Here is a 144,179-nt window from a genome sequence, read left to right as displayed (position 1 = left end):
GATATTAAAACGTTAAGAATAATTTTAAATTTACTTTAAGTATAGCCTGAGATTCTTAGAAAAATAACATAAATTTATCAAAACTTCCATAAGATACCAACACTTCACAAAGAAAGTACAAGAAAGGGATATTATAAGTTAGCCTTATTCATAAACATAGATGCTTAATCCTAAAAACTAAGCAAACTGCATTTCTGCCTTTGGTCAAAATGCAATAACAAGGACTATATGTATCCTCATGCCTGAAATAATCAAAAGACTAGAAAAATACATGAAGCAACAGTTTTGGGTTTTGTTTCTTTTTACTTTTATTTGCTCTTATTTTATGCTGAATTTATTTCTAGTTCATAAACTTTTGACTCTTCAATTTATCAGGGATATCTTTTTCTTCTATGCAGCCTACTCTTCTGGTTTAGGAGCAATTTATTCTTTTTCCGGAAGAACAAATTGTGGAAAATTTGTGGCAGAGATGCTCATGCATGGGTTAATCCAATGCTAACATTGTGGTGCATCTTGGGGGATTTTTTTTCACCAGATGTATTCAATGACCAGAAAACCTACATCTAAACCTGTAAGTTAAACATTTCTCTTTGCATTTTTAAGCATGTGTAGCACTCTTTTTGGGCCACTGACTCTGTGTCTAGCTCTATCCATTATTTGGCCAACTGGCTTTTCCAGTAGTCAGGTATGGATGTGAGAGTTGAACCATAAAGAAGGCTGAGCACCAAAGTACTGATGCTTTTGAACTGTGGTGCTAGAGAAGACTCTTGAGAGTCTCCTGGACATCAAGGAGATCAAGTCAGTCAATCCTAAAGGAAATTAACCCAGAATATTCACTGGAAGGACTAATGCTAAAGTTGAACCTGCAGTACTTTGGCCACCTTATGTGAAAAGCCAACTCATTGGAAAAGCCCCTAATGCTGGGAAAGATTGAAGGCGGGAAGAGAAAGGGATGACAGAGGATGAGATGATTGCATGGCATCACCGAGTCAATAGACATGAGTTGAAGCAAATTCCAGGAGATGAAGGACAGAAAATCCCGGCATGCTGCAATCCATGGGGTCACAAAGAGTCGGACTTGACTTGGCGACTGAACTGAACTGAACCATTGTAACAGATGGCATACATTGCTTCTGTAGAGTGCCATCTTTCAGATACTTGGAGGCTTTTTGGACATGCAGACTATTGATGACCTGAGTAATTTGGTCAATGTTCTTAAAGTTTGGTCACAAAGACTCAAACCTCTTTATTTGCATGATTTTGTGGAGTTTTTTGGCTCAAGTAAATAGTGAACCCTTTTCAGAAATCACCTTAAAGTGATTAAAAGAAGACCATGAAACAACACTTTCAAGACACTGGAGTTCAGGCAACAATGGACAATGATTCCTTATAGGAGAAAAAGACCCAGCAAACCCTCCATTTCCACCAGCTTATTACCTGGAGAGAGTTTCTAGGCAGTGCACAGGAGCCCTGGGGAATCAAAGAAGAAGTTATCAGTTATCCTGAATTGAAGGGACAGGATAGGAATCAGGAGTCTTCAAAGCTAGAGTTAACGGGGCAGAGTACTAGAGAGGAGGGAGCTGCACAGAGATAACTCTTGAAATCTGCAAACAATTCCCATCAAGTTTACTAGTAAGTAATGAACGGTGAATATATATGAGAAAACTACATCAATCCAAGGAAAGAACCACCTGAACCAATTGGAGAGAGCTCAGACAAATCTGAAAATAATTTCTCTTCCCACCAGTGAGGGTGGAAAATCTCATCATTATCAGGGCATCAGGTGGAATTCTCAGAAGTTTTGCCTCAGTAGTGGAGAAGTAAATCCTAGACTAAATGCTCTCCTGGTACCACACAGATACTAAAAATGAGACCTGAAAGAATAAAAATTGTTTCTGAATAGCTTTATCATGTGTAAAAAACAAATATCACGAATAAACTATTTATAGGAATAAACAATAATCATCATTCAATAAAGTAAAAAAGAAGTAAACAGAACTGGAGCTGAAAAATACAATGTTAGAACTGAAAAATTTAATAGCTTCAAAAACAGATCAGCAAACTCCTTTGAAATTAGCTAGTTACAAGAAGAAAGTGAAGGTCGCTCAGTCGTGTCTGACTCTTTGCAACTGCAAGGACTGTACAGTTCATGGAATTCTCCAGGCCAGAATACTGGAGTAGCCTTCCCTTCTCCAGGGGATCTCCCCAACCCAGGGAACAGGGGAGGAGCTAAGATGGCAGAGGAATAGGACGGGGAGACCACTTTCTCCCTTACAAATTTATTGAAAGAATAGTTGAACGCTGAGCAAACTCCACAAAACAACTTCTGATCGCTAGCAGAGGACATCAGGTGCCCAGAAAAGCAGCCCATTGTCTTCGAAAGGAGGTAGGACAAAATATAAAAGATAAAAAGAGAGACAAAAGAGTTAGGGATGGAGACCCGTCCCAGGAAGGGAGTCATAATAGAGGAAGTTTCCAAACACCAACCCAGGGAACAAGAAGAAAGAGTGAGGTTAAAAAAAGAGTGAAGAAAGCCTATGTGAATTATGTGATAGTCTCAAGCAAATGAAAATAAGCATCATTGAATTTCAGAAGGAGAAGAGAGGCAGAAAGGGGCAGAAAGTTTATTCAAATAATCTAACAGCTGAAAACCCCAAATTTTGAGAAAGATCTAGACACCCAGGTACCTGAAGCTTGAAGGACCAAAAGCAAGATCAACTCAAAGAAGATTACCCTGAAACACATTATGATAAAGTTGTTAAAATTCAAAGACAGGAGAATTTTGAAAGCAGTATGAGCAAACCAACACCTTATATACTAGGGAACCTCCATAAGGATATCAGCAGATGTCTCCACAGAAACCTAGCAGACCAGAAGGGAGAAGGATGATATATTGAAAGTACTGAAAGAAAAAAAAAAGCCAACTAATACTATACTCAATAAAACTGTCCTTCAGAAGACATACAGATAGCCAATAGACACATGAAAAAAAATGTTCAACATTGCTCATTATTAGAGAAATGTAAATCAAAACTACAGTGAGGTGTTACCTCACACCAGTCAGAATAGCCATCATAATAAAATTTACAAACAATAAATGCTGGAGAGGGAACACTTGCACAACAATACAACTTGAAAGTTGGTAGGAATGTAAATTGATACATCCACTTTGGAGAACAGTATGGAGACTTCTTTAAAAACTGGAAATAAAACCACCAAATGACCCAGCTATTTTACTACTGGGCGTCTACCCTGAGAAAGCCATAATTCAAAGTGACACATGTACCCAAATATTCATGGCAGCACTATTTACAATAACTAAGACATGGAAGCAATCTAGATGTCCATCAACAGATGAATGGATAAAGAAGTTGTAGTATACATATAAAATGGAATATTACTCAGCCATAAAAGGAACAGATTTGAGTCAGTTCTAGTGAGATGGATGAACCTAGAGCCTCTTATAGGGAGCAAAGTAAGTCAGAAAGAGAAAAACAAATGTCATATATTAATGCATATATAGAGAATCTAGAAAAATAGTACTAATGAACCTATTTGCAGGGTAGCAATAGAGACACAGACATTGAGAACAGAACTGTGGACACAGTGGGAAAGGAGAAGGTGGACGAATTGAGAGTAGCATTGAAATATATACATTACTATATGTAAAATAGATAGTGGGAATTTGCTAGATGACGCAGGGAGCTCAACCCAGTGCTCTTTGACAACCTAGACAGGTGGGATGGGTTGGGAAATGGGAAGGGAGTATTAGAGGGAGGGGACATATATATAGCCATGGCTGATTCATGCTGATGTATAGCAGGGACCAACACAACAATGTAAAGCAATTATCCTCCAATTCAAAAACAAAAACAAAAAACTGTTCTTCAGAAAAGGAGACATAAAGATTTTCCCAGACAAAAGCTGAGAGAGTTCTTCACCACTGCCTTATAAGAAATGCTGAAGGAAGTTCTTCAAGTTGAAACAAAAGGCTACTAATTAGTAACATGAAAACTTACAAAAAGGAAAAGTAAATATGTATTCAAATTCAGAATAAAAGTGTAGTGATGGTACTTTTAACTTTAGGTATAAAAGTTAAAAGACAATAGTATTAAAAATGATTATAGCTGCAATAACTTGTTAATGGATTACTATATAAACTGAAGTGTGGCATCAATGGCATAAAATAGGAGAGGAGAAGTATAAGTGTAGAGTTTTTGTATATGACTGTAAGTAAGTTGTTACTGCCTCACAATAGACTGTTCTAACTATAAGATGTTTTATGTAACCCTTGTGGTAACCACAAAGAAAAATCTCTAGTAGGTACACAAAAGATAAAGAGGAAAAACTTAAAGTATACCACTATATTTTTTTTTTTGCTATTTAAAAAAAAATCACAGGAAGACCAGAGGGGAACAAAGGAAGCAATTAACAAAAGGGTAATATTTCTTGCCTTTGCTTTTGTTGTCAAATCCAAATAATCATTGCCAAGACCAGTGTCAAGAAGCATTTCTCTATGTTGTCTTCCAGGAGTTTTATGATTTCAAGACTTTTAAATCTTTTATCCATTATGAGTTAATATTTGTGTATGGTGTAAGATGGGGGTCCAGTTTCATTCTTTTTCATGTGAATATCTGGATTTCCCAACACTATTTTTTGAAGATTCTATCTTTTCTTCATTGTGTATTCTTAGTGCCTTTGTTGAAAACTAATTGACCATATATGAATGAGTTTCTATCTGGGCTCATTATTCTGTTCTGGAATTATGTGTCTATTTTTAGGCCAGTCCTGTACTGTTTTGATTTCTATAGCTTTATAATGTAGTTTGAAATCAGAAGGTGAGATGCTTTCAGCTTTGCTCTCCTTGCTTAAGATTACTTTGGCTCTTTGGAGTCTTTTGTGGTTCCATTTAAATTTGGGGATTGTTTTTCCTATTTCTGCAAAAGTGCAATTGGAATTTTAATAGGGATTGTGTTGAATCTGTAGATCACTTTGGGCAGTAAAGACATTTTCACAGTACTAATTTTTCCAATCACAAGCTAGAATATCTTTCCTTTTATTTGTGCCTTTTTTTATTTCTTTCATCAGTGTTTTGCAGTTTTCAGTGTATAGATCTTTCACTTTCCTGGTTAAATATATCCTTAAGCATTTTATTCTTTTTGATGCTATTATAAATAAGTTCCCTTAATTTCTTTTTCAGAGAGTTTCTCTTATTACCTGCCTCTTCAGCTTCTCAGGTTAGGCTAATTAGAAGCCTGATCTTCAGGCTGCAGCTGGGAAAGTCAGGATTTTAGATATGCAGTTTAGGTTCTTTCAGGGCAAAATCAGGAGCTGGTTGTTTTTGCCTAACCAATCTGTGCTAAGCCAGAGGGAGTATCCCCTAGAAGTTCTTGTGAACCCATTATAGAACTACCTCTTTGTTCTCTGTGGTCCCAGAGAACTTGTGAATGCTAAACACCATCATGTCCCACAGGTAGGTGATTTAGGAGCCATTTCCTCAGCTGGCAGACATAGAAGGTAGACTGCTAGATATTTTTCCAAATTCTTTTAAGGAGAAGCTACAGACTTGGTTTCATCGCTGGGCTTAATGGATTTGGGGTGGGGAGGTGCCAGAAGTTCCCACACACCCTTTCAGTCTTGCAGATGACTACTAAATGCAAGCCCTATTAGCTCCCAGGTGCAAGCTAATCTGAAGCCTAACCCTTAACCCTTGGAAAGCATCTGGGAAAGTATGCAGTCAAAGCTCTTCCAGGGAGAAGTTATTTTTACCTGTTTCCTCTGTGCTGAGCTTAGGGATAATAACTATGAGAAATGCTTCTATTTCTGTGTAAAACTGCCTATTAGTTTAATGTGGTCCCATGATATTTGTGAATGCTGAGCCCTTTTGGCTCTCAGAGCTAACTGATTTGGGAGCCAGTTCCTCAGGTGGCAGCTGTAGAAGCTGGGATGTTACATATGTGGACGAGCTCCTTCCGGGAAATAGGTGGGGACTTGGTTTTGCTCTTGGAGTAAGCTAGCAGCAGAAGGAAGGAGATGTGCCCAAAAGGTCTTTCAGGCTCCTGAGAATTTTCCACCCAGATGCAGTCTGATTAAAAGCCAGACCCTTTTTGTTGCAATGGTGAATGGTATTGTTTCCTTAATTTCTCTTTCTGTTTTCTCATTGTTAGTGTATAGGAAGAGACACAGATGTATAGAACAGACTTTTGGACTCTATGGGAGAAGGCGAGGGTGGGATGATCTGAGAGAACAGCATCGAAACATGTATATTATCAAGTGTGGAACAGATCGCCAGTCCAGGTTGGATGCATGAGACAAATGCTCAGGGCTGGTGCACTGGGATGACCCAGAGGGATGGGGTGGGGAGGGAGGTGGAAGGGGTTCAGGATGGGGAACACATGTAAATCCATGGCTGATTCATGTCAATGTATGGCAAAACCCACTACAATATTGTAAAGTAATTAGCCTCCAACTAATAAAAATAAATGAAAAAAATAAAAATAAAAGCCAGACCCTCGGACAACAGCTGGGAAAGATGAAGTTTAACCCTTCTAGAGAAAGACTAGGTACTCAGTGTTTTGCCTGCTCCCTCTGAACTGAGCCCAAGGGGACAACTGTGGCAACAAGGATTATTCTTGAGTCCTAAGGTCTAAATGAACTTGTCTTCATAGGTTTTGACTTTCTTGGGACCTGTGACATTTTTCTTTTTTCCAATTTATCCTGTTTGGAATGGGAACGTTTATCCTATGCCTGTCCCACTATTGTATTTTAGAACCACCTAACTTGTCTGGTTTCATAAGTTTGCTGCTAGATGGGAATTATGCCTTAGGATGTATCATAGCTTAAGATTTCTACTTACCTGATTTAGATGTTAGTTAGATGAGACTTTGATGATGGAGTTGGTAATGGAATGGGTTGAGACTTTTGAGGCTGTTGATATGGGGTGAATGTATTTTGATTTCAAGAAGGAAATTAATTTTCGGGGGCAAGGGCAGAGAGCAGAATGTTATGCACTGAATTGTATTCTCCCAAAATTCATAGGTTAATGCTCTAACTCCAATATAACTGTATTTGGAGATAGGGCCTTTAAGGAGCGTAAGACCTTCATCCAGTAGGACTAGTGTGTCCTTGTAAGAAGATGAAGAGATACCAGGAGTGCACACAGATAGAAAAAAGGCCATCTGAGGATACCCACAATGACAGCCATCTGGATTTCCAGCCTCCAGGAATTGTGAGAAAATAAATTTCTGTTGTTTAAGCCACCAAGTCTGTGGTTTTTTGTTATGACAGTTAATTAATATGGTAGCTGATTAATACAGATGGAAATAGGAGTGACTACTATTAGATGTGGGCTTCCCTGGTGGCTCAGAGGGGAAAGCGTCTGGCCGCAATACGGGAGACCCAGGTTTGATCCCCAGGTCAGTAAGATCCACTGGAGAAGGAAATGGCAACCCACTCCAGCACTCTTGCCTGGAAAATCCCATGGATGGAGGAGCCTGGTGGACTACGGTCCATGGGGTCGCAAAGAGTCAGACATGACTGAGTGACTTCACTTCTTTTTGGAAAAATGAAATGTTCTAAAAGTGATTGTGATAATGGTTCTATTATATACACTCTTAAAAACAGGCAATATGAATTATGTCTCAACAAAACATTTTTTAAAAGTCAGTAAAATTCATCATATTAACAAAGTAAAAAATTTAAAAACATCATCAACAGACACAAAGAGCTTTTGACAAACTCTAACCTCCATTTCTGACTAGAAAAAAACTCTAGGAGAAAGTATTTTCAAATCATATATTTAACAAGAGATTAATATCCAGCGTATAGGAAGAAATTTTAAAACTCACAGCAACAACAACTATGATAATCATGCAATTTAAAAATGGGCAAAGGACTTGTGAGTAGACGCTCCTCCAAAAAAGATATACAAATGGACAACAAGCACATGAAAAGATGCTAACTAATCGTTAGAATAATGCAGATCTAAACCACAGAGATACCAAGTCACATCCATTAGGATGGCTATTACTTAAAACAAACAACAGAAAATAACAAGTGTTAGTGAGGATGTAAAGAAGTTAGAAACCTTGTGTGTTACTGAAGAGAATGTAAAATGGAATGGAAAACAGTATGGCAGTTCCTCAAAAAATTAAAGCTAGAGTTACTCTATTATCCAGCAATTCCACTTCTGAGTATATATCAAAAAGAATTGAAGGCAGAGATTTGAAGAGTTATTTGTACACCAGTGTTCCTTACAGCATTATTCACAAATAGCCAAAAGATGGAAACAGTCCGAGTGTCCATTAATGGATAACTGGATAAAGAAAATGTAATATATGCATACAGAAATGGAATAATATTGAACCTTAATAAGGAAGGAAATTCTGATTTATGCTACAGTTGGATGAACCTAGAAATCTTTATGGTAAGTGAAATAAGCCAGATATAAAAGGACAAATATTGTATGATTTCATTTAAATATGTCACTTAGAATAGGCAAATTCATGGAAATGATGGTTCTTGTGAGCTGGAGGAAGGGAATGGAGATTTATTGTTTAATAGCCACAGAGTTTTAGTTTGGGATGATGAAAAATTCTGGAGATGGATATTGGCCGTGGTTGCACAACAATGTGAGTATACCTAATGCCACTAAACTATATACTTCAAATGGTGAACTGTATACTTCAAAATGGCTAAAATGGGGAAAATTTTTTGTTATGTATATCTTACTACAATAAAAAAACCAAACTTTCAGCAGTCTAGGAATAGAAGATTAACTTAATCTGACAAGGCACACCTATGAGAAACCTATAACTGACACCATATTTAATGGCAGAAGACTGAGTGATATCCCCCTAAGATTATAAACAGGGTAAAGCTCCCTACTCTCACCATTTCGTTTCCGCTGTTTTTGTTTGTTTTTGTATTTATTCATTTACTTGGCTGCAGCGGGTCTTAGTTGCGGCACACGGGATCGTTGCGTCATGTTTTGCTGTGGCGCCCACGCTCAGTGGTCGCAGCTCATGGACTCGAGTGCATGGGGTAAGGTACTTGCAACATGCCAGCCTGGTCACTTCGCAACATGTGGGATCCTAGTTCCCCAGTCAGGGATCTAATCCACTGGACCACCACGGAAGGCCCTCTTTTCAACTTTTAGTGGGGGTTTTCGGATGGTGCAATATGGAGCAGAAATAAAGGCTTCCAGAGTTGAAGGGATGACAATCCCAATCAAGATCACAGCAGGATTTTTTTTTTTTAAGAAATTCACAGGAGAAGGAAATGGCAGCCCACTCCAGGATTCCTGCCTTGAGAACCCCATGGACAGAGGAGCCTAGCAGGCTACAGTCCATGGGGCTGCAAGAGTAGGACACGACTGCGCACACTTGCACACGTCCTGATTCACGTGTAAAATACTGACCAGTGCACGCCGATTAGCGTATTCTGAGAAGGTATATCTCTATCGAAACTGTAAGACCATGGCTCTTTTAAATGTGAAAACTCACGTATGCCTGTCTCATATTAAACATTTTATGATACATTTAAATAAGTCTGAAAATGAGTGCAGTGGCGGAACAGATCTGGTCTAGTAATACCAATTAGACAAATATATTTTATTATTTACTATAAAATAGACTCATGCTTTCAAAAAAAAAAAAGAAATTCACAAACTTTATGTTCAAAACAAGGAAAGCTAAATAATGTGTTGCTTAGGTAAGCATAGCCAATAATTATAAAGAAAAGCAAGAGAATGTTTAACACAAAAATCAGGATAGTGGTTATCTCTGGAAGTAATGAGGGAATTTAACTAAGGAGGAGCATGCAGAGAATTTTGGGGATATAGGATGACCTGGATAGTGGATAGAAAAATTAGTCACTTTATTATTATTTAAACTACACATGAAAATTTCCATATAATTTTACATTACACTGTGTATCCTAGCCTATTTTTAAAAAGTCACATTCCTCAAAAGTCTTCAAATTAAAGGAATATAAGGCACATAAACAGGATTTAAAGAGGCTTCAGATAGGGCTTCCTGGTGGCTCAGATGGTAAAGAATTTGCCTGCAACATGGGAGACCCAGGTTTGGTCCCTGGGTGGGAAAGTTCTTCTGGAGAAGGGAATGGCAACCCACTCCAGTATTCTTGCCTGGAGAATCCCTTTGACAGATGAGCTTGGTGAGCTACAGTCCATACAGTTGTACACGACTGAGCAACTAACACACATAAGATAGAGACACATTAACATCATACAGTTAGGGAATTTGGAGGAAAAGAAAGAGAGGTCAAGGATCTCTTGGAGAAAATAGAAATGAGAAATTCAAATTGAAATGAGAAATTCCAAAGTCAAATCCTCTGTCCAAATAATACGGCATCCGATTTGAAAAGACAGTGAGAAGGAAGACTTCTAGGAGGCATTGCACAACTGAGTGAATTGGAACAATGCTCAGGTCTGCGCCAAGCTCGTAGATTTAAATTCTAGCTTCTTTCCCCAAAGAGAATTGTTTGTGAAATATCAGGTACCATTGTGAATTTGATTGTATGTAGGACCCAATGTTAAGATCCTACATAGTAAATGGATACGAGTTTGAGCAAACGCTGGGAGACAGTAAAGGACAGGGAAGCCTGGTGTGCTGCTGTTCATGGTGTTGCAAAGAATTGGACATGACTTGGTGACCAAACAACAGCAACGTAGTAAAAAAAATTATGTGTATTTGATTTTTGCATTACTTTTCTATTGCCCCAAATTTAGAGGTTTAAAACAATGTCCATTTGTCATCTAATATTTCTGCAGATAAGGTTCTGCTCAGGACGTTATGGTCAAAATCCAGGTGTTGATAGGGCTTGTGACCCTTTGTGGAGGCTTTGGGGAGGAATTTACTTCCCAGGCTTCTTCAGGTTGTCAGAATTTAGTTCCTTGTGGGTCTAGGACTAAATCTGTTTTTTCTTGATCTGTGTCTCTCTTCATCTCCAAGCCAGCAACTGGGAGTCAAATCCTCCTGATGCTTCAAAGTGACATCCTCTTCTACCTTTTTTTCCTGCAGCATCTGGAGAATATTCTCTGCCTTTAATAGTTTCTGTGATTAGGTTAGATCTACCTAGGTAATTGTGGATACTTTTTGTAAGGTCACCCTTTTGTAAGGTCAACTAATAACCTTAATTGCATCTGCAAAGCCCCTTCTCTGCAGCACTTAGAATAGTACTTGATTGAATAACCAGGGGCAGGAATCTTACAGTAGGTGGGACATCTTTAGAATCATGCCTATCATAGTTATCATCTATGGCAAGAAACATTTCAGGAATTAAGCATTAATATTCTCACGGAGAAGGCAATGGCACCCCACTCCAGTACTCTTGCCTGGAAAATCCCATGGATGGAGGAGCCTGGTAGGCTGCAGTCCCTGGGGTCGCGAAGAGTCAGCCATGACTGAGCGACTTCACTTTCACGTTTCACTTTTATGCATTGGAGAAGGAAATGGCAACCCACTCCAGTGTTCTTGCCTGGAGAATCCCAGGGATGGGGTCGCACAGAATCGGACACGACTGAAGTGACTTAGCAGTAGTATGCTCATGGCACTGTGCTGGGACATGAAGATTTTAAATGTACAGTCAACTTACTTCAAGGTATATATAATCTAGTTGTGTGGCCATTAATACAAAGGAAATGTTTGTATGGAATGTGGTTTTATGGAGAATTTGTCTTAAAATACTTTTTCAATTGTATCATCTTGAGTTCAGTGAACTCTTCAAAATTATTCCATTCACTTTTATTTTTAAAAATAAACCCAGTACATTGACTGTGTTTATTCACTTGTCCATATTAACAGTTAAATCATAATTTAACAGGTAAAAAAATCTTTTTAGTAAGTAAAATTATTCTTCTCTAGTCTTATGGAGTCAATAATTTGGGAGGTCCAAATAAACTATGGAAGAGCAAAAAAAAAAATGATAATAATAATTTGGGAGGAAGGGGATGAAAACCTAAAAAACAAAACTTACCTGAGATCTAAAACCTGAACCAAATCTTAGATGCCAAGTATTACTGCAGTGGAAGCATTTCAGTAGCTTCCTGTACAACATGCTAGTTCTCTCTTCTTTAAATGGACTAAATACTGTATTGGTCTTTATCTTTCTGGCTTACTTCACTCTGTATAATGGGCTCCAGTTTCATCCATCTCATTAGAACTGATTCAAATGAATTCTTTTTAATGGCTGAGTAATATTCCATGGTGTATATGTACCACAGCTTCCTTATCCATTCATCTGCTGATGGGCATCTAGGTTGCTTGCATGTCCTGGCTATTATAAACAGTGCTGCAATGAACATTGGGGTACATGTGTCTCTTTCAGATCTAGTTTCCTTGGTGTGTATGCCCAGGAGTGGGATTGCTGGGTCATATGGCAGTTCTATTTCCAGTTTTTTAAGAAATCTCCACGCCATTCTCCAATACAGTATACTAACGCATATATATGGAATTTAGAAAGATGGTAACGATAACCCTATATGCAAAACAGGAAAAGAGACACAGATATACAGAACAGAATTTTGGACTCTGTGGGAGAAGGCGAGGGTGGGATGTTTCGAGAGAACAGCATCGAACGATGTATATTATCTAGGGTGAAACAGATCACCAGCCCAGGCTGGATGCATGAGACAAGTGCTCAGGGCTGGTGCACTGGGAAGACCCAGAGGAATCGGGTGGAGAGGGAGGTGGGAGGGGGGATCGGAATGGGGAATACATGTAAATCCATGGTTGATTCATGTCAATGTATGACAAAAACCACTACAATATTGTAAAGTAATTAGCCTCCAACTAATAAAAATAAATGAAAAAAAATGCACCATAAAAAAAAAATAAAACATTTAAAAATAAATAAATAAATAAATGGACTAAATCGAAGTGGTACAACAGTAGGATCATTTTAACCGAATAACCAAATCAGGGAAATGTTTAGTGCTTTAAACGTATTTCTCAATAATAATTTTGTAGTCTAGCCATAGTTCTATTTACCTCATTAAATTTGGATATCCTCAAGTATTATGATTCATTTGAGAAGTTAATAGCGTCAGCATTTTACAACAGACACTGTCTAAAGTAGTTAGGAGAAGACAGAAAGCTTTTAGTTCAAGTCATTTCCCCTTGACTAGAGAGCTCAATAAGCCATTTCCTCATGTTGAAATAAAAGCTATTTAATGAGAATCCAGATCAAATTCTTTTACCGGAAAAGTGTGTGTGTGTGTGTGTGTGTGTGTAATAAGGCCATGCAAACAGTATTTGATATATCTAAATTCTAGTAAGATAAAAAAAAAGATTGACACACTTTTACGTTTCATTTTAGCTATATTGTATTACCCTGATCAGTATTGCTTACCTATTTTGAATGGTACTTGTTTTAACCTTTGAATTCATTGCACAATGGCTGTTTGTTTTTCTGTCACCCAAAGATCACATTTAACGTGTTGTTTTATATCCTTCTAGCCTTCTTTTCTGAGCATAGAAATTTTAAATAATTATTAATGAAATATAGTTGATGTACAATATCATGTTATTTTCAGGTGTCAAATCACTATGACACTTGCATACATTATGGAATGATCACCACAGTAAATCTAGTAACCATCTATCCCCATACAAAGTTATTGCAATATTATGACCATATTCCTTATCCCTGTGGTTTGTTTACTTTATAACTGGAGGTTTGTAATTCACCAGTATTCTCCCATATACCCGCCTTTGCCCTACCACCCATTATGCTCTGTATCTGAGTCTGTTTTCACTTTGTATGTTTGCTTTGTTTTTTTAAGATTTTCACATATTCATGAGAATGTAAGGTATTTGTCTTTCTCTGACCTATTTCACTTACCATAGTACTCTCTAGATCCATCATGTTGTCAAAATGGCAAGATTTCACTCTTTTTTTGGTTTTTTATGCATTCATATTTTTATGCATTCATCTATCAGTGGACATTTAGCTTGTTTCCATATGTTGGCTATTGTAAAAACTGCTGCAATGAATATTGGGGTACATGTGTCTTTTCTAATTAGTGTTTTCTATTTCTTTTGATAAAAATACAGAAGTAAAATTTCTGGGTCATATGGCACATCTATTGTTATATTTTTAAGAAACTTCTATACTGTTTTCCGTATGTGTTGCACTAATTTACAATTCCACTAACAGTACAAGGGTTCTCTTTTCCCACATCATCGCTCAGTTCAGTCAGTTCAGTCGCTCAGTTGTGTCTGACTCTTTGCGACCCCTTGGACTGCAGCACATCAGGCTTCCCTGTCTGTCACCAACTCCCGGAGCCTACTCAAACTCAGGTCCATCGCGTCGGTGATACCATACGACCGTCTCATCCTCTGCCGTCCCCTTCTCCTCCCGCCTTCAATCTCTCCCAGCATCGGGGTCTTTTCCAGTGAGTTGGTTCTTCGCATCAGGTGGCCAAACATCATTGCTAACGCTTGTTATTTGTTGTCTTTTTGATGATGGCTGTTCTGACCGGTATGAGGTGATATCTCACCATGTTTTGATTTGCATTTCTCTGACGATTAGTGATAGTGGCATCTTTTTTTTTTTTTCTTTATTTATTATTATTTTTTTTAAAGTATTTTTTTTATTGGAGTATAATTGCTTTACAATGTTAAGTTCGGCTGTACAACATATATCAGACATATGTGTCTGTTGGCCAGCTTCTTTGGAAAGATGTCTATTCAGGTCCTCTGCCTATTTTTAAATCAGGTTGTTTGTTTTTTCTTTGATGTTGAGTTGTTTGAGTTCTTTGTATGCTTTCAATATTAACCCCTATCAGATACAGTGTTTGCAAATATCCTTTTGCTTTGTTGATAGTTTCTTTTGCTGTGCAAAAGATTTTTAGTTTTATTTAGTTCCATTTGTTTATTTTTTCTCATTTCTCTTGCCTGGTTTTCAAAGCCAGACATTCTGAGGGCTTATCTTCTCAGTACTTGACCTCCATTATAGGGATCCTGAAGTGGGGCTTAGACTTATTACTCCTTGGGGAGGACCTCTATGATTGTGAAATTCCTTCCAGTTGGGGTGTTGTTGACTTGGGGGTGTGGTCCTGAATATACTACATCTCTACCTCTCCTACCCATCTCATTGTAGTTCCTTCTTAATATCTTTAGTTGTATTCATCTTTTCTGGCAGTCTTCATGTTGTTCTCATAGATAGTTGCTCTGTAAGCAGTTATGATTTTGGTTTCCCCGGGGGAGGAGGTGATTTCAGGGTCTTTCTACTCTGCCATTTTGCCCACAGTCCCCACAATAGCTAGTTTTTAATCACAGTCTGCTTTTTTTTTTTCTTTCACATTTAACACTGACCACTACCATGGCTTGATGGTCTCTTGTCTCTGATCTTCTCCAATACCATTGTCTAAGGACCTCCTGTTTCTTTGATAATTCGTCTTGGGCTCCCTCACAGCTTAGATGTTGTGATTTCCTTGGACCTATTCTTTATGATGTACTTATCTGAATGCCTCATCCATTCTTACGGCTTCATTTATAGATGTGTAGAAACCCTCCCTGGAAAGGACTAATTGCTGTTGTTTTGTTCATTGCCATTTCATTTTTGTCAAAGACTTAGATTATTTTCAGTAATTTAATTGTCTCACAGAAAAATATTGTATCTTTCCCAATTTTAGTTTTGCTGTCAGAGCACCCTCAAAAAATTCTGTGTCAAGACATTAAAACAAAGTGTTTTTGTTTTTTCCTAAAATTTTTAGTTATTGTTTCCCTGAGTCTTTTCCTGAAAAGTGCTTTTTAGGATCCACATACAGGGAATCTCAGCAGCCAATAGAGGGAGCCAGCCACTTACACAAGGACTGAGAAATGGGTCCTCCTTCCCTGTTCTAATCAATTTCTAGGTCCGAAAAGTCAAGTCTTCTTGGTAAAGGTCTTAGTTAATGTGTTTATATTATCCATCCTTTGTGATCTGTACTGATGTATAAACATGAAGGCAGAGACAGTTATGGCACACGTATATTTCTCCCCAGCATAAAAATACCTTCTATGTCCCTCACTGCTGGGCAAAATGACCAGTTCAGAGTTGGATTTCTTTCTCAACTTTTCTTTGTCTCCCCCTCTGTCATGATTTTCCGCCTCAGCTGTAAAGTTTATCATATTATTGTGTTGCTCAACTGAATGGCTGTAATTATAATAACTGACTTTAAAGTGGTCCGATTTCTTTTCCCCCTTTCTCTGTTTCTATTTTTCTACCTTTCCTCTCCTTCCCTCATATATTCCCAATTCTGTTTTCCTGTTTATGTTTAATTTTTCGAATACCTTACCCCTGAAAGCAATGTTACAAGAAATGGGGAAGTTGTGCTTTCAACACTCTAGAAGTAAGAACAGTCTAACCCAGGCGTGATGTGGAGCCACATGCTGCCTGACTGGTGGAGCTTCCTCTGGGGCTGGTCTTCCATAGCAGATGCGGGTGACTGTTGTACCTCATCATCCAGACAGAAAAGAAATCTCTCCAGGTCTTTCTAGAGAAAAAGAGTAAGCAAGGTGGGTGGCTCTGAAGCATCTGGGAATGTGGTTCACAACAGTGCACAATGTTAGCTAAATAAGACAAAATCCATTCCCATTACAGAGAAAAGATCAAAGAGCCTGTAAACTCAAGAAAATATAGGAGTTACCACATTGATGAGACCAAAAATCCATTTAGATCAGTTATTTTTGAAATAATGTCACAAAGAAAGTTTTGTGGGAAAGTATATTGCATATTGTGGCTCTCTCAAAATATCCCTAAGCATCCATTTGATTTTATAATCCACTATGACTTTTCATCCCTATTTTTAAATACTTTATTTAAATAATTTTATTTATTTAAATTTATTTATTTAAATAACTTATTATTTTGGTAGTCTTCCATTTCAGTTTACAAATCCTCTTGGAATTAGTCATTCCAAATAGTCATTTGTTTATTTTTTAAAAGCATTATTGTGTACTTCACGCCAGGCACTGTTTTATATATGTCCTGAGAATACAAAGATGAAAAGACAGAATCCCTTCACCCTGGAAAAGACTAGTATAATGGGAAAGATTTCTAATGAATAAAGTGTAAAGTAGTAATCTTATCCTAAATTACCTTTTAAAACGATGCTTTCTTTCTCTATAGATTTATAGAATAAATTCAAGCAGACTCTATACCATTTGTAAGTGAAAGTACTTTACAGAAACATCACTTTTATTATTGAGATGTAGGTTTTCAATGCATATAATAGTTCTTCCTTTCTTTTCTGATTCTGACTTCAGTTACTTTTCAATATGCCTATAATGTGCCAGGCACTATGCTAGGAATCAAATATGAATATGACATTGCTTCTGACTCTCCAAGTTGTTTATTTTACATCTCCTGTCTCCTTAAACCTCCTACACTTCATCTTCCCCCTCAGCTGGTGATCTCATTTTACACTTCACTGAAGGAACAGAAGTTATCAGGCAATAATTAACTTCATCTTCTCACCACCAGACACTTGCACTCCCTCCTTTCACAATGAAGAAGCATATCCTGTCGTCTCTAGGGTGCTGGATTGCATACCTGCCTAGTTGAAGATTAACGCCTGCCATGATCTGTTTTACTTCGTGCCTTGGTAATCTCAAGTAAACTCTCCCTAGAACCATATCCTCGCCAACGTATGCCCTTTTTTTCACAGTGAAACTTATCCATAGTTGCTTATACTTGCCGTCTTCACTTCCTCAATTCTCTTTCTCTGTTCGATCCCTTCCAATCTTATGCTCGTTGCATTTGTGGAAATGACCGTTGTCAAATCTGTCACCAGTGACAGACTTTACCTTGCCAATTTCAGTGTTAGTCCTCAGTCCTCTCTAATTTGACCTCTCTGCTGGATTTGGCAGCTACAAACATTTCCTCCGATTTGACACACAGTCTACTGTTAGCTTCAGCCACGTGCTCTCAGTTTTCTTTCTGTATCAGTGGAGTTGCTTCTGGGTCACCTCTTCCTTCCTTTACTCACCTCCAAAATTAAAGTGCCCTGGGCCTCAGTTCTAGGGCTTCTTTTCTTCTGGACTTAAACTCACTCCATAAGTAGGTACATCTAGTCTCATTGCTTTAAATACAATCTGTATGCTGATGAATTAGAATTACATGTCTGACTGTTTTCTCCTTAGATCTCCGTACCTGAATATCTAGCTGCCTTCTCACACCTCCGCTTGTGTCTCTTAGCACATCTGAACTCTAACAAGACCAAAACAGATTGTTAATCTCCCTCCAGAGTTTTTTTTCTATCACAATCTTCTCCATCTTGGATAAAACATCCCCACTCACCCAGTGCTTCTTCTCACCACCCCCATCCAATCCATCAGCAATTCTTCTTAGTCTTATCTGCAAAGTGGAACCCGACTCAAAATTCTCGCCACCATGACTGCCACCACCTTGATCCAAGCCATCCTCATCTCTTGCCTAGATGACTGCAATGGCCATCTGTTCTTCCTCTGAGTTTACCTTATTGCCCACCACTAGAGAAGCCAGAAAGGCTTTAAAGGTTAATCACATCACTGTCCTCACCACCAAACACTTGTACCCCCTCCCTACGTTTCAATGTGGAAAAAAAAGGGCATAAGCTGGCGAGGATGTGGGGTCTAGGAAGAGTTTACTTGAGGATAATACTAAGGCATGGAGTAGAACAGACCATGGCAGGAGTTAATCTTCAACTAGTTAGGCATGCAATCCAGAGCCCTAGAGATGGCAGGGTATGCTTCTTCATTGTGAAAGGAGGGAGTACAAGTGTCTGGTGGTGAGAAGATGAAGTGAGAGAAAACTCTCTGATAACTTCCCATTACCATTAGAATAAACTGAAGTTCTTTCCAAAGCCTCTGAGACCTGCGAAAATTTCTGGACTCCTCTGCTCCCACTCTTAGCTTGTTCACGCACTGTGACCACATGGACCTGCTTTATAGCCCTTGTTTAATGCCAAGTGCATTTCTGTCTCAAGGTTTAGCCCTTGCTGTTCCCTATGCCTGGAACACTCTCCCACAGCTCTCTGACCGTGGCTGACTCCCTCTCATTACTCACTTCCTAGACTTGTCAGTGCAGATGTTGTCTCCTCATATCCCTTCATACTCTATCCAAGTATTCTGCCCACCCACTGCCTATCCCCAAAGTAACTCTATACTCATCACCATTTTATTTTTTCACAAGACTTAGCATCACCTGAAAGTATTTATTTGTCCACATTGTTTTGGTTTCTGTTCTCACCAGAATGTGAGACAAACAGAAGGACTCTCAAGCGTTTTACTCACCCTACATCCCCAGTGTCTGGTATATAGAGATGCTTAATAAACAATTACTAAATGCATCGATGAATGAATGGGAAGGCATGCAAGCCAGCATATGATAACCTTCAGTGATATGAACTGTGACAGAGATGATGAACCAAGGAAATGATCCATGAAGATAAGTAGCTACCTAAGTGCTGGATACTTTCTGTATACCTTGAAAATGTAAGATTGCATTTTTATTATTCAATTTTTTAAAACTCCCTTTTATTGAATGAAAGATTCTTTAAGTTCTATAGTGCTTTACAATTTTCAAAGGTTTCACAAACATGATTTCATGTAATCCCATAATAACTCTCTTTTTAAGTCCCATGCCCCTATACTGCCAGTCCTCCTCCCCCCTCCCCACTGGTAAACATCTAATTCGTTCTCTGTATCTGCGAATCTGCTTCTTTTTTGTTCTATTCACTGGTTTGTTATATGTTTAGATCCCACATATAAGTGATATATGGTATTTGTTTTTCTCTGTCTGACTTATTTCACTTAGTAAAGTGCCCTCCAAGTTCATTCATATTGTTTCAAATGACAAAATTTCATTCTTTATGGCTGGGTAACATTCCATTGTGTGTGTGTGTGCATAAATATAATGGAGCAGTCTCAGCTCAGCTCATGAGCACTTCCTACGAGCATGGCATCGGGATGTGTCAATGGTGCGTGTGTGAGCTCAGTCACACAGTCGCGTTCATCTCCTGGCAACCCCACGGACTGTAGCCCACAAGGCTCTTCTGTCCATGGAATTTTCCAGGCCAGAATACTGGAGTGGGTTGCCATTTCCTACTCCAGAGGATCTTCCCAACTAAGGGATCAAGCACTGAGCCACCTGGGAAACATTATTCCGTCATAAAAAAGAAATAATGCCATTTGCAGCAACATGGATGGGCCTGGAGATTATCATGCTAAGTGAAGTAAGCCAGACAGAGGGAAACAAATATTGTATGATATCGCTTATATATGGACTCTTAAAAAAATGATATAAATGGACAAGAAAATAAACTTCTGGTTACCAAGGAGGAAAGAAAGAAGATCATTTTTTCATTCTTCCTTCTGTGGCTCAACTAAACCTCAATTAATGGTATTTACTGTATTTCACAGTTGAACTTATCTAAAGAATTGACGAATAACCTAAAAGTATCCTAGATCTATGCCAATTTATGATATTTCATCTCAGATGGAAAATTATTGACAGTTTCTGTAAAGTGCTTAAAACATTTCTTATTAATAGAAACACAGATGTAGAAAAAAAACTTATGGTTACCAAGGGGAATGGGGGAGCAAATAAATTGAGACATACACACACTGCTATATATAAAATAGATGACTGATAAGGATCTACTGTATAGCACAAGGAACATTACTCAATATTTTTTAGTGACCTATATGGGAAAAGAATCTAAAAAAGTGTGGATTTATGTATATGTATAACGGATTCACTTTTCTGTATAGCAGAAACGAACACAAGACATAAATCAAGTATACTCCAATAAAGTTTTTTTTTAAATAACATTTCTTATCCCCAAAAGGTAATGCACTCAATTTGTGCCCTATCCTCAGAGATTTCCCTGCCACCAATTCCATATTCCAGGGAGAGGGAATCTGATGGGCCCAGTTTAGGGCAGGTCCAACCAGTAACGGCAGAGGTGAGGTGATAGTTAAGGGGTGGCACAGTCTAGTGCCAATAAGGAGCTCTGGATAGAGTGGCCATTTAAAACTATGTTTCCTGTGAAGTTGTGGTGAGAGGAAGCCCTTGTACACTGTTGGTAGGAATGTACATTGGGGCAGCCACTGTGGAAAACAGTATGGAGGTTTCTCAGAAAACTAAAACTAGAACTACTGTGAAAGTGAAAGTTGCGCAGTCGTGTCCAACTCTTTGTGACCCCATGGACTATACAGTCCTTGGAATTCTCCAGGCCAGAATACTGGAGTGGGTAGCCTTTCCCTTCTCCAGGGGATCTTCCCAACCCAGGAATCAAACCCAGGTCTCCTGCACTGCAGGTGGATTCTTTACCAGCTGAACCACCAAGGAAGCCCTACTATATGACCCAGTAATTCCAGTCCTGGAGATATATAATATATATATATATAAAAACCCAGAACACTAATTTGAGAAGATATATGCACACCAAGATTCATTTTTGTTGTTGTTTGGTTGCAACCCTATGGACTGCAGCACTCCAGGCTTCCCTGTCCTTCACTATCTCCCCGAGTTTGCTCAAACTCATGTCCATTGATTTGGTGATGCCATCCAACCATCTCATCCTCTGTTGCCCCCTTCTCCTCCTGCCCTCAATCTTTCCCAGCATCAAGGTCTTTTTCTATGAGTCGGCCAAGGTTCATAGCAGCATTATTTACAATTGCCAAGACATGGAAATAGCCTAAGTGTCCATCAACAGATAAATGGATGAAGATAATGTGGTATATACATACAGTGGAATACTACTTGGCTACAAAAAAAAAAGAATGAAAATTTTCCATTTACAGGAACATGAGTGGACTTGGAGGGTATTATGCTTGGTGTAGTAAGTCAGACAGAGAAAGACAAATACTATAGGTTATCACCAATATGTGGAATATAAAAATTATAGCAAACTAGTGAATATAACAAAAAAGAAGCAGACTTACAGATCTAGAGGATAAACCAGTGGTTACCAGTGGGCAGAGGGAAGCAGGGAGAGACAAGATAAAGGTATGGGTGAAAGGTGAAAGTGTTAGTCACTCAGTCACATCTGACTCTTTTGCGACCCCATGGACTGAAGCCAGCCAGGCTCCTCTGTCAATGGAATTCTCCAGGCAAGAATACTGGAGAGGGTAGCCATTCCCTTCTCCAGGGGATCTTCCTGACCCACAGATCGAACCCAAGTCTTCTCTATTGCAGGCAGATTCTTTACCGTCTGAGCCATTGGGGGACCCCCTAAAGGTAAGAGATTAAGAGTTAAAAACTATTATGTATAAAATAAGGGCTTCCCTGGTGGCTCACTGTAAAGAATCCACCTGCAATGCAGGAGCCACAGGAGATACAGGTTCGATCCCTGGGTTGGGAAGATCCCCTGGAGAAGGAAATGGCAACCCACTCCAGTAATTTTCCTCCTGGAGAATCCCATGGACAGAGGAGCCTGGCAGGCTACAGTCCACAGGGTTGCAGAGTCGGACATGACTGAAGCGACTTTGCACGTACACATGCATGTATCAAATAAGCCACAAGGATATATTGTACAACACAGGGAATATAGCCAGTGTTTAGTAACAACTATAGATGGAGCATAACCTTTAAAAATTGTGAATCACTATATTGTATACCTATAACTTATATTGTACATTGACTATACTTTGGTTTTTTAAAATGGAAAAAGGCTCCAAAACTATGTCTCCTAAATTTAGCAACTGAGTAACTTTCTTCTCAATATTCTTTGAGGATGCCCTGATGATGTATCAAAATTTGGTCATTGATCCAGTTGTTAGTATCATTCTAATATAGAAACTTCTGAGGCTAAAAGAGATCATTCTGCACTTGATTTAACCCTCTATCAAGAGCAGGAGTGATTGTGACTTATACAAACCCTCTGGTCCCACCTAGTTCCACAGGGGCAGGTCTGAGCATCTCTAAATAAAAGGCCTAGAGTCTGAGCAGAAAGACCCACTGGGAGCTAACTCTGGAGCTCTGAGGCCCAAATGTAGACCTCACCTGGGCTATAACCTCTGCCTGTAAATTTCGCCAACTAAGTAAGGCTTATCCCAACTTTCCATTGATTAGGTCTTAAATCCTTCTGAAAAGATGTTTCAGCCTTACCATTCCCATCTGACCAAGCTCTTGGCCATTTTGCCTCATCTGTGTCTTTTAAATGACCAGGCATTGAGCAGGTTACAGAGGATATGGTGGAGGATGAAATAGATGTGGCCTCTCTTCTGATAGGGCTCTCCCACTTTATTTTTGACCAAGACTGTCATAAACCCTACTGGTTTTGTTCTCTACCTCAGTCCTCACTCATGGGAACTTGTTTCTTGTTGAAATGCTTGCTGAATTAGTCCTCAACCACTATGTGAAGACTGGGTCAAGGGGGGAAGGAAGAATTACTCTGTGTCTCTTCTGTATAAAGAAATATTTTTCCTGCTTATCAAAGATACAACAAATAAACAAACATACTTTGGATCAGCTGAAACACATATCAAGTTTTTTTTTCATTTTATTTTTCCTGTAGGAGGGCACTAGATTATCTTATATACAGAATTCTCTTCTTTAACCTACTAATTATCTCCCTCAATCCTTAATCTTTTTAGCCAGGGTCTAATAAGACTGAAACACTATGGGAATTCAGGCTTCAGTAGTTGTGGTTCAGTTCAGTTCAGTCACTCAGTCATGTCCTACTCTTTGTGACCCCATGGACTGTAGCACACCAGGCTTCCCTGCCCATCACCAACTCCCAGAGCTTGCTCAAACTCATGTCCATTGAGTTGATGATGCCATCCAACCATCTTCTCCTCTGTCATCCCCTTCATCTCCTGCCTTCAATCTTTTCCAACATCAGGGTCTTTTCCAGTGAGTCAGTTCTTTGTACCAGGTGGCCAAAGTATTGGAGCAAACTCAAAAGCTTCAGCATCAGTCCTTCCAATGAATATTCAGGACTGATTTCCTTTAGGATTGAACTGGTTTGATCTTCTTGCAGTAGTTGTGGTACATGGGCCTAGTTGCCCTATGACATACAGAGTCTTCTCGGACCAGAGACTGAACCAGTGTCCGCTATATCGGCAGGTGGACTCTTAACCACTGGGCCAGGAAGTTTACTCACCTGGTTTTTGACCCATCCATGTTGTTGCATGTATAAGTATTTGTTCTTTCGTGTGAAAATACTGCAGTTGTTTCCTCATTCTGTTGATGGAGTAGGTTGTTTTGGGCTATTTTAATGAATCTACTCTTAACATTTGCCTTTTTGATAACGTGCTTTTCCTTGGGGTGTCTGGAAATGGAATTACTGGGTCATAAGGTAGGTGTATGTTTAACTCTATTAAAAAAACCTGCCAAACAGTTTTCCAAAGCAGTTGAACCACTTCAACACTCCCAGCAGCATGGTACTCTAGTTCCAGCTGTTCCACATTCTCACCACAACATATTAATGGAGCAGGTCAGGCCTCCCTCCTGCTCCACCAGCTTGTCTCCTCAGACTCCCTGTGAACTACTGTGCTGAAGGGTTGGACAACTTTCAGAGACAGTGGTGGAGCCAGTCTTTTTGTGTTAGTCATTCTGGTGGGTGTTTAGTGGTATCTCACTGTGGTTTTAACTTTAATTTTTCTGATGACAAATGATATTGAGCAAGCGCATTTTCAGAGTAGATAGCCATTTGAATATCTTCTTTATGAAATAATGGTTTAAATTTTTGCCTATATTTATAGTTTTGTTTTACTTATTATTGTTGAATTGTGGGATTCTGAATATCACTCCTTTTTAAGATATATGTGAAAGTGAAAGTGTTAGCTGCTGTGTCCTGTCTGACTCTTTGTGACCCCATGACCTGTTGCTCTCCAGGCTCCTCTGTCCATGGAATTCTCTAGGCAAGAATACTGGAGTGGGTTGCCATTCCCTTCTCCAGGGCATCTTCCCAACCCAGGGATCGAACCCAGGTCTCTTGTGTTGCAAGCAGATGCTTTACTGCCCGAGCCACTAGGGAGGCCCAAGATATATGTATTATGAATATTTTCTCCTGGTTTATAGCTTCCCTTTTTACTTTCTTCATGATATATTTTAATGAACTAAAATCTTGAATTTTGATAAAGTAATACATCAGATTTTTGATTTAGGATTAGTTGCTTACATGTCCTGCCTAAGAAAGATTTAACTATGCCAAGGCACTTAGTTTTTCCCATTTTCTCTGAGGACATTTACAGTTTTCGTATTTAGTTTCGTATTTAGTTTCACAATGCTGACTCAGAAGACCTTGGATTTCCACAGCTGTCACTGAACTTGTGTCCTTGATTTCATCCTCACTCTCCCTACTGTCCCTTCTCACAGCAGCTACAGTGACCTTTAAAAATAGAATTCAGCTCAGTCATTTCTCTGATTGAGAATTCTGGCAACTCTCTGTTTCATTCACAATAAAAGCTAAATTCTTCTCACTGGCCCACTTCCCTGATTTTCTCTCCTGCTCCCTTGCTGGCTCACTCTACTTCAGTCTCACTGGGCTTCTTGCTGTTCTTAGAAAGTGAACATGTCAGGTACAATTGCACGTGTTTTCTTGGTCTCAAATGCTCTTTTCAGATATACATAGAACAACTCCCTCCCATCCCTCAAGTCTTTTTTCAGTTGTCTCTTTTCCATAATGCTGACCTTGGCCACCATGTTTCAAACTGTACTTGCTCCCCATCTTTGCACTCCCCATCTTCCTAAGCCTGTTCTTCCTTTCCATGGTACTTTGCATCTCTTATTTATTTTGTTTATTATTCATTTTCTGTCTCCTTCTGCTACAGTGTAAGCTCCTTAAGGGCAGTGATTTTGGTCTGTTCTATTTGCTGATGTTCACAAGCCCATAAGACAGAGCCTAGAATATAGAAGACAATTCATACATTTGATGTTTATTTGTTTGTTTTAGTTTTTACGAGTAAGCCTTCCAAACATTAGAAAAGCAGAGAAGACAGTATAATAAACCAACACTTATCAGTCATTTGGATTTAACCATTATTAATATTTTTCCATATTTGTTTGTTCTATATTTTTTGCTAAAACATTTTAAGTAAACTATAGATATCATGATGGCAAATCCTTAATATTTCAGTATATATCTGTAAAAAATAAAAAGACAGCCTTCTACATAATTCTAGTGCCATTCTATACCTAATAAAATTGATGATAATTCTCTCTCTCTCTTTTCACATCTGATTAGACGCCAAATCTGTCTCAATTTTTTAGGCCTCCTATTCCCATGTGTATTATTTCTATCTCCATTATCACTTAGACTACTGCAATAATAATTATTATTTTGATTTATTATATTAATAGTAATACAGTATCATTCTTTATATTAACTCATTTAATCATAACTGGTCTTGGCTGCTGGGAAACTCACAGCCCAACTTGCAGTTCACCTATAAAAAGTGAACATGCTTTGTGGTGTGCATATTTTTTCCTAACCTTACGCATTCCTGCTCCCAACATCCCTAACTTTGTCTTGTTTTTTTTCTTCCTTTATTTTCCCTGTAATCTGTTACATTACAGCTTGTTAGTGAATGGCATCTTTCAGTGTTCACACACCTGTATAGTCCCTATCCCTTAGATCTGAACTAAGCCTGTGACTTGCTTCAACCAACAGCATGTAGCAAAACTGATACCATGTCAGGCAGCCCCAGGCCTCAACTTTGAGGAGGTTGAGGGCCTTTCATTTTGTGCTATTGGGAATCTTGAATCACCCTGTTAAGAAGTCTGGCTATTCTGCTGTAGAGACCATGTGGAAAGAAGCCATGTAAAGAGGCCATATAGCCATATTTTAGATAGACAACCAACAAAAACCTAGTATATAGCACAGGGCACTTGGCTCAATGTTCTGCAATAACCTAAATGGGAAAAGAATTTGCAAAAGAGTGGATACTTGTACAGGTATAACTGAATCACTTTGCTGTACGCATATAACTAACACATAATTGTTAATCAACTATACTCCACTATAAAATCAAAAAGAATCCATGTAGAGGGAAAGAGGTCCTGAAACTACATGGATAGAGAGAGAAACTCCACTCAAGTGTCCCAGTGTCCCAGCTGAACCAAGTATTGATTATGTAATCATGAGAAATTAATGAGTTAACTATGTAAAGAATAACCAAATGGCTTCATCCTGGAACACCCAAGCCAAGACATTTCCTCTTGCTTTTGGTGGTATTTCTTAAAATCTGGCCTGAAGCCCACCTATATCAGAATGACATTGGATGCTTATTTGAAAGGGAAATTTTGGGTCCAAAACCAGAATCTCTTGGGCAAGGGAGGGGAATCTGCATCTTAAGTGAGACTTCCCCAATTGATCGATAAGCACTGTAACGTTTAAGAATCTGCTTAAGGACTTTTTGTTCCTTATTCTCCACCCTCCTTTTTAACGATCTACTGCTCTCCTCTGAAGAGTTTGATCCTGCTCATTGTCCAGGATGCTGAACCAAAGTTCTAAATGCTGAACCAAAGGTTATAAATCAAATAATTTCTCATTGTTGGTATTTTCCTTTCACTTACCCAACTCTGTTCTACCTGGTTCATTGTTTCTGGATCCACTTTGTCTCCAGGAGATTTCCTGGTTTTGAGGTGCCTCTCATATTTCAGCAGAAGAAACTCATGCCTTTAACATCCTGAAGTTGTTGGCTGTACAGACTAGTTCTGATTCTCACCTTATTTCAGCCCAGCCACATCAGTGGTTCTCATCCTTAAAAAAATCATAATGAGAGATTGAAAACTAGATATAGTAGTTCAATTTGAGGTAAGAAAAATACATTCATACAATGACTTTGTCAATTAGGAGTTGATTTGGTTGAATTCAATGAGATCAATTTCATTGATCTTATTCAGGGGTATGCTGAATGCAAAAGCCAGATTTTGCAGTATGTTGATGAATGGGTGCTGAAAGTTAGAGATTTTTACCACAGTGGGAAACACTGAGCATACTTATAGGTAGAAAAAATGAATCAGTAAGGAAGAGAAAGTTTTAACAAAATAATGTGTGTGAGAGAAAGTTAGTTCAGTTCAGTTCAGTTGCTCAGTTGTGTCCGATTCTTTGTGACCCCATAGACTGTAGCATGCCAGGCTTCCCTGTCCGTCACCAACTCCCAGAGCTTGGTCAAACTCATCTCCATCGAGTTGGTGATGCCATCCAACCATCTAGTCCTCTGTCATCCCCTTCTCCTTCCTCCTTCAATCTTTCCCAGCATCAGGGTCTTTTCTAGTGAGTCAGTTCTTTGCATCAGGTGGACAAAGTATTGGAGCTTCAGCTTTAGCATCAGTCCTTTCAATGAATATTCAGGACTGATTTCCTTTAGGACTGACTAGTTTGATCTCCTTGCTGTCCAAGGGACTCTGAAGCGACTTCTCCAACGTCACAGTTGGAAAGCATCAATTCTTCAGCAATCAGCTTTCTCTATGATCCAACTCTCACATCCATACATGAGTACTGGAAAAACCATAGCTCTGACTATGTGTACCTTTGTTGGCAAAATAATGTCTCTGCTTTTTAATATGCTGTCTAGGTTGGTCATAGCCTTTCTTCCAAGGAGCAAGCATCTTTTGATTTCATGGCTGAAATCACCATCTGCAGTGATTTTGAAGCCCAAGAAAATAAAGTCTGTCACTGTTTCCATTGTTTCCCCATCTATTTGCTATGAAGTGATGGGACTGGATGCCATGATCTTGCTTATTTGAATGTTGAGTTTTAAGCCAGCTTTTTCTCTCTCCTTTTTCACTTTCATCAAGAGGCTCTTCAGTTCCTCTTCGCTTTCTGCCATAAGGGTGGTGTCATCTGCATATCTGAGGTTATTGTTATTTCTCCCAGCAATCTTGATTCCACCTTATGCTTCATCCAGCCCTGAGAGAAGATAGGATGATCTGAAAGTGATGAGAATTGATTACAAAAAAGGACACAGAGGAAGAAGGAAGGTGTTACACTTTTCTACTGCTGCATAACAAATTATCCCAAACTTAGCAACTCTTTTTATTGTAGCTCATGATTTTAACATCAGCAATTTGGGCAGAGTTAAGCTGGGTGATTCTTCTGCCCCATGTGATATGATATGAGGTCACTTGCCAGACCAATCGGTGGATGGATGGGTTAGTCTGGAAAGTACAAGATTGCTCCACCCATACTTCTGATGCCTTGAAAGTGTGACTATAAGGTTGGGCTGAGCTGAAAATGCAACCAGAGCTTCTACGGGTGGCCTTTCCCAGGCCAGTCTCAGGATGATAGTCCTTCTTACATCATGGCTCAGTCTTCCAAAGAGAATATTCCAAATATCCTGGAAAGAAGTTGCAAGACCTAGTCTTAGGTCCCAGAATGTCTCTTCTGATGACTTCTGTTGGTCAAATAAGTCACTGACTTTAGTGACAGCCCAGATTCAAGGGGAAGGTACTTAAGACTCCACCTCCTGGTGAGAGGAACATCAGAGAATTTACAGCCATTTTAAATCTTTTGCTACAGAAAGGATAGGTTGGGTCAAATCAGAGAAGGTATAAAAAAATTGCCTTGGACGTGAAGGGAGACCACCTGTCCTGGACTTCTAAATGTTGGAGTATCCAGAGTTCTGTTCTTAGATCTCTATGTACTATCTCCTTAGATGATCCCATCAAGTCCTATTGCTTCAAAGACCTTCATATGCTGATGACTTTCAAGTTCTTATATCTAACCTCCAAATTCTCACCTGACTTCCAGACTTGTATATCCAACCCACTACTGAACATATCCACTAAGATGTCTAATAAGCATCTCAAATGTAACATGGCCAAAACAAAGTCTGATTTCCAGCCTACCCATCCTAGTAAGTAATAAACATATACACTAAATTACTCAAGACACATGCCTAGGAGCCCTATTGGCTCTTTCCTTTTCCTCACACAGCACTTTCAGCTCATCAATAAATTTCTACTTCACATTCATCAACATTGGCTCCAATTTCCAAAACATCCTGAACCCAACCACTTCTCTCCTTCTCTACACTTCTTATCTATGTCAATGCCATCATCAACTTCCTTTGGTCTTCTTGTTGCACTCCTGCCCCTCATTGCTCTTCTTCTATTCATATAACAGCCAGAGTAATCTCAGCAAAGTACAAATCAAAGGATATAATTTTCTAAAGACTTCCTACTGCAATCAGAACAACCTACAAACTTTTCATCAGGGTCTGTGAGGCCCTCCAAATCTTGCTCCATCTGCCTTTTGTTCTCATCTCCCTCCACTCTTCCCCTTGTTCATTGAGTTCTAACCACTGTGATCTTTCTGTCCCATGAATAATGGAAGCTTGTTCCTGCCTCAAGCCATCCCACCTGTCACTTATTCGGCTTGGAGAGATCCTCTAGATCTTCATGTGCTTCCTTTTTTTTATCATTTAGATGGTTAAAAAAAAAAAATGACTCAAATGTCACTTTCTCAGAGAGGCCATCCTTGACCACTGTAGCCAAAGTACTACATCTCCTTAGTCACCTTCATCTGTATCCTATTACAGCTCCTTCATAGTATGTGTCAGTACCTGAAGTGCTTATTTGTTTATTTTTTAATATGTTTATTGCTTGCTCTCCTTCACCAGAACATAAACTCCTTGGGGGCATTATTACTGTCTGTCTTATTTACAGCTGTTTTCTAGTACTTAGAACAAGATAGGCCACTAAATAGGTACACAATAAATTTTCATTTAAAATGGCTATTTCTTTATTCTGCAAGTAGGTTGAGAGAAGATGGGAGAAGGGAAATCCTCTTTTCTATGTGATATGGGACATAAAGTGTTTGGCTTATAGAAATAGGTTGGGCAGGAATTTCAGAAAGGTAATTAACCATTCTAGATTCTCCTCTCACTGCTCAAATTGTGTGTTTTTTTCTAAGAAAAAGATCAATAGCTGAGTATTATTGTTTTGACCTCTGTTTCCTAAAAAGAAATTTGATTTTTTATCCTTTTAGATACCATGGGCTTTCAAAAACACTAATCTCACATCATTTAAAATTCTGGCCTAGAATTAATTTCCTTTGATTCATTTGTTGTGTTTTGTTTTTGTTGTCCTCCCTCTCTTTAAAGGATCTGCTGTATCTGGCTCTGACAGCACAGGACCAGACTAAGTGAAGTATGGACATCAATGCTTTCTTTCCTTATGGCCTTTCATTATAACCTTAAGTGAATCCTTGCATGTGCCCACATCCACACAACTATCTCTGCTTCCCATCATTAGAGTCTAGGTGTTTCACAAGAATTAAATTCGTACCTTAATATCCATGCTTCTTTCTCTCTTTCCAATCAATGATCTATATCTTTTGCAAGAATTACATAGGCATTTTTTTCTTATATGTGTTTGTCATGTTTTACATTTGAACAAAAAGTTCTATTCAAGGTATGTTTGGGCTGCAAAATTTATTTTCTTAATCAACTTTTTTTGTCTATGTTTTCTTAAAATGACTCATAACATTTTTTTCATTATTCATTTTTATTGGCTCACATATACCACCCCTCCAGGATGTTGCTGTGAACTGAATGTGAATTTATGAAGGTGATAAAAGAGTAATTAAACAAAGAACATTTCTAACAGATGAAAGCACTGTTAATTATTTTTCCTTAGAGAAATGCCCTTATGTACACAGATTTTGAAAAACAGATCAACGGGCTGGACATGCTCAACCAGTTCTAATCTATTCTGAAAGCAGAAAGCAACATGTGTGATTCATTTCTGAGACATTTCAGAAAGTCAAATATGTTTCTGTGTAATATCACACGTTAAGAGCTTCATGCAAGCTTTTGACTTGCCTTTTTGCAAAAACCTGTATGCTGTTTAGGCTTCCCTGGTGGCTCAGTGATAAAGAATCTACCTACCAATGCAGGAGACGTGGGTTTGATCCCTGGGTCAGGAAGATCTCCTGGAGAAGGAAATGGCAACCCTCTCCAATATTTTTGCCTGGGAAATCCCATGGACAGAGGAGCTTGGCAGGCTACAATCCACAGGGTCACAAAGAGTCGGACTCTTAGCAACTAAACAACAACATATGCTGTTTACAAGTGTGACTAAAGAACCAGATTGGACATGAACACACAACCATAACTGATCAGCAGCCAGATACACTTCTATAGGGCCCTCATACCTGGCCCAAACAAGGGCTTTTAAGAATAAGCCTCTACTATATATATGTCTATGGAGCAAAGGGTTCTAAGTTAGACATTGTTCAACCTCTTTTAGCCTGTGCCTGATATGGAGTCTTGATTAGGGAGCCTACTTTTTGAGTAGTCCACACTGGGTCAACCACATGTATAGGAGTAAAGAATACAATATCACTCTGAATGTGTGTCTGTGATTGTTCTCTTTTGTTCTGAACATTTGTTGGGGTGCTAGGAATTTCCCTGATCTATTTTCTCACCTCCAAGCAGATGTGGATATAATCTATTCCTAGACTATGTAGTGGTTTAATTTATTCTTGTGAATTTCCAAAGAAGATTCCACAGCTTGCTTTAGGATTCAGCAGTACTTATTCCAACCCACCAATTGTAATCTTCATTTTCTCAGGAGGACAAAATTAGTGGTATTTTGCTCTAAGTTCCCACTCTGGCTTCCTTATAAGGACATTCAACTTCTTAAGTTTTTCTCATTTTCATGGGCCCCGCGTGGTCTCTCAGGCTTTAGGAGCTTTTTTCTTCCTGCTCAAAATCAGCCTCCTGCCAGAACTCCAGCCAGGACTCTGCAGCGGTCTTTCCCTACTCCTGCTGGGGCTCTGCTCAAAATTGATGGAAGAGCAGGTAGGGATTCCCAAGCCTGCCCTTCTGGTGAACAATACAGATCTCTTAGTTGTAAACCAGCCCTTGGGCTAATGGGCTAACACAGTTTAAGCCTCCAAGAGTCAGTTGTTGCTGTTTGTTTTTTTTTTTTTCAGCTTCACTGTTCTTTTTGTTAAGAATTTAAAACAATTTCTTCATTGACTGGGACAGACAAGCATTAATCTGTCATAATAAACAATTCCTCAGAGACAGAAGGTTGCCTCTCTTGGTTTTCTGCTACCTTAAAATGAGTTTCCTCCCTTCTCAAGCAGGCGCATCCTTCCCCCACCACCGCCAGAATTGTTAGAAAAAGTCTCTTGTTGGGTTTAGGAAATATAATCATTGTATTCTAGGGGACTAACCATCAAATTCTTATGTCGTTTTCTCTAGGAGGTTTTGAGGATTTGAGACTGTCATGTAAATAATATTCTCTTACTCTGATATCTTAGACTTTTCCAAGTGAATTTGATGATTATACATCTTTCTCACCCCTATTTGACCAAGGTGGGCCTTGTATATACAGCATCTTTAACACTTCCTGAGCTTGATGGAATTCCAAGGGAGCCATAGTACATGCATCTGCCTTATTCTGCATGCAACTTGGCATCCATGTCTGCTTTCCAGTAGTCTCAACTCACTCCTGTCCTTCCACCCTCCACCCAACTCCTACACATCCATGGTTACAAAGCAGCTCTGGGACATTAAAAATAGCCACCACTGCCCAGCCCCACCCCACCCCTGAGCATGCATGTGTGAGTGCACACTCACACACATACAGATACACACATAGAAGTTTAGAGCACTTGGATTTAAGCTCTTCAGCAAAGATGGAGAAATATCTGCTTTGGAGGCAAAATAAGCAACACTTTCAAATAAGCAGAACTACTGTCATATTGTCTATTAACTGCAAGCAAAACAGGACTTTAGAGTTCACCACCACCATAATCAAGCCCTGTCATCTCTTGCCTGGATTCCTAAAACAATTTCCCTACTTCGAACACATTCTCCACACCATATCCAGTGTTCTTTTAAAATCATATCATGTCACTTCTTTGCTGAAGTCCTTTTGATGGCTGCCCATTAACATAGAATAGAATCTGAACTCCATATGCTTCCCTTCAAGGCCCTTATCTTCTCACTTCTCCAAACTCATTTCATGCACTCTCTGCCTGCTCACTTGGCTCAGTCATGTCAGCCCTCTGTCAGTTGCTAGGACCTAACAAGCTCTTTCCAGTATTAGGGCCTTTGTACTTGCTATTCCATTGCCTAGAAAGGCTGTTCTTCTGGTCCAGTCCACAACTGGCTCCTCCTCATTCTTCAGGTTTCAGATTAAATGTCACCTTCCCGGAGGGGCCTTCCCTGACCATGATAAAGGTAATTATCAGATTGCTGTTACTTCTGCAGTAATGGTGTGTGTGTGTTAAGTCGCTTCAGTCATGTCTGACTCTTTGAGACCCTATGGACTATAGCCTGCCAGGCTCCTCTGTCCATGGGATTCTCCAGGCAAGAATACTGGAGTGGGTAAGCCATGCCCTCCTCCAGGGGATCTTCCTGACCCAGGAATCAAATCCAAGTCTTCTGTAGCTCCTGCGTTGCAGGAAGATTCTTGACTGCTGAGCCCCCAGGGAAGCAGTAGTATAATTAATAATAATAGGGAAGAATAGTTGTTGTTTATTCACTCAGTCATGTCCGGCTCTTTGCAAGCCCATAGACTGTAGCCTGCCAGACTCCTCTGTCCCTGGGATTTCCCAGGCAAGAATACTGGAGCAGATTGCCATTTCCTCCTCCAAAGGGTCTTCCCAACCCAGGGATTGAACCTGTATCTCCTGCATCTTCTGCATTGGCAGGCAGATTCTTTACCACTGAGCCACCTGGGAAGCCCCAGATAAGAATAGTAGGTCATTTCTATTAATCTCTATCATTTATCTTTCTTATTTCCTTCAGAACTTAGCTGTGTCCTCTCTATTTATTATCTGTCTCTTTAGCTTAAGAAATGCTAGCATCTCCACAGTATCAGCATTGTGTGTCTTGTTTATTGCTGGGCCCTTGTCTCCTGGTATAGTGCCTGGCATCCATACCATGCAATTAGTGAATACTTGTTGAAGGAATAAAATTTTAGGATTAGACAGTAATTTAGAAGTCACCTAATCTGTCTAGTCCCGTACCCCAATCCAGGGCTTTATTTTTAGTAATGCAGAGGCTACTTGAATAGTGGTGTTTATGCTAATGGAGAACAAAAAAGAAAAATAAGAAGGAGCTGTTTCCCTTTCCTGAATTGATTTTACCTTATTTGTTCTGAAATCAGCTTTGCTTTTTACAACATAGACAACAAGTAAAATGAGTCATTTATTCTTAGCAATGACCAGTGTGTTCTCTTGGAAAAACTCTATTAGCCTTTGCCCTGCTTCATTCCGTACTCCAAGGCCAAATTTGCCTGTTACTCCAGGTGTTTCTTGACTTCCTATTTTTGCATTCCAGTCCCCTATAATGAAAAGGACATCTTTTTTGGGTGTTAGTTCTAAAAGGTCTTGTAGGTCTTCATAGAACCATTCAACTTCAGCTTCTTCAGCATCACTGGTTGGGGCATAGGCTTGGATTACCATGATATTGAATGGTTTGCCTTGGAAATGATCAGAGATCATTCTGTCATTTTTGAGATTGCATCCAAGTACTGCATTTCAGACTCTTTTGTTGACCATGATGGCTACTCCATTTCTTCTGAGAGATTCCTGCCCACAGTAGTAGATATAATGGTCATCTGAGTTAAATTCACCCATTCTAGTCCTTTTTAGTTTGCTGATTCCTAGAATGTTGACGTTCACTCTTGCCATCTCCTGTTTGACCACTTCCAATTTGCCTTGATTCATGGACCTAACATTCCAGGTTCCTATGCAATATTGCTCTTTACAGCATCGGACCTTGCTTCAATCACATCCACAACTGGGTATTGTTTTTGCTTTGGCTCCATCCCTTCATTCTTTCTGGAGTTATTTCTCCACTGGTCCAATAAACTGTGGAAAATTCTGAAAGAGATGGGAATACCAGACCACCTGACCTGCCTCTTGAGAAACCTATATGCAGGTCAGGAAGCAACAGTTAGAACTGGACATGGAACAACAGACTGGTTCCAAACAGGAAAAGGAGTACATCAAGGCTGTATGTTGTCACCCTGCTTATTTAAATTACATGCAGAGTACATCATGAGAAACGCTGGGCTGGAAGAAGCACAAGCTGGAATCAAGATTGCCTGGAGAAATATCAATAACCTCAGATATGCAGATGACACCACCCTTATGGCAGAAAGTGAAGAAGAACTAAAAAGCCTCTTGATGAAAGTGAAAGAGGAGAGTGAAAAAGTTGGCTTAAAGCTTAACATTCAGAAAACTAAGATCATGGCATCTGGTCTCGTCACTTCATGGCAAATAGATGGGGAAACAGTGGTTGACTTTATTTTTTTGGGCTCCAAAATCACTGCAGATGGTGACTGCAGCCATGAAATTAAGACGCTTACTCCTTGGAAGGATAGTTATGACCAACCTAGACAGCATATTAAAAAGCAGAGACATTACTTTGCCAACAAACGTCCATCTAGTCAAGGCTATGGTTTTTCCAGTGGTCATGTATGGATGTGAGAGTTGGACTGTGAAGAAAGCTGAGCACTGAAAAATTGATGCTTTCGAACTGTGGTCTTGGAGAAGACTCTTGAGAGTCCCTTGGACTGCAAGGAGATCCAACCAGTCCATCCTAAAGGAGATCAGTCCTGGCTGTTCATTGGAAGGACTGATGCTGAAGCTGAAACTCCAATGCTTTGGCCACCTTATGCGAAGAGTTGACTCATTGGAAAAGACCCTGATGCTGGGAGGGATTGGGGGCAGGAGGAAAAGGGGACAACAGAAGACGAGGTGGTTGGAAGGCATCACCGACTTGATGGACATGAGTTTGAGTAACCTCCGGGAGTTGGTGATGGACAGGGAGGCCTGGCCTGCTGTGATTCATGGGGTTGCAAAGAGTGGGACATGACTGAGCGACTGAATTGAACTGAATTGATTCTTAGCAAACCAGCTAATTATGTGGCCACTCCCTTGAAGGTGGTGATGGTTGAGTGAGTTCTAAATTAATGTTCATATACTTTTTCACTAAATCTTAAAGATTTTGCCTATTAACCTAAGTATCCCTTAATGAATTATTTTCCAAACCATGGGTTTTGACTCACTGAGTAATGAATCTATCTATTATATTACAATGAGCATTTGAAAAGTAGATTAGAAAACATAAGAGTGCATTGCATTGAAAAGATTAGTAAAGATTATTGTAAAGATAAGTGCTATCTGATGAAAGTTTGGTCTTAGTCATATATGTGACTGTGTTTATGTGTGGGTACTATGGCCATGTAAAATATGTTTCTTATTGTAGGATGTAAACAACAACAAAAAGTCTGAAAGCCACTGTCCAAATGAAAAAATTCAGTGTTTTACAGTAGAAAAGAGGCTATCTGGTAGTCCTAGGATGACATTTGAGTTTACCTTCTGAGGTTGTCTGGATTGAGGAGGATGAGGGTGATAATTCTGCCATACTTCAGATGAAAGCACTATCTGCCTTGTGGCCTGAAAACACTATTAGAAAAATCTCCTAGAAGCATGAGAGTTACATCACATATTTCAATATTCAAAATAAACTACAAACACAACATGTAGATAATGATTTTCATTATTCTTCATTACTTTTCTTCTCTATTTCTTTATCAGAATGACATTATGGCCCAACAGATTAAGGCCAAAATGATCAGGAGTATGGTTAAGAGTCTAAGTGGAGGGAAAATGAGTGAAGGACCCCAACAGAACATTGTGAGTTCTCCTTTTTGTATCAGTTTTCTTCTGTAAAAGGCTTTTCCTTTTACAGTGAAATAGGAAGCAAGATCATCTATTGAGAAGGAGGATGGGGAGATGTTGGAGTTTTGAGGAGAGGAGAAGCAGTTAGTTGTAGGAGACTGAATGGATTAAGGGAATGTCGTGTGACTGTGGGCAGCACTAAGATGTTTATTAAAGTGGGACCAGTTGGCGTGCTGTGTATTCAGCTGGGGATGCAAGCATACAGTAGTCAGAGAGTTGAATTTAACCACAGTTGAAAGGAAAGTTCTGTTTAGGGAAAGTGAACAGCATAAACAAAGTTTGAGTGCTTGGAATTACATGATGTATAACAAAGAGAATGTTCAAACTACTGCACAGTTGCACTTATCTCACATGCTAGCAAAGTAATGCTCAAAATTCTCCAAGCCAGGCTTTAACAGTACATGACCATGAACTTCTACATGTTCAAGCTGGATTTAGAAAAGGCAGAGGAACCAGAGATCAAATTGCCAACATCTGTTGGATCATTGAAAAAGCAAGAGAGTTCCAGAAAAACATCTGCTTTATTGACTATGCCAAAGCCTTTGACTGTGTGGATCACAACAAACTGTGGAAAATTCTTCAAGAGATGGAAATACCAGACCACCTGACCTGCCTCTTGAGAAATCTGTATGCAGGTCAAGAAGCAACAGTTAGAACCAGATATAGAACAACAGACTGGTTCCAAATCAGGAAAGGAGTACGTCAAGGCTGTATATTGTCACCCTGTTCATTTAACTTAAATGCAGAGTACATCATGAGAAACACTGGGCTGGATGAAGCACAAGCTGGAATCAAGATTTCCGGGAAAAATATTAATAACCTCAGATATACAGATGACACCACCTTTATGGCAGAAAGCGAAGAAAAACTAAAGAGCCTCTTGATGAAAGTGAAAGAGGAGAGTGAAAAAGTTGGCTTAAAGCTCAACATTCAGAAAACTAAGATCATGGCATCTGGCCCTATCACTTCATGGCAAATAGATGGGGAAACAGTGGAAACAGTGAGAGACTTTATTTTTTGCGGCTCCAGAATCACTGCAGATGATGACTGCAGCCATGAAATTAAATGACACTTGCTCCTTGGAAGAAAAGTTATGACCCACCTAGACAATATATTAAAAAGCAGAGACATTACTTTGCCAACAAATGTCCGACTAGTCAAAGGTATGGTTTTTCCAGTAGTCATGTAGGGATGTGAGAGTTGGACTATAAAGAAAGCTGAGTGCCGAAGAACTGATGCTTTTAAACTGTGGTATTGGAGAAGACTCCTGAGAGTCCCTTAGACAGCAGGGAGATCCAGCCAGTCCATCCTAAAGGAAATCAGTCCTGAATATTCATTGGGAGGACTGATGCCAAAGCTGAAACTCCAATTCTTTGACCACCTGAAGCGAAGAACCAATTAATTTGAAAAGACCCTGATGCTGGGAAAGATTGAAGGCAGGAAGAGAAGGGGGCAACAGAGGATGAGATGTTTGGATGGCATCACAAACTCAATGGACATTAGTTTGAGTAAACTCTGGGAGTTGGTGATGGACAGGGAGGCCTGGCATGCTGCAGTCCATGGTGTCCCAGAGTTGGACACGACTGAGCAACTGAACTGAAGTCCATTAAGTTGACCCTTGAGTTTATCCACTTCCATGGGAATTTTTTCAATAAATATTTTGGAACATTTTTGGGAGATTTTTGACAACTTGAAAAACTCACAGATGAACTGTGTATAAAGGTCTGTTTAGTCAAAGCTATGGTTTTTCCAGTGGTCATGTATGGATGTGAGACTTGGACCATAAAGAAGGCTGAGTGCCAAAGAACTGATGCTTTTGAACTGTGGTGCTGGAGAAGACCCTTGAGAATCCCTCAGACAGCAAGAAGATCAACCCCATCAATCCTAAAGGAAATCAGTCCTGAATATTCACTGGAAGAACTGATGCTGAAGCTCAAACTCCAATACTTTGGCCACCTGATTGGAAGAACTGACTCATTTGAAAAGACCCTGATGCTGGGAAAGATTGAAGACGAAAGGAGAAGGGGATGACAGAGGATGAAATGGTTGGATGGCATCCCCGACTCAATGGACATAAGTTTGTGTAAACTCTGGGATTTGGTGATAGACAGGGAGGCCTGGCGTGCTGCAGTCCACAGGGTCGCAAACAGTTGGACATGACTGGGCAACTGAACTGAACAAGAAAGCTATATTGCTGATTCTTCATTATCAATACATGTATTATTACACCTGTAAATAGAAGTGAGTTTCTTTTCACATTATCTTTTCATTTTTGATATCTAATGTTAGGAATACATTTAACATTTACAGTGTTTTGTACCATATAAGATAATATTGTTGTAGGTACTGGCAGACAGTTCATTTTGTAGACACACAACATAATTTTACTCTATTGATAAATACAGTATAATACTGTAAATGTATTTTCTCTTCCTTATGAATTTATTAATGCATTTTCTTTTACCTAACTTAAGAATACAGTATATGGTACATATAACATACAAAATATGTTAATTGATGGTGTTATTGGTAAGACTTTAGGTCTGCAGTAAACTATTAGATTCTCTAAGAATCTTTTCAGGATCACTTTCAGTTTCTACTCACTAACTAGCTGTCTGTATCTGTTATTGGAACTCTTAAAGAGAGAATCTGACTGCACCCTGTCTCTCTCTGGCTGAAACTTTTTGAACCAAAGCTTTTTTCTTTGTCATGACAGAGAAAGCAGGTGAAAAGGGTACATGAGTCGGTCCCTTGATGCAGAATATGGCCACCTAGGGCTTCTCATTCACCAGCGGCCAAGGTCAGAGTTCTGCTAGAAAGAACAGTGGGTATGGCAGTCACTGAGACTGATATTCATCTCTCCTTCTAAATGTGAGCTTTTGAGGGTAGAGGTATGTTTTAGGTATTTTTTAATGCTTACAGCCCTGCATTATTGGCACATAGTAGGTTCTCAATATATGTTATTGAATAAATGAATGAATTGATGGATGGCTATCTGGACTCCTCAATTAGATTGTTAGCTCCCTTAACTGGCCCCCAAATTTGACTGGCCCCAAAGTTTAACACAAATCCTTAAAATTAACAAATTACAGGACTGCCTTGGAGGTTATTTTAGGAAATGCTGTTTTTAAAGAAACAATTGAAGTATTAATAGAAGTGTTTCATAGTTTTGCTTTAATGATTTTTATTAGTATCCATATCAATTTTTAATGTTACATAATAGTTTTGGAATGACCTGAGTTAAGAATTTGTCCTCTCATGCATCTTAAACACTCACTAATTAGAAAAATTTAAAATAGTAATTTATATTGGTTTTCCTTATTTGTTTAAATAGTATCTTACAGCACTTCTCTGGGTAATGAAAATCACTTTTTACAAGTAGTAGGTATGTACTTCGGTATTTGTTGACTCCCCTGTGAGCTAGTGAGTCATTGACCAAGAAGCTGGAGTGGGGTGATACGTACCTTGGAGAACGTAATCATCCCCATGGTAACCCAGAGCCTTCTTGGCTACTACCTCTTCCCATATCTTTGTTATATTCAAAGGAGGAAGTTATTATTTACTTTAGATTTTATATTTTAATACATTTTTCAGGGCACAAATTCCTAACTTCCACCATTCTTGTGTATAAAACATTGCCATAGGAACAATAAAAACTAGTGATTATGATACTTTATGAAATGAAAAATGATCTACCAATTCTATAATATTTTAAGATTCAAAAAATTTTTTCCCTCAGTTTTGCATCATGATTATCAAACTGTTGGAATGAAAACATTCTTAATCAAATGGCTAACTGATGATTTTTACCTATTTTGAAAAGGCAACCACTAAGTAACATTATATATTTCATTTTAAAATGTTTTCATTTATCAAAAAAACCCCCCAAAACTCCTGTTGATTGTAGCTAACTTTAAAAATAATGACAGGCAACGGAAAAATATTTAACAATCCAGTAATCCCTCTTCCCCACAGTTTATTATATTTTTCCAATACCTTTCCAGTAATTGTATTATATGTTGGTGTTGTGTTGGTGGTGAGGGAGAGACCAAGAGAGAGAGAAAGAGAGAGAGAGACATAGAGAGGGAGAGAGGAGATGCTTTCCCAATACATTTTGTTCTGTATCACATTTTTAAAAAAAACTTTATTGTGAACATTTTTCAAATATTTTACTATGGTGTCATTTTTATAATATAGATGTTTTATTGAATAAATTTACCATAGTTTATTTAACCAGCTCCCTTTTTGTTGGACATTTTAATTTTTTCAAACTTTCACCAATACCAAGCATAAAACAAAAAAGAAAAAGGGGATAGAAAGAGAGAGAGGAGGGGGTAGGGTAGGAGAGAGCAAGGAAGGAAACTGCAAAAATATCTTGTGACACACATATATTTCCTTAGCATACATTTTCTTATCGTTACATCAGTGTTGAATTTCTAGTTAAAAGGTATGTGCTTTTCAGGCATTTTGTCAAAGAGCAGTTGAGAACTGCTCTAGTACCCTAACACTGATGTTCTCTTCTAAAATAATCCTTATCAATTCAACAGGCAAAAAAGACAATTTAATATTGCTTTCATTTGCATTTTATTACAGATGAATACAATTCATCTTTATTGACCCCCCCCTTGGTTTTTTTTCACTTATCCATTTGGCTGTGCTGGGTCTTGGTTGTGACATGTGACCTCCTAGCTGCAGGATGTGAGATCGCCTTCCCTCGCCAGGGAGGAACCTCAGTCCTCTGCGTTGGGAACGAGGAGTCTTGGCCACTGGACCACCAGGTGAGTCCCCTATTGACCCTATCTATTTCTGCTTTTCTGACATACTTGCCCATTTTTCTATTTGGCTATTTATCCTTTTCTTACTGATTTGTAAGACTTCTTACCCTTCATCCATTTTTCTCCCTTCTAGTTTGGCGTCAGCCCTTTAATTTTTTGTTGATTTTTTTTCCTTAAAGTTCGTTATGTGCCTTTAATTTGTTGGTGATCTCTGAAACACTTTACACTTTTTTATGTATTTTAAAAATCAGTCTTTGCTTTATATTTCATGTGTTATAAATCCCATTTCCAAGATTATTCATAAGTATTTTTTTAGTAATTTTATGATTTGACTTTTATATTAAAATCTTTAATCCACCAAGAATTTAATTTAGCCCATGGCGTATACATATGGACATCAGCAGACGGTCAATACTGAAATCAGATTGATTATATTCTTTGCAGTCAAAGATGGAGAGGCTCTATACAGTCAGCAAAAACAAGACCAGGGGCTGACTGTGGCTCAGATCATGAACTCCTTATTGCTAAATTCAGACTTAAATTGAAGAAAGTAGGGAAAACCAACAGACTATCCCAGGTATGACCTAAATCAAATTCCTTGTGATTATACAGTGGAAGTGACAAATAGATTCAAATGAGGATTAGATCTGATAGACAGAGTGCCTGAAGAACTATGGATGGAGGTTCATGACATTGTAAAGGAGGCAGTGATCAAGACCATCCACAAGAAAAATGAAAAAAGGCAAAATGGTTGTCTGAGGAGGCCTTACAAATAGCTGAGAAAAGAAGAGAAGCTAAAGGCAAAGGAGATAAGGAAAGATATTCCCATGTGAATGCAGAGTTCCAAATAGCAAGGAGAGAGAAGAAAACCTTCCTCAATGATCAATGCAAAGAAATAGAGGAAAACAATAGAATGGGAAGGACTAGAGATCTCTTCAAGAAAATTAGAGATACCAAGGGAACATTTCATGCAAGGACAGGCACAATAAAGGACAGAAATGGTATGGACCTAACAGAAGCAGAAGATATTAAGAAGAGGTGGCAAGAATACACAGAAGAACTGTACAAGAAAAGATCTTCATGATCCAGATAACTACAATGGTATGATCACTCACCTAGAGCCAGACATCCTGGAATGTGAAGTCAAGTGGGCCTTAGGAAGCATCACTATGAACAAAGCTAGTGGAAGTGATGAAATTCCAGTTAAGCTATTTCAAATCCTAAAAGATGATGCTGTGAAAGGGCTGTACTCAATATCCCAGCAAATTTGGAAAACTCAGCAGTGGCCACAGGACAGGAAATGGTCAGTTTTCATTCCAATCCCAAAGAAAGGCAATGTCAAAGAATGTTCAAACTACCGCACAGTTACACTTATCTCACATGCTAGCAAAGTAATGCTCAAAATTCTCCAAGCCAGGCTTTAACAGTACATGACCATGAACTTCTACATGTTCAAGCTGGATTTAGAAAAGGCAGAGGAACCAGAGATCAAATTGCTAACATCCACTGGATTATCAAAAAAGCAAGAGTTCCAGAAAAACATCTGCTTTATTGACTATGCCAAAGCCTTTGACTGTGTGGATCACAACAAACTATGGACAATTCTTCAAGAGATGGAAATACCAGACCACCTGACCTGCCTCTTGAGAAATCTGTATGCAGGTCAAGAAGCAACAGTTAGAACCAGATATAGAACAACAGACTGGTTCCAAGTCAGGAAAGGAGCACATCAAGGCTGTATATTGTCACCCTGCTTATTTAATTTATATGCAGAGTGCATCATGAGAAATGCTGGGCTGGATGAAGCACAAGCTGGACTCAAGATTGCTGGGAGAAATATCAATAACCTCAGATATGTAGATTACACCACCCTTATGGCAGAAAAAGAAGAAAAACTAAAGAGCCTGTTGATGAAAGTGAAAGAGGAGAGTGAAAATGTTGGCTTAAAACTCAACATTCTGAAAACTAAGATCATGGTGTCCAGTCCTATCACTTCATGGCAAATAGATGGGGAAACAGTGACAGACTTTAATTTTTTGGGCTCCAAAATCACTGCAGATGATGACTGCAGCCATGAAATTAAACAACGCTTGCTCCTTGGAAGAAAACCTATGACCCACCTAGACAGCATACTAAAAAGCAGAGACATTACTTGGCCAACAAATGTCCATCTAGTCAAAGGTATGGTTTTTCCAGTAGTCATGTAGGGATGTGAGAGTTGGACTATAAAGAAAGCTGAGCACCGAAGAATTGATGCTTTTGAGGTGTGTTGTTGGAGAAGACTCTTGAGAATCTCTTGGACTGCAAGGAGATCAAACCAGTCAATCCTAAAGGAAATCAGTTCTGAATATTCATTGAAAGGACTGATGCTGAAGCTGAAACTCCAATACTCTGGCCACCTGATGCGAAGAATTGACTCACTGGAAAAGACCCTGATGCTGGGCAAGATTGAAGGCAGGAGGAGAAGGGCACGACAGAGGATGAGATGGCTGGATGGCATCACTGACTCGATGGACATGAGTTTGATTATGCTCCAGGAGTTGGTGATGGACAGGGAAGCCTGGCATGCTGCAATCTATAGGGTGGCAAAGAGTTGGACATGACTGAGCGACTAAACTGACTGACTGTGGTATATTTTCCTCTTAACAGTTGGCCAGTGGCTCCTTCACTTATTGTTTAATTTATACTTTTCTTGCTGATTAGGAATGCCTCTGTTATTATTTCTCTCCTTAGGTCTCCATAACTTTGATAGTAACCTGAAGCTTTAAAGCTGTTTGACACATCCAACCATTTTCCTTCTCGGTTAGCAACTATGTGGAAGATGAAGAGATGTCAGTTCAAATGCCAGAAAGATACTAAATGAATTGTTGGCTTTAAAAAAAAAATCAAGAATGCTGTAAGTATTTTATAACAATGTTATTGCTCATATAGATTTGTGTTGTTAGGTATTTAAAATTTTTTATTGCTGTGTATCTGGGCTGAAATGATATATGATTTTATAATCATATTTTTCTCAACAAGCCAGTAATCTTAATGTATTATGTATATGTGCATAAATGTATGTATTATCATTATGCAGAAGCTAAATATTATTTATGAATTTATGAAATGCTGAACAAATTTCATATACATGGGTAACTTTTTGTAACCAGTTTATAAAGTTAAATGTATTGGTTCATGGTTTTCCAACACAATCAACATAATTACAAACAGAAATTGATGTTAATTTTGCTATTCTTTTATTTTTTTAAAAAAAGAGAGAGCACCCTTGCCCTGTTTTTTAAAAAAATTTGCTTTTTTATTTAGTTTTTGGCTGTGCTGTGGCTCTGTTGCTGTGATCGGGCTTCCTCTAGCTGGGCTGAGCATGGGCTCTAGGGTGCTTCAGTAGTTGTGGTGCATAGGCTTAGCTGCTGTGCAGCACGTGGGATCTTCCTGGATCAGGGATCAAACCCGTGTCCACTGCACTGGCAGGAGGCTTCTTAACCACTGGACCACCAGGGAAATCCAACTTTACTATCCTTTAAATTGAAGTTGCAAACACATAGAAACGCATCTGTGTAAAATATAGGCTTATCTTTGTGCTTAAGTCGTCCTTGTTACCTAAACAAACAATCATAAAAATACGTGTTTCTAATCAAAACAATCATCTTTAGTTCTAGTAAAGATGAACGTTCTGACGGTGAACACCGTAAACTGGGATTTACTTGGGAACTATGACTTTCTCAACTACTTTACCTATAATTTCGCCACAAATTAAGCCACTTACCATTAGGTGCTTCTGAAAATACTATATTTGGTCAGTTAATCCATTTCCTGTTTCAGTTAATCCATTTCCTGTCTCATGGTGATGAACGCTGGCCTTAACCCTGACAATAATTTAGGTCAAATTACATAACCACAACCATAAGGGTAAATCTGTAGAATTTTATGTTAGGTCATTCCAAGGATTAATATATGTAATTCACTTATCTTCCTCCTTGTAATTCCTTAGGCACTTTTAGAATTATTTTGGTACATTGATAATTGTTAAAGATACTTGCTATCAAAAACCAACATTCAATCCTGTGTGTGAGCCTGACTGAAAAAAGAGCTATAATAGTTATTACCAAGAAAATGTTCCGTAAATTGCTTGGGCAGAATCTCTAAAGCCTGTTCTTTTCCCAGTGCTCATTTACAGTTAAGAAAACAAACCCAGGTGGCAAGGGAATTTAGCCTGAAAAAAGGCTTATCTCCCTACCCGCCTTGACAGACAAACTCAGTTTTATCTCTTGGCTCATATTACAAAGCATGGCTGTTCTCCAAATCAAGAGGATGATTTTTTTTTTAATGTTTCTCATTTCCTTCTCTTTAATAATGCTTTCTACAGTGTATAGAGAATATCCATCACTTCATCTCCACAGTTTCTCAAAAATCATTTCACTTATTCCAATTTCCTGTTCTATGACAAGAACCTCTTGGACAATTCTGCCCACTTTTCTTGTAAAATCCTGATTTACAAGCTAGAAAACCAGGCAGTATTCTTTCTCTTGGGAGTTTTCTTGATTTCATGTCAGATTCCTGTCTTGCTTCTTTTATTCTTTTACTCTTGATTGTTCCAGGCTTATTTTCTTTCCTGATCAGTCTTTTTCTGCTCACAATCATCATTATGGTCCCATGTCAATCTCCATGTTCGTAATCCAGGGCAAGGGAGCAATCATGTGGACTACACATCTTTATTTTCATTTTATGGCTCGGTTTAGATACTATTAATTGGAATATCCATGAGCACAGGAATTATGTCCATCTTGTGCAGCACTGTACACGCAGTGCCTGCCATAGAATGCTCAGTAGATTTTTATTGAATTAATAATAGCCACCATTTAATAAATCTACTTATCAAATGATAGGTATTGTGCCATGCACAAAGGTATGTCATTTTATAAATGAAAAGACTGAAACTTAGAAAATTAAATAACTTGCTCTTGGTCACAATGGCTAGTTAAGGCTGAAGAACTAAAACCTGACCTAATCCGAGCTATGGAAGTCTCAGTGCCCACATGCAATCTCTACAGTAACAGTGCAGCAGCAGGATAACATAACCATGAGGAAAGCTTGACTTTAAATCCTGACTCTGAGGCTGAAGAGTTAATAAACACTCTGTGCTTCAGTTTCATTATTAACTAGACACCATTTATTGAAAAAACATTCATTGGTTTCCAGTCACTCCACCTTAGAGTTGTTCTCTAATCTGCTACATTGCCTTATTTAGTTCAACACAGTTGGCACTGAAGATCACCAAAGGCTTAGACCCCTACAAATGACAGCTTAATACCCTAGTAGGCAATGTTCTCAGTCAGTTATTAGCTGCAAACAAGGAAGTGTGTAATGGATTGTCATACACACCAGTTACAACTTCAACGGTAGCAGGAATATATTGCTGGAAGGTCTGAAGACTGAAAAAGTACCCATTTTTTCCTTCTTTTAAAATAACTGCCACTGTTTTCTTCTCTTTCCTTTCTTTCTATAGCAACCATTGAGGCTCCTGAATCCCAAGATTATTTATAGAGTGTACTGGTAGTGATTATACTTACCATTTAGTCCTTAGATTGCAAGATCATGAGAAATCACAGATAGATGAGAACTAGAAGAATGGGCACTTTACATCCAGAGGTCAGGACTAAGTGAACAATAACACTAAGATGTCCTTCCCACCAGCTGGACTGGATGTTCCTTTGGTCCTGAAAGAGGGCAAGAGCAGGGGCTGTTGTAATAGAATGACTGGATCAAGTAGGCAGGCTGAAGACATTTTTGTCATCATACATGTGGGGAAAGGCAACTAAGTAATAAAATACAGTGGATAGCTCCCTCTTAGGCCAAACACAGGGCTCGCAGTGGTCTCCCTCCCCAGCACAGGGATGGAAGAGCAGCACCATCCAACACATGTGACTTGTAGTCCAAACTGCATGGCTGAGTGAAGCAGGTGTAGATATCTGACCCAAACTGGACAGACTTGTTCTCCTTGACAACTGGAATTTTGAACTGAGATGCAAAGAGATGGGGAATTGTTTTTAGCCCATGAGGAGGACAGTTTATGGATTCCTATTACTGAGTTTCCCTGATTATCCAGCAATTACCAACATTCTGTGAGATATGCCAGTATCCTTCTGCTAAAGTCAACTTAACTGGCAAGAGTTGTTATTTACTCTAAATAAGTGGAACAACTTCACATACTACATTTCCCTGAAGCACTTTCTCTCAAGCTACTCCTTCATGTTCCTTTCCCTTATACCCGCCACCAAAGTATCACAGTTCACCAAGAATTCCACGATGTTCTCTATCACTGAGCTTTTGGTGTTCCCCTGCATGAAATTCCCTTCCTTTTCTTCCTGAAAACTTTTTCAAGGATTATCTCCTCTATAACACTTTTAATCATCACCCCATACTTACCTGTTGATTTGCAGGATCCTCCACTATTCATGGGTTTCCCTTGTAGCTCAGCTGGTAAAGAATCTGCCTGCAATGCGGGAGACCTGGGTTCAGTCCCTGGGTTGGGAAGATCCCCTGGAAAAGGAAAAGGCTACCCACTCTAGTATTCTGGCCTGGAGAATTCCAAGGATGGTATAATCAGTCCATGGGGTTGCAAAGAGTCAGATGGAAAATGAATAAACCCAGCCAATTCCAGAACAACTGCCCAACTAACATAGAGACTCCTAAGAAATAATAACTGGTTATCATTTTAATCCACTGATCTTTGGGGTAACTTGCTAGGCAACATTTTATTGTGGGAATAAATAATTGGTACAATATCTGTGGGCTAGATTTCACATGGGGATCACCAGTTTAAGAGCTTTTCTAGATAAAAGATTTAAAATCCAAGGACTGCTTTTTCAAGCCCCGTTGTGTATGTGAAGAATGGATACATTTACAAATTAACAGAAACTTCTCACTACTTACTAATATAAGACATTTAAAAACTAGAAAAAGATTTTTAAAAAACTTTAAAGAAAAATCAAAAGTAAAATCACCGATAATTTCTCTATTTCAACACAAATATGTTAGTTTTCAGTGTTTCTACTCAGCCATTTACATATATATTTTCATATAATTCTAATAACAATAATGCTATATTTTGCTTTAATATTAAAGGAAAAATGCTATTTCATACACAGTAATTTTAATCACTCCATAAAAATTCTTCAAACAGGTATACTATATTATATCTGTATTATTTTAGATTCCCTTTTTTCCCCTTATTACCAAGAAGTGTCAAAGTACAGCTTTTTTCTTTCTTTGGTATTATTGCTTTAAATATGAAGGCTGGGATGGTGTCTTTCTTACCTACTGCCATTGTCCCAAATACCTAGCAAAGTATATGGTAGATACACAATAAACATTCACTGACTGACTATTTATTCATGCAAGCAAGAATGAACAATTGGATTTACACAAGGAAAGGCTTTCTAATTCTGTCTGCTTCAAATGATTTTAAACTCATACAATCAAAAAGTTATCATTTGAAAAAAAAAACATATTTGCATCACGTCTTGAATTTATTACCTATAGATAAAGGAATCCGTTATTCACCTTAAAATTTGCAGTTACAAACTTGACCCATAAAATAGATGAAAGAATCCCAAGGTTTTTATTCATGAACTGCTTCTACAAATATCACTAGATGAACACCATCTATTCTCAGTTCTTATTCCCTTCTCTGCAACTCTTGACATTTTTGGCTACTTCTTAAACTCCATCATGTATCAGTTTCTGTGATCACTATTTATTTTCTTTCTTTTTTTTATTTTCTATGCGATCACTATTTATAATCACTCACTTATAGTCCTGTCTTCAGGGTTGACTGGTTCAAGATGGCAGGGTACAAGGACATGTGCCCATCTCCTGTGAGAGCACCAACTAGCTTTTGAACAACCATGGACAGGAGGATGCTGGAACCCACCAAAAAAAGATATCCCACATCTAAAGACAAAGGAGAGGCCACAAGGAAATGGTGGGGGGAGGGCACAATCACGATAAAGTTAAATCCTATACCCGCCTAGTGGGCAACCCACAAACTGGAGAACACTAACACCAAAGAAGTTCTCCCACTCTTGTGATGGTTCTGAGCGTCCTAGCCTGGGGACCCAGCAAAGGGACTAGGAATTCCCAGGGATCCTGTCTGTGAAGGCCAACAGGATTTGATTGCAGGACTTCCATAGGACTGGGAGAAATACAGACTTCACACTTGGAGGGCACAAACAACATCTTGTGTGTGCCAGGACTGAGGGGAAAGGAGCAGTGACCCCACAGGAGACTGAACCAGACCTACCAGCTAGTGTTCGATGAACTCTTGCGGCGGCGTAGGTCAGCAGTAGCTCGCTGCAGGGATGGGGGCGCTGGCAGCAGCAGTCCTAGGAAGTGCCCTTGGTGTGAGCCCTCTTGGAGGTCACCATTGGTTTTCAGTCGCTAAGCTGTGTCTGACTACTTGCAACTCTATGAACTGCAGCATGCCAGGCTTCCCTGTCCTTCACCACCTCATGGAGTTTCTCAAACTCATGTCCATTGAATTGGTGATGCCATCCAACTATCTCATCCTCTGTCACCCCCTTTCCCTTCTGCCCTTAATCTTTCCTAGCATCAAGGTCTTTTCCAATGAGTAGGCTCTTCGCATCAGGTGGCCAAAATATTGGAGCTTCGGCATAGTCCTTCCAGTTAATATTCACAGTTGATTTCCTTTAAGATTGACCGGTTTGATCTTGCTGTCCAAGGGACTCTCAAGGGTCTTCTCCAGCACTACAAATTGAAAGCAGCAGACAATTGGATTAGAGTTTTACTAAGAATAGCCCTGCCCACCAGAGCAAGATCCAGTTCTTACTGCCAGTCCCTCCCATGTGGAAGCTTGCACAAGCTGCTTAGCCTCATCCACCAGAGGGCAGACAGAAGAGGCAACTACAATTCTGCAGCCTCAAGAAGGAAAACCACAATCACAGAAAGTAAATCAAAATGAAAATACAGAGGACTATGTCCCAGATGAAAGAAAAAGATAAAACCCTAGAAAAAACAACTAAATGAAGAAGAGATAGGCAACCTTCCAGAAAAAGAACTCAGAATAATGATAGTGAAGATGATCCAGGGTTTTGGAAAAAGAATGGAGAAGATGCAAGAAATGTTTACCAGAGAACTTAGAAGAACTAAAGAACAAACAAGAGATGAACACTGTACTAGAAGGAATAATCTTGTCTTCAGTCTGTTATGCCCAGATCTGTATATCTAATCCTGATCATTCTATTTGGACCTTTCAATCTCATCCACCTCCCTTTCCTTAAAGTCTTACTTTGCTTGTATTGTCAATCTACACTTCTTTTCCTTTGAACTACATGTATGTGTCTCCTAGCTTTTGCAATTTTTTCTGGACCCTGCTTCTTCCTGAAGTGTCACTCCATTGCCCCTTTCCCTTCACCACCCAACTTTTGGAAAGTGTGTTCTGTGCTCCTTGCTCTTTTCTGTATTCCTCTCCTTAACTGTTTGCATGTTGGCTTCTACTTTGTCCTATTGACCTTTTACTTCAGTGATTGATCCCCTTCCAACAATGCTTCTCTGTGGCATCTCACACCCTTCCAACTGAAGCCTGCACACCTAGAGACACCAACAAGAAAAACCACCACAATGATAAACCCCACACACAACTAGAGAGTAGCCCCCACTCTGGCCAACTAAAGAAATCCCACCAGCAACAAAGACCCAAGGCTGCCAAAAATAAAGAGCATAGCAACCCACTCCAGTATTCTTGCCTGGAGAACCCCACAGACAGAGAAGACTGGCAGGTGGCAGTCCATAGGGTTGCACAGAGTCAGACTTGACTGAAGTGACTTAGCACACATGTGTGCAAACACAAACAAAAAAATTCCCCTCGTGGCTTCCTTTGCACTGTACCTTCTTGGTTTCTAACAAGTCTCCCCTGACATACTTTCTTCTTTTTGTCTTTGGACTTCTTTTCTACTCTACTATCCTTAATGGTCCTCATTCACCTCCAGAGTTAACAAATATTTACCAAGTGCCTATTATGTAGCAGGATCTGTGAGGCCCCAGGGATAGAGGGATGAACAAACCAGAAGCTCACTGCATCTGTAGCACTTCCTTTTGTAATTTTTTAAAATTATTATTTATTTTTGGCTATGCTGGGTCTTCCAGGGAGTGGACTTTCTCTAGTTGTGGTGGTGGTGGGGGTACTCTTCATTGCAAGCTGGACCCTTTCGAGTTGTGAAGAACAAAAATTGGATTTCCAGAAGAATATTATGAAGTTGTGTAGGAAACAAACAAGCATGTAGAAAGGAAACAAGATATATAGGAAGGAAACTCTTTCATAGGCCTACATCTGAGCCAACAGTTTCACATTCCTATTTTGAAGAAAAAGTTTAAATATTTTATCAAAGACATTTTATTTTGACTAAACTTAGTAATGCTAAGAAACAAATGTCTACACTGCAGAAATTAAAGAACCTGCAAGTGTACTGGAGAAAACGCTGAAAAAAAAAAAAGAACAAGTAAGTATGGTTTCCTCAATATGCCACATCTAGGGTCGTACACCTAAATACAAAACTTTTAGAAAACATTTCAAACAAGCCAGTTGCTGCCAAAGTATGTACAACAACTGTATATGATTAACTAAAGTGCCTAAACTGATTTAAATGTTATCTCTTTTACTTTTGAGAAATTGCAACACTCTATAACACAGCCTCTTCTTCAAAAAGACAAACTTACTTTATGGCAAACTTACTTTTAAAAAAAATGCAATTTTTGTAAAGAACTTGTCACACGTTTGCTTCCCTGGAAAGGAGAAAAAATCAGTTTCTGAATACACTTTAACCCACTTTTCCCCACCTTATCAGAACCAATACATCAGGGAAAACGTCTAAGTTGGAACCTTGTAATTTGGCTCATTGTAGACTATGCCTCTCCACTACGTTGGATCTTATTTTTAGTTTCCAGCTTAGCTGTTAATTAGTAGTGGCTGTCACTTCTGTTTCATTTCCCATAAACCCAGAAAATGGGTGGAGGACCATAGATAGCTTTGGTCCGAATAAAGTCTATTAGATATCATCAACAACTTTTTCCTCCGGACGACGCAGACCCAGGAAAACGGAGTTTTCCTTTTCCCACATCCCATTCCCGAGCCTGGACTTCGCTCCTCTTCCTTTCAATCTCAATTCGGGCTCCTTAACCTTAGCAAAGAAAGTTCTTTGAACAAAATCCAGCGCTCCTTTGTCTACAAACGTGGCTAAGAAAGGGTTCCGAGGCCTCAGCTGGCTGAGAGAAGGTAGTGGCAGCGATCCACCCTAGCCAGTACACCCACCCACCTCAACCCATCACAACCCGCGTCTGGTGCCGAAGCCCTGGCGCGTGCTCGGGTGTCTTCGGTACCGCGAGGCGCGCGCTCGCCCGGTCACTATCCCTGGGAAGGGGCGGGATCCCAGAACGCGTGCCGGGACTGCGGCAGGCGGAAGCTGCTGGCGGAGAAGACGGGCGGTTCCCGCCGGCGAGGGTGGGGGAAGGGCGGCTGCCACACCCGGAAGTTGGTCTGGAAGTGGGGTGGGGGGGTAACGTGTGGGGGCGAGGCTTCCGGTAGCGCAAAGGGTATCGGGAGAGGCTTCCAGTAAACCTTCTTCTCTGGCCTCTGGAGGGACCACCGTTGGGGTGGCTTCGGCTTCCACGATCTGCGTTCGGGCTAAACGGTCACAGTAGACGCCGCCGCCGGTCCCCTTGTGCCTGGTTCTGTCCGTATTCGTTCCCTGGAGACCGTCCCGGTTCCGGCAGCGGCTGCGGCCGACATGTTGTGAGGCGGCGGCGCGGGTGTCTGAAGGATGGTTTGGCCGAGGCGGGGGCATCGGCTGCTGGCGGCGGCGGCGGCGGCGGCAGCGGGGGCTCCGGTTCTGTAGAGCCTTGCCCACTGAGTGTCCGCCCTGTTCCGCGGCCAGACCAGTGCCCCCGGACCTCGCCTCTGCTCCACGCCGTTGGGGAACGGTTAGACGACAGCGCACGCCCCTCTGAGGAGACACGAAGGGGGTTCTCCAGTGCTCAGATTCCGGACCACCTTGCCTTCCCCTCTCCGACGTGGGCAGTGCTGTCCCCAGAATCCTCAGCACACCCCCCCACCCCCCCGCCACTCCAACTTTGCTTGGTCCCAACCTCGGCTTAAATCTTTCACACACACCGGTGTTCCCCTCTCTCTCCAGCCACCCCTGGCCCCTTAATTTTCTGCACGCTCATCTCAGAGGGACTCCTGGATCGCTCTCCGAGGGCGGCCTTTTGAAAAATCGTCGTGGACCAGAGTTGAGTTTTTAAAAGTCGGGGCGCGAGAGAGAAGGTGCGATGGCTTCCTCATCTGGCAACGATGATGATCTCACTATACCCAGAGCTGCTATCAATAAGATGATCAAAGAGACTCTCCCCAATGTCCGGGTGGCTAACGATGCCCGGGAGCTGGTGGTGAACTGCTGCACTGAATTCATTCACCTTATATCTTCTGAAGCCAATGAGATTTGCAACAAATCGGAAAAGAAAACCATCTCGCCAGAGCACGTCATACAAGGTAAGTGGTATTTGTGGGATTTTGTTTCAAAGAGGGGCCGGGGACAGCCTGCTGGTCGCGTGACGCGTTCATGTCAAAGCCTTCAGTTCTGTCTCCTGGTTAGTACTGGTAACTGAAAAGCCATTGCGGGCATGGAGGCAGCCGGTGCCTTCAGACCTCTCTGTAGTATTCTCGTGGTCCTTTTCAAACAGCAAATGCAGGTGAGAGCTGCAGGCGATTAAGTCGGCTAACATCCCCTCAAAGAAAATAGTAGTAGCGGCCTCAGCTTACAGCCAGGTAAACCTAAAAGAACTTTGCCTGCCTGAAGTGAAACCTGGATCATGACAACTGGGAGAGGAAGCCAGAAGTTCTTGGAGAATTAGAATTCAGACAGGAAGTTCAAGCTTGAGTGGAGAGGACACCCCTTTCCCACCCGACCTTTTTCACCAGTGTAGAAGAAAAGATCAATTTTCAGAACATGAGTAAAAATATTCTTAACGTGAACGTTCACAATTGTAAAGTTTATTAGTGTTGACTGGAGTATATTTTCTGCTTTAAAAATGGTTTCATGGGCTTCCCTGGTGGCTCAGATGGTAAAGAGTCTGCCTGCAGTGTGGGAGATCCAGGTTCGATCCCTGGATAAGGAAGATCCCCTGGAGGAGGAAATGGCAACCCACTCCAGTACTCTTGCCTGGAAAATCCCATGGATAGAGGAGCCTGGCGGGCTACAGACAGGGACACGACTGAACAACTTCACACACACCGTTCATCAACAAGTTGCCAAAGCACTCCAGTTCTATTCTGTGAGAAAGAGGCAGTCAGTGTTCTTTAACCTTCCTTCCTTTCTTCCTTCCTTCCATAGCTTGCATTGTTCCTTGGAGGTAGATTTTTAAAGCTTGGGTTTCAAGATCGTGAGTTTTTTTTTTCTTGGAACTTTTCCCTTTTGTTTCCTGCTGTCCTCCCCGTTTAGATGTATACACTTAAGCGTTTATTGAACAGCACTTCTGAAAGTTTAAGTTTCTCCTCTTGTGTATTGGAAAGCATTTAGTTCAGTTAATAGGGCTTTGGGGGACCATATTCTGATGGTGTGTTTCAGGAATGGGGAGACATTTACTAGTCATAATGTTTTGGGAAGCACTTTCTGTGACTGGTACATATAATCTTATGGGAAGGTTGTGGTCAATTTTGAAGTGATAGCTTACCTTTTATAATAACCCAATTAAAATTCTAACAATTTCTGGATCGCTTTTGAAGTCAGAAAAAAAAATTCATTGTTAATTTTGGTAGGCAGGCAGTTATCTACCATTTTATTGTTACAATTTAACTTTTTAAAAGGTGATTTTCCTGTTATTCTGAAGTAGAGGACACATCAGCTCATATTCACCATATACAGTATTTTATGGTAGTTATTGACCGAAGCATTTTGTCATTTCATTTTTTAGATGACTTCTGTAATTTCATTTTTGATTCTTTAATGATATATAAAACATACTCTGACATTTCCATTTCAGTATATAAGGAGAAAAATCCCTAGGAAAAGGTATATTTGACTTTAAAGCTAGTATTCTATTTGTTTAGAGTACTCTGGCAAGTAAAATGAAAGCCAAGTCGTCTATTTTTTGTCTTGTGTTTTTATTTTTACATTATATGTGCAGTTGTCACAAATCTTTCATAAGATTGTCCAACACAAATAGCTGTAATTTCCTTTTATAACTCATACAAGAGAAAATGGATCTTTTTATCAACATTGCCTTTCTAATGAAAATTGCAAAAGATTTCAAAAGGATCTGCTTAAACATTTGTTTACACCACAGAAGTGGGGATCTTTCCAAAAATCTAATAACGCCTTACAATCTGTCTTCTTGGGTAGAGTTTATTCTTTTCTAGGATATATTTAGATTTCTGATTGACATGATGGAAGAAAAGTGCAGCTGTAGCTAGCAGTATGCTAGCTAAATAGCTCAACTTTGGAATATGCTAAATTCAGTTTAACGTATGAGTCAGAAAGTTCCAGTGAAAGCATTTTCCTTATGTACTGAGGATGATTTATTAATTAAAAAAAATAATGTATTGACCTGTTACAGCATTATAAAATTACTTTGGTTTTCTTGTAGCATTGCTGTTCTTAAGTGTTAGATAAGGATGTACATTTTAACCCCAAGTTCTCCCCAATTAGAGGGATAGACTTTATATATTTATAATCTCATATTGCTTAATCATTTAAAGAAATTTTTGTCTTGCGTGATTAAAATTTTTTAAAAGAAATCCTTAAGGTGTGTATTTTTTTAGGTGTTTAAAGTGTAATTTTATAGACTAACTCTGGAAAGCTGATTATGACATTTTTTTATGCTGTTCTGTCAATTTGATTATTTAGGAATGTAAGATATATCCAAGTGGAATAATGTACATTTTAAAGTGGTTTGATTCTAACATGTTTAAGTTTGGAATTTTTTAGTAATACATTTATTGAACTAGACTTTGCTTCAGGACATTTCACTTGCCACTTTGCTTTGCCTTCTCAGAGCAAATTAAGCATTGGAGGCAGTTTTGTAAAATGCAAGCTAAAGTTGAACAAATTTTATTGCCAGTAAATTTGAAATTATATAACCTAGTTAAAATTTTTAAAAATTTTAATATAAATATTTTGCTTATTTTGAGTTTAAGAACATGGACTTGGCATTGAAGATAACATACACACAAATGGAGTTATATACTTCAAAGATTTTTTATTTTGTTTCTGGGTTTCTGTGAACACATTCTTAAATGAGTTCTAACATGTTCTGTTGCATTATGGAAAGAACTGACATTGAGAGTTAAGAACTGCAAAGTGTACTGTGAAGTGTTTGGCCTTAGGCAAATCTGTTAACTAAGGTTTCCCCATTTATGTACAAATAATACTTAATGGTTTGAGGTATAATTTAGCAATTATTGAGAATCAGTCAGAATTGAGAAACTTACATGAAATATATGCTACAATTATAATTTAAAAACTATATGATACTGATTAAAATGTAAAACTGAAGGTCTGTTATGTTTAACCTTATGTCATGATGCCATTTATAAAGAGAAAGTGTAAATAGGAATATTTTAAATGATATTATTTTTACTTCTGCATTTTAAATCTGTTGCTACATTTTCTTTCTTACTTTTTTGAGAATAGTAACTGCAAGTTAGTCAAAGTTTGAAAAAGCCTCTGAGGATTCACTTCAGCAGTTGTATTGCTCCAATCCCTCTCACGCTGGTACTTGGTAAAATACAATAAAAATGAGTCACTAGAAAAACAAAATGAAAAATTTTGATACTGCATTCAATAGAAATAAAATTACTGTCAAATTACTGTGAAGTTTCTTTTTTTTCCCCAGCTTTTTGAACTATAATTGACATATAACATTGTGTAAGTTTAAGTTTTACAACCTAATGATTTGGTGTGTGTATATATTATGAATTAATTATCACAATAAAATTAGTTAACACAGCCATCGCTTCACATAGCTACAGTTTTGCTGTGAAGGCTCTTAAAATGCTTACTTTGAGTTTCTGTACTTAACTCATTGCAGACAATTACATGCAGTTGTGATACAAATCCACAGTATACTTTAAGTATCCTTGTTCTAAAGCTTCAACCACAGTCTGTTTTGGAAAGTGGATTTGAAGTAGTTTTGCAATCAGGGGATCTAAGTGATTGCAAAGAAGTTGTATTGTAATAATAGTAATAATAATGAGAATAGCATTGTATTGCCTAGATAAGCATCCATACTGATACTTTTTTTCTGAAGGGACGCATGTCATTTGCATTGAACAATTTATCACACACAGGTCCTTTTCAAGTTAGGACTTTACTGTCTTCTTTAAAATCAGTATGTCTTTTGTTTTTGTTTTCCTTCTGCCACCCAACAGTTAACTTTTGGATTGGCACTGTGCTAGATACTGCTAAGGATATAAAGATGAATGATATTTGATTCTTGCTCTGCCATCCATCTCTCGTTGTTGTCCCGGATCCCCAGGAGTGGTGATACCATAGAGGAGGGATCCCCAACCCCTGGTTAGAACTGGGCCACACAGCAGGAGGGTGAGCATGGGTGAGCAGGAAGCTTCATCTGCCACTCACCATCACTCGCATTACCACCATGGGAAAATTGTCTTCCACAAAACTGGTCCCTGATGCCAAAAAGTTTGGGGATAGCTGCCATAGATGACATGATTCTTCAGGGTCTTTGTTAGGCCATTAAGCCAAGAAATCACTTTGGCCTACCTTCTCTTAATGTATTTTAAGTGAACCACAGCACCTCCCTCCCCCAACGTACAAACAAAAGAAAGTAGAGAAATTAGAGAAAGCCATTTTTTATATTTTATTTTTTTTAAATGAAAAGCATACACTATGCATTTGAAGGATAAAATAATTCACACAAATTCATGTTATAACAAAACTTCTGGGGAGTACATCATTACTGTAAAATATAAGATATACCTATGTTAAAATTGTTGTTGGGTGTACATTTTTACTTTTTTTTTTTTTTAAGTAGTCATAACTGTCTATCTTTCAAATTGAAAAAATATTGCTAAGGGTTTTTTTCCCCCTAATATGCTGTAAGGTAGATGTCAGCAGACCTCTGAGAAACAAGTGATATGTGTTTTATCCACAAATTTAAAAATAGATGTACTATTATTCATTTTATTTATTTTTATTGTTTTAGCTTTCACTCTGAGATCCTTAGAGCCAGGGGATCAGCAGTCCATAAAATCCCTTTGTACAAATTAGAAAAAGATACTCCTTCCTTGAAAACCTTTATTACCATCTGCCAGAAAAAGTGCCCTAATAAGAATTCAGATCTATGATGTTTACAGTATGAATGGCTCTCCTCAGATATGTTGCTGTTGTGCACTGAACAACCTGCACAGCTAAGATGGTCCTGCTTAGGGGACATTTCCTTATCCTTTAAGATTCTCCTTTATGTAAAATGGGGGTATTACTACTGCATGATAACAGATGTAAAATATCCCTGTTTAGAAAATGCTATATCCAGTTAATCATATTTGTTAGCCAAAATGTGTTTAAAATTAGGATTAGTCAGTACAGTTTTGAGATTAAATTTATGGCTGCTCTTGTTGAACCATTTTTTGAGAGTACAGTGTACTCAGTGTTGAGAGCACAGCTTTTTCAATAATATTTAATGTTAACCTTGGATTTACTTGCAGTTTTCTTTTGAAAGCAGTGTTCTCAACCTTAATGATTTTAGTAGCAATTCTTTTTTCTTTTTTTTAACCCAGGACCGCCATGGTTTAAGGTAGATTGGATTGAAGTTATTAATGTCTAGTTTTGAATTCATGATATTTGAAGAGTTGTCTCTCTGTTGCATTGATTTGTTAATTTTGTGAATTTAATATACTTGTTTAGCTAGAATTTAATGGGGTGGTAGTAGCTGTGTCGCTTCCCTGGTGGCTCAGTGGTAAAGAACCTTCCTGCCAGTGCAAAAGATGCAAGTTCGATCCCTGGGTTGGGAAGATCCCCTGGAGTAGGAAATGGCAACTCACTCCATTATATCTTGTCTGGAGAATCCCATGGACAGAGGAGCCTGGCGGGCTATAATGCATGGGTTCACAAGGAGTTGGACACAACTGAGCAACTAAGCAACAACAGCAACAGTGCGTAGCTGTGCATTTATCTGGGTCCTGTACACTTACTAGTGTACTCCTTAAAATGTAAGAGAAAAATAAGTTTAAAAACTGAAGATGAATAATACATTGTCCAAGTTAGGTAAGGAACTCTTCTGTGTTGGACATTGTGTTAAATGCCTTCAGTTAATTACTTGTTGATTCCTCCAACCCTTAAAGTAATAAAGTACAATAATATAATAATAAATGCTTTATTTTGTTCCTTCTGTGGGCCAAACTCTTTTCTTGGCTCTTTGTTTATATTAATTCATTTATTTTTCATAGCAACATGATCTGATGAAATGTAGGTACTGTATTCTTGTTTTCTAAGAACATGGGTGAAGGAACTTACCTTAAGTCACACAGCTAATCTAAGAGCTGGGTGTCAGTTCCTGGCAGCCTTAGGGGCTGCATGCTTAACCATTATAGTGCTTCTGATTGTAGGAAGTGTTATGAAATAGACACTGTTATCATTTTAGAGATGGAAAATTGAAGCTTAGATATTAAGTGATATATCCAAGATTATACAAATACAGTGAGAACCAAGTTTCAAATTCTGTTTTCAAAAAGGGGAGATTACTTCTGTCTAAAAGCAAGAGAATTCCAGAAAAATATCTATTTCTGCTGCATTAAAGGCTTTGACTGTGTGGATCACAACAAACTGTGGACAATTCTTAAAGAGATGGAATTACCAAACCATCTTACCTGCCTCCTGAGAAGTCTGTATGCAGGTCAAGAAGCAACAGTTAGAACCAGACATGGAACAATGGACTGGCTCTAAATCAGGAAAGGAGTACATCAAGGCTGTATGTTGTCACCCTGCTTATTTAACTTATATGCAGAGCACATCATTAGAAATGCTGGACTGGCTGAAGCACAAGCTGGAATCAAGATTGCTGGGAGAAATATCAATAACAGATATGCAGATGACAGAAGTGAAAGTGAAGAAGAACTAAAGAGCCTCTTGATGAAAGTGAAAGAGGAGAGTAAAAAAGTTGGCTTAAAGCTCAACATTCAGAAAACTAAGATCATGGCATCCGGTCCCATCACTTCATGGCAAATAGATGGGGAAACAATGGAAACAGTGAGAGACTTTATTTTCTTGGGCTCCAAAATCACTGCAGATGATGAGTGCAGCCATGAAATTAAAAGATGCTCCTTGGAAGAAAAGTTATGACCCACCTAGACAGCATATTAAAAAGCAGAGACATTACTTTGCTAACAAACATCCTTCTAGTAAAAGCTATGGTTTTTCCAGTTGTCATGTGTGGATGTGAGATTTGGACTGTAAAGAAAGCTGAGTCCCAAAGAATTCATGCTTTTGAAGTGTGGTGTTGGAGAAGACTCTTGAGAGTCCCTTGGACTGCAGGGAGATCCAACCAGTCCATTCTGAAGGAAATCAACACAGGATATTCATTGGAAGGACTGATGCTGAAGCTGAAACTCCAGTACTTTGGCCACCTGATGGGAAGAACTGACTCATTGGAAAAGACCCTGATGCTGGGCAAGATTGAAGGCAGGAGGAGAAGGGGACAACAGAGGATGAGATGGTTGGATGGCATCACCGACTCAATGGACATGAGTTAGAGCAAGCTCCGGGAGTTGGTGATGAACAGGGAAGCCTGGTATACTACAGTCCATGGGGTTGCAAAGAGTCGCACACTACTGAGCCACTGAATTGAGCGGATTTCTGTCTAGGAGGATCAGACAAGCTTAATTTGAAGACAGAGTTTGATCTGGATTGTGAATGAATTACTGTCAGCATGAATTTGGGAAACCAGTGCCTGTTGGGAAACACTGAGTGATCAGGTTTAGCAAAGTATTCAGGGATTTAATGGCAGAAATAAAGCTGGAAAGGTAGCTGGGACTAGATCCTGGAGGATCTTATTGTAGGGCTAAATAAATAAAACTTCTTTAGATTGTAGTGGAACACATAAGTCATTTACTAGTTTCTTCTGATATTATTTCCAACCAGTATTATTGAAAATACACTAATATGCTTGTGTCTTTAAAAAGAGAAAATACAAATGAAAAACTTTGGCTTCTAGCATTAACACTTAAAAAATAATGTCTGTCAATTCAAGTAAAAAATTCAGGCTGCCTAGTTTTCACTTAATTTCCTACTATACCCCCAAGCTCCTTGAGGCCAGGAATTAGGTGGTTGGTAATTTGGTAAATAGAATTCAGAATAATGTCTTATTGAAATTTGGGGAGGGTCAAAAGAATGGGGTCTGTAAGTTAAAATTCAAGTAGTAGCAGTCTACTTCTTGACATCAGGTTATTTCTAAAGATGGTGAAAACAGCTTAACATACGAAATAATTTAAAACTGTAAATCACTCAAGATGCCTTTAAAAACTTCAGCTTACATGGGAATGTACATTTTAAAGGTATATTTGGTATTCTCCCTGAAAAGCAAATTCCTAGATTTAGAACTTAGGGCATCTTTACTGAGGAAGTCTGGTTCATCATAACTGTTGAAAGTCTGTAAAAATAAGTTCATTTACCATGTTTTTTACCACCTGTATTTCATTGTTGGTTCAGAAAGCAAAGTATGACTTTGGGGCATTAGTCAACATACCGAAAACTATATAATTTTAAATACTGTGAACCAAAAGGAAATTTTATGCTTTGTCTTTCTAGATTATAGAAGGCTTTATTTTCTTATAAATTTTTCTTTCTAAATGTGAAAAAATAGAATATTTTGTTGATGTTTCTTTTATCCTTATAGTCTCCTTTATCTCAGTTTTTCTTCCACATCACTTTAAATATTTTTGCAGTATTTCTTGTTAAGTTTGATTTTCAGGGTCTTTGGCTGAATAAATTCCAAATTTCATAAGTTATTTCCAGCAGTATTTCTTAAACTTGGCAGGTTGAGTGTCTTTGCTAAAAATAGTTTCCTGTTGGTATATTAGACAAAAGAACTTAGCTATTCTTTCCTCCTATCCTGCTGTAAGTTAAAGCTTATGTTACCAGACTACTTTTTCTAAGCCTACTTTTTCTAAATATATTTCCTAACAAATATATTCCAAATATTTCCTTTTTTTGTATTCTTTGAGAAAATGACTGACTTAATGATTTATTTACTATGAGTGGTACACGAAAAAATGTTTTCTTAGTAAAACCACATGTTCTTACATTGGGCCTTTTTTTCCTTCCCTCACAGGAAATGCTTTAGTTTTTAAAAAGTTGAAAAGGAAAAGTGAAGGCCTGTGCCTTGATATGTTCCTTAAGTTTTAACTAATTTGCAATCTAGTATTAAGAAAGCTGATAAAATATTTTGTCTTAGTCATACAGATGATTATTGTGCACCATAAAATAGGTAAAATTATTAGAAGACAATAGTCTTCCCCTCCAAATACCTCCCCCCACTACCCCCACCTTCCCACTGGCAAGCTTCACAAAATATTCCATTGGTGAAGAAAAAGTGGTATTTTATCACTTTCTGATGTTTTCATATTTTCATTTTCCCAGCACTAGAAAGTTTAGGCTTTGGCTCTTATATCAGTGAAGTAAAAGAAGTCTTACAAGAATGCAAGACAGTAGCATTAAAAAGAAGAAAGGCCAGTTCTCGTTTGGAAAATCTTGGCATTCCCGAAGAAGAATTATTGAGACAGCAACAGGAATTATTTGCAAAAGTAAGTAACACATATTAAATTATTTCATCTGAATCTGACCCTTTTTGTACACCAAAATCATACTGTTTTCTTAAATCATTTCCCAAGTCAATATGCATATGCAAACAATTTTGTTTTTGTGGCTGATTGTTTGATCATAGAGTCTGATGTTAGCTCTGGGCAGTTTGACTCTATTTGGCCTACTGTTTAAATATTTGCAGCAACCTGTTTTCTGAAGAGAACAACTCCAAATGACTACTGAGACTTTACTTTGATGTTTTTTTCAGGCAGAATGACCATTTAAAAGCATGAAAAGTATACCTAAACATTCGTAAGATTTAAACTGATGAACTGGTGAGAAAATATTTTATCAAATTTTTAGACGAATGGCATATTAAAAAAATCTGACTAACATTTACTTTTTAGTTAACTTAGGTCTTTACTATACCTTTAAAACACTCTAATCTTAAAAACTTTGAAGGGCCAGTGGAACAGAGAAAGGCAGAAAACTTTTCTCCTTTTTTACTTGTTCTAATGTCAAGTCTCTGGAGGATTAGCAACAAGAACTATTTGTTATTTCCCTCTGTTTTTTAAAAAAGGAGACCACCGGGAGCTGGAATTGAGTGGAGTTTGTGACTAGCCTCTCAGAATTTCTCCAGTGTTACTGCTCTGCCATCTTCTTGGCCTGCCTTAGCCCACTGTCAGAATCCTGGGTACCTTCTTCATTCCCTTCCAGGTCCCTTGGTGACAGTGGAAACAAGCTCTGTAACGTATTTTGGAGCATCCCTCTGTGGAAGATCATATTTTCCAAAGATGACTGCTATAGTATCTCTTACCTTCCTTTGTCTCCATGGCTCACTGTGCCTTTGTGTTACAGCAGAGGCAACAAAGGCTGGCAGCATTCATTACCTGATAAAAATACCTAGGGATGAGGTTTAGGAGATGAAGAAGCCCATGCAGCATGCCACACAGCTTCCACGTGGAGTGAATAACACAACAACCAATATGCACATATGCCCCATGCTGATGCAAAGAAAAAAGCTTTCCATCAGTCCTTTCCACTCAGGCATGGGGTGCACTGGGCCTGGTCCAGAATACCCACAGGCAAGAACAAGAAGAAATTTAGCGGGAAAAATTGTCCTTCCCTCCTTCTCTGCCAGGTTCCCTGAAGCTGGGGAGAAGATAGTTACAGTGTACAGTGATTTCTCTTCTTTTTTAAAAAATTATTTATGTTTGGCTGTGCTGGGTCTTCATTGGTATGTGAGCTTTTCTGTAGATGCAGTTAGCAGGGGCTACTCTCTAGTAGCAGGGCAGGAGCTTCTCCTTGTGGTGGATTCTGTTGTCATGGAGTTGGGCACACAGGCTTCAAAAGTTGCAGCTCCTGGGCTCTACAGCACAGGCTCAGTAGGTGTGATACACAGGCTTAACTGTCCCACGGCATGTGGGATCTTTCCGGGTCAGGGATTGAACCCGTGTCTCCTGCATTGGCAGGCGGATCACTGAGCCACAAGGGAAACCCTACAGTGATCCTTGAATGACTAAATATTCACTCCCTATAAGACTGAGAGCTTAATAACCTGGTTATTAAGAATGCAGATCACTGTCCAAGGCTAAATTTATCATCACGGACTGAGATATCGTACTGATATTTTCATTTGCTCATCTCTACCTCCTTCCTACTTACCCTGCAAAGGCAGGAGCAAGGAATTATGAACTTGAAGATTTACAAGAATAGCTTAAAAAATAGTCCATTCCATTTCTGGGTACTAATGAAATGCTCAGATTGCTCAAGCAAACTGTCTATAAGTACATACTTTTTTGATATAAAGCATTGAACTCACTTTCCAGTGGGAAGATCTTGAAAGTTAGACCTGAGTCATTGGGTCAGAGGTGATCCTGTGGTAAAGAGGATGTAAAATACAGTGTTTCAGTTCTTCAGAGATACTTATTTCATCATAGGAATAGTGCTGTGTGATCATTTACAGTTGTCTGTCCCTGCCATTAGTTTGTAAGCTCCTTGAAGGCTGGACCTATTATTAATTGTATCTCTGCTGCGGCTGCTGCTAAGTCACTTCAGTCGTGTCCAGCTCTGTGCGACCCCATAGATGGGAGCCCACCAGGCTCTGCTGTCCTTGGGATTCTCCAGGGAAGAACACTGGAGTGGGTTGCCATTTCCTTCTCCAGTGCATGAAAGTGAAAAGTGAAAGTGAAGTTGCTCAGTCGTGTCCGACTCTTGGCGACCCCATAGACTGCAGCCCACCAGGCTCCTCCATCCATGGGATTTTCCAGGCAAGAGGACTGGAGTGGGTTGCCATTGCCTTCTCTGAATTGTATCTTTAGCACCCATCTAACATGGTTAACTAGCACAGGGGGAGTATTCAATATTTGTTGACTGACTGAGTTAAATTGATGTGTCAGGGAAGCACAGGACTATAGGGGTGGAACAGACTTTTGAAATCATTTACTTCAACCTTGATCTTCCAAATTATGATTCTGAAGTTTGAGGAGGTTCAAGAATCTATTCACCATTATGAAAAAAAAAAGAAGGTGGGGGGAGAAGTGAGACTGTTTTTTCCCTACAATGTTCTGGCTTCTCATTTGAAAATGAAAGACAGGTTTGCTTTGAATAGAAGAGGTGAGAATTGCTACAGGTTATAGTAATTACCATTAGAACTAGGAAATACCATTTTAGGTCATCTCTTCCAGATTAGCTCCATAACTGATCTTTTTATAGTCGTTAACATCCAGTTTGGCTTATATTCAAAATTGTTTAAATTTTAAGTTATCAAGCATTAGACACCAGATACCATTTAAACTAATAAGGAAAAACAGCTTACCAATGTTTATTGAGTTCTAACCATGTGTTAAGTGTTTTACCAGTATTTTTTAATCCTCACAACAACATGGAAAATAGGTGCTAAAGTAGAAAAGCCTTTGAGGCAGGCACGACCACGTGCAAACTGTTGTCATCCATATGAATATGAGGTATGAATGGAGGATTGATAATTTTTTTAAAAAGCTCGTGGCTATTATTTATTGAGTCTCTACTATGGTAGATCACCTACAGGGTGCCAAAGTAAATATTTGATAAAGGGAAAGATGCTCTGCTAAATACTTTATATACTTTGCAGAGTTTTTAATGAACAATACAAATTTTACTGTACTCATTTACACTTTAAGAAACAGATTCAGAGATGGAGAGGCATGCATGAGATCATTTGTTCTACAGATATTTATTAAAGTCTTCACTATTTACCAGATATAGTGCTAGGTGCTAAGCTTATAATAGTGTAAAAAAGAGACGTGGTTATGTCATTATGAAGCTTAGTTTACTGGGAAGGATCGACTTAGACAAATGAAATGGGTAAATATCTTCTGACTTCAAAACCTGTGCTCTTTCTACAATACTATGCTAATACTCTAGCCACCATTTTGTTTATTTAAATTTTATTTTGGAACTTTTAAGTGGAATGAATGTGCTTTATCATTTCTATGAGAAAAAGTTGAATGAAGGAAATAATCTACTGGCTGCAAATTCTGTCTTCACTTTTCTACCCTTGTCATCTGTTGTTTTTTTTCCTCCCTTATCTCTTTTCTGTCTTGCCCTGACCTATGGATAAAAAAATACCCTAGTATTTCTTTGCTCTTGTGAGAAAAATCAGAAGAGAAGTAAAATTACTGTAGCTGCTTAGTACTCTTCCTAGAGCACATAGTGTTAATACTTTAGTTTTAAATATGAATGGAACTGATAAATTATTATACCATCTTTTTCATAACTTTCATTTCACTTAATCATTTAGACTTTATTTTAAAACATACTAACAAAAAGCAGCCTCTTTTAGAGAAGCTGCCTTTCACTGCTCGCAGCAAATATTTGAAAAGGAGGTACCACTAGTATGTTGAGGTTAAAGTTAACTGTAAATTGTAAATGAATCATATTAGCATGTGGGAGTGGGAGTCTTAAAACATAATGAAAATTTCCAGAAGAAGTGGGTTAGCAAGTAATGCCTAATTTACTTCTCTTTCACTCTTCGATTTTAGAAGGAAAATACTTTGGATGGATTGGGTAAGAAGCAAGTTAGGAGGAAAGAAATTAAAGTAAATACCACTAAAAATTTTAATTTATGGACATAAATACAAACAATATTTACCAGTCAGTATTGATTTTAAAGGTATCAGAGTCCTTTTTGTTCAGTGAGAAAAGTATTGGTGCTGATACGGGGCAGTGGTACCTAAAAAAGTCAGTTAAATTTTAAATATAACCAGTACATGTCTTTGCAGATTATTGAACAAACTATGAGATAATGAACAAACTATGAGATAAAGCAGCTTTGTAATAAAACCTGTGTAGAGACTTGAGATTATTTGACTTTTTTTTGTGCCACAAAATTATACCTATTTATAGGTGATTAGGCCACAGAGTAGGTATTCTTAAGTTGATTAAATTGATATGTTTGGTTTGCTCTACAGTTTTCAAGTATTTTCTGTGAAGCATTCTTAGTCTGTTTTGAACTCTGGGTATTCCTGCCATAATAGTAAATATGCCTGTGTATTATGGAAATATTTTCCATATTTCTTTATAAAAATAGGTAGAAGTAGTTACTAAAATACCTGGTCTTTAATTTCCTAAACAAACACAAAAAAACATTTTTGTTTCAGAGGGGAGGTATAATATAGATACCTTAACATCTGTTATATGAGGTTGGCTACTCATGAGGAAGATATAAAGAGATCCCCAAGTACAGATTTTAATGTAGAAGTGTGCCAGTTACTAAGCAATTGTTTCAACATGAAATCCCCTTCCTGTGCTAGCTTTGAGAATGGGCACAGTAGTCTGCAAACCATGTTTCTGCTTTTCTAGCTGACTTTCCTAGACTCTGCTGCTAATGGGGGGCTCTGAAGGGAGATTACATGGCTGGGTGGAAGAAGGCACTTGTTCCTTTCTTTTACTTCCAGTTGGCTTCAGGTTCCTTTGAGCAACGCAGCAGTGCTTCACCCTGGCTGCATCAGTTTTTTCCTGTAGCAGCAACTGAATCTGGTTTGCAGTTTCTCTAATACTTACAGAACCTACCTGAACATGCATCCCCTTCCTCAGGTATGTGGGTCTCAAATCTTGGGGCCCTCTTCTAAACTTAGAGATGGTAGTACCAGCCAAATATACTCCTTCTTCAGAAGGCTGAGTTTCAGTTCTGTGGTTTGCTCCTCAAACCTTCTAAGTTTTAAAAATTTCAGCCTCTTCCCTTGTTTCACTTTTAAGGTTGGTGGCTGCTTCCTGTAGTTGCCACACACAAATCTTAGTGTTTGTTTCGCCTCTTCAATTACCTAGTTAGAACCTTTATACTTGGTTAATGATCTTTTATATTTACATTCTTTCTGTTTCCCTAACTAGTGTGACTTATGTCTCCTTATTAGACCCCAAATAATACTGGAAGGAATCAGAAACAAACTTACTGGAGAAAATAGTATTTCAGGAGTACTTAAAGGAAGAGAAGAATTACAGTAGGTGAAAATCAGATTTCAAAAAGAATGACTATCAGCATGAGTAAAGGTAGCAGAAATGGGAGAGTATGAAGTATCATTAGAAAACATTTTATGTTCTAGGTGGGGTTCTTTTGGGTTTTTTGTTTTGTTTTGTTTTTTAGCACAGGATAAATGCTTTGAAAGAAGATTAGAGAAAATATAGTGGAGCACACCGTAATTCGGAGGGTCTAAATTCTAGGCTGAGAAATTTGGACTTAATTGGTAACAATTAAATGATTTTTTTATGTATTATAATTATCCCCAGGGAATGTTTGGATAATAAATGCATTATATTATTAAGAAAAGTTAGAAATGTACATGGTAAAAAATCTTAAGGTTATGCTGAGCATTACTGTTTTCCCACAAAACATTCGTTCATTCAGAAACCCCTTGGGGCCTGTATGTTGGGAAAGCAACAGTGAATATGGAAACATTTTCTATTCTCAAGTCTAGAGGAGAAAAAAGATAATATATTCAGGTAATTAGAGAACAAAATAGATAGGTATGGGAATGCATAGAGAATAATAGACTATGAAATAGAGCGGAGAATGTGACCTAGAAAGATCAAGAAAACTGATGTGTGTTTTAAATACTGGCTAGCAATTGGCCATTCCTAAACGAGGGAATGAGCCAGGCTAAAAGATTAATTCTGAAAAAAGGCAGAAATGGAGAAACAACATTGTTTTGGTAAACTCTTAATGGGAAATTATGTGATTTTTTTCAAGAACAGATTCATTTTTCCCTTCTTGGTATAGTTTTTCTGCTAATGAAATTAAATTGGGAAGGAACCTTAGCTCATACAACAGAGCATGTAATGCCTGTGGATGTACCTTGGTTTCTCAGATCCAGTGGTGGTTTTTATAGAGGTTATTTCAAATGAATGGATTTTAACTATCCTCAAATTCAGTACTAGATAAGTATTTTCACTAGTTTGTATGTGGGAACGGTATGTTCTGTGTGTATGTGTGTGTGCGCATACATATGTGTGCATTTATAAAGAGGGGAAAGGGGCAGAGGAAGGAAGAAATGTATCTATAGGGTAAAGAACTATGATAGAAACTTTAAAGAAATATCAGGATAGCTATTGCATTCATGTTCAGTACTTTTCTGTAACAGAGGTACTGTACTAGTGATATTCTAAACCACAGATACAATTTTTAGATTGCAAGTATTTACATCAAAATTATAAGTTGAGAGGGCAAAAGAGTCAAGTGAAACAAAAGAGAGGCAAACACAGGGAAAAGAAAACCAGAGAGAGAATGTTGTGATTTTTCTGTGAACTTTTTTAGGTTCTTCAGTTGAACCATTATGTGACATAAAAGGAAACTTTTATAGAAAACTTTTATGGAAACTTTTGTAAACTCTCCTTAAGAGAATTGAGAAGCAGCAGTCTCTCATTATATTTTCTTACAGAGTTAATGTCCTGATGTACAACATCTATAGTGGTTGGAAAATACCCAATTTAATAATGACTAAGTTTATGGTTGGCTTGATATACAAAGTGTGCATGTTACAGGTTAAAAAAAATTTTTTTTTTAATGTTTTTTGTGTTTAGGCTAGACAGCAACAAGCAGAGTTGGCCCAACAGGAATGGCTTCAAATGCAGCAAGCTGCCCAGCAAGCACAGCTCGCTGCTGCGTCAGCAAGCGCGTCCACCCAGGCCGGGTCTTCTCAGGATGAAGACGACGACGATGATATCTGAAGTTCACCAGCTGAGTTTCTATTCCCTGTAAAATGTTTTTCCCTGCACAAGAAAACAGTGAAAAAATGCTTATCTGTAATTTTGCATCTTGGTGGACTTGCCATTGGTATTCTAGGGATATCTGCTGTTAAGTTTCATCTGTTGTGTGCTATTCATGTAAAATCTGTCTCTTTGAACTGTTGAAAACTTAAGGTTCAGTATAATATCAATTTTGAATTTTTAATGGTGTTTATGAAATTTTAGATAGCAGTGAGTCTGTTTGATCAATAAACAGTGTTACAGAAAACTTCAAGTTTATAAAAATACAGTGAAATTTATACAGAAGCTCTAAATCTTCATTTGCATTTCCTCTGCCCTTTTAACTAAACTAAAAATTGGGAATTTTAAATTATTGGGGGGAGGTGCTGTGTGATATAGTAGACATTAGATCAGGTTGGTGAAAAAACAAAGCTCAGTTTTGTAGTATCTGGATTTTGTCTTTTAAAATGAGTATATATATACAGGCAATAAACATACATGCTCAGATAAATATACTTGTTTAAAAAAGATCTCAAAACAAGGCATTCAAAAACTAGGAAGGAGTATGTTCAATAGTAGTTATAAAATTTGGTAGGTTATGTTTTCAATTTTGTTTTTATTTTATGTAGAGCTAAAAACTTAAGTTTCATTATAGCATAATTCATCTTCAGCTACACTATTACATTTCAAAGACTGCCCAGTTTTGAGGACTGTCATGATTCTTAGTATTTCACTCCAGTAATCATTAATAGTATTACTTGCTTAGTCCATCTTGTGAAACAGTTGCTTAGGTTGCATTGGTTGGTTCATGAATATTAAGACCTTTCCTAGGGGAAAGAAATGACAGTTAATGAGCATGCTTGCGATAAGAGGGGATTCTTTTTGTAATTTAACTTGTAGTTATAGTTTCCTTGTTGTTTGTTTTTAGCATTACTTTTACAGTTTCTTGACTAGATGGCCTAGAGTGTCCAATACTTCCTTTGAAATGGCATCATTATCTCCATCATAATTGAGTGATAGCTTTAAAAAATGATTGGTTTTGTTTTGTTTAAGAAAATGTGTCATAATTGATTAGCCCTCTGTGAAACATAAATAATTTTAACCTGCTTGTTAAAAGGGAAAAGCTTTAATTTGGTTCTAATAAGTAAAGTACAATAGTGATTTTTATAGGAATCCAGTGTTTTGAAGAACTGGCCTATTGTGTTTGTATTTTGAAAACAAAATGGAAAAGCCACTTAAGATAGTATGAAGTAATCTAAATCACTATGTCAGTTGCCAAATTGTTTAAATTTGTGTATTCACCAGGTCTAAAGATAGATTGTGGCTGCTAGAATTCCAGTTTTAATTGAAGAGCTAAATAAGTCAAATGTACAAGTATTAGATTTCTTAATGATCATATTCTTAATGGTCATATTTTGCAGTTTTAGAAAAAGTGAAATATTGTTACACATTTATTAAATAAATAATAAATAAATAATAAATAAATTTCCATGCCACAAATAGGTTAATCCTGCTGAATGTTTTAAGTTGATACTGTATCCATGAGTGTGTTTGAACAAGATAGAAGGGATTGTTTTTTTAAAAGTTTAAGTACCAAAGGTAGTCTAGTCTAAGAAATAATAAGTTAATAAGTGTTGGCTTTTCTAATTTGTACTGTAACTCCCTTATACTTTCTATTTTAAGTATATCTGTTTCTTAGGAAAAAACGTAGATATTTTCCATACCTTTTTTTTGATGCAGAGTTCAGGTTAATTAATATTTTACTGCATCTGATAATGTATTATATGTTCAAATCCTAGTGACTTTCATTTTGACATTCTTGTGATTTTCATATGCTGTATTCTTCAAGCAATAAAATCTGATGTGTTTTATAAATTGTTTTTATATTTAATGATCTGTACAGATTGATGGCATGAGATTTCTATTACTACCATTTTTACTAGTTTCAAGAATCCTAGTTCCCCCCAGAACAATTTTAATCTTTTGGTATATAGTATTTGACTTTCTCCTTTGTTTACTGTTATTTCAGAAAATGTGGTTTTACTTGTATTTTTGTAATTTACAGTCCCAGGATGCAGGCATAACAGAGCTAATTCAGCAGTGTTTTAGTTTATTTTTTAGCAATTAACTATTATATTCTGTCTTTTGTTGAGATTTTTAAAATCTTTTGGAGAAAGACAAAATTTTTAGTATTCTTGAGAAATAAAGTTATTGTTTGGTAAGTATTTTCCCTACCTCCTTGAATATGTCTGTCTTTTTCAGCAGACTATCAGATTGAAAAATGTTGAAAAGACATCAATTTTTAAAATTACATATACCATACATGTAGAAGAGTACATAAGTAAGGGTTTTCACAAATTAAATATATTCATTTTGCCACCTTCAGATTAGGAAACAGTATTATGAGCACCCCAGAAGCTCTCCTTTTGCCCCGTCTCCACACTTTCTTCTTCCTCCCCAGAAGTAACTACTATTCTGACTTCTAAAATCAATTTGCCTGTCTTTTATTTTATGTAAATGCAGTTATACATAATACACTCTTTGTTTTGCTCATTGTTTTATTTTTGAGTGTATTGATTTCCTGATGCCACTGTAACAAAATACCACAAACTTAAGGAATTTAAAACAACACAAATGTATTCTCTTGCAGTCCTGAAGATCAGAAGTCCAAAATCAGTTTTATTAGGTCAGAGGCAAGATTGGTTCCTGAATCTGGAAATTGTAAGTGGAGAATCCATTTCCTTATCTTTTTTCAGTTTCCAGGGTCTGCCTATAGTCCTTGGCTTGTGGCTTCTTCCTCTGTTCAAAGCTTCTGCTTTTATCATCACATCATCTTTCTTCTGTAGTCAAATGTTCCTCTGCATCAACACTTAGGGCCCACCTGGATAATCCAGGATAATCCCCCATCTCAAGATCATTAATTTAATCACGTCACAAGATCACTTTTGCCATATTAGGTTAACATTTACAGGTTTCAGGGCTTCAATCCTAGGTATTTTAGGAGGTAGTTACTTAACCTGCCCAAGTGAGGTTCATTCATATTGTTGCATGTATTTGTAGTTCATTCATTCTTATTGCTGAATAGTATTTCATTATATGCAGAATTTATCCTTTCTGTCATTGATGGACATTTGAATAGTTTCTAGTTCTGGACTAGTATGAATAATTCTGTGGAGAACATTCTTATACCTGTCATTTTGTGAGTGTATACATGCGTCTCTGTTGAATCTATACCTGAAAGTGGAATTGTTGGGTTAAAGGGTGTGAATGTATTTGGTATTTAGTGTGTACTTTCAGTTTTCCAAAGTGTTTGTAAAAAGGCACCATTTTAATGTGTACTATGATAATGAATTACTATAATGGTCTAGTGACGTAGAATGTTCAGTAGTTTCTCGAAATTCCTAAATTACACCAAATGAGTTATACTTGCTACAGGAGGTCTGTTATTTAGTATGATACAAGAGGAAAATAAAAGCAAAAGTATTTGAGTATTTTGTTATTGACACAGTAGTATTATACATTCATTAGGTTATTGCTCCTCAGAAGAAATGTAAGTTTTAAGTAATTATAAACATTATGTTGAGTTTAAAAGTAGTATCTTGTAGAAAGTTCATGATTTAAGTTTTTAATTGAATTTAAAAATTTTTTGTTATAACTATTTGGATTCATAGATATTTCCTCTTATCCAGTGGCCACTGGAAAGAATTAGCCAGTCCACATGGGATAGGCACTGCCTTCCACTGGCTTCACTTGGATTTTTTTTTTTCCCCTTCTTCTCCGTCTGTAACAGCTTGTCCCTTCTATTTTTCACCTCGTCCCATGGCGTAGCGTATCATGGTAGGACTGGCCGGGGCAAGGAGAATGGTAGCGTAAATAGCCTCCTCTCACCTGCCCCCACTTGTCATAAACGTAACCACTGAGCCTTGTCCTGTGAACTCAAAATAAAAGACCTGCCCTTAGCGTATGTGCTGGAACTAGCTTTTTCCTATAAAAGATATAAATGAAAAGAGAAAGTAGGAAATCAAAGGAGGTGCTTCCATTTTAATCAGTTTCTACCAGAAATCAAGCAACTTGGTAAAACCTTAGAATAAGATCTTAGAAGAGGGTTCCCAACCCAGCACTACAGGCATTTTGGACCAGTTAATTTCTTGTTGTGAGAGACTATCCTGTGTCTCAGGAAGGTTAGCAGCATGCCTGGCCTATACCTACTGGATGCAAGTAGCAACCCCTGCTCCCCAGCCCCATTGAAACAACTTAGAAATATCTCCAGACATTGCCAAAGGTCTCCTGGGGTGCAAAATCACCCCTGTTGAGAAGCATTGCCTTAGAACATCCAGGTTTTTACTTTTAGGATAGAGTACTAGGGGAAAGACTGAAACTGAACCTCTGTTGGAAGCAAAACATGCTGTCAAAAAAAGACCAAAAGAAACAGGGTGATATGGAGAGAATAGGCCCAGGATTAAAATGTATTTGTAAAACAGTCAAATCTTAAAGGTGGCTCTTAACTTCACATTTGCAGATCCTTTCCCCCGCTAGAACCCTAACTCCAGTTCTTTGAAATCTACCTCCTTGCTGTTTTTAACTTCAAGATCCTAGCCACGCCCTGTTTAAGATAGGTGTATACCATTTCATTACTATATGTATATATATATATATCTTTTAACAATCATGATTTTATTGTAAACACTTGAGTGCTGTTTGTGTATTTTTTGAATTTATTTATTTGGCTGCACCAGGTTTTAGTTGCAATATTTGGGATCTAGTTCCCAAAACCAGGGATCGAACCTGGGCCCCCTGCATTGGGAGGGCAAAGCCTTAGCCACTGGACCATTAGGGAAGTCGCCAGTCATGAATTTTTAAAAAAATGTTTTTATTGTGGTTAAATATACATATAAAATTTATCATTTTAAACATTTTTAAGTGTTCAGTTCATTGGCATTAAGCACATTGTTATTGTTGTCTAACCATCAACCACTGTCTCTAGAATCCCAAACTGAAAACACTGCACCCACTAAGCAATAACTACCCATTCTTCTCTCTGCCAGCCCCAGATAAGTATTCTACTTTCTCTAGATACTTCATAGAAGTGGAGTCATACAGTGCTTGTCCTTTTGTGCCTGGCTTATTTCACTTAGCATAATACTTTCAAAGTTCATCCATGTTGTAGCATGTATCAAAACTTCATTCCTTATTAAGGCTGAATAATATTCCATTGTGTGTATATGCCATATTTATCTATTAACTGTGAATGGGTTGCTTCCACCTTTTTGCTACTATGATTAATGCTGCTGTGGACATGGTTACAAATACCTGTTTGGTCCTTAAAATGTTGTGAGTGTACAGATCTGTACATTGAGAACTGAAAGAAGGAAGGCAGTGTGATATGAATGCACATATAAAGACAATTTCAGTTCAGTTCAGTCGCACAGTCGTGTCCGACTTTCTGTGACCCCATGAACTGCAGCACACCAGGCCTCCCTGTCCATCACCAACTCCCGGAGTCCACCCAAACCCATGTCCATTGAGTCGGCGATGCCATCCAACCATCTCATCCTCTTTCGTCCCCTTCTCCTGCCTTCAATCTTTCCCAGCATCAGGGTCTTTTCAAATGAGTCAACTCTTCGCATCAAGTGGCCAAAGTATTGTAGTTTTAGCATCAACATCAGTCCTTCCAATGAACACCCAGGACTGATTATAACGTGATAAATGTGACATGAAAAAATGGGACCAACATTCTTCTTCTAGATATTTACATATGTTACTTTGGTTTCTCATCATCTCTGTGACAGTAGGTAGTGATAGTTCATAGTGGCAAACTGGTAACACTGCTAAACCATTATATAAAGTAGACTTAAAAGATGCAATATTTTATTTTATTTATGAAACTTCGTATCTTAAAATGTGCCTGCTGCATGCTCAGTCACTTCAGTCGTGTCCAAACTCTTTAAGACCCTATGGACTGTAGACCACCAGGCTCCTCTGTCCATGGGATTCTCCAGGCAAGAATACTGGAGTGGGTTGCCATGCCTTCCACCAGGGGAGATCTTCCCAACCCATAAATTGAACCCACATCTCCTGCATCGCAGGCAGATTCTTTACCCAGTGAGTCACCTGGGAAGCCTATGCATTTAGTGAGTGTGAAAATAGTCCATGGCTGTTTCCTTTCAATTTCATCTTACCTAGTTATGTTTCTTGTTATATTTTTATATGAATAACAGTTGTCATGGACAGGGAATTAGTAGTGAAGCTAGAAGATTTGTCAAAAAAATTTTAGTGTGATTGAGAGTTTTTTATTGGGAATTGAGGGTAGGTAGAAGGAGGTAATCTATTATACCTCATGATGGAAGAAAAATCTGTGTGTGCTGTTCAAGCAGCTAAGGCTCCTCTGGCTGCTCGGGGAAAATGTGACAAAATCAAAATATCTGGTTATGAAATTATCTTCTGGTAAGTTTGTTGCCTTTATTGTGCCTATAAAAAATAGCATTCATATTTATGTCATTAATAAACTTCTGGGGGGTAGTAGTATATAGTATAGTTAAGATAAAAAGAGACAACTGGTATTTTTTTGAGAAGCATTTGTTTGGTGTATTGCTAGGGTATGTTTTATAGACCTAATAGTATTAGGTTTATATATGCAGTTGAATCATGCATATACTTGTAGCCCCTATGAAATTTGATCTGTCTTTATTATAAATATTTTATAAATAAGGAAACAAAGTTTAAAAGAAATTAAATAATACAATAACATCTAGCAAGCGGACATCAGAATTTGAACCCCAATCTTAAGTAGTTCTGAGGGTTATGATTTTTCTGTTGAATCATTCTGCTTTCCCCCCAGAAGCATTCTGGGGACACTGGGGTAAATCTTTATACCTTTATTTGAAGGTCATTTTAAAAATTATAAGTCTGCCTGAGGATACCAAACTTGTGTGCTATTGTGAGATAATTGTAGAGACCATTCTAAGGAAGCCGAGGTAATGTCTGGTAATATTTTTAGCATCCTTTTTCTGCACACTGTTGTCCAAATGATTCACTTTGTGTTATGCAGAATATGAAACATTGTTACAGAAGCTATTTTAAGCTGATTTATGGTATAGGCATATATAGAACTTTTCCTTTGATCAGAATACTTGGAAGCCTATAGGAATATGTGACGTGACACCAGGTTTCTACAGTTTCATCTTAACCAAATACTGCAAAACTGAATTTTTTTGAAATAAGCTCCAAAAAACCAAGTCCAAATTAAAAATTTTAATTGCAAATCCCATATTCATATCCCAGTAACAAGCTTGTGCATGCTCACTCAGTGGTGTCTGACTCTGTGACCCTATAGCCCGCCAGGCTCTTCTAGCCATGGGATTTCCCTGGCAAGAATACTGGAGTGGGTTGCCATTTCCTCCTCCAGGGGATCTTCCCAACCCAGGGACTGAACCTGAATAATCTCCTGCATCTCCAGAGAAGGCAATGGCACCCACTCCAGTACTCTTGCCTGGAAAATCCCGTGGACGGAGGAGCCTGGTAGGCTGCGGTCCATGGGGGACCAGGGTCGCTAAGAGTTGGACACAACTGAGTGACTTCACTTTCACTTTTCACTTTCATGCATTGGAGAAGGAAATGCAACCCACTCCAGTGTTCTTGCCTGGAGAATCCCGGGGACGGTGGAGCCTGGTGGGCTGCCGTCCGTGGGGTCGCACAGAGTCGGACATGACTGAAGCTACTTAGGAGCAGCAGCAGCTCCTGCATCTCCTGCATTGGCAGGCAGATTCTTTACTACTGAGCCACCTGGGAAGCCATAGTGTTATACAAATAGGAAACAGTCATGCAATCAAAAATACCCAGGCATTGTCAGGAGTAATCTGATTTTTCCTTTGATCAGAATCTTGCAGTTGCTTCCAAACAGATTTTGAGATCATGTCACTTTCCTATTTCAGTATATACAGGCCCTTCATCTAGCTTCTACCCCTCACTAGCTTACCTGCCCTCCTTATACCCACACAACTCCTTGATTCTAGGTTCATTAAAATGTTTGTAGTTCCACTAAGGTGTAGTGGTAATTTCCAGTCATCACTGCCTTTCTGCATGCTCTTTGTCTAAAACACCATTACCCATTCCTGCATTTTCTCTGTTTAATTGCTTCTCAGAAACTCAACTCTAGGCTTGGCTTTCAAGATGCTGCAATCTATTCTATTCCCCCACTGCCCCATGGGCATATCTCTAATGTAGTATTTGTCATGCTGTCCTGGAATTACAGGTGTATTTATCTTTTTATTCCATTCATTCAAGAGCTCCTTGAGGATGTGGGCTATGTCTTGATCTTGGACTCCCATTTGTATCACAGTACCCAATGTATAGCAGATGTTATAAAATATTGATTGAAGGAAATTATGTAAATCAGTAGATAAAATGGTTGGTGAGTTTTTTTATTAGTGATCTTCAGGAAACATTTAGGAATTGTAGCAGACGCTATTAGTTGCTACTGAACAGCCATCCCTTTTTTTTTTTTTTGTTATCAAAACTCAAGTTTTTGTGTGGCAGTGTACTGCAGGGCATGTATCTTGATAGCTATAAGGCAGTCATGGCATCCTCTTGTCCTCTCTGCCTGTGATCCATCTGGGTTGGACATGCTGGGACGTAGAGGGAAGCTGTGGAAGTTGCAGAGAGAGGCTTTCTTCCCTTAAAGGAAACACTTTTTTCCCCCTTTTCTCTCTTCTTGCAGTGTTTACAGTTAAAGCCTGGAGCTGTCCTGTAACTATTAATGTAAGGTGGCAAAGTTATAATATGCTGAGAATTGTGGAAGGGGAGAGATGGAGAGTCAAGGTCTTTGAGGAGATCATTGAGCCACATCAATCCTAAATTGGCTGTTAGAAGCAGACTTCTTTTTATATAGCATGATTTAAGTGGCTTTGTTGATTGAGCCAGTATGTAGTTGAATGGTGGCCCTAATAAGATATATCTATGTCAGAACCCCCAGAATGTGTGCATGTGCCCTTCCTTGGAAGAAAGGATTTTTGTGGATGTAATTAGTTAAGGAACTTAAGCTGAGATCATCCTGGATTATATGGGTAGGCCCTAAATCCCATGACAAGTATCCTGTAAGAGGTACTTACGCAGAGGAGAAGAGAAATGGACACTGAGAAGATGATGTGAATCAGATACAGGATTAGAATTCTGCAGTGACAATCCAAGGAGCATCTGGAGCCACCTGAAGCTGGAAGAGGCAAGGAGGGATTCTCTGTCACCTCCAGAGGGCGAACGGCCCTGCTGACACCTTATTTTTGACATCCAGAACTGTGAGAAAATTTCCGTAATTTTAAGCCATGTAGTTTGTGGTAATTAGTTAACAGCAACTTCAGGGAGTAATACAAACCATAAGTCAATTCTTCTGTTGGTTGCAGGCAAAAATATCTTAGTATAAGGATTTTTAGAAAAATTTTCAAACTAAACATGTGAAATGATAATAATTGGTAATAATTCAGAAAGAAATCGTAGAGTCCCTGAAAATTCTTTTTGTAAGACTTAAAAACTAAGATTGATACAACGTTCAGGTATCCTGGGGGTGGGGTGATAGGACACTGTCTGCACCTTTACATAAAACCTGGGACATACCTATTGAAACCAACTAAAACAGGGCAATTCCTCTAGGATTCCACTCCAAAAAAATAACCAAGTGCCCAAGGATAGACATAGATAGATGTAGAAACAGTTGCTGCAGTAAATGTCTGTATAACAAAAATTTGGTGACTGCACTAATTTTTAGTAGATGTTCTCTTTTCTAATTTATATTAGTAGGGACTGGATTAACAGTGATACTCTGTACCACAAAGTACTATGTAATCTTTTATTTGTTTTCCAGCTTCATTCAGATATTATTGACATAATAACATATATAAACTTAAGGTGTACAACATGATGATTTGATCATGTATGTGTTGTGAAATGATTATCACAGTAAGGTTAGTTAACACCTCTGTCCTCACATAATTACCTTTTGTGTGTGTGTATGTGTGTGTGTGTGTGTGAAGATAACTTTTAAGATCTACTTTCTTAACTTCCAAGTATATGATGCAATATTGTTAATTATAATCACCATGCTATACATTATTAGACTCCAGAACTTATCTTGTGCTGGAAGATTATACCCTTTGACCAGCATCTATTTTCTCCTACCCCTAACCCCTGGCAACCATCATTCTACACGCTATTTCTTTGAGTTCACCTTTTTTAGATTTCACATATAAGTGAGAGCATATGGCACCTGTTTTTCTCTGCCTGGTTTACTTCACTAGCATAACTCCCTCAAAATCCATCCATATTATTGCAGAAGGCAAGATTTCTTTCTTTTTTATGGCTGAATAATATTCCTGTGTGTGTATCTTGCATTTTTTAATCCCTTTATCCATCAATGGACACTTAGCTTGTTTACATGTTCAGTTCTATGTGCTCTTTTAAAAGTGGAAAATCAGTGTGGAATTGTCAATAATTTATTTTTGAGAGAAAAAGCAAGATGCAGAATAGAACATATACCGTGACCTTCTATGTATAAAAACAAACCTAATATTTGTATATGCACAGGATGAAAAGTCAAGAAGGCCTAACAATGTTAACATTTCTAAAAAGTGGGAGTGCAAAGGAAGACACTTGCCTTTCTACACTTTCGTATTTGCACTTTGCTTTTTTTTAAAAAAAATTGCCTTTAAGTAAAACCATTGAGTATCAACACCTAGAACAGTGAGTGATCTCCAATTTAAGAAAAACTCCAGGGAATAGCTATAAAATTAAAGCTTGGAGAAAAACAATTAGAAAAAACAATAAGGCAAGAAAAACAGCTTCACAATGAACAGCCTGAGGGCCTTCTTCAATCAGGACAGATGTGAACCCACTCTCAAAGTTATGAATATTATGATAGTAAACATCAAACTTACTAAAAAGGAATGCTTTTTGAGGGAAAATATGGGTTCTGTTTGGGAAGTACTACTTGGCACAATGAAAAATTACCTTATATAATTAATTTAGACCTGGTTGATAACAAATAGACTCAACCAAGATTTTAGCAAATTGACAGATGACAGATCCTTCAATAGCAACCAAAAAAGAATGCCATATGTGTAATATATGCTGATGATTGTAAGAGGTAACTAGGTGCTGGATACTTATTTATTTGGACATTTTATATGTTACTTATGTAGTCTTCATAATTCCCTGTAAAGTAGATGTTATCACCACTTAAGATAGGAAAGTGGTTAAGCTCCTTAAGTAACTTGTCCCAGGTGATACTGGTAGGAAGTGGCACATCTGGAATTTAAGGCTATCTCTACCTGACTTCACTTTCCCAGCAGCAGCTTCCAGGGAGTAATGGCCGATAGCAAATTATGCCTTCCTTAAGACCATTTTTGATAATGATATCCAAGGTCAGGCTCATTATGGGAATTTTTTGTTCCTGTTTTTAAATATAATCAAAAGTGATTGGGATTTGAGATAGCTTCAGAAATACATATACTTTGAACAGAAAAATATATATATATAAATTTAAATATCTGAAAAAGAATGAAAAGGAAATCAAGACCAGTAAGAATTTCAGAATGAAGATATGGAAACTATTAGATCTATAATTAGATAGATACATTAGATATGTATATTAGATATATATAGATATTAGATATATAAGATATATTATTATTAGATTTAGATATAGATATTAGATATATATAGATATATAACTATTAGATATATAATTAAAGTTGCAAAATTGAGATTATTAGGGGCCAAAGCAAAAGATGGATCACAACAAACTGGAAAATTCTTAAAGAGATGGGAATATCAGACCATCTTACCTGCCTTCTGAGAAACCCCTATGTAGGGCAAGAAGCAACTGTTAGAACCAGACATGAAACAACAGACTGGTTCAAAATCGGGAAAGAAGTACATCAAGGTTGTATATTGTCACCCTGCTTGTTTAACTTATATGCAGAGTACATCATGCGAAATGCTGGGCTGGATGAAGCACAAGCTGGAATCAAGATTGCTGGGAGAAATATCAATAACCTCGGAAATGCAGATGACACCAGCCTTATGGCAGAAAGCATAGAGGAAAGAGGAACTAAAGAGCCTCTTGTTGAAGGTGAAAAAGGAGAGTGAAAAGGTTGTCTTAAAACTCAACTTTCAAAAAACTAAGATCATGGCATCCAGTCCCATCACTTCATGCCAAATAGTCGGGAAAACAGTGGAAACAGTGACAGACTTTATTTCCTTGGGCTCCAAAATCACTGCAGATGGTGACTGCAGCCATGAAATTAAAAGATGCTTGTTCCTTGGAAGAAAAGCTATGACCCACCTAGACAGCGTATTAAAAAGCAGAGACATCACTGAGCGACCGAACAACAACAAATAGGCATTGATTGTGTTTCCAAGCAATTAGACAATTAAACAAAAATTAGACAATTAGACAATTAAAAAAAAAACTTTTAAAGATTGTTATTTTTAGATTTTCCTATTTTAAAACATCTTGCCTTTTTTTTTTAGTTGAACACAAGCTGTTTCCTGTTTATCTTTTTTATTTCTGAGTTAATCAGAAGAGACTAGATTTTGCCTCAGTAGCATCCTCAAAATTAGTGGCTTAGAACAATAGTGTACTCCTCACTCATGCTATTGTCCATGGGCTCTGCTCCATGTTGTTCTCACTAAAAGATGCTGGTCGGCTGAGGCTTCACTCTCTGAAACATCACAGAACTACAACCAGCGGAGGGAGAAGGTCAAACTGTGCAACAACTCTTATAAGGCTTCCTCCTGGAAGTGACACTCTTCAATTCTATTCAGTTTTATTGGCCAAAACAAATCACATGGCCACTACTAACTTCAAGCGGGCAAGCATGTGTAGTCCCACTATGTGCCTGGAAGGAAGAAAATCAGGAATACTAGGGAATAGCAATATTTGTTTCCACTCTTCTGGTCGTTAAATATTCATTTAATTCTCCTCCTTGCTTGCAAAATACATCTATCTCCTTCCCAGGGTAGACACACCAAAAACATCATCTAGTCAGGACATTTAGTTCAAAACCCAGAATCTGAGAGTTACATGTAGTTATCTCTACATTAGGTACAGATGTTCCTTCTTTTGATCTAAGCACCCATGCCAGAAGACAAGTTGTCTGTCCCTATGGATGAGATAGGCACAGCAAAGAATCCCGTTTGAAAGGAATAACAGAAGTAGAGGCTCATCTGCGGTAGTTGTGAAATCCTGTGGGCAGCTGTTTTGAGGACCCTTTATCACTCTGGGGAGTGGGGTATGTTCTTTGATTAAGCCCTGGCTCTGCTCCCTGTAAGTGGCTCCTTTGTTCACTGTTCTCCACTACTCATGATTCTTTCTGTGACTGATTCTTCCTTTTCTGTTATCCTCTGTGTCTCCTTCTGGAATAGGTTTTGGGGGGTAATATGACCTCCTTAGGGGCTGAGCAGCTTTCTTAGTCTGCTTTGTGTACACAGATGGAGTTCTAAAGGTGAAAAGACATTTAGGCTAGTGGTTATTTTGGAAGTACAACTCTCTCAGAAACATAACCAGGAGAGGGGAAAAGTCCAAACTAGTCATTTTCATCAGCTCCATACTTCCTTCAAAATGTCAATTCTCATTTGGTATCTAATTTGTTTTCTAGCCCTGGTTCATCCTCCTGTCTCTACCTCTCCCTCTCTTCTTCCCATCTCCCTCTCTCTCACAGTGATTACATAGGTTTACCAAACTTTGATGAAAGAGTTACTTTGCCTTAGTCTCTTTTCCCTAAGCCACTGTGTCCAAAGGACTTTTGTTGGTTGGATCTTTGATCTGGGACCTTTTAGTCCGTTCATTAAAAGTTTTTTAAAAATGGGTGAAAAAGCCATTCTTTTATTTTGATACATTGCCTCCAGGCTGAGTTTTAGTCATCCTTTGTCATTCCAAACATTTCTCAGTTGTATCAAACTATTTGGGGTTGAGAAGTAGTTACTTATTTCAACTCTGCTGCTGCTAAGTCACCTCAGTCATGTCTGACTCTGTGCGACCCCATAGACAGCAGCCAAGTTCTCAAATTGGAGTCTGTTCCTTTCATTCTTGCTTACAAACTGGTCAGTTCTTTTCCCACTTCATCTCTTTGTTGTAATATCTTGCCGAATGCAGCCAACAGCGATGAACACACAACATTTTGTTTTCCAATCTTCCCCTTAAACTCTAGATTTATTACATGACCTGTCTTCCAAATTAGCTGTGAACAACCTTTTTGTGAAATGTTTCGCCACTGTATATCATGGATTGCTCTTGCTCCATCCTCTGAAAATGGTTTCCTTCCTGCTTCCCATCTCTCTTAATTATTTTAGGTTCTTGTTATGGTAGCATCTCACTTTAGATAACAGTTTCTACCTTGAAGATGATGTAGATTTTGCTGCAGTAATAACTTGAAATTCTCAGTGGCTCAAAAAAAGAAAAATTTACTTATCACTCATGCTACTTGTCTTCACAGTGTGGAGCAGAGCTCTTCAACTACCCCAAATAGACAGAAAACCTTTCTACAAGTGTTCCCAAAGACAGAATGCTTACCCTGGGGGACACTCCAGACTCTTAGGGTTCACAGGAAGGATAATTTTTAAGGACTCAATATGTGGGTCCTCAATTAACATATATACTTTAAAAAATTGATCTGCCTTATTTTTTAAATCAATTTTTGAATCTCAATGGCTGAAATAGAAATTTCTGATTCATAGAGAAGTCTAATAGCTGGAAGGGAGATAGGGGCTTACTTACTCAATATCTAACTGGTGGAAGTGGGAGGAAAGAGAGCAGCTTGCAGATCATGCATTGGTAATTGTTACAGACCAGACTGGGAAGCAACATAAATCATTTCCATTCACATTCTGTTGTCCAGAATTCAGTTTACATGGCCATGTCTAACTTCAAGAGGTGTTTTTCGCCTATGAAGCAGAGGAAGTAGGTAGGTTGGGTAAACAGCTAATCAGTCTTTGATATAATGGTAGATATCAAATTATTAAACTATCTAGTTTCATTTTTTGCACATGTAAAAGATAAAAGTCACAGTCTTTTTAAAGGCAGTATTTAAAATGCCATGGAAAATGTCTTTTACAACTATTTTAACTTATGATGAAAAATTTTATATCTTCTTCAAAAAGAGCAAGGACCAGTAGCAATAAGAACTGCCAACACCCAATCTTCGTTTCTAAATACCGTTCTCTGTATCCTTGTATATGTATGGATGAGTCCCTTCACTGTTCACCAGAAATTATCACAATATTGTTAATTGGCTATAGCTCTATACAAAATGTTGTTGGTATTAAATAAGCAAATACCGTTCTCTAACATACACACATTCTCTACTAAAACAAATCAGGACTGTTAGGAGAAATGGCTGATTCTTGGTTGGGGCGGGAAAATACAAGATGAGCTTAGAGCATCTTGTAGTACCAGCAAGTCTGGAAGTGCTAAAAAAATTAGTGATAATTGAGCACGTCAAAGAGACACAAGAATCAAACTGAAGGAACTCTAAATGGCCAAAGCTGGAACAATTTGAGCAACAAAATAATGTGGTATTAGGTTATAACCCAAAGTATAAAGCACATGTCCACAAGTCCATGGTGGTATAGACAAATGATTGAAATAAATGGGGGAAAAGAGAAAATGTTCCTTACAGAAGAATTCTACATAATTTATGTGGATGTTGCCACCTCCTAAAGTGGACCTTAGTTACCACCTCTCTTGCTTTGGAATAAAGCTGGACTTAGTGACTCATTTCTAAACAACAGAGTGTAGAATGGGAAAAATGGTAACCTCACAGTAGAGAAAACTGCAGGTACCATCTTAACCAGGTGACTAAGGTTAACATTACTGGTGGTGTCATGTAGATATCATGTATACCCTAATATGATGTAATGAGAAAGGGGTTTCAATTCTGTGGCATTCTTCCCCAAAACCCATAATCCTAGTTTAATCATGAGAAAAATCTCAGACAAGTATAAATTGAGAGACATTCTACAGAAATATCTGACCTCAGAGTTGCCAAGGTCATTAAAAACAAGGAACATCTGAAAAACTACAGACTAGAGAAGACTAAGAGGAAATGACAGCTAAATGCAATGTGGTATCCTAGATTGGATGATGGAATAGAAAAATGTTGTTTAAAAAAGCTAATGAAATCTGAGTAAAACATGTAGTACAGTTAATAGTGATGTCCCAGTGTTGGATTCTTAGTTTTGACAAATAAGCCCAATGATGTAATATTAAGGGAAACTGCAACAGAGTATAAGAGGACTCTGTACTGTCCTTGCACTTTTCTTGAAATCTAAAATAGCATCAAACAACTGTTAGTCTTCAAGATTTGTTTGGAAAGCCTCTCCTCATTCTGTCCACCAATCTTAACCTATTATGTCATCAACTTGTCCACTCTGAACAATGTCCGCTTGTCCACTCATGAACTTCGCACTCCCACAATCAAAAGACCAACTTTAAACATGACTTCCCCAAACCTATATTTCCTGTCTTTGCCCTCCCTCCTCTGAAATGCACTTAAAACTTGATCTTGGAAGTGGTAATTTTCCTTTACCACAGTATGTAATAACCTCTGCTTTGCTTTCTCCATAGGTTCTTTTGATAGCTCTTCAGTAGGAGCCGTTGTTTTAAAAGAGCAAATGTTAAAAATATCTCTTGTGGAAATTGTATGAATCAGAAATTAGATGATATCGTAAACTTCTTAATAATTTTCTTTGGTGTGGTAGGGAGGTTATGTATATAAATATCCTTTCTCCTAGAACATGCTTGCTGAATTATTGAGGGGTAAATGCCTATTTAGCAGTAAATTATTTAGGGGTAAAATGCCTATTTAGCAGTAAACTGTCTAGGGGTAAAGTGCCATGGCACCTGCAATTTATTTTTAAGTGGTTTAGGGAAAAAAATACACAAAAAGTATGACAAGTGTTGACAAATGTTAAGTCTATTCTGGGGAGAAGGTAATGGAGGGTGTTAAATTTTTTTTTTCATTTTTCTATATATATGGAATTTTTCCTAGTAAAATGTTAATAAAAATGATAAATACTTATACATTTCAAATTAAAGGCCATGTAGATATGGATAATAGTTGTCTGCAGGTTAACCAACACAATAGTTATGATAGTGGCAATTGCATGCCATTTGAATGGTGGGTAGTTCCACTATACATATTAAAGTATTAATACCAGGATGCACATGTCTGGAATACAGAAAACCCAATCTTTGTTGAGCTGGTACAATAATGGAAAGAATGCTAGGCTGGGAGTACGGAGCATAGAGTTTTCTAATCTTGGGTCTGTTCCTATTTAGCAATGAGACCTTGAAGAAATCACTTATCTTTTCTTGATCCTAGTTTCCCTATTATAAAAAGAGAGAATTAGGTAAGTGCATAGTATTGGATGCTCTAGCCAGAGTAATTAGGCAAGAAGAAGTAAAAAGCATCCAAGTTGGAAAGGAAGAAGTAAAATGATCTCTTTTGAAGATGATATGATCTATAGGTAGAAATCCCTAAAGATTCCACAAAAAAAATACTGTTAGAACTAGTAAGTTCAGCAAAGTAGCAGGATATAAGGGCTTTCCAGATGGTACAGTGGTAAAGAATCTGCCTGCCAATGCAGGAGATGCAAGAGACATGGGTTTGATCCCTATAGTTTTGTAGTGTTGTCCGAAGTCTGGTAGGGTTATATCTTCAGCTTTGTTCTTTTTTCTCAGGATTACTTTGGCAATTCTGGGTCCTTTATGGTTCCATGTAAATTTTAGGATTGGCACTCTTGTAGAAAAAAATCACTTGACCACATTCATGAGGGCTTATTTCTTGATTCTCTATTCCATTGGTCTATATGTCTGTCTTTATGCTGTTACTACACTGTTTTGATTATTGTAGCTTTGTAATAAGCTTGAAAACCAGAAAATGTGAGTCATCCATTTTTGTTCTTCTTTTTCAAAATAGTTTTGGCTACTTTGGTCCCCTTGTCATTCCATATGAATTTTAGGAGAGGTTTTCTATTTCTGCAAAAATGTCGTTGAGATTTTGGTAGGGATTGCATTGAATCTGTAGATCACTTTGGGTAGTATTGACAGCTTAACAACATTAAGTCTTCCAGTCCATTAAAAAGGGATGTGTTTCCTTTTATGTATATCTTCTTTAAATTCTTTCAGCAATGATTTATAGTTTTCATTGTACAAGTCTTTCAACTCCTTGCTAAGTTAATTTGTGTTTTGTTCTCATTGATGCTATTGTAAATGAAACTGTTTCCTTAATTTTCTCTTCAGATTGTTGTTCAGGTCAGTTCAGTCACTCAGTCATGTCTAACTCTTTGCAACCCCATGAACTGCAGCACGCCAGACCTCCCTGTCCATCACCAACTCCCAGAGTCCACCCAAACCCATGTTCATCGAGTCGATGATGCCATCCAACTATCTCATCCTCTGTCGTCCCCTTCTCCTCCCGCCCTCAATCTTTCCCAGCATCAGGGTCTTTTCCAATGAGTCAGCTCTTCGCATCAGGTGGCCAAAGTACTGGAGTTTCAGCTTCAGCATCAGTCCTTCCAATGAGCACCCAGCACTGATCTCCCTTAGGATGGACTGGTTGGATCTCCTTGCAGTCCAAGGGACACTCAAGAGTCTTCTCCAACACCACAGTTCGAAAGCATCAATTCTTCGGCACTCAGCTTTCTTTATAGTCCAACTCTCACATCCATACATGACCACTGGAAAAACCATAGCCTTGACTAGATGGACGTTTGTTGGCAAAGTAATGTCTCTGCTTTTTAATATGCTGTCTAGGTTGGTCATAACTTTCCTTCCAAGGAGTAAGCGTTTTTTAATTTCATGGCTGCAATCACCATCTGCAGTGATTTTGGAGCCCAGAAAAATAAAGTCAGCCACTGTTTCCACTGTTTCCTCATCTACCTGCCATGAAGTGATGGGACCGGATGCCATGATCTTAGTTTTCTGAATGTTGAGCTTTAAGCCAACTTTTTCACTCTCCTCTTTCACTTTCATCAAGAGGCTCTTTAGTTCTTCTTCACTTTCTGCCGTAAGGGTGGTGTCATATGCATATCTGAGGTTATTGATATTTCTCCAGGCAATCTTGATTCCAGCTTGTGCTTCCTCCAGCCCAGCATTTCTCATGATGTACTCTGCATATAAGTTAAATAAGCAGGGTGACAATATATAGCCTTACAGAAATTTACCTGATTTTCGTATATTAACTTTATATCCTGCCGTGTGCATGCTCAGTCACCTAGTCATGTGTGACTCTTTGTGACCCCGTGGACTGTAGCCCACCAGGCTCCTCTGTCCATGGAATTTTCCAGGCAAGAATACTGGAGCAGGTTGCCATTTCCTACTCAGGGGATCTTCCCGACTCAAGGATCAAACCCACATCTTCTGGGGCTCCTGCACTGGCAGGAAGATTCTTTACCACTAATACCACCTGGGAAGCCGCAGTAGAAGATCACTCAGCCATGAAAAAGAATGCAAGAATGAAATAATGCCATTTGAAGCAACATGGATGGACCTAGATATTATCATAGTAAGTGAAGTAAGTCAGACAAAGACAAATATCATATGCCATCACTTATATGTGGAATCTAAAAAAGATACAATGAACTTATTTACAGAATAGAAACAGAGTTACAGACATAGAAAACAAATTTATGGTTACCAAAGGGGAAACAAGGGGAGGGATAAGTTAGGAGTTTGGGATTAACAGATACAATTGACTGTATCTAAAATAGATAAATAATGAGGTCCTATTGTATGGCACAAGGAATTATATTCAATATCTTGTAATAAACTGTAATGGAAAATCTGAAGAGAATATATATATTATATATATATCTTCACTAAAAAATGGGTAAAAGACTTGAATAGACATTTCTCCAAAGAAAGTATTCAGTTCAGTTCAGTCGCTCAGTCATATCCAACTCTTTGCGACCGCATGGACTGCATCACGCCAGACTTCCCTGTCCATCACCAACTCCCGGAGTTTACCCAAACTCATGGTGATGCCATCCAACCGTCTCATCCTCTGTTGTCCACTTCTCCTCCCACCTTCAGTTTTCCGCAGCATCAGGGTCTTTTCCAACTAGTCGGTTCTTCGCATCAAGTGGCCAAAGTATTGGAGTTTCAGCTTCAGCATCAGTTCTTCCAATGAATATTCAGGACTGATTTCCTTTAGGATTGACAGGGTGGATCTCGTTGCAGTCCAAGGGACACTCAAGAGTTTTCTCCAATACCACAGTTCAAAAGCATCAATTCTTCTGCGCTTAGCTTCTTTATAGTCCAACTCTCACATCCATACATGACTGCTGGCGAAACCATAGCTTTGACTAGATGGACATTTGTTGGCAAAGTAGTGTCTCTGTTTTTTAATATGCTGTCTAGGTTGGTCATAGGTTTTTTCCCAAGGAGCAAGCATCTTTTAATTTCATGGCTTCAGTCACCATCTCCAGTGATTTTGGAGCTCAATAAAATACAGTCTCTCACTGTTTCCATTGTTTTCCCATCTATTTTCATGAAGTGATGGGACTGGATGCCATGATCTTAATTTTCTGAATGTTGAATTTTAAGCCAACTTTTTCACTCTCCTCTTTCACTTTCATCAAGAGGTTCTTTAGTTCTTTGCTTTCTGCCATAAGGGTGGGTGTCATCTGCATATCTGAGGTTATTGATATTACTCCCAGCAATCTCGATTCCAGCTTGTGTTTCATAAAGGCCAATAAGCACATGAAAAGATATTTTACATCAAGAATCATAATGGAAATGCAAATCAAAACTACACTGAGATACCACTTCATACTGTTAGAATGGCAATCATCACAAATACAGAAAACAAGGAGAGGATATGGAGGAATTAGAACATTTGATTGCTGTTGATGGCTTGTTAAATGGTCCAACTGCTGTGGAAAACAGTTATAGTGGTTTCTTAAAAAACTAAACATAGAATTACCATATGATCCAACAATTCCACTTCTGGATATATACCCAAAATAACTGAAAGCAGGGATCATGATTAGCTATTTGTATACCACAGTCATAGCAGCATTTTTCACTAGCTAAAATATGGGTGCAGTCCAAGTGCCAGTCTACAGATAAAGGGAAAGGTAAAATGTGGTATGTATATATATATATATATATATATATATATACACACACAATGGAATATTCAGCTTTAAAAAGGAAGGAAATTCTAATTTCCTTCGTACCATCAGGACATTATGCTAAGTGAAATAAGCCCATCACAAAAAGACAAATACTATATAATTCCACTTATATGAGTTACTTGGAGTAATCAAAATCATAGAGACAGAAAGCAGATTGGAATGGGAGTTGCTTAATGGGCATAGAATTTCAGTCTTTCAGGATAAAAAGAGTTATAGAAATGGATTGTCATGGTTTCACAACATCAATGTATTTTTTGACAATTCCTCATTTTATCAATGTATTTAATACTACTTAACTACACTTAAAGTCGTTAAGATGGTAAATTTGTTAGGTTTATTTTACCAGAATAAAAAAAAATAGAAAAGAAAACTGTCCATAGGGGAACTCCAAACTAAGAGAATATTTTCACATATTGACTCTACCTATCTTATTTAGGGTGAGAGGAGGTAGTTCTTTCCTCCCAAGATGGGTAGAAGATTGACTTGTATAACTAAATTGTGGGTTCAGGGAGACAAAACCTCAACTCAGTAACCAATATAAATGTTTTAATTATTATTCCTGTTTGTCTTCTTTAAAGTCATCCCATAGATAAAACAAAAATGCTTACTTCCCTGCCCACCGTCCCCCCCGCCCCCCACCGCAGATGGAACAAAAAACTTCTAAGTCAGGAATGTTTTGACTACATGCTTACTTTATACATTACAATTCTATTTGTTATATGTGTACTTTAATATATAGTGAAGCTGAATATTCTTCTGATAGTTTCATGCTCAGTTTTCTATTCTGGTCTTATATTTTTGGCTTCTCTTTGCTACCTTAGGATTTTTCCTTATATACAAGCCCCTCAACACTTATTTCAGTTTATCTGACTTTTGAGGAAGAGTTTTTACACATATTCAGTTTCTACCTGACTGGAATTGTTAGCTTGGATGAAAACAAAACAAAACAAAAAACAGAACTGACGGGGACTTTTGCTTCATGCCAGGATGTGGTAAAGAGACTGGATTCACCCTGTCACGTTAAACAAACAGACAAAAATAGACAAAATGTATGGAAAAAAAGGTGTATCCCTCTCCTTTTAATGCTATAACAAATTACCACAAACTTTGTGGCTTACAGTAATGCCAACTTATTTTGCATTTCTGATAGTCAGAGTCTGAAATGGATCTCGCTGGGCTGAAACTGAAGTGTTTGCAGGAAGATTTAGGGGAGAATCTGTTTCCTTGATTTTTCTAGGTTGTGAGGCTGGAAAAGCGGCTTATGCATTCATTGACATAGCTCCCTTCCACCTTCAGACAGCTCTGCCGCTGTCTTCACATCTCCTCTGACTCTTGGCCCTCCTGCATCTTATTTCACTTATAAGGATGCTTGTTATGATCTTGTTAAATCAATATTTCTTAATTAGAGCAGAAAGTGTGCAATGGTGAGCCACAGTTCAGCAACAGGCTACCAGAAAAGCCGAAATACATTTTATTACTTTTCTAGGAAGTACATGACATCCCTTGAGAAGCTACATGTTGAAGTCAAAGTGAAGGTGGGGAAGGCTATAGGGCCCGCGGCACATGCCTCGATTTTAGGATCTGTGGGTGGAATGCTTTGGGCTTTCTGGCTCAGAACAGAGTGGTCAATTCAAACCAAAAAAAGCTGGGTTCTCGTCATTTTTTCAGAGGTCTTATCTAAAGGGCATTCAAGGAGATGGCCATGAGAGGTGGGGGAGAGGTTGGAAAAACTCATATCAAGAACTGACAATTGTTTGTGACTCCGCGGGGTCTTAAACTGATATTAGCCCCCCTCATGCAAGTGCATGCCCTGGATAACAGCCCGCAGCAGATATATTACATTGAGAAGAAGAAAGATGGAAAAACCCAAGACATTTCTTGTTGGAAATTATACAAAGTAGAAGGTGGTGAAGTACTATATGTGAAACACTAAAAGAAAAAAAAAAATCCTGTCAACCTCGCCTTCTAAACTCATTGAAAATATCTTTCAAAAAGGAAGGCAAGATACTTTGCCATATATACAAAGCTGAAAGAATTTAATGCCTGCAAAATTGTGCTGCAAGAAATATAAAATAAATCCCCCAAGCAGAAGGAGACTGATAACAAGATGAAAACCTAAAACTACACAAAGGAATGAAGAGCACTGGAAATGGTGAAAATGTGGGTAAATATAAATATTTTTTTCTTCCTATTTAAGATATTAAAAAATATATATAATTGGCCAGTCTCAAGAGACTACTTATTATATGAGTCTATTTATCTGAAATGTCCAGAAGAGATATGTCTGTAGAGACAGAAAGTAGATTAGTGGTTGTCAGGCACTGGCGAGGGGTTGGGGGGGATAGGGAGAAAATGGAGAGTGACTGCTAATGGGTATGGGGTTTCTTTTTAGGGTGATGAAAATGTTCTAAAGTTGACAGTGATAAAAATTGCACAACTCTATAAATACACTAAAGACCACATATATTGTGTTGCTGCCCGATATTTGCTGTACTAAGTGGGCTGTAGTATGTAAGGACTCTAAAGAAAGTATGGCCAAGAGAAAGAATAAAAATTATATAGGGTGTTAACTTCTTGCACAAAGAAATGGAAAATTCTGTTACATGTCAGACTTAACACTCCTAAATGAATGTCATATTTACCTCATGTCCTGATATATACATATCCTAACAGTACACTTAATATTTACATAAAATGCAAACATTTATCTAATATTTGCTGATGATAAATTGTACAGAAGAGCAGTCCTGCAAATTGTAGCCAAGGTCAAGGTTCTTTTGCTCCCTGATTGTTCGCTTCTGTGTAGTGCAGCATTCTTGCCATTAGGTGGCAGTCGAAATCAAGGCAATGATTAAACTGTCCTACCTTAAGGTGTACAAATGATTTATAATTTATATTATTCAAAAAAATTTTATATTATTCAGTGGACATGTTTCTGAGAAGTCTTGTGAAAATTGAAAGACACTGTAAATAATCCAACATTTTTTGAAACCAGAGTTATTTGACAAGGCAAATCAGCTCCCATAAGAGATAAGTTCTTTTTTTAAAGAAATAAGCTTTCTAAAAACTGAAGTATCATATACACAAAATACACAAAGTTAAGTATTGCCAATTGGAAGTATCACTATAAAGTGAAAACACTTGTATAAGCATCACCCAGATAAAGTGAAAGTACACTGCCAATATCTCAGAAGACCCCCTTGAGTTCCCTCCTAATCATTACCCTCTTCTTCCCAGAGTTAAACATTATCTAGACCTCTAACATTATATTTAGTTTGTCTTGCTTTGAGAAAATATACCAATGTAACTGTGTATTATATATTCTTTGTGTCTGGCTTCTTTCAATATTTTTGTTACTTTTACTTGTTGATGTATTTCATTCTTTTTTCCAATAATTTATTTTATTAATGTACTTCTATTTATCCATTCTACTACTGAAGGAAATTTGGGTTGTTTCTGGTTAGCTATTAGAAATAATTGCTGCTATGTACATACTATAGATGCTTTTTGTTGCACATCTGAATGAATTATTTTGAGTAGATATCTATAAGTAGAATTATTGGATCATATAGCATGTGATAGTCCATTGTTCCACATTTTTACCAACATTTGGTATTATTAACCTTTTAAATTTTAACCATTCTGATATACATGTAGCAATTTTTCATTGCGGGGTTTAATATGCATGTCTCTGGTATCTAGTAAAGTTAAACACTTTTTATGTATTTATAGACTATATGAATATTTTCTTAAGTGAAGTGCTGATTCAGGTAATTTGCCATTTTTCTATCATGTGGTCTCTTTTATTGTTTTATAGTTCCTTACATAGTCTAGATATGAGTCTTTTGTTGGGCATATGTATTGCTAATATATTCCTTCATTCTAGGTTTTTCATTGTCTTGGGAGAACTTTTTGATAAATTTTAATGTACTCTAATTTATCATTTTTTTCCTTTACGGTTAGTGCTTTTTGTATCCTCTTTAAAAGATTTCCACCTATACTGTCATGAAGATGATCTTACATGGTATGTTCTAGAAGTTTCATTGTATTAATTTTCACAGATCAAAAGTCTATCTGGAATTGGATTTTGTGTATATCATATGAAGTAGGGGTCAGATTTATTTTTTTTCCATGTGGGTATTTAGGTGATACAGCACCATTTTTGAAAGAGGCTGTAGCTTTTCTACTCTGCAGTGCTAACTTGGATGTTTTATGTTCAGATTTTTTAAAGCTGTATCAAATTTGTGTAAAATAGAGTATGTTCATATTTTACAAAGTTCATCATTTGGTAGAGCTTTCTGGGGAAAAATGTCACTAAAATCCTTTAATGTGTAGACAGTTGTACAACTTTGACAAAACCTGAGCACATTTGATTATAATAGGGTATAGTTTCATCATTATCCAAAATGTATTGCACTTTCTGGGGAGTTTAACTCTCCTTTCTTGGGGGAATTTAAAGTAAAGGATAAACAATTTTCTTGAAGTGAAGCAGATTATATAGACTTAGAGATGAACCTGTTGATACTTTAAAATCAATTAATCAACCTCAAAGCTTGCATTAAACTTTCTTGTTAGCTGATCTGATATAAACCTTTGAAGATTTTAGTTACCATGAAGTTGGGGAAGTATAAACAGATTCAAGCATTAGAAAACAAACATAATAATGTAAATAATATATATTAAAAATAATATAAAATCAAATGTTTTCACTCCTACCTCTTCATAGTAGGCTTGGTAAAGAATGAAGAAAACAAACCATGAATTCTGTCCCCAGATGTTTGAAATACAAGATTGTGTGGTTTTAAACAAGAGGTGTTATATTCTAAAATTATTTCTGTACTTTATATCTTTTATTCTTTACTGTAGATTAACTCTTTTACTATTTCTTGAAATTTATGATTATATGTTTTCATAGATGGTCGTATCTGGCTGTCTTTCTATTTAAGCCTTGCCAAATTATCTCTTGTACTTAAATACATTTAAATCTATATCTGCAAATATACTTCCTTAGAAAAGCAACAATGGAAAAAGATAACTTGTTTAGATTAGAAATTTGGGAGTCATAGTTGAATTGACTTTCTCTACACTTGAAAATAATCAGCCTTAAGCTTGCTTCATTTTTTTTGTTTGTTTTTTGTTTTCTTCATGGTTAATAAGCCCTTAACTCACCTCTGCTGATCTTTTGCCAGGAATGTGGAAGTCATTGTTGCTTTCATGGCCTTTCTGAATTCTTTTCATTAATTTTTAAACACTTTCTTTTAATCTGGATTTCTGAACAAGTTTAAAATGGTAACAAACTGATGTCATTTTCACATGCCATTTAAAAAAACTTTCAAGTTTGAGGGAATTTATTCATTTTTTTTTTTTTTGGAATTTCATTTTTAAAAAATCTACAAACATTTCTGTGAATTTCACAAATCTAAAATAATTAGCTCTTACCAGTTCTTTTCCTGTACAGAAAAGTGCAATTAGGAACATTATTTCACTTTCACTTTAAGATTTCTTTTAAATCATTTTAATTCCAGTTTATTGGTAATTTGAAAGCAAACAAATTAAGAATGAGATAACAGGTATTTGACATAAAATAATTTAAGAATCAATGCTGGAAATATGACTCACCTATATCTACAGGCAACTTTAAAGCTTATTTATTCTTTAAATAATAATGGATTCTTGTTTAATCCATTATTTAATTTAATCTTATTATTTAATCCATTATTATCCAGAAACTTTCATATCCATTTACTAATGTTAATTGAGTACCTATTCTGTGCCAAGAATGAATCTGTCCTCAAAGAAGACAGATACGTAAGAAGACTGAGTTATAATCTGCTTAGAGGACAGTAAGAACATACAAAGAAGCATCAAGTTCCAAGTCAGGAGAGTAAAAGAAGAGGGAAAGGGAAATTCACAGAAGACTTCTCAGAGTCATCACACATGAGATTTGCACTTCAGATCTTGTAAGAGTTAACCAGCTGGAGAGGGACACACGCCCAGAGGCTTGATAGGGTACCCAGGCAGTTGTGCAACTACCCACAGCTGGGTGTGGCTGGAGTTTAGGAACAAGGGCCCGGGAAAGAAAGAGATGGGCAGAGGGGTAGTTAGGGGCCATATATATCATGAAGTTTCTTGAATATTATCATTCTAGAGAAAATACAAAATTCACAGTTCTGTAAATTTTTTTTTTCTTGAAAATGTGAACTTAAGGGTTTTAGTGTGACTATCCTTCCTGTGTCTTTTAACCAACAAAATATTTAGGATCCATCATGGGAAAATTTGGGTCACTGTCTTCCAAAGAATAAAGGAAATACTACCCATAATGACCTCAGAAAATTAAATAGGAAAGCTGAAGGAGAATTTGTAAGAATGCCCAGGAAAAAAAAAAAAAGAATGCCCAGGACTACCGTCAATAGAAGAATACCAGACACTATTTTCTAGGGCACAGGTTCATAATAAGGTCCAGAGTTGTTTTTGTAAATGAGTCAAATGCATTGCATACATTGTGGTGCAGTCATGTAATTTGTGGCATTCCTTTCCTCTGGGCACAGTGGACCAGAAATAGAACGCTAAGAAAAGGGAATAAAAATTAATTTTTCTCTCAGCATTTGTGTTTGCCAATTTTGCTGAAATGGAGAGAGCAGGGGTAAAGAAGAGACACCATTTTTTAAGGCTGGTTTCAGAAGAATGACCCAAGTAGTGCTCCAGCACACTCAGCTGGGGGCAGTTTTCTCTTTGCAGGTTTAATCCTGAAAACTGTAGTTGTTCCTTCAATATTGAAGAACATCTGCTGAGTAGTGGGTAGGAGGAGGTTGTCAAAGGTTGAGAAATAACCAAAGAAAAACCCATGAATCACTGAAGTAGTAATGAGTAAAAGGTTATTGTGCACATACCAAAAAGGACAGCCTGCAAACTGGGAGCGCTCAAACCAAAACATGGAATGAGGCTCAGGGGTATGTTATCATAAAGTAGCTTACATAGTGAGAAAACAGTACCATTTATTCTTCACAGTGGTTGCTTATCATATTAGAATTTTCAGTGGTTACTTCATATCAAATCTTGGATAACAGTACAAATTCTGCTTATGATTTCCAGAGGCATAAGTAAGAAATGACCCAGGTCAGGTAAGTCTCCCCGAGACAAGCTAAAGTAAGCTTTATTTCTTTGTCAAAGGGATTTCGTCTGCTCGGAATTTTCAAGGCTGATCTCCCTTTGTTTTTAACAAGATAAATTGTGAACAGGTGGGCTGTTGCCGGATGCAGGTTCCTGACGTAGAGAATTCCTATGATTCCAGAACACTAGCAAGGGTTTCAGGAATGGCAGATTTTGCTAATCCTGGCCACGGCCACTAGAACTGAAGAAAAGGCAAGTTACTTAACAGAGGGGTAAGCAACTCCTCAATTACTCCATGTGCGCTAGTGGCCCAAAACATTAATTCAGAGTCTTAAATATTGAGCTGTTTCCTGTCTCACCATCCGGAGTGTGGACAGATTTGACTCACCTGTCAGTTCTACACAGTACCCTCCAGCATGCTAAAGTGAGTCATTTATTTTTGGGGGTTTTTCCTGGGAAATACAGGGGATGGTATGTGTGTGAGCATGGAGTGTGTGTATTTGCATTTGTTGTTTTTTAGCAAATGCCATAGAATAGTGTGTGTGTGTGTGTGTGATTTCAGTGTATAATCTAAATACACTGGGGAGTTAAAAGAAAAAAAGAACCACAGACAAGCATTATGGCTCAACTGCTGGAAATTTAGAAATTCTGAATTAATAGGCCTAGAGTGAGGCCTTGGCACTGTTGTTATTTTTGCAGTTTTAGACAGATAACATGTGGATGATACAGTAAAATTAAATGGTACCAAAAAGTAATAATGAAAAATAAGACATCTTTTCACCTGAGTCTCCAAGTTCCCCTCTCCTTCAGTTTCTTGTGTGTCTTTCCAGAGGTATTCTCTGCATATAAATGCATATTTAAAAGTTCCTCCCTTTAAACAAAAATGATAGCATCCTCTTACCAATGCTCTCAACCTTGTCAGGCACAAATTTTTAAATAAAATCTCCAAGAGATTTTGAAACAAATTCTTCATTAAGAGTCACTGAAAAAAGCTATGCTTTTGTTCCTCAGAAAAAGCTATAGGCAGTTATTTAAAATCTTTTATATCCCATTTCAAGTGTTTACCAACTTCCTCAAACCCATGGTCCAAATTCATCTGGTTGAGAGTCCCTGACCTAGGGTGTTTAGGATCAGCTTGCGTACTTAGTATTGCCACCAGATAAAATAGAGGATGTCCAGTTAACCTTGAATTTCAGATAGACAAAAAATAATTTTTTTTTACTGTGTGTCCCATTGTAATAATTGCAATATCTGAAACAAATTTAACTGGGAGTCCTGTATTTTTGCTAAATATGGCAACTCTACAGAAAATTTTCATCTATTGGAAGCTATTTCAACTAATTCTCTGTAGATTGTCCTGTATTAGAGATGACCTAGATTATAACTATAGGACCAGGCTCTTCAGACTATAGTCAATCCTCAGAGTTTAATCAGAAATTGGATAGTTGTTGGCTTATTTTGAAATATGTGGCTTTAACTTTCTGTTTTTTTCTAATGAGATAAAACTGTATTAGTACAATTTTATAAAATAAATACAATAAAAATATTTTATAAAATAAAAATTTCTAGAATTTATATATAGTAGATTATTTTTCTTTGAAAGAATTTAAAATATCTAAAGTCTGAGATATTTTGGTCTTTAAAATAAGCATTAAAATCTTAGCTAATTGGGTTTGGACAAGGATGAAGAGAACCAGCCTAGAGGTGTTTTTTTTAAGTGTAACTGACAACATTAGTTTCAGGTATAGAGCCTAATGATTTGCACTGTATACATCATGAAATGATCACTGTAAGTCTACTGAGAAGTAACTTTTATTGATTACTTAAATAATCTTTATTATGAACAAAAGTAATATTAAACCAGTGCTTCTGACTTAATATTACTTGATTAAGTGTAAGTAGCATAAAATCCTGAAATGGAGAATGAAAAATTGTGATTTATAACTTCTAAAGTGAATCAATAACACAATAATAATAAATACCAAGTGAAAAAGACTTACAAATGTTAGAATCCTAATATGAGACAATAGAAACAAGGGTTACCATAGTGGGTATGATTCTGTTACATAGGAAATGAAGAAAAAATTATGATCTAGTTATATCCTGAGTATTCCAAATACATTTGAATTGGACTCAGTAAAATTAAATTTTATTATTCCACTTAGTAGCTAATAGTTTATTTTCATTTCCTTCACTGATAATCCACATTGGATTTAAACAGTGGTGTGCTGATGTTTAGTAATTAGTTCTCCAAGGGAAAAAAAACAACCCTGATTTATAATATTTGCCAATTTCTGTGGCATAAACACTCTCACCATGACAGATGCTAATCTTACATTTTATTTATTTTTTCCACTTATTTTTATTAGGTGGAGGCTAATTACCCCACAATATTGTAGTGGTCTTTGCCATACATTGACATAATCTTACATTTTAAACAACTTGTTTGCAAAATTCCTGAGAACTTAAGAAGTGGCCCTTATGAGCATGTAAAAGCTGGTTTTATTTCTATAAGTGCATATGATACATCTGATTGGATTTTATAAAAAGAAAATAGAGAACTAAGTGTTCTTTTTGTTAACGGATGTGCATATCTTGAAATTTTGTCAACCAGCCCCCTCCCAAAAGAGCCCTACAATAACAGCAAAAAAGGAATACTTTATTATTTTATTTATTTATTAATTTTTTTTAGGAATACTTTAGACATTTAATTTGTGGAAATTTTAAATGGGCTTGCGAAGGTTTAATAAATGCCTGAAGAAATCTGTTACTTTTGTTATATCAGGTCTCCCAACTCTAAGGAGAATTTAACTGAAATGAATACCTAAATGCTTTTTGTTCAGTCGCTAAGTGGTTTCTGAGGACCCCAGGGACTGCAGCACGCAGAGTTACACAATTCTATAATGACCAGTGAGAAAGAACCAGTCACCATAGAAAACTGGAAATGAGTTACTTCTTTAAGCAAATCCATTCCATATGATTTATGTAGAAATTTCTTTTACTTTTTGCCAAGTTTTATTAAAGAAGTTATATAAAATGATTTAACTGTATTCAATAATGGAGAGCAGAATCCCCAAAGACAAAATAATTGGTGATTTTCTTTCTTTCTTTTCACCTTAAACTATGCTCTTGACATTTGAATTTCTTCCAATTTTTGGTTAGGAAAACTGTTAGTGTAGAAAAGTAGTGATTACTATTAACTAACTAGTACCATTATTCATTTGGCTGTGTGAATCAGTATTCTAGTATGATCACATTTCTGGTGTGCTGCTACATTTGAAGCATTTAAACACAGGTGCCAAGTACATTGCCTTGATATTCTTCCTAATGGTAGTTTTAGCTTGATTGTTCTGGTCATCCTATGCAGGTAATAATTCTGTTTCTGGACACTGCCTCTATATTTTTAGTTTTAAGACATAGTCTTAAGATATTTGAATGACAAGAAAGGAATTGCTACTGTTTATGCTAGAGATATATATGGATGTGAGAGTTGGACTATAAAGAAGGCTGAGTGCCAAAGAATAGATGCTTTTGAACTGTGGTGTTGGAGAAGACTCTTGAGAGTCTTTTGGACAGCAAGGAGATCAAACCATCCAATCCTAAAGGAAATCAATCCTGAATATTCATTGGAAGAACTGTTGCTGAAGCCCCAATACTTTGGCCACTTGAGCAAAGAACTGACTCATTGGAAAGACCCTGATGCTGGGAAAGATTGAAGGCAGGAGGCGAAGGGGATGACAGAGGATGAGATGGTTGGATGGCAGCACTGCTTCAACTGACGTGAGTTTGAGCAAGCCCGGGGAGATGGTGGTGGACAGGAAGTGGGGCGTGCTGCAGTCCATGGGGTTGCCAAGAGTCAGACATGACTGCGTGATTGAACAACAACAATGTTAGAGATTGCTGGCTTTCAGTGATGGAGCTTCTGTATGATTTGTAATCATTTATGGATGGGACATTGACACATGCATGCATTGAAAACTTTTCTATGCTCCAAATATTAAATTGATCTAAATTTTAATTTTATCTTTGGAAACACTTTTCAAAATGTGTAAAAGTTTTACTAACTTTACATCAATACGTGTAATAAACTTTTGCAAAAATTTAATTTTGACAGGGATTGATTTATGTTTGGAGGTTCATACATTTGGACTAGTAAATTGTTCTATATTTCAGAGTGTAGCAGTGAATAACTATGTTTCAAAATCTGATTTAAATAAGGAAATTCATGCCAGGAATTTTTAACTTTCTGGTATAGTTGATGTGTGATATTATACAAATTTTAGGTGTACAAAATAGAAATTCGCAATTTAAAAGATTATATTCCATTTATAATCATTATAAATGTTGACTATATTTTCTGTGTTTCACTATATATTCTTGTAGCTTATTTATTTTATACATAGTAGTTTTTACCTCTTAATCCTCTATACCTACCTTGCTCCTCCCCCTTTCCCTGCTCCACTGGTAACCACTAGTTTGTTTTCTATATCTGTAAGTCTGTTTCATTTTTTAAAATGTATTTTTAATTGGAGGGTAATTGCTTTACAATGTTATGTTAGTTTCTGTTGTACAACAATGTGAATGGCTATACATATAGCCCCTCTCTCTTGAGCCTCCCTCCCACTTCTGTAAGACTGTTTCTTTTTTGTTATATTCACTAGTCTATTTTTTAGATTTCAAATATAAGTGATATAACAGAATTTGTCTCTTTCTGTATGATTTATTTCACTTAACATAATACCCTATGAGGCCATCCATGTTGTTGCAAATGGCAAGATTTCAGCCTTTCTGTATGGCTGAGTAGTATTTCATTGTGATAGACACACATATATTTTTGTGTGTATGTGCTCAGTCGTGTCAGTCGTGTCTTGACTCTCTGCGACGCCATGGACTGAAGTCTGCCAGGCTCCTCTGTCCATGGGATTTTCCTGGCAAGAATGCCAGAGTGGCTTGCTATGCCCTCCTCCAGAGGATCTTCCTGACCCAGGGGTTGAACTCGTGTCTCCTGCATCGGCAGAAGGATTCTTAAGTGCTGAGCCACCAAGGAAGCGCGCACACACACACACCCGCACACACACACACACACACACACACACACACACACACACCTGCTAGGAACCTTGGGGTGCATGTGTCTTTTCAAATTAGTGGGTTTTTTTTTTTTTTGATTATTTACCCAGGAGTGGAGTTGCTGGGTCACGTGGTAGTTCTTTTTAGTTTTTCTGAGAAACCTTCACCCTGTTTTCCACAGTGGCTGCAGCAATTTACATTCCCACTAACAGTGTGTGAGGGGTCCCCTTTCTTCACATCCTCATAAGCATTTGTTATTTGTGTTCTTTTTGATGATAGCCATTCTGACAGATGTGAAATGATAGTTCACTGTGGTTTTAATTTGCATTTCTCTGATGATTAATGATGTTGAGCACCTTTTCATGTACCTGTTAGCCATCTGTATGCCTTTTATGTCTGGAAAATTTGAAACTGAAAAGAGCATTAGCTAAATGTTTATAACAAAAAATTATAGAAGGGACTTACATTTTAATTAATACATGATAAAAATATGCAAAAGAAAATGCAACAGTTCAATGACTTATCGTGGAGTAGAGTTCAAATATATGTATGCCCGAGGATATAATGCATTAAATGACAATTATTTTTCATAATAAATAGGAAGACAGTATAATAATTTTTAAAATTGCTAATAAGTTTGTGTAATTTGAGTCCCTTCAAGTTTAATCAGTAGAGGGGCTCCATTGTAAAAATATATAGAGAAATTTAGAATATTATTCCCTTGATTCCTTCTTAGTGTTGATTACCTCAAAAAAATATAGTGTTGATTACCTCAAAAAATATGTAGTTTCTGTGACAGAAACTACCTGGTGAATTCCCAAAGTAGGTCAAGCAACAAAAGGATATAATTGGTTTGAGAGAATTTTATCACTTAATGATGCAAAACATGATTTGGGGGTAATATCTGGAGTATATTAATAATAGATTGCTCTTATACAAAGGAGACTTTGCTTTCAAGATGCTAAAAGTTATGTTTTACCTTTTTTAGAGATAAAATGTGTTTGAACTGCTCACAAAATACCTGGTCATAGGTCCATAAAGATTAAATCTTGTATACAAAAATAATTTAGTACCCAATGTATTTTGATTATGACAAAGATCAACAGCCTTATAAGCTGCCATGCTGCTAATATATATTTGTGTGTGTGATTATATATGTGTGTGTAAAACACCTCTGGGTGTTTGTTAGCCAAAATGTTCCTAGAGTATTTTATGATAATGTAGACTAACAAAATTTTTTTCTGAATTTGATGGCCCCAAACCTAACTTTTTGAAGAGAAATTAATTGCTCTAAGTGTGGAGTTCTGTTCAGAAATTTTGGAAGAAGAAAAATGATCATTTAGGAAATAAGACTTTATGTACAGTTGGGGAATTGTGTAAACAGTATGGTTGATAATCTTTATTGTGAACAGTAGACTATTTTACTTTTGAAGGGAAAGCACACCATTTTTTTTTAAGGGAGAGGAGAGGTGGATAGCAATGTTAGGTGATATAAATAGAAAAATGTTGGAAAGAGAAAAGTGTTTAGCCTTTTCACTGCATAGCACACTTCAGCATTTAAATATTGGCCATAACCCACTTGGAAGAGGGCATTTGTATGCTCCAGCTGGACTCAGAGAACTGCGGCAAACAATTTAGCAAGAGTGGTGGCTGGATAGTCAGGAAGGCTCAGAATATTTACCTCAAACCCAGAAGGAAGTACAGCTAGGCAGGAACAAAGATTAAAACGGAAGAGACTGGGGCACCTGAGCAGGCCCTATAATAGGGGAGGAGTTTCAAATGCTGACTAGTCAGTTGGGAGAACTTAAAAACACTCAGCTGTCAAGACACTCTGAGGAGTGCTCTACTACTAGTGACTGGATTGAACTGTGTGTGTGTGATTAGGAAACAAGTAATTAATGCTCAAGCATTCGTTAGGAAGTTGCTAAGCGTATTTTGACGTCTAATAGCAACAGGTCAAACTTGCTGACTGCGGTTAATGATTACTCAGTAAGGCCGGGAAGTAACTCCACAGAGAAAAAAGGAAATGGTGGCCCTGCATCCAGGGTTGCGATATTCTGAGTGAAAGATACCTGAAGTTCGGAATAGGTTCTTTGAGCTACCGGCTAGGAATCTGCCTCCCATCCAACCCCCACGCGCGAGGTGCCCATTCCAGAAAAGGGGCAAGCTCAGTCCTCCTTTCCTGCAGGTGACACCTCGGGTCACATTTTCTATTATCTTCCATCTCCTGTCCCGGGTCTCCTGCATTGCAGGCGGATTCTTTACTAACCGAGCTATCAGGGAAGACCCCTGTCATCACAACAATCCCAAATGAATGCTGAAAGATCGACTTCTTTTTATGATTTCCTGGCGAAACTTATAGAAATATTTTATTAAAAACAGAATCAGAGGCACGTTGCATTTATATTTAACGTTCTACACGTTTTAGTGATTCCCAAGATCACCTTAACCATTAAGACTTGTTTTTCCTTATAAGTAAAATACAACTCTCCACAATCTAAACCCAAGGATTTGGATGAGGTTTCCTTGTCTGGGTTTCTCCCAAGCGGAGGAGGCAAGAGGCAGTAAAGAGCCGCCTCATTTAAGGGGGCACAGGGCAGAGAAGGGCGGTGGGCGACTTTGCCTTTTCTCCCTTTCCTTTTTGGAGACAGATATTCTAGTGCCTGCGGCGGCAGTGGGACAGTCCGAGCCCGGAGGTAGGGGAAACAGACTGGGCGGGAAGGAAGAGTTGTGCGAATGGAAGACCCTCCAGTCAGAGCGGACCCTGCCCGCCTCGGCGGGCAAGCACGGGTCCGCCCAGATCCCAGGGTGCATCGCGCCCCGCCCCCTCCCCTCTCGGCGTCCCGCCTCCCCTCGGCCCTGGCCCCCTCCCAGCCGGCTCCGGGAGGCGGGGACGCGGCGTCGGCGGCGGCTCCTCCAGTCGCGTCTTTCTCACTCACTGGGGAACCCGGCGGTGGCGGCACCTTTGGAGGCTGAGCAGCCAGCCGCGAGCCCGCCAGTGGGAGGTCGGGCAGACTGACGGCAGAGCCGACGGACCGACGGACAGCGGGGCAGCCAGGCGGCTCGGGGGACCTCAGGATCCGCCATGAGCTGGGGCACGGAGCTGTGGGTGAGTCGGGGAGAGGGGCGCCCCGCGCGGACCCTGGCCCCGGAGGGACTCGGGCTGGGCGGGCGTCGGCGACCGGAGCGCGTCGGGAGGTCCCCGGCGCTGGCAAAGGCTGGGGGTACTGCTGTTCTTTGTGTGAGAACCCCTCTTCCCTCTAGGCAGGGCTTGAGAGGCTGCTGGTCGGCGCTCCCGCCCCTGCCGCGGCGGTGGGGCTGAGGGCAGCGAACTGGACGGCCGGGGGAGCTGCCCGCCGGTGGCCGCGTCCGCCGCCATCCTCTCGGTTTCCCCGCTCTCCGCCGCCTTCACTTTCCGGACGCCTGGCTCGGTGCCGGGCCGCGCTTCTCTGCCTTTGTGCCTCCCCTCCCAGAGGCGGGGGAGGGGGCCCATTGTCCCGAAGGGGCGCTGTTCGCGGGCGGGGAGGGGGCTCGCCGCGGCCCAGAGCCCGGGCGAGAGTCCCTGGGGCGAGGGCGTCTCCGGACCGGGGCAACGCGGGGAGCCGCGAGGCACCGCCCGCCGCCGTCGCCCCAGGTAGGGGGAGCCGGGCGGCTTTGTTCCGAGTCCGGCCTCTGGCCAGGCAGGCCCAGCCCACACGCCCATTTCCCTCTCCTTGTCTCCGTGCTCTGACCGGAGTGGCTTTGGGGACTCTAGCTGGGCCACCTCTGGCTGCTGTCTTCAGCCAGGGGGGTGGCTTTTGTGATCTGAATTAAATTGAGTGATCGTTGGGGAAGCCAGTATTCCCCAAATCGCACGGCTTCCCGATTGCTTTACTTCCCTTCTGTTGTTCTTTATTCTCACTCCTCTCGCTTTTCTTTCTTTTTCCTACTTGCCTTTCTTGGTCGCTGAAGGTTCTAGACAATGCCCAGTGTCTGGCCAGGTGAGGGTGGACTGTAATAGGTCAGAGAATTGGCTCGTGACGCCTCCACGGGAAGGGTGGAGGTGTGGCGGGCAGTGATTTCTCAGGTGCCGCGGAGGGACGGAGAACGTGGGGGCGCTGTCCCGAGAACCTCCTGATTTCAGCCATTCCCCTTTTTATCCCACCTGTGCATGTTTTCCTTGCCTTTTGTTAACCAGGATCTGCTGAAATCACTGCAAGAGAAAGAAGTTTTTTGTCTCCATGCATCCAGTTAGGGTGGCAGTGAAGGTAGATCGGTTAATTGAAGGGCACAGTGTTTTATGTTTCGTTTTACTCACAGATTGGGAATCTTAGAATTTAACTTTAGAGTTCATCTAGTTGATGAACTTAAGCCAGCCCAGAAATCTGCAACATTCTGGGCAAGTGTTTGCCCATTCTGTAAACACACCGCCCAAGAGAAAATACCCCAGGGGCCTCTCCATTGATAGGAAGGAAAATGTAAGCAGAATACTTAAAAGTATAACTAGTAAAACAGTGGAGGGATATTGTTTAGATTTAACTATAATAGTAAAACAGTGGAGGGATATTGTTTAGATTTAACTTAATTTAGACTGGAAAAAATTGCTTTGCATTACACTGTTGAAAAGCAATTTTAAGGAGAAACAAAATATTTTAGTGAAGACTAAAATGTGATCTTTAAAAATATTTTAATTTAAAAATATAATACAATCAGAAGCAGTTACCTATCTCCTAGTTCAGTGATTTACGTTCAGCGTTTGAGTAGTTTTTCAGCAATTTAGAAAGGTAAACCATAGAAGAGGTGGGAATTTCTGTTATAACTAAAAATTATTTGGTATCCTTTTGGAATAAAAAAATTTAATTTTTCTCTTAAAATTTCATATATCTCCAGGTTTTAACTTGTTCTTTAGTGGTTTGAGGGAAACGTTAGGAATTAAATAACGTGGAATCAACTAATAGCAACTGGATGCTTACACCTTAAGTAAGTAGAAATTGGTATAGAGAACTGTTTGCACCAGGAGAGGCCTTAGAAAAATTTGAGTAGATTTCCTGGGTTTTTATAGTTAGTTATTTATTTAAGTTTGGCTGTGCTGGGCCTTTGTTGCTGCCTCTGGTTGCGGAGAGCAGGGGCTTCTCTTTGCAGTTGCTTCACTTGTGGAACTCTGGTTCTAGGGCATGCGGGCTTCAATAGTTGCAGCGTGCCAGTTCAAGTTGCAGCGGACTGTTCGATCCTACGGACTGGAGCCTGCCAGGCTCCTCTTTCCGTCGGATTTCCCAGCAAGAACACTGGAGTGGGTTGCCATTTCCTTTTCCGGGGCTTCTTCGGACCCAGGGATCAAACCTGTTTCTTTACCAGTGACTCACATCGGAAGCTCCAGGTCTGAGCAAAGTTAATGTCAGGGAAACATTAATAAAAGAATGTAATTCCATGGTTGACCCGTATTCACATTGATTTAATGATAAAGAAGCTATTTGAAGCATTCATACTTGAATTCCTAGTCTGGTAAAGAAGTTTGGATTCCTTCTGTCACCAGTAACCGCACCCTTATCCCTACTCTGCCAATCCGGTGTGCTTGGCAAAGCATGCACTAGATTGACTCAGACTCTAGTACCTCAGAATTAGGCACAGATGATTTTAGTTGTGTCAGGGGGGCTCAGTATTGCTGCTCTCTGGCTGTTGTGGAGCATGGGCTTAGTTGCTCTGCCGCATGTGGGATCTTTGCGAATCAGGGATTGAACCTGTGTGCTGCATTGGCAAGGCGTAGATTTCCTGATGTTGTTTTTATTTATTTATTTTTACAAATCTCAGTTTGAATAAGGATATTGTGCTTCGATAAGATTGTAACAAACACCTGCTCTTGCCATTGAGGAATTTGAGGCTGGGAAAATTCTATTGAAAATTTGAATTTAGAAACCAGTTCTTAATATTATTTTCATCTGTAGGATCACATTATTGTCCCAAAGTTAAACCTCACTGAGAACATATTGTTAACAAAAGAAAATATGGTAAAGCAGTTATGCACTCAAACTTGTTTGTTTCTTATAATATTCATTGGAGTTTATTGCTATCTTAAGTCTTACGTTAAACTTGAGAATAAAGTTATAAAATTAAACGATTCTAATACTGACTCTGGGGTACAGAACTAATAGTAATAGGCTAAATTGGTTGTGTCAGATTTTTGTTTGGGGATTTAAGTTAACTGGTAATAAATTGTGCTTTAAGAGATTTCTTGTGTTCCAAATGGGCATTTAAGTAAGGTAGTGAATATATGCTAGGGACTCCGTTCTGGGTTCTGTGTTCTGGGTGGTACACTCAAAGAGGTGACATTCATTTCTTCAGGATGCATTGTTTATTATGTTGATTTCTTTATTACCATAGGAAGAATGGTAGATAGAGAAGTCTAAACATGAATTAATAATTTTGCAAAGCATAGATTTTGTAATGATTAGCCCTTTTTACAAATAAGGAAATTAGAAATTGGAGAAGTCCTATCTTTTATTTATTAGGAGATAGTTTTTTAGTTTTTTGAGGAGCAAGTTAAAGGTCAATGAGGAAAAAAAATCAGTTTATGTATGGATTGTGAGTATATATATAGATAGAAAAAAATGTTTGCATAGGTCACATTCATATTGTGATTTATTAAAAAATTTGCTCCCTCCTCACTGGGGAAATAAGGGAACTAGTCTGGAAATTATGAAGTAGGTTCAAATGTCTGCTTAATTTATAGGGATACATAAACCTTTTCTGTGCCTTAGTTTCCTGGTCTATGATTTTTGGCCCTTAGTTTTCAGAGTGTATAATTTGAAAGCCATTATTATTTTCATCATATTTCTAGCTAGGTGCATATGACCAAGCTCATGATATAATTTTGGAAGAAATTTAAAAATGTGCATTGGTTGATAGATTCAGTGAATTCTTTTTTTTACACTTCTAGTCTTAACCCTTTAATGCTTTCTATCTTTGGTAGCACTTCTGTATTAACACTTACATTGTAAACGTGTAAAACTAGACTTTTGAGTCCTTGAGTGTAGGGACTGGGTTAATCTTTGTTTTCACTAATACAGTGACTGCTGGTGATCATACATGTTTGCCCACTTGAATTAATAGTTCATTGCATTACCCAGAGTATTGATTACTGATTAAAAATTGGATCCTTGAGGAAGCTTTTATGGTTCCGAAAGCCTTCGTAGGTGATGATAAATTTAGGTTGTGTAGTTATTAACAATTGAAGAAGGTCTAAATGATCTGAAGCTGAAATGATGAATTCAAGTTGTAGTATTTGGGTTTTTACAGATTGGGAAAAAACTGACCTCTAAAGGTAGTTCTTATAAATTCACCTGATGATGTGACTGCCAAAATAGCCAATGAAATGGTAACTCGACTTGCTGTGGTGATCATTTTGAAATGTTTAGAAATACTGAATCACTATGGTATATAACAGGAACTAACATAATGTTGTAGATAAGTTAAACTTAGAAAACAAACTCACAGAGAGATTCGTGTGAGGGTAGGGGAGGAGAGGAAGGAAATTGGATGAAGACAGTCCAAAGGTATAAACTTCTAGTTTTAAGTACTAGAGATATAATGTACAATGTGCTAAGTATAATTAACAGTATTGTATATTATATATGAAGTTTCTCTAGTGGCTCAGTGGTAAAGAATCTGCCTGCCAATGCAGGAAACGTGGGTTCATTCCCTAGGTTGGGAAGATCCCCCAGAGGAGGAAATGGCAACCTACTCCAGTGTTCTTGCCTGGGAAATCCCATGGACAGAAATGCCTGGAGAGCTACAGTCCTTGGGGTTGCAAAAGAGTCAGACATGACTTAGCGACTAAACAACAATGTTATATAGGAAGGTTGTTAAGAGAGTAAATCCTAAGGGTTAAATTTTTTTAGTTCTTTAATTTGTATCTGTATGGGATGATGTTCATTGAACTTATTGTGGTAATCATTTTATGATGCATGTAAGTCAAATCATTATGCTGTACCTTAAACTTACATAGTGCTGCATGTCAGTTATATCACAGAAAAACTGGAAGAGGGGGAGAAAAACCCAAATAGCTGATGAAATCATAGGCCACATGTAGATTTTTATAGCTCAAAGGAGCTTGGTCCCATTGTAGTCTATAGTGTTTAGACCAAATCTTGGTTTTACTTAAGATTTTTTTAGAATATACTTATCTAGAGGAGGCTGACAAAGAAGACTCCTAATGTTGTGAGCTGCATTGTTTTTTCAAAGGCCATGAAACTACTGTGGAAATGTGGTTTAAAAAATGAAATAATTATTGAGTGTCTGTTATGGGGACACACTGTGTGCTGTGTGTGCTTAGTCGCTCAGTCGTGTCCGACTCTTTGCGACCCCGTGGACTGTAGCCCGCCAGGCTCCTCTGTCCATGGGATTCTCCAGGCAAGAGTACTGGAGTGGGTTACCATGCCCTCCTCCAGGGGGTCTTCCCAACCCAGGGATTGAACCAGGGTTCCTGAATTGCAGGCGGATTTTTACTGTCTGAGCCACCAGGGAAATGCGATGTACGGTAAGATTTATTAAGGCTTGTAATGTCCGACTTATGAATTAGAGTCATTTTGAGGTGATACTACCACTCCTAACTCTAGAATATTCCCCTATATTGATATCACTGTTCAGAATATCCTCTGTTGACCAGTTCTTCCTAACCTCCTCCCTCTAGAGTATATATTCTGGATATTACCTTTCTTATGGGACTACCCCCTTATATTTATTTCTTGCATATTCAAGTCTTTGAAAAATAGTAATGGTATAAATATGTCTTACATTACCTTTTTTTGGGTAGAAATTGTTGTGTTCAACATTGTATTACTGTCCTTACTAATTAAGGAGGGCGACAGTCAATCGAGACACTTACTTAGGCTGCCATTCTCTCCTAACAATAATAAGGTGGAGGCTGGAGAGTAAGCCGGTCTCCTCTTCATTGCTACTTCCTTTAACCACTCATTTCCACTCCCCTCCCTTTTATCTTAAAAAAAAAAAAGAAAAGCACTCTCTTCTTCACCCAATCTATAAAATATAGGTTTGGCTGGAAACTTAAAAGCCTGTTCTGCCTATTTTTTCTTATCAGTTCCTGTGTGCAGGCAGAAAATAGGACAAGAGAATAATAATGGTTTGTAATAATGGAGCATCTTCTGTGTGTACTCACAAATAGTATCTTATTTCATAATCTTCAACTTTAAACATTTGCATCTCACTAGCAGAAAACAAAAAAATCCTCTTTTGGGGAACATAGTCATATTTGCTGTATATTAAAAACTAGTAGGAAAATATTATATAAAATGTTTTTGTTTTATAGGAAACAAACTTGTTCCGTATATTAGCAATTTTCATGTAAGTTCACCAGTCAGACTTTTAACAGTACCTTGTGAAGTATGTGCAATATTAGTATGTATTTGTTACATGTTGAAAAATAAAAATGTATAGAATCAGATTTTCCTATTTTTGGCACACCATTATTTTGTTGTTTCTGGACCATAAAAGTCATCTGTTTTGTTCCTTTTGTATTCTTGCTGTATTCTGAATTTGTAGAAAAGGAATAGGTATGTAATAAGCACTGAAATATTTGTTGAATGAGGGAATTAGTGAATTGCTAGAACTCTATCATCAAATCGTGTCAAAAGGAAGGTTATTTTAGTGTTTTTTTCCCCCAACATGTATATTTCTCTTATTTTTGTTTACTATTAGGGGCCCTTTTTATAATCTGAAATTTAATTACTTCTGTTTTTTCATATGAAGTTTCTCAGTTTAGTTAGGTGTTGAATTCTCATTTCCTTGATTATTTGAGTGCAAATCATTATCTTATATATAGCCTGTTTGACGGCCCTTTGAATTCTAAAAATGAGAACAATGTCTGTTACATGCTTTGACTATTAATGGGTCGTTATGTATGAATAATGTGAATGTAAGTAGTCTGAGAGTTAAATGAATTAGGAAAACATAAAAGATTGATTTTCAAAAAAAAAAAGATTGATTTTCAGAGTACAGAAATTATAAGGTGATTCTGATAGATTCTGATAGATAGATTTTAAAAAAATGTTAATGGTGGCTAGTTGAGATTTTTTTCCATTGTAAATAATAAAAATAAAAATCATTGAAGCTGCTACAGTAAGTAGCTTTTAAATAAACACACAAAAAATAAATAAATAAACATAGAAACCATTGCTTTTGAATAATTTTCTGGACTTAGACCATCTAAGATGTTAGGTGTTAACTTAGACCAACATTCTTTACTATTAACATTTACTAGTAACATTTTTTCCTATTTGCTGCTGCTGCTGCTAAGACACGTCAGTCGTGTCTGACTCTATGTGACCCATAGACGGCAGCCCGCCAGGCTCCCCTGTCCCTGGGATTCTCCAGGCAAGAACACTGGAGTGGGTTGCCATTTCCTTCTCTAATGCAAGTAAGTGAAAAGTGAAAGTGAAGTCCCTCAGTCATATCCGACTCTTCGAGACCCCATGGACTGTAGCCTACCAGGCTCCTCCATCCATGGGATTTTCCAGGCAAGAGTACTGGAGTGGGTTGCCATTGCTGTCTCCATTACCATTTGAAAAGACTGAATACAATGAATATTTGTTAACTTTTTTTAATATGAAAATTTTATTTCATTTTCATTTAAAGTAAACGCTTCATTACAATATAACATTCATAAAGTATACAGTTTTTATATGTATCTTAAGATTTAATTAAAAAAATAGAATGAATGCACTCTTTCATGTCACTCCCACCAAGAGCAAGATACAGAAGTCTTCCTTATGCCATCCCTGCTAAATATCCCCAAAGGCAGTCATTATTCTGACTTGCATTGCCATTGATTAGTTTTGTAGGTTTTTTTAACCTCACAAAAATGATATATGTACTATTTTCCATCTGACTTCTTCCATTTAACATGGACTCTGTGAGAATCATCCTTCTCTGATTAGTTTGTAGTGTCCCATTGTATGTATAAGCTTTGTATTTTCTTCTGCCTTGTGCCTGGGGTCACTCCTAGTCTGTTGTTCAGTCGCTTGGTCATATCTAACTCTTTGCGACCCCATGGACTTCAGCACGCCAGGTTTTCCTGTCCTTCACCATCTCCTAGAGCTTGCTCAAACTCACGTCCATTGAATCAGTGATGCCATCCAACCATCTGGTCCTCTGTCATCCCCTTCTGCCTTCAATCTTTCCCAGCATCAGGGTGTTTTCTAATGAGTGGGCTCTTCTCATCAGGTGGCCAAAGTATTGGAGCTTCAGTTTTAGCATCAGTCCTTCCAAGGAATATTCAGAGTTGGTTTCCTTTAGGATTGACAGGTTTGATCTTGCAGTTCAAGGGACTCTCAAGACATCACAGTTCAAATGCATCAATTCTTCAGCACTCAGCCTTCTTTATGGTCCACCTCTCACATCCATACATGAGTACTGGAAAAAACATAGTTTTGACTATAGGGACCTTTGTTGGAAAGTAATGTCTCTGCTTTTTAATAGTCTGGGACCACCTTAAATCAAGTTCAGGGCTTGAAATTCCTTTGTGTGGCTGTCAAATTTTGATTTTTGTCTCCATATCTCTTGTATTGTTACTAAAACAAAAATCCTGATTTTCAGGATTGGCAAATATTCTTAAGGCAAAATAGGTGGTATGTGCCTTTTTCCCTTTCTGGATTCTAATTTTTACTTCACTTGTGACTTTGTAATTCCTTATTATTTTGACTTGTCTTTGGTGCTTTAAAATTTTTGAAATATATTTTATCCATATTTTAAAGTTTTTATCCAGTGAAATAGTCATAGTTGCTCCAAATAACCAAGCCTGCCACTATTGGAAACTGGAAATTCTTAGGTTGAGTTTTTCATTTTTCCTATTATGTTTTTAATTTCTGAGAGCTACTTTTTGTTTTTTTGCTTGTTTTCTGAAAAAATTTTTTTTTTTTGGCCAAACTGTGCAGCTTGTGGGCTTTTAGGTTCCAAATCAGGGTTTGAACCTAGGCCATGGCAGTGAAAGCACCAAATCCTAACCGCTAGACCACCAGGGGACTCCCCCGAATGTACTTTTAAAATAGCGTCTTCTCCTTGCATCTTGGAGCAATATCTTAACTTAGTTATTTGTGTATATTAAAAATGGGTTTTTGTTTTATTGTGTTTAGTCTTCTTATCCTTGCATAATATCCAAAGCTTCCATATTGCTTTTTTTCCTCTCTCAGTTTTGGTTGCTGCCTGCGGGCTTTCTCTAGTTGCAGAGAGCAGGGGCTGCTGTCTAGTTGGAGTGTGTGGGCTTCTCATCGCGGTGGCTTCTCTTTTTGCAGAGCATGGGCTCTAGGGCGTGTGGCCTTCAGTAGCTGTGGCATGTGGGCTCAATAGTTGCAGTTGCTGGCTTCGGAGCACAGACTCAGTAGTTGTGGCACATGGGCATAGTTGCCCTGCGGTGTGTGGGATCGTATTGGATTAGAGGTCGAACTGGTGTCCCCAGCATTGCAAGGCGGATTCTTAACAAGTGGACCACCATGAAAGTCAGGGTTTCATTAACAGACTTAAGTATTTTGTGATCTTAGGACCCTGGAAAGATGTCTGTTAAGATTAGGGCATACTGAGCTTTGATAATGCCCTAAGTTTAGGATTTGGGCTGTTAAGTCTTTTAAGGGATTTTGTTTTATAGTTTACCTTGGGCTTGTTCAGATCCTCTGTCTCTTTTCCAGTCCTATTGTGACAGTGCAGGAGGTTAACTATAGTCTTTCTTTCGATGTCATATTTATCATTGCTGTTGATGCTGTTGGCAGCCACAACTTGATTTAATTCCATTTTTTACTGGTAGGTGCTTAAAGAAATAGTTTGTCTTATATGACAAGAAATTTGGAGGTAGGCAGTCACTGGGATGGGTTTATAAACTTAACACTATCAGTTAGCATCTGTGCAGCTGCTTTGGACTTTTCCTCAGGATTGCAATGTACTGGTTGTAGCTCCAACCATCATGTCTGCTTTTATTTTTTTATTTTTTTCATGTCTGCTTTTAAGACCAAAAGAAAAAGAAAGGAAAAATAGAAAAAGAAAAGAGGAACATCAGTTGCGTCTGCCTCTTTATCAGGAAGGCAAATACTTTCCCAGAAACCCTACAGCAAACTTCCCCTTAGGTGCCAGTGTCCAAAGCTGGGTAAATTGCCACCTGGACAAGATTAGGATTCTATTAGAAAGAAAGAGTATAAGGAAACCCAAAACACAGAATTTATAGTCTCTGTCCCTAAGGAGTTAATGATGGCTTCGTAGATACACATCTATATCCAGTTATGTTATATATATTTGTAGATACATACATAGTTGAATAATAGCTTGGGAGTTAAAAGGCAGCTGTATGTGACAGCAGATATTTTAGAGGTGAGTTCTTAAAAGGTCTAACACAGCCCACCATCATTTTAAGAGACCTGGTGGGTGAAGGACTTAAATGTTTTCATTGCCGTCTAGTGGCTGCTTCTTGATTGGCACTCTGTGCCATGCTGATATCACTTGCTAAAACGAATGAATGCTTTGCGCAAGTATCCACAATCGATGGGCAGGGCATAGTGAAATGACCTGTCCTCAGACTGAGTAAAGGCACTGCAGGGACTGAGGAAAGGGTGCTGAAGTAGGAGCCTACAAGTTCATTTGTGATGAAAAGTTTTCCTGGACCTTGGAAGTAGTGAAGATCTCTGGTAATTTCCCAGGTCTCTTGGTCACCTGGATATAATGCCAAACTATAAAACTGTTTGCAGAGAGTAAGAGGCCATCAGCCAGTGGGGTTAGTGGCACTTACTTAAAAATTTTTTTTCTTTCTTGAAATTCATACATTAGAATGGTACATTTGTTACAGTTAATGAAGCAATATTGATGCATTATTATTAACTAACATGCTTAGTTTATTCAAATTTCTTTAGTTTTTACCTAGTTTATTTTTCTGTTCCACGTTACATTTAGTTGCCATGTCTCCTTAGGCATTTCTTGTCTGTGACATTTTTTCAGACTTTCCTGTTTTTGATCCGGTTGAGAGTTTAGAGGAGTACTGAAAGTGAAAGTTGTCACCCGAATCCGAATCTTTGCGACCCCATGGTTTGTAGCTCGACAGGCTCCTCTTTGGAGGGAGTTGCGTTTCTCTTCTCCAGGGGATCTTCTCCACCCAGAAATCTGGGTGGGGTCTCCTGCATTGCAGGCAGCTTCTTTACCATCTGAGCTCCCATTTTGGTCAGGTAAAATTGTAGGATGCCTTTCTTTGGGCATTTGCTTTTTTAGTCCTGGTCAGACTGGGATTACTGGTTTTGGGGAGGATGATCATGTGCCATTTTCATAGGATGAAAGGGTACATATCAACAAGATTTATCATTGTTGATGTTGATCTCCGTCACCTGGCTGAAGTAGTGTTTGTCAGGTTTCTCCACTGTAAAGTGATTCCTCCCAGCTTCCCTGCTGTACTCTTTGAAAGGAAGTCACTGTGGATAGCCCACCCTTAAGAGAGAGAAGTTAGGCTCTCCCTTTTTAGGATGGAGTGTCTACGTAATTTATTTGGAATTCTTCTGCATGGAAGATTTGTTTCTTATCTCCCATTAATTAATTTATTCAATCATTTATTTATATCAGTATGGACTCAAGGATATTTATACTTTTGAATTATAATCCAGTTCTTCATTTATTTTTTTACTCAGATTGGTCCAAGTTTGGTCAATGGGAAATCTTTCAGTTGGTTCCTGTAACACATCTCCATCAATAAGGATTTTTTTTTTTTAAAGAATTTCCTTACTTTCTGGGACTACAAAATGGTACAGATTCATCTGTATATTTCCTGCCCCAGTCCTAGAATCAGCCATTTCTGTAAAGAGCCCTTGTTCCTTTTATTGGAGAACGATATTAGAAAACAATATATGGTGTAAGTGAAGAAAGCAATATTTCTCAATCAATGTTATTGTATATAATGTGTGATTTTAAATATTTCCCTGTAACTAATTTAATAAACTAAATGTTGTAAAGAAAACTATATATGGATGCCAGATGAGCTCATTGTTACTGGGATTTTATTTGTTTTAGTCTCAGCTGATAAAACAGAAATATATGTATATTAACCTTTGTATATACACATATTTATGAGTATTTCTTTATGCTAACCATCTCTGTCTGTATATTAAGTTAAATATGAATTCTTCCTGATATCTCCAACTCTAATCCATTACCACATATATTCTTCTAGCCTGTTCCCTTTATCTGTAAATTCTTTAACAACTCTTATTTGGCTGTATCCATTTGCTTGTTTCTTTTCACTATATATGTATAGCAATATTGGAGTTGTTAGCCCACAGCCCTCTGCAAATCAACTTTATCAACTAAGTATAGTACATATGTGCATTTCCTTTCCCCTTTAGTTTTACACACTGTTCATTTCCAAAGTTACTTAGTTCAGCACCATTCCCCTCATCTTCAGTGAGATAGTTTCATACATTTGTAATTCATTTAGGTTCTCTTATTACAATCTGCATTCTTTCCTGGGATCCTTTGACTTTCTCAATGATTTTTTAAAAATTGCATATATTAAGGTTCTTTTTTGGTTCTGTGAAGTTCTGTAGGTTTTGAGAAATGTATAGTGTCATGTATTCACCATTCCAAGAATCATGTAGAAAAATTCTATGTCTTATTCCCTTGTGGCCTATCTCATCCCTATGAGGATGACTGCTATTAAAACAACAGAAAATAATAAGTGTTGGTGAGGATGTGAAGAAATTAGAAACCTTGTGCACTATTGGTAGGAATGTAAAATGGTGCAGCCACTGTGAAAAACAGTATGGCAGTACCTCAGAAATTAACTGTAGAATTACCATATGATTCAGCAATTCCATTTTTGGGTATATACCCAAAAGAATTGAAAGCAGAGTCTTGAAGAGATATGCATACATCTGTTCACAGTAGCTAGAAGGTAGAAGGAACCCAAGTATTCGTCAGCATATAAATGTAAAAGCAAAATGGGGTACACATACGATGAAATATTATTAAGCCTCAAAAAGGAAGGCAATGCTGACATAGCTACAAAACATTGATGAACCTTGAACATGTTATGCTATCAGTGAAATATGTGTGTGGGCTCAGTTGGAAACCCAAGTGAAATAAACCAGTCATAAAAAGACAAATACTGTATGATTCCATGTATTTGAGGTGCCTAGTCAAATTCATAGAGAAAAGTAGAATGGTGGTTGCTGTTTAATGGGTGTAGAGTTTCAGTTTTGAAGATGAAAAGAATTCTGGTGATAGTTGCACAACAGTATAAATGTACTTAATATCACTGAATTGTATATTTTTAAGATGCTAATTTAAGATGAAAAGTTTTGAGTATTTTACTACAGTAAAAAATAATTTCTTCATCCCCTTGCCAAAGACAGCAACAAACCTCCCCAACTCCCGCCCTCCATGCTGTACCTGTTCATCCTTCCCTATCCCAACCACTGATTTTTCAGTAGACTTTTTAAAGAGCAGTTTTAGGCTCACAGCCAAATTGAGAGATCTCCCATATGCTACCTACCCTTACATATGCCTAGCCTCCGTTTATCAACATCTTCCACCAGAGTGGTACATTTGTTACAATTGATGAACCTACACTGACACATCATTAATACCCAAAGTTCATAGTTTACATTAGGGTTCACACTTGGTGTTGTGCATTCTGTGGGTTTAGGAAAATGTATAATAGCATGTAGCCAACATTATTATATCGTACAGAGTAATATCACTGCCCTAAAAATCCTCTGTGCTATTCTTCATATCTCCTTCCTCCCTAACTGGTGACCACTGATGTTTTCTTCTGTGACTTTTCAGTTGCCCTAAGGAGAAAGTCAGTACCCGTTAGGAATTACTCTCTGTATCTCCCTCTCCCCTACCACCAGCTTTAGGAAACCACTAATGTACTTCTTTCTCTAAAAATTTGCTTATTCTTGACATTTAATATGTCCATAATATTTATAAATGGAATCATACAATTTGTGGTCATTTGTGACAGGCATTTTTCAATAAGAATATTTTCAAGGTTCATCAGTGTTTATAACACAAATCAGTAATTCATTATTTTTTTTATTACTAAATACTATTCCATTTTATGCATATACTACATTTTATTTACCCATCCTTCGGTTAATGGATATTTGGGTTGTTTCTGTTTTTGGCTATTGTGAATACTGCTGCTTTTGAAATTTGTGGCTAAGTTTGGTGGACGTATACTTTCTCTGGGACATTACTAAGAAGTGGGAATCTCTGGGTTATAGTAACTGTATTTAACTGTTTGGCCTTCTGCAACTGTTTGTATTTACAATTTCCACAAGCAATATCTCACATCTTCATCCTTGCAGAACTTACAACTGACCTTTTATTTTGGATAGAAGTGTATCTCATTGTGGTTGTTGTTTTTACTTAATGAAAATGGTATTGAAGGAACTTTTCATGTGCTTATTGTACATTTGTGTATTTTTTAGAGAATGCTACTAAACTCAAGTTAGTTTTAAATTTATGTCATGTTTAATTTGCAGTAGTATAGTAAAAATATATAACAAAGAGCCGGTATAGATGGCTAGTACATATTGAGAAAGAATATGTTGTGGAGCTGGGAAGATTAGCTGTTTTCCCTGGTAGACGGTAAAGCGTCTACCTGCTGTGGAGACCTGGGTTCGACTTCCTGGTTTAGGAAGATCCTCGAGAAGGGAAATGCAACCCACCCAAATACTCTTGCCTAGAAAATCTCATGAAATGGAGAGCCTGGTGGGCTACAGTCCATGGGGTCACAGAGCCAGACACAACTGAGCGACTTCACTTTCTTTTCTTTCTTTCATATATTTGAGGCAGTGTATCTTTTGGGGACTCAGAGGTTAAGGTGTTCTGTCTAAAACCACTTTATAGTAAATGACAGAACTAGGATATGAATTCTGGTATTTGTATTTAGAATCTTCATTCTTTACCATCAATGTTATACTCACTATCTTTATCAAATTGCTTTGTTGAGAAGCCAGCCATCAGTGTATATGCAGAGAGGTTATTTTTTGTAGGTCCTAATAATTTGCCTTCAAAAATCTGGGCTTCCCTGATAGCTCAGTTTTTAAAGAATCCACCTGAAATGCAGGAGACCCCAGTTCAATTCCTGGGTTGGGAAGATCTGCTGGAGAAGGGATAGGCTACCCACTCCAGTATTCCTGGGCTTCCCTAGTGGCTCAGCTGGTAACAAATCTGCCTACAATGCAGGAGACCTGGGTTTGATCCCTAGGTTGGGACGTTCTGGAGAAGGGAAAGGCTACCCACTCCAGTATTCTAGTCTGGAGAATTCCATGGACTGTATAGTCCATGGGGTCGCAAAGAGTCAGACATGACTGACCGACTTTCACTTTCAATAATTTGCCAGTTTACCATAAGGACTTTTAGAATATTGCCCACTACTTTATAGTGCATCCTTTATGAGGCTCATGGGAGAAATTTCTCTCAAGCTTTTTATTGTATAGAAACTGTTTCCTGTGACTGTTTCACATTTCCCACTTTGAACTTATGGCTAGAAAACTGACCATCAGATTTCTGGTTTATTGTTAGCAAATATGTAGGGTTTTTTGTTTGCATTCTGTTTACAAATTCATTCTTGTTATCTTGTCTTCATTTTTTTTATCTCTTAAAATTATTTTATCCTGCTCTATTATTTTCACAAGTCATTTTAAAGGAAAGTGTTAAGTAATAAATCAGTAAGAGATTTTAAGCCATTTTATGTAATTCTGGCCAAATGACTTTTTAGAAGAATTAAACTTGGGAGAGAGAGGACCTTAAAATTTGGAATATGTCTGTGTGCCAGGCATTCTGATATTCTTTTATTTTCATGCCAGCTCTATGAAGTAAGTGGTAGTATTTTCATTTTATAGAAGAAGTTGAAACTAGTATAAGAAAGGTTAACCTTTGTCATGCAAAGCTAAAGGTTTGTGTGACTGCAAAGCCCTCTTCCCCTTTTTGTAGTGCTTCTAATGGATCTAATTTACTCAATTGCAACTGCATTCTAAAGCTGGCCTAAAGAGGCCATTTTGAGTTTTCTCAAGTGGCAGAATCTGACGTGACCTCTACCTGTTTTAAACTGTTCTTGATATCTAGAATCATGATACATATTAAAATCCACTAAACTGTAACATTTGTAAAATAATACCTGCCATCAGGTGAGGTTAAATAAATGGCACAGGTGTCAGTTATTATTCATTTATTTAATTCAACAACTTGATTGGTTGTTGAGCTGAGCCCTAAGGATATAATGTGAGCAAAAACAGGCATGGTGGAAAGGATAGCTGTTAGTCACCCAAAGCAGTAAGTACTGTGACTGAGAGAAACAGCATTCTTTTAAGGTGATAGTGACATAAAAACCCAACCTAGCACTAGGAAGGATCTCCCTGTGGAAAAGATGTTGACAGAGATCTGAAAAATGATTAGGAGCCAATAGGCAACAAGTATATGGGAGAGAGCAGAAGGGTGAGTTCAGATAGGGTGTAGCATGTGCAAAGGTCCTCAAATATAGAGCATGTGGCCCTTTTCTCAAATGGGAAAAACAAAACAAAAAGCTTCCAGAATGGCTAGAACAATAAAATACAGATAAAGATGTGGTTGAGGTTGATGAAGTAGACTGCCATTCACAGAACACTTAACATAGTTCATGTAATCCTCATAATCATTTAAGATACACATGTCCATCTTACATATCAGGAAACTGAGACGTTAAGGTGGTTTGTCAGAGGTAATACAGGTAGTAAATGGCAGACTCTAGATTTGAATCTAGGTATTGGGCCCCAGAATCAGTGCTCTTAACAATTGTAGCCTGACATGATCACTCTTGCATTGGATAAGATCACTTTAGCTACAATTGAAAAATGAATTCAAGGATAACTAAAAACCTGAAAAGACCAGTTAAGAAACTACTGAAGTATTCCAAGAAAAGTTTGGTGTAGAGTGATGATAGCGAAGTTACAGAGAAGTAGGTGCTGTACTATTTTACAAAGTGAATGAATGAAAAATTAATGAAAAATGAGTCTGAACCACATGTATAAATACGGCAATATACTGCCTTACTAAATGTTTTTTATAAGGAATAATTGCTGAACTATCTGTTGGAATAAAAACTGGGGCAGATATAAATCATTTAGATTTATTTATGCTACTATCAAGCAAGATTTTTATCTTAAATATATGAAAGAAAAAGATGTTAATCTACAAAATAACAGGTTGTATATATCCATTTTATAACCGTGGTACACTTGATGCTATAAAGCTCTTCTAGTTCTTATTAGACCTTTAAATATTCTTAACCAAAAATAAATTACAATGCAAAGCTATTATCGCTTCTCAGATATGGGAGTAAAGGGAAAATGCTGTAAATATAAATACAGATGAATTGAAAGGAAGAGATCATTCATTGTAAAATTGAGAATCATAGCCTTCCTGAGCAATAAAGGCAGATGGGCAGAAAAGATATACTTTGGTATAGTTTGAAAAATTGATATTTCTGTTTCAGATATCCAACTGTACTCATAGCCTGCATTAATGCATTTTGTGGTTAAAACATTTTTATCCTAGTAAGCTAGAAGGTATAATAAGACATTAACATCTATTTTTAATATTCTACCTTTTATTTCTTTATTCTCATCCTTTCTGTAATTCTGAGTACCATATAGACACAGATTACCTAATTATTTAATTGTGAGAAACTTTATTTTTTAAAATATCTGGCTGTAAAACATTCAAATTCACTTTGGTTTTATAATAAGGAAACTAAATGAAAGAAGAATCCTTTATTTAGGGATACGTAGGGAAGTGATAGATGGAGGATATAAAATAGAATCTGAGGTGAATGGAGGGATATTTCCCTTCTACCTTCTGAGCAACCCAGCTGAGGTTGAGCAAGGTTGGTTTCCTCACAGAAAATCGAGGTTGGAAGCTGTGATGGTCTGGAGCAGGGTATCAGAACCTTGAGGTATCAGAGTTTTAAGGAGGACTTGTGTGCTGGAGGGTGACCTGTAATGCTAAGTCAGGGCTTAAGTGGGGTGAGGATAGCCCCCAAATTAGGGGATGGTGTGCTCAGTGAGTGGTGTGAGAGTATGAGTAAGATGAAGAGGATGACCGTGTGAGAGGGTTGGGAGAGTGGTATTTACATTGGTGAAAAAGTAATTGCAGTTTCAGACTGTGAATTTTAAATCATTATAACTAAGCTCAAGCACATTTTTATTAATCAAAATAGGAACCATTACAGTTAACTCAGTTTTGCCAACAAGAAATAAGTTTGTTTATTCCTGTAGCATAAAAATCTGTGCTTTAGGATTCAGTGAACTCTTGGAAAACATTTCTTGCATCCTGCTGGTTGTGTAAGCATTTTCGTTGCAAAAAGTTGTTGAGATGCTTGAAGAAGTGGTAGTTGGTTGGGGAGAGGTCAGGTGAATATGGTGGATGAGGCAAAACTTCATAGCCCAGTTTGTTCAACTTTTGAAGCATTGGTTGTATGAAATGCGGGCAGGCGCTGTTGTGGAGAATAGGGCCCTTTCTACTATCTTCTACTATCAGTGCCCAGCTGTAGGTGTTGCAGTTTTCAGTGAATCTTGTTGACTGACTGAGTATAATTCTCAGATATAATGGTTTCGCTGGGATTCAGAAAGCTGTAGTGGATCAGATGGGCAGCAGACCACGAAACAGTGACCATGACATTTTTTTGGTTCACGTTTGGCTTTGGGAAGTGCTTTGGAGCTGCTTCTTGGTCCAACCATCAAGCTAGCTGTCACTGATTGTCATATAAAGTTCACTTTTCATCACATGTCATGATTCGCGAAATGGTTTGTTGCATAGAATAAAAGAAGGTGACACTTCAAAGTGACAATTTTTCTGATTTTTGGTCAGCTCATGAGGCACCCACTTAGCAAGCTTTTTCACCTTTTCAGTTTGCTTCAAATGCCAAACTGCTGTAGAATGGTCACCGTTGAGTTCTGGGGCAACTTTTTGTGTGGATGTAGGAGGATCAGCTTCAGCGATGCTCTCGGTTGTTGTTAACTTCTGATGGCTGGCCACTATGCTCCGCATCTTCAAAGCTCTCGTCTCCTTTGTGAAACTTCTTGACCTCCCCCACAGCACTGTACTTTTGTTACCGGTTCCTGGGCCAAATGTTGATGTTTCCAGTTGTCTCTGCTGCTTTACAACTCATTTTGAACTCAAATAAGAAAATCACTCAAATTTTCTTTCTGTCTAACATAATTTCTCTAGTCTAAATATAAAATAAACAGCAAGTAATGTCATTAATAAAAAACATGAAGTGACAAATGTGCATTAAAATGATGTGTTGTAACATAACCACATTTATTTAAAAATGTATTCCAGTGTCAAATGGCAAATTTCAGCAATGTAAAACTGCAATTACTTTTGCACCAACCTAATAGCTATAACCCATTGTAGCGATTGGGTTATACTGAGTGGAAGACATCTGTGCAGGTGGGCAGCCAGGCTCAGGGTAATGGATCCCAGGCAGAGCGAGAAGGGGAATCCAGTGATGGTTGAGCACCAGTGATGTCAGCCTGATGCAGAGTGTCCGAGAAGAGAAGAGTGGCGGCAGTCTAACAGTGATGTGGAGACGGAGTTCAGCCAGGAAGGTACCGGGGAGTAGTGGCAGCAGCAAAGGGAGATGGGTTACACGTTAGGGGTCATCTGAGCGAGTCAGCAAACATATTAAGGGTAAAAGGAGCCAGGTCTTTCAGTTTGGAGAAGGGAATTACAAATATTAAAAGGGTGTTTGTGGTGTTATATTAGGATTTGGAAATATTGATGTGAACTCAAGGTTTTCAGTATATTAGGTAGATCAAGAGGTAAATGTGTATCTGTCTATATCCACCTATGTGTATGTGTGTGTATTTGCACTCAAAGTCTGTTCACTGAGAGGGACTTGGAGTAGTGATACACCTATAGCAGTCAATGAGAGTATCTATTATCCAACTCCTGACTTCTGAATATCTTTCTCCACTAAAAGGAACAGAGTTCCTTGGGGAAATACCTGATTCCAGGGCTGGGGTGGGGAAAATAAAAGATGAGCTGAAGTATTTTGTGTTAGGAAGTGAGGAAGTGTTCAAAGAATGTTGAGAATATGTGAAAAACAGGCGTCAGCCTAAAGGGGCTCCCACTGGCCAAATATGGGACAATTTGAGCATCAAAATAAATAATGATGGTTATGAATGACAGTACATGGAATACAATAGGAGCCCATGACTTCATGCTGATGTAAATAAATTAAGTTGAAAGTCTGAGGAAAAAAAAGTATTTCATAGTTTTAAAGTTAATTGCAAAGGGAAAAAGTAACTTTATACTGGAGAGCTCCGGCAGTTATTCCCTTAATCAAGCGATCAGTTAATGTCACCAGTAATGGGACTTATTGAGGTCATTTGTCACCTGATTGGATGCAGTGAGAAGAATGCTTCATTTCCTGCCAAAGACATATAATCTGAATGGTGGGGACAGATTAGACAAACTCAAATCAATGGTCATTCGACAAAATAACTGGCTTTAAACCTTCAAAAGTGTCACAGTCATGATAGATAAGGGAAGATTGAAGAACTATTTCAGATAGAAAGAGATGAAAGAAAAGTGGCAATAATTGTAACATTGTTCTAGACCTCATCCTGTTGTTGTAAAGGACATAGTTGGACCAGTTGAGCAAACCTGAACAGGGTCTGAGGGTTAGGTGATAGTGTTGTATCAGTGTCAATTTCCTGATTTTGGTGGTGACATTTTTGTTATGTTGTAGAATGTTCTTATTTGTAAAAAATACACATTAAAGCATTTGGAGGTGAGAAAAAGTAAGTGGAAAGTGTGAGAAGTAGAAACAGCAAGTACACAAAACAACTATTTGGAAAAATTTGCTAAGAAAGGAAGCAGAGTAGGAGAGCTATATGAGGGCATGGTCTTAGTTTTTGTCTTTTTTTTTTAACGCATGAATGATGTTACAGGATGTATGTTTGTGAATGAGAAAGATGTAGAGGAAAGAGAAATTGATAATGCAGGAAAGGATATAATTTCAGAAGCAATGTACTTAACTAAGAAATGGCATGAGATCAATGCACAAATGAAGAACCTTATCTTAGGAACAAGGACCAGTGGAACAGAGAAGGCAGAGTACAGGCTGATAGATTAATGATGCAAAGATGAGATAATTATAGGTAATTATCAATTTTCCCAGTGAAATTATCAAATATCCTCGCTGAGAATGTGGAAAGGAAAGATGGTATTGGAGGTTTCATGAGAAAGAGGAAGTGAGAAATAGTCATTGTGAAGAGTAGGGGAATGAATAGACCAGGAAAATGTAATGGGATCAAAAGGTAACCTGAAGGCCCTCATCAGGTTTGTGATAAAAAGCTTGAAGGTGAGACCAAGCAGTGCAAATGGCACAACCTACTTTTCCTACCTTCTCTTCCCACACAGGTCAGTTCTTCAAAGCATTTCTGTTCTTTTAAGTAGTTTTGAAATAATGTCTGGGCTTCTAGTCTCTTGGCTACTTCTTTGTTGAGGTAGAGTGGGAGCTCTGTATTATAAGAGGATTAGCAGTATCTGGCCTCTGTCCACTAGATACTAGTAGCAGTTCCCCCATTCCCGCCAACAGTTGTGACATCCAAAAATTTCTCCAAACATTGTCAAATGTCCCTTGGGTGAGGACGGTTCAAAATTGACACCAGTTGAGAATCATATTGTAGAGTAGTTAGTAAAAGTTGTGTATCTGTCTTTAAGTTTGGCATATGTCTACTTGTATATAAATAAACTTATCTTTAAATCTTAGTGAAAGTTTGGCTGTAAGCTTAATTGATTTTTATAAATTTAAATCATTTTAAGTAAACTGTCATACCCTAATATGATAGCAGCCCCTGGAAAGATTTTTACTGACTTGAAATGAGTGTGTGAGTGCTAAGTCTCTTCAGTCAAGACTCTTTGTGACCCCATGGACTGTAGCCCTTCAGGCTCCTCTGTCCATGGGATTCTCCAGGTAAGAATACTGGAGTGGGTCTCCATGCCCTCTTCCAGGGATCTTCCGAATCAGGGATCTAACCCAGGTCTCCTGCATTGCATATGTGATATGTTTATGAGAATGAAAAAAATTCTTAAGTTCAGTTAAAAAAGTCTAAAGGTTCTGTAAAACTATAGTCAGTATTGATCATTCCAAATTAGTAAAAGTAACTAACTGAACACTTATATATATAGTTATACATGTTCATTTATTGTTGTTGTTGTTTAGCCGCTAAGTCATGTCCGACTGTTTTGTGACCTCCATGGGCTATAGCCGCCAGGCTCCTCTGTCCATGGGGTTTCCCAGGCTAGAATACTGGAGTGGGGTGCCATTTCCTTCTCCAGGGTATCTTCCCAACCCAGGGATTGAACCTATGTCTCCTGCATTGGCAGGCAGATTCTTTACCACTGAGTCACTTAGGGAAGCCCTATGTTCTATTACTTTTCATAAAAACTATCAGGTAGGTGGTATTTTCCCTTACTTTACAGATGAGTAAAGTTCAGTTCAATTCAGTCGCTCACTTGTGTCCGACTCTGTGACCCCATGGACTGCAGCACACCAGGCTTCCCTGTCTATCACCAACTCCTGGAGTTTCCTCAAACTCATGTCCATCGAGTCGGTGATGCCATCCAACCGTCTCATCCTTTGTCGTCCCCTTCTCCTCCTGCCTTCAATCTCTCCCAGCATGAGGGTCTTTAAAGATGAGTCAGTTCTTTGCATCAGGTGGCCAAAGTATTGGAGTTTCAGCTTCAGCATCAGGCCTTCCAATGAATATTCAGGACTGATTTCCTTTAGGATGAACTGGTTGGATCTCCTTGCAGTCCAAGGGACTCTCGAGTCTTCTCCAACACCACAGTTCAAAAGCATCAGTTCTTCAGTGCTCAGCTTTTTTTATAGTCCAACTCTCACATCTGTTCATGACTACTGGAAAAACCATAGCTTTGACTAGACAGAGCTTTGTTGGACACAGATTAAGTAGTTTAGGCAAGATCCAAGAGTCAGTAAGAGGTGGGATTGAGAGTCAAACCCATATGTTCTGTCTCAGGATCTGAACTCTAGACTAGTCTGTTATTCTGCCTCCAGACACTGCTGGTGGCAAATGTTCAATCCTGGATTAACCTCCATCTGCCAGCCAGGTCTAAAATAAACAGGTAGATATAACTAGAAAAAATATACACTACATTATATCAGCTGAACAAAGTATTTGGAAAGTAAATCTACCACAAAAACTTAATGTTAACTGTGTTCCAGAGTCAGATATTAGGGAGTTAAAAAAATCATAAAAAATACTGTTCTCTTGTACAACTCTTGATAACTGAGAAAGAGCTGTGTGTTATTTGCTTTTGTTCTGAATATTTCTTTCAACACGGAAAAGGTTACAGTGCTGAAATCATGAGTGTGCTATGTTAAACCTATTACCCTATCCTAGTTTTAGTTGTGAACATTTCCCAAAACCTCAAAATCTTTTCTAGGCATGGAGAAAGAATAGTTAAAAAAAAAGTTTAAAAATTAAACTTCACTTTATTCAACACATATTTATTGAGCATTTACTATGCACAAACATTGTGAGCTTTAAAATCACAGGGCTTAGAATAAATCACATTCTCCAAACCTAGGACTTACTATGATAGTAACTCTAAGTAACAGCACTCTATGCATCATGGTGGTTCCAGTTAAAAACCTAGATTTTTGCCTTAGTTTCTTGCCAGTATCTTGTTTGTATTTAGTATCTTAATCTCTCTGGAGAACTGTGGCCTTATAACCCTTTCCAAGTTCCTACCAACATTCCATTCCTGGCATTCTGCTATTCTTAGAATACCTCACTCCTTGAAGTGAGATGTACTGTTCTTAGTAAATCTGCCAAATAAACAGGTTTCTGAACCCCATGGACCCCTGTACTTGATTTCTCAAGAAGATTTCTATCTGGAACTTTTATGCCCAGATTGACTAGATTGGACATTCCTGTTACCAAGAATTCCTAAGTCATGCTTAAGTTTATACGTACTGTGGACATCAAAATTCCTGGACACCTCACCCCATAGATTGATTCAGTAGGTCTTGGGTGAGACCTAGAATTCATTACCTTTAAAGCCCCACAGGTACTTCTTATCTGAGAACCAGTATTTGGGAATCTTTGCTTTGAACTGTTGATTCTCAAATGCTGGTTGCATAACAAATTTTTCACTAATACTACAAAAAATGAGAGAAATAAGTACTACTTGGTGATTAAAAAAATAAGCTCTTAATTATCCTAAATTATCCTAATTTAAAGGACTGTCTTATTCTGAGATTATGTCTTTTCTTCTTGTTTAGTTGCTCAGTCGTGTCCCACTCTTTTGTGACCCCATGGACTGTAGCCTCAGACTCCTGTGTCCTTGGGATTTCCCAGACTAGAATGTCTTCTCTTGAAAGTGAAAGTGTTAATCGCTCAATTGTGTCTGACTCTTTGCAACCCCATGAACTGTAGCCTACCAGGCTTCTCTGTCCATGGAATTCTCCAGGCAAGAATACTGGAGTGGGTAGACATTTCCTTCTCCAGGGAATCTTCCTGACCCAGGGATTAAGCCTGGGTCTCCTGCAAAAGGCAGGCAGATTCTTTACCGTCTGAGCCACCGGGGAAGCCCATATCTTCTCTTGGACGGGGGGGGGGGTGGGGGCGGCAAGTATTGACAGTTTCTTTGATAAAATGATGGTGAGTAGAGCTGTAATTTATATATTTTATTTGTTAAACGTGTTGAAACAAACACAGGTTGATAATTGTTTGTTATCCCCAATATCTAATTTGAAATTACACTGGTCATGAAATCCAAAAGTTCAGGAGCCCCTTGTTTTAGACTACTCAACTACCTAGTCAAGTGACACACCCATGAAGTTTCCCCAAGGGCCAATTTCTCCAGTTTCACTTGACTGTTTACTCTTCCTGCTTTCTACCCCAGATATCCTCAGAATTATGCCCCATACTTTGTAACCTGGGTACTTGGTAAGTGCCTCTACTTTGGGACATTCAAGGACTTCTAGCTGTGAGAACATCATATTAAAAAATTGTATACAGGTCGTTAACTTTTTATTGATAAACATTAGACTGTTAAGTCAAATTAGTTTTTAGTTTTTAACCAATGAGAATTTATTGGGTAAAAAAACAACAACCCCCCACCAAAAACCATAGTAACAAAAAAAAGCAAAAAGAATGCTGTCAACTAGATTCATAGAAAAATGAGAGACTCAATACTGTTCAATGCTGTTTCAAGAATTAGTGTTATGTTTAAGGCCCAAATCCATGCTAAGATTTAGATATTGCATCTTTCAGCTTTTATTTTAGCAATTGTATGAAACAGTCTGCCTTTTCCAAGCCAGGTGGACACAAATATTACATTCAGAATTTTCTTAGAATGCCTAGATTTATGTAGCGATTTCCAAAAATTTCAAAAGTAATATTTCTTCTAAGGGGAAGTTTAATTTTGACTCAGGTTTTCTTAATTCTTGCAGTCACGATGATAGGAAAGATGCTGAGTGGTGATTCAGACAATCCTGTGGTTTGCTTTCCAAAAGTCAGCTGTTGATTCATACATCAAAATTTGTAACTTTGCAAAATCTTATTTTTCCTCCAGAGCACTGCACTTCTTCACGGTTTGATTTTACTGAACTCGGGATAGTTCAGCAAGGAGAAATGAGTAAACCTCTAGTAGCCACTTGCTCCATGCACATACCAACCTGAGTTTAGATACTTTGGACACATCAGTAATGCCTTTGTCTTTTTCCTGCAGTGTCAAATGGAAAGACTCCCAAGTCTGTACCCCTCATAAATCACTTAACCTCTGAGAACTCATTTTTCTCTATATGAAATAAGGATAATACCACCAGTTTCATAGAGTTGTGGATGAGATAATGCATATAAAGTTCCTTCACACTTTGGACACTGGAGTATACCCCTTTCAGATGTTTTTATACTTTCTTAGATGACCCTAGGGACACTTTATAGTTTGGGTCTCTAGGATCTTTTAATTCTAAAACCTGCTAATTGAAAGAAACAGATTATTAAATGTCTTCAACAGGTTTACGCATAATTAAGTTTCCAGACTGTATTTCAGATCTTCCAGTTAGCATAAGAGCAAATAATGCCTGTGGTAGAATTGGGAGGGGGGAACCCCCATAATCTTTATCACTTCTTCCAATGCATAGTATTAATCCTGTGTTACCATGGAAGCCTTTCAGATAAATGCCACAATGGAAGAAGTGCATAACTAATAAACAGCTGAAACTTTCCTCCTTTTGTTGTAGGTATCCCTCGATATTGTGAAACAAACGTCTTAATTTCTTTATAAGCACTTAGATAGGCCTCAGAGGTCAGTGTTGCTGTTTTTTTTTCCTTTTGGCTAAAATAATCTCAGGGAACTATTTGTTGGGTTCTATTTTCAGAATATTTTTACCAAAAAAACACTTCAGACCCATCTTTATTACCACAACCATCCAATCAATAGTCATTTGGTATTAACAGCATCAAAAAAGCAAGAGAGTTCCAGAGAAACATCTATTTCTGCTTTATTAACTATGCCAAAGCCTTTGACTGCATGGATCACAATAAACTGTGGAAAATTCTGAGAGAGATAGGAATACCAGACCACCTGACCTGCCTCTTGAGAAACCTGTATGCAGGTCAGGAAGCAAGAGTTAGTTTGGACTGGTTCCAAATCAGGAAAGGAGTACGTCAAGGCTGTATATTGTCACTATGTTTATTTAACTTATATGAAGAGTACATCATGAGAAACGTTGGGCTGGAAGAAGCACAAGCTGGAATCAAGATTGCCAGGAGAAATATCAATAACCTCAGATATGCAGATGACACCACTCTTACGGCAGAAAGTGAAGAGGAACTAAAAAGCTTCTTGATGAAAGTGAAAGAGGAGAGTGAAAAAGTTGGCTTAAAGCTTAACATTCAGAAAACTAAGATCATGGCATCCTGTCCCATCACTTCATGGCAAATAGATGGGGAAACAGTGGCTGACTTTATTTTTTTGGGCTCCAAAATCACTGCAGATGGTGATTGCAGCCATGAAATTAAAAGACACTTAGTCCTTGGAAAGCTATGACCAACCTGGATAGCATATTAAAAAGCAGAGACATTACTTTGTCAACAAAGGTCTGTCTAGTCAAGGCTATGGTTTTTCCAGTAGTCATGTACGGATGTGAGAGTTGGGCTATAAAGGAAGCTGAGTGCCGAAGAATTGATGCTTTCGAACTGTGGTGTTGGAGAAGACTCTTGAGAGTCCCTTGGACTGCAAGGAGGTCCAACCAGTCCATCCTAAAGATCAGTCCTGGGTGTTCATTGGAAGGACTGATGCTGAAGCTGAAACTCCAGTACTTTGGCCACCTGATGCGAAGAGCTGACTCATTTGAAAAGACCCTGATGCTGGGAGGGATTGGGGGCAGGAGGAGAAGGGGACGACAGAGAATGAGATGGTTGGATGGCATCACTGACTCGATGGACATGAGTTTGGGTGAACTTTGGGAGTTGGTGATGGACAGGGAGGCCTGGCATGCTGCGGTTCATGCAGTTGCAAAGTTGGACACAACTGAGCAACTAAACTGAACTGATTAACAGCAGCAGAAAGGAAAAGAGTACTGATACCTGAAATTTTTAAGAATATTTAAGGGGAAAAATTAAGAAAACTAATAGCCTAGTAGTTGGGGATAAAATAACGATAGTTTGAAATTTTAACCAATTTAAGAAGTCACATTTATAAGCATGTAATTAATTCCTATGTTAAAATGAATGCATAGTAAAAGTCCAGAGAAATTTAGATTAAAAGCAGATAATAGTTCTTTTAGAAGAATTTTTTTGAAGTTACATTGGTGGCTCGGATGGTCAAGAATCTGCCTGCAACACAGAAGATCTGGGTTCACTCCCTGGGTTAGAAAGATCCCCTGGAGAAGGGAATGGCTACCCACTGCAGTATTCTTGCCTGGAGAATCCCATGGACAGAGGAACCAGATGGGCTACAGTCAGTGGGGTCATGAAGAGTTGGACATGACTGAGTGACTAACAGTGACTTTTTTCAAGATTGATTTATAACATTATGTTTCATGTAAATAATGCTTTATTTTTAAATACTTTTAAGTACCTTGTATTGTGCTCACCACCCAAAGTGTATTTTCCATTGTCACCATTCAGTTGACTATCCATTTCATAATCTGCCTTCTCTTCTGGTAACTACTACTCTGTATCTACATATTTTTGTTTGGTTTGTTCCTTTATTTTGTTTTGTTTATTTTATGTACTTCACATATGAGTGAAATCATATAGTATTTGTCTTTCTCTGTCTTACTTAGCAGAATTTCTCAAGATCCATTCATGTTGTCACAGATGGCAAGATTTCATCTTTTTCGTGGTTGAGTAGTATTCCAGTTTATTTTGTTTACACCACATTTTTTATGTCTGTTCATCTGTTGATGAGCTGTTAGGTTGTTTCCATATCTTGGCTGTTGTAAATAATGCTGCAGTGAACATGAGGGTGCAGATATTTTTTTGGGTTACAGCTTTTATATTCTTTGGATAAATACCCAGAATGGGATAGCTGGATCATATCATAGTTCCATCCTTAATTTTTTGAGATATCTCCATACTGTGTCTTCCATAGTGGCTGTTATCAGTTTACATTCATGAGAGTTCTCTTTTCTCCATGTCCTCACCAACACCTTTTATTTCTTGTCTTTTTGATAATAACCATTCTGAGAGGGATGAAATAATATCCCATTGCAAGTTTTTTCCCCCCTCATTGTGGTTTTTATTTGCAATTGCCCAATAATCAGTGATGTTGAACATCTTTTTATGTGCCTGTTGGCTACCTCTATGTCTTCTTTGAAAAAGTGTCTGTTTCACTCCTCTTCTCATTTTAAAACCAGGTTGTTTGTATTTTTGTTGTTGAGTGTATGAGTTCTTCATATGTTTGGATATTAACCCCTTAACTGGATATGTCATTTGCAAATATCTTCTTCCATTCTTTTCTTTTTACTGATAATTTCCTTTGCGTGTGTGAACTTTTTAGTTTGATATAATCCCATTTGTTTATATTTGCCTTTGTTTCCCTTGCCTGAGGAGACATATCTAGAAAGATACAGCTTAGATTTGATGTCAGAGAGCATATTGCTTATGCTTTCATTTGAATAAATGCCCAGAATGGGATAGCTAGATCATATGGTAGCTCTGTTCTTAATTTTTTGAGATATCTCCTTACTGTGTCTTCCATAGAAATTTTATGACATTGGGTCTTAGGTTCAGGTCCTTAATAATTTTTCTGTCTGGTGTGAAATAGTGGTCTAGTTTCATTTCTTTGCATGTGGTAGTTCAGTTTTCCCAACACCATTTATTGAAGAAACTATCTTTCCTTCATTGTATGTTCTTTGCTCCTTTGTTATACATTTATTGCCCTTATATGTGTGGGTTTATTGCTGGGCCCTCAGTTCTATTCCATTGATCTATATATTTATCTTTCTGCCAGTGCCATGCTGTTTTGATTACTGTAGCTGGATAGTATAGTTTGAAAGCAGAGAGTGTGATACCTCCAGCTTTGTTCATTTTTCTTAGGATTCTTTGACTGGGTTCTTCTGTGGCTTCACATAAACTTTAGAAAGGTTCGATTTTTGTGAAAATTTTCCTTGGGATTTGGATAAGAATTGCACTGAGTCTGTAGACTGCTTTAGTCTACATTTTGACAGTGTTCATCCTTCCAATCATTGAGCACAGATGATTTTTCCTTTGAATCGTGTTTTCTTCAGTTTCCTTTAACAATGTCTTAGTTTTCTAGTGTACAGATTTTTCACCTCCTTTGTTAAATTTATTCCTGTGTATTCTTTTTGTTGAGGATTATAAATGGGACTGTTTTCCTGTTTTCTGCTGGCTTATTGTTAGTGTATAGAAATACAACAGATTTTTGTATAATATATTGATTTTGTATCCTGCAGGTTTACTGTATTCATTTATTCTTTCTAACAGTTTTTTAGTGGAATTTTTTATGTTTTCTGTATATAAAATTATGTTATCTGAACATAATGACACTTCAACTTCTTTCTTTCCGGTTGTAGATCTTTTATTTTTCTTTTCTTGCCTAATTGCTCTGGCCAAGACTACCAATAATATGATGAATAGGAGTGGCGAGAGTGGGCATCCTTGTTTCTGTTCTTAGAGGGATCACTTGATTTTTTTCTTTTCTTTTTTTTTTAAAACCATTGAGTATGATGTTACTTGTAGATTTGTCATATATAGCCTTATTATGTTGAGGTACATCCCTTCTTACCCACTTTATTGAGAGTTTTTTTTTTTTTAATCATAAATGGGTGTTGAATCTTGTTAAATGCCTTTTTTTGCATTTATTGAGATGCTCACATGACTTTTATCTTTCATTTTGTAAATGTGGCATATCCTTTTGATTGATTTGCAGATGTTGAGCCATCCTTGCATCCACTTGGTTATGGTGTATGGTCCTTTTAACATAGTGTTGAATTCAGTTTGCTAATTTGTATTCAAGATTTTTGGCCTGTAATTTTCTTGTAGCATCCTTATCTGGTTTTGGTATCATGGTAATAGTAGCCTCGTTAAATCAGTTTAGAAGTGTTCCTTTTTATTTAATTTTTTGGAATAGTTTGAGATGAATGGGTATTAGATCTTCTTAGGATGTTTGATATTAATAGAATTCACCTGTGAAGCTGTCTGTTCCTGGGCTTTTTTGGGAGGGAGCTTTTAGATTACTGTTTGAAACTCTGTACTAGTGATTGGCCTATTTGGATTTTCTCTTTCTTCCTGGTTCAGTCTTGGAAGGTTGTATGATTTTAAGGATTTGTCCACTTCTTCTAGATTGTCTAACTTGGTGTCAGATGTTGCTTCTGTGTGGGGAATACAACAGAAAGTAACAAACTGCTGCCCTTTTATAATACCTTTGTAATACATTCTTATATTTTCTTGTCATCTATGAATGAACAGTGTAATTCTGTATAAATGTTGGTCATTCTCCTCAATTCTTTTTTGGAAGTAGATAGGCAAATAAATTTAGGAGAGAAACAAAGAGGAAAGCATTGGTCTATATATAAAATTTCAGTCTGTTCCATTTCAGCACAAAGCTACTAGAAAAGCACAGTGCTGTACTCGGGTTTCCTTCAGACTATGTCAGTCTTCTGCCTGTTACTGAAGAGTTCCATGGAGAGGAAAAGCACAGTGAAATCTGAAATTTTTTGCTCTATTTATGTCTTTTCTTAGTTGTTAAACTTTCTCCTAGTTTGTATGTACTTTTCTCTTAGTTTATCTTTTGTTATTCTAAATATAGGATTTATTTTAATATTATAATATTAAGATTTATTTTACATTAGAATATGGAAGCTATTCTTTTTCTGTTGACAGTCATTTTGACAGACGTTAAAGGTCTAGTAAGAATTTTAATAGTCTCCTTTAAAACTTATTTCATAGATACAATTGTAAATTTTTATGCAGTACAAGGTTTATCTTAGTGCTGTTTTAGGAGTGCAAAAGAATCAGTCTTCACATGAATTTCTTTTCAGTTCAGTTGCTCAGTCGTGTCCAACTCTTTGCGACTCCATGGACTGCAGCACGCTGGGCCTCCCTGTCCATCACCAACTCCTGGAGCTTACTCAAACTCGTGTCCATCAAGTTCGCGATGCCATCCAACCATCTCATCATCTGTCGTCCCCTTCTCCTCCTGCCTTCAGTCTTTCTCAGCATCAGGATCTTTTCAGATGAGTCAGTTCTTCACATCAGGTGGCCAAAGTATTGGAGTTTCAGCTTCAGCATCAGTCTTTCCAATGAATATTCAGGACTGATTTCCTTTAGGATGGACTGGTTGGATCTCCTTGCAGTCCAAGGGACTCTCAAGAGTCTTCTCCAACACCACAGTTCAAAAGCATCAATTCTTCGGTGCTCAACTTTCTTCACTCTCCAGCTCACATCCATACATGACTACTGGAAAAACCATAGCCTCGACGAGACGGACCTTTATTGGCAAAGTAATGTTTCTGCTTTTTAATATGCTGTCTAGGTTGATCATAACGTTTCTTCCAAGGAGCAAGCGTGTTTTAATTTCATGGCTGCAGTCACCATCTGCATTGATTTTGGAGCCCCCCAAAATAAAATCTGTCACTGTTTCCACTGTTTCCCCATCTATTTGCCATGAAGTGATGGGACCAGATGCCATGATTTTAGTTTTCTGAATGTTGAGTTTTAAGCCAACCTTTTCACTCCCCTTTCACTTTTCATTAAGAGGCTTTTTAGTTCTTCGCTTTCTGCCTTAACTGTGGTGTCATCCGCATATCTGAGGTTATTGATATTTCTCCTGGCAATGTTGATTCCAGTTCTTCTTCATCCAGTCCAGCATTTCTCATGATGTCCTCTGCATATAAGTTAAATAAGCATGGTGACAATATACAGTCTTGATGTACTCCTTTCCCGATTTGGAACCAGTCTGTTGATCCATGTCCAATTCTAAGCATTGCTTCTTGACCTGCATACAGGTTTCTCAGGAGGCAGGTCAGGTGGTCTGCTGTTCCCATCTCTTTCCCACACAGTCAAAGGCTTTGGCACAGTTAATAAAGCAGAAATAGATGTTTTTCTGGAACTCTCTTGCTTTTTTGATTTCCAGTGGATGTTGGCAATTTGATCTCTGGTTCCTCTGCCTTTTCTAAATCCAACTTGAACATCTGGAAGTCCCTCATTCATGTACTGTTGAAGCTTGGCGTGGAGAAATTTGAGCATTATTTTGCTGGCGTGTGAGATGAATGCAATTGTGCGGTAGTTTGAGCATTCTTTGTCATTGCCTTTCTTTGGGATTGGAATGAAAACTGACCTTTTCCAGTCCTGTGGCCACTGTTGAGTTTTCCAAATTTGCTGGCATGTTGAGTGCAGCACTTTCATGGCATCATCTTTTAGGATTTGAAATAGCTCAACTGAAATTCCATCACCTTCACTAACTTTGTTCGTAGGGATGCTTCCTAAAATTATGTATTCATGCAAAGTACTAGGCACAGTATCGGAAGTGAAAGCTAGTAGCAGTAACCCTACCTGCTCACAAGCTAGTTTTTGAGGGTGAAATAAGAATCACATAGAATTGATATGAAAAGGACAAAGTTAGCCATGTAAAATTAAAATAGTATTGTTAATAGGGCTTCCTTGGTGGCTCAGATGGTAGTGTCTGCTTGCAATGCGGAAGACCTCAGTTCAGTCCCTGGATTGGGAAGATCCCCTGGAGAAGGAAATGGCAACCCACTTCAGTACCTTTGCCTGGAAAATCTTATGGACGCAGGAGCCTGGTAGGCTATAGTCCATGGGGTCGCAAAGAGTTGAACACGGCTGAGCGACTTCACTTTACTTTTACTTTATTAGTAGTGCCTAGTTTACGTTAATATGCGAGAGAATTCACTTACTTGACCATTTTCCTTTACTCAGTGCCTCTCATCATCTTTATAATTACATTATGTAGAAGAAAGAATAAAGAACAGCTAAGTTATGTACATATTTTCTGAATATTCTTGCTTTTGCATCTTAGAGACTCTTCTGATTAGATTTATGTGGAGTATTTTCCTATCATATAAAAATCTATTTTGATACTAACAGTTTTAATTTCTTAATTCTAAATATTAAGATTTTCCAATATTTATTATGAAAATAAACTCATGAAATTTCTTTCTGGGCCAACTCAACTTCTTCCAGAATATACTAGAGCATATAAAGATATAAGTACATTACATCAGTATTTTGACCATAGTAATACTAAGAGTGGGCTTCCTTGGTGGCTCAAATGGTAAAGAATCTGCCTTCAATGCCCGAGACCCAGGTTTGATCCCTGGGTCAGGAAGATCCCCTCGAGATAGTAAGAGTAGCATGAGGTCACTCTTTGGAGTTATTCCTATAAATACGCCAACAAATAATAATCTCTTCAGAGAGATTTGGGCTTCCCTTGTGGCTCAGCTGGTAAAGAATCGGCCTGCAATGAGGGATACCTGGGTTCAATCCCTGGGTTGGGAAGATCCCTTGGAAAAGGGAAAGGCTACCCACTCCAGTATTCTGGCCTGGAGAATTCCATGGACTGTGTTGTCCATGGGGTCGCAAAGAGTCGGATACGACTGAGTGACTTTCACTTCACTTCACTTCAGATAGATTAAAACCAGGAAGTCCATTTGCTCTCCAGATAATAAAGCATTTACTTAACTGTACTGATCTGAAGGAGCATAACAGGAAAAAGTAATTAAGACATTTGAATCCTTTATTCAGCTCTGCTACTCAGCTCTGTTATGTTGGGCAAATAGTTTAATCTCTCAGATATAGTTTCCTCATATGTAAAGAAAGAGGTTGATTTTTGAAGTCCCTGCTAGCTAGGAGGACCTATGATTAGATTTCAATTTACATTGCATTCATGGGGTAGATTAAGAGGAATGGGAAAGAGACTAGAGTGAACAGGAAAGGGAGGCTGAGGGGAAGAAAGCCAAGAAGTCAAAGAAAGTGTAAATGGATACTTAGCACTGTTCTAGTGAATTTTCATGTTAAAAGTATGAATTTGTTTTTAATTGAGTTGCCTAGTTGTGTCCTACTCTTTGCAATGCCATGGATTGCAGCCCACCAGGCTTTCCTGCCCTCACTGTCTCCCAGACTTTGCTCAAACTCATATCCATGCTAGCTAACCATCTCATCCTTTGTTGCCCTCTTCTCCTTTTGCTTTCAGTCTTTCCCAGCATCAGGCTCTTTTCCAGTGAGTCACCTCTTTGCATCAGGTGGCCAAAGTATTGCAGCTTCATCATCAGTCTTGCTATGAATATTCAGGGTTGATTTCCTTTAAGATTAACTAGTTTGACCTCCTTGCTCTCCAAGGGACACTCAAAAGTCATCTCCAGAACCACAGTTCTAAAGCATCAGTTCTTTGCTCTCAGTCTTCTTTTTGGTCCAACTCTCAAATCTGTACATCAGTCAGTCAGTTCAGTCGCTCAGTTGTGTCTGACTTTTTGCCATCCCATGGACTGCAGCACGCCAGGCCTCCCTGTCCATCACCAACTCCTGGAGTTTACTCAAACTCCTGTCCATTGAGTCGGTGATGCCTGTACATGACTACTGGAAAAACCATTACTTTGACTATACGGACCTTTGTTGGCAAAGTGATGTCTCTGCTTTTTAATATGCTGTCTAGGCTTATCATAGCTTTTCTTCCAAGGAGCCAGCATCTTTTTTATTTTCATGGCTGCAGTCACTGTCCACAGTCATTTTGGAGCCCAAGAAAATAAAATCTGTTATCCTTCCACTTTTTCCCCATCTATTTGCCATGAAGTGATGGGAGCAGATGCCATGATCTTCGTTCTTTGAATGTTGAGTTTTATACCAGATCTTTCACTCTTCTTTCACCTTAATCAAGATTTTTTTTTTTTTTACCTTTCTTCCATTAGAGAGCTATCATCTGCATATCTGAGGTTGTTGATATTTGTCCTGGCAACTTTGATTCCAGCTTGTGATTCATCCAGCCCGGTGTTTCACATGATGTACTCTGCGTATAAGTTAAATAAGAAGGTTGACGATATACAGGCTTGATATACTCCTCACCTAGTTTTGAACCAGTCAGTTTTTCCATGTCCGGTTCTAACTGTTGCTTCTTGCCCCGAATACAGGTTTCTCAGGAAATAGGTAAGGTGGTCTGCTATTCCCATCTCTTTAAGAATTTTCCACAGTTTGTTGTGATCCACATAGTCGGAGGCTTCAGTGTGGTCAGTGAAATAGAAGTAGGTGTTTTTCTGGAATTCCCTCGCTTTCTTCGTGATCCAGTGAATGTTGACAATTTGATCTATGTCTCCTCTGCCTTTTCTAAATCCAACTTGTACATCTAGAAGTTCTTGGTTTATGTACTGATGAAGCCTACCTTGAAGGATTTTGAACGTTACCTTTTTGAGCATGTGGAATGAGTGCAATTGTATGAATGTCTGAACATTCTTTGGCATTGCCTTTCTTTGGGATTGAAGTGAAAACTGACCTTTTTCAGTCCTGAGGTCACTGCCGAGTTTTCCAAATTTGCTGACATGTTGAGTGTTGAACTTTAATAGCATTATCTTTTAGGATTTGAAATAGCTCAGCTGGACTTCCATCACCTCCACTAACTTTGTTCATAGTAATGCTTCCTAAGGCCCACTTGACTTCACACTCCAGGAAAAATATGAATATATGTACATAATGACTGTCTCTAGTTTTTTATTTTCAAATTGAGTTCTGCCTTTTTTTAGTTTTTATTTTTAACATTTGGATCTTCCCAACCCAGGGATCGAACCCAGGTCTCCTGCATTGCAGGTGGATTCTTTACCAG

The 144,179-nt window shown here is 38.1% G+C and overlaps 3 protein-coding genes and 1 long non-coding RNA gene across 9 annotated transcripts in view; 2 read left to right on the top strand and 2 right to left on the bottom strand.

Moving 5' to 3' along the window:
• Positions 1–25,745: 25,745 nt before the first annotated feature.
• Positions 25,746–50,964, bottom strand: LOC122436682. Of its 5 annotated transcripts, none has more exons than XR_006268078.1 (4): positions 50,732–50,964; positions 48,856–48,922; positions 48,000–48,146; positions 25,746–27,700 (listed from the first exon to the last, which is right to left on the bottom strand). It is a non-coding gene; the product is annotated as an uncharacterized LOC122436682 (long non-coding RNA). The 5 variants fall into 5 exon arrangements; XR_006268079.1 differs by lacking the exon at positions 25,746–27,700 and adding an exon at positions 28,747–28,872; XR_006268076.1 differs by lacking the exon at positions 25,746–27,700 and adding an exon at positions 45,646–46,029.
• A 171-nt stretch (positions 50,965–51,135) lies between these two features.
• Positions 51,136–54,669, bottom strand: LOC122428782. Its single transcript, XM_043448891.1, has 3 exons — positions 54,614–54,669; positions 53,760–54,537; positions 51,136–51,195 (listed from the first exon to the last, which is right to left on the bottom strand). The coding sequence occupies exons 1-2, from the start codon at positions 54,667–54,669 to the stop codon at positions 53,769–53,771; spliced, it is 825 nt and encodes a 274-aa protein (XP_043304826.1). The 3' UTR covers positions 51,136–51,195; positions 53,760–53,768.
• DR1 (down-regulator of transcription 1) lies at positions 54,536–75,134 on the top strand. The gene is made up of 3 exons (XM_043460611.1): positions 54,536–54,991; positions 64,095–64,258; positions 71,313–75,134. Exons 1-3 carry the CDS (start codon positions 54,772–54,774, stop codon positions 71,457–71,459), a joined length of 531 nt encoding a protein of 176 aa, XP_043316546.1. The 5' UTR covers positions 54,536–54,771; the 3' UTR covers positions 71,460–75,134.
• A 32,580-nt stretch (positions 75,135–107,714) lies between these two features.
• FNBP1L (formin binding protein 1 like) overlaps positions 107,715–144,179 on the top strand; it is a 115,231-nt gene continuing 78,766 nt past the window's right edge. Inside the window, exon 1 of one of the 2 annotated variants that reach the window (XM_043460610.1) lies at positions 107,715–107,952. In XM_043460610.1, coding sequence (XP_043316545.1) covers positions 107,929–107,952 — 24 coding nt within the window. In that variant the 5' untranslated portion in view covers positions 107,715–107,928. The remainder of the gene's footprint in view (positions 107,953–144,179) is intronic. The other variant, XM_043460608.1, reaches the window with a different exon arrangement.

The sequence above is a fragment of the Cervus canadensis genome, chromosome 2, assembly GCF_019320065.1.
Source record: "Cervus canadensis isolate Bull #8, Minnesota chromosome 2, ASM1932006v1, whole genome shotgun sequence".
Lineage (NCBI taxonomy): Eukaryota > Metazoa > Chordata > Mammalia > Artiodactyla > Cervidae > Cervus > Cervus canadensis.
Note: the sequence above shows the minus strand (reverse complement) of the source record. Positions and strands in the feature narration are given on the sequence as shown.

Coding starts and splice junctions, on each gene's coding strand:
- DR1 (XM_043460611.1), top strand. CDS start 54,772: ATGGCTTCCTCATCTGGCAACGATGATGATCTCACTATACCCAGAGCT. Junction 54,992..64,094: donor GCCAGAGCACGTCATACAAG/GTAAGTGGTATT, acceptor TCATTTTCCCAG/CACTAGAAAGTTTAGGCTTT. Junction 64,259..71,312: donor AACAGGAATTATTTGCAAAA/GTAAGTAACACA, acceptor TTTTGTGTTTAG/GCTAGACAGCAACAAGCAGA.
- LOC122428782 (XM_043448891.1), bottom strand. CDS start 54,669: ATGAGCGTGCAGAAAATTAAGGGGCCAGGGGTGGCTGGAGAGAGAGGG. Junction 54,538..54,613: donor GGAGAGAGAGGGGAACACCG/GTGTGTGTGAAA, acceptor GGGTGTGCTGAG/GATTCTGGGGACAGCACTGC.